At 38.2% G+C, this 144,179-nt stretch overlaps 3 protein-coding genes across 3 annotated transcripts in view; 2 read left to right on the top strand and 1 right to left on the bottom strand.

The window, feature by feature from the left end:
• Positions 1-202, top strand: part of LOC137578288 (sodium-dependent nutrient amino acid transporter 1) — a 3,029-nt gene extending 2,827 nt beyond the window's left edge. The window contains exon 6 of the mRNA XM_068292002.1: positions 1-202. This exon is cut by the window's left edge and continues 204 nt beyond it. Within this exon, the coding sequence (XP_068148103.1) occupies positions 1-44 (44 nt within the window). The 3' untranslated portion in view covers positions 45-202.
• Positions 203-36,733: 36,531 nt separating this feature from the next.
• Positions 36,734-38,088, bottom strand: LOC137579756 (palmitoyltransferase ZDHHC6). Its single transcript, XM_068293565.1, has one exon. The coding sequence runs from the start codon at positions 38,045-38,047 to the stop codon at positions 36,872-36,874; it is 1,176 nt and encodes a 391-aa protein (XP_068149666.1). The 5' UTR covers positions 38,048-38,088; the 3' UTR covers positions 36,734-36,871.
• Positions 38,089-62,913: 24,825 nt separating this feature from the next.
• GluRIB (Glutamate receptor IB) lies at positions 62,914-97,162 on the top strand. Its single transcript, XM_068291990.1, is given in 17 exon segments — positions 62,914-63,513; positions 70,344-70,760; positions 72,214-72,366; positions 72,678-72,805; positions 73,564-73,693; positions 84,817-85,070; positions 85,188-85,352; positions 87,041-87,415; positions 87,605-87,706; positions 88,625-88,865; positions 88,998-89,092; positions 89,232-89,399; positions 92,232-92,346; positions 93,975-94,480; positions 95,488-95,732; positions 95,948-96,416; positions 96,535-97,162. Coding segments are annotated over 16 exon segments (3,531 nt in total). The 5' UTR covers positions 62,914-63,513; positions 70,344-70,708; the 3' UTR covers positions 96,868-97,162.
• Positions 97,163-144,179: the final 47,017 nt, after the last annotated feature.

The following is a 144,179-nucleotide window of genomic DNA, read 5'->3' as shown; positions in this document are numbered from 1 at the left end:
CCAATGGCATTTGGCAAAAAATTACTGATCGCATCTTTGGCTAAATGTGGCGCCGCCGTATAGGAGAGAGCATATAAAACGCCTTTTCAACATAGTTTCCTTATTCAATATATAAAATATGTATTTTTTTTTTTTAGGATAAAGTTTTTATATTGTATTCTCATATATGTCTAAAATATATCTAAGTGTTTAAATTATATAAGATATTTATGTGTATATGTCTTTAAACTTTTCCAATTTGCAAGCGTTGCAAGAGTTGGAAATTTTGCAATTCTTCTTTAAGCAATCAGAGGACAGAAAGAGAGAAAGGGAGAGAAGAGGTAACGAAAAGTCTATCTGAGTGGAATAAGAAACTTTTTTTTAAGCAATTTTCAATATTTAAAACTAACAATTAGCATGTCACTCCTCACCCTCCTTTTTGGACCCCACTCCTCTTGCATTTTTTAGACCAACGGTCATTCGTATTTCCTGCTACTGTCTGGTTCTCATACATTTGTCTCTGGCTATGACTTTCTCTCTCCTACCAACTCTCTCACTTGACATTCGTTGGCGTTTCTTTTATTTTTCTCTTCTGGACTCTGACAGACGGACATTTATTTGAGTTTTCAATTTGTTTTTTGCAAGTTTCACACACTTTGCACACAGTTTGTTGGTTTGTGATTGTTGTTGTTTTTGTTGATGTTGTTTTTGTTGCTATTGTTGTTACTGCTGCAGTTGCCGTTCATCTAACCCATCTTCATTCGCCAGTTTTGTTTGCGGCAGCTGAAAATTAATATGTCGGTTCTCTGGACCTGCAAATGTCTTAATTAAAAGTTATTTTTTCATTTGCTTTTCGGGATAGATGAGTTAGGATGCTGTGTGCGTGGGTGTGGCAAAGAGAGGTAACCACTTGTAAGTGGGTAGCACCAGCAACAGCAACAACAAAATTGCGTTTTCGGGTAAGACGCAGCAGCACATAAAACTTGTCAGGCTCAGAGAGCGAGATAAAGATAGAGAACTTGACGTTTCATTTGTCGTCATTGTGGCATGACAAGCAGCACGTTAAGCATACGCCGCGTGTTGCACATCAAGGATAAGGCGACAACGAAGATAGAGCTAAGCCAGAGCCAAGCAAAGTCAAGGAAATTAAAAAAAGTTGCCCTGTAAATAGCTTATACTCTGATTTCATTGCAAAAGGTGCAAAAAGCAATTGCCAAACATGCCAACCAACCAACCAACCAACCAACTGCATCTCCATTTTCAGCTTCAAGACCCGGCTAGTGATGAAAACTTTTATCAAAGCTTCACCAAAACCAACATACAACAAATTTTTTTTAAGGAAGTCAAAATTTTCTCTCTCTTGCTCTCATGTTTAATTTTTTTTTGTCATCCATCTTTGACGTCATTTGAAATTAAACATAAAACAATGTCTCACTTTTATATTGCAAAAATTTCATTCATATTTGTCATCCATCTTCGGCATCTTTCGAATAAAACACAAAGATTTATATGTATAATTTTGTCTAGTCGGATGGTTTAAAAAGTTTTGCTAAGTCTTTTTTAGCACTGAATTACTTTTTCTCATCAGTGAGCATTCTATCAACACCTTTCCCCACTAGTCTCTGTCTGTGCAAACTAAAGAAGGAAGGAGAGCAAACGAGGTACAAGAAGAAGGTGAAGAACAAACTAACAACTATTGAAGTTTAATAAAAATGCTACTTAAAGCAAAGCGCCAACGAGTCCAAGACCAGGAGCAAGCAAGGCATCTGAGCTTCAGGTTGAAAAGCATCAGCATCCTGGCCTGAGTCTAATGAAATAACTTTGTGGCAACTTTTCTGCATTGCCGGAATTTGCTTAAAGCACAAATAAAAATTGCTCAAAAGATTTTTTTTTTGTTACGGTTAACGCCTTTTCTACGAAAATCTCAAACAAACACGCGAAAACAATTTGTCAAAACAAAGCAACAAACAAAAAACCGGAAACAACAAAACAAAACAGAAATTAAATGAGAGAAATCAAGTTTTAAGAATTAACAAGTGTTGCTATGCAAGACTCCAATGAATAGTAACATGTTGTTGGAATCCGGGTAAAATAGAGCAAATCTTAAAGGAAGATTAACCAAATTAACGGAATGATCGATCGGTTATGGAATTAATTTTTATACCATGCACCCATAGGGTGAAATTGCATATTAAAGTCACCAAAATGTATGTAATAAGCAGATATAAGCAGCCGAGCCGATCTAGCCATGTCTGTCCGTCATTCCATCCGTCCGTATCAACATCTATGTATTGCTCATGCACTTGGTGCATGGTATAACGAAATCGGCCGGACGACTCATTTGCTTCATTTTAATTGTTTTTCACGCAAACATTGTTAAATCAAAAGCAGTCCCATTACCCTGAAAAAGGCTTAAAAAAGATTACTAATTAGCAAAAACTAAACCAAATACTTTCAATAAGAGACTCACTATCTAATTTATAATCCAATCTATAAAAAATTTAAATACGCTTATACAGAAACGTTTTAAATATTTCATCATAATGCATTGATGCTACTGTTTGGCAGTTTAAATTTTACGCGGAATGGGACTGGCAACGTGCCATCAAAAAATACACACTCACACACGTTCATATTTATTGTTAAATGGCATTTAAGTTTAATTAAGATCAGAACACTTTATACTATATGTTTCGTGGGAATAATCAATGCAGATGTGTATGTACATATACACATACATATAAATTAAAAAACAAGAATTTTGTGTGGCTGTATGAAATCTCTAATCATAAATAACATTAAATTCTAAGAAACTTATAATACCCTGCAGTTGGCATTGAAATGTTAGTCATGAATATGCAAAGCCTAAAAATATTATATAAATTCTTGATTCTTGATTTAATTGTCTTTCGGACTGATGACTGTGCATAATTTTATCAAGATGTGGCGAATATTTATGTATAATAAGTTGATAAAAAGAAAAAATACATTTCTTTGTTCCCTCTACGATTATAATTAAAGTTGGTAAACATAATAAGCTTTAAATATGAGAAACTTGTATGAAATCGATTGGCTATATCAATTTACTATAATTCATGCCCAATATTTTAATCCCCTTTCTCACATTCTTTTCGGAACATTTTTTCGATTAAAAACTTTATTAAGGGTATTTAAACTTCGACATGGCAAAATTTAACACGGATGGATCTGGTTTTATTTCAAATGCAATTTAAAAAGAAATCAAACTAAGTCTCATAGAAATTTAAGCAATAAAGTGACTAAATTATAAGGTGCTAAGAATTAAAATTGACTAAATCGACATTTTTTCAGCATAAAATATCCATTAAAAATAAAAAAAGTTGCATTGAATAATTTTTAATAGAACTGCCAGATTTCGCGTGCCAAAAGTTAAACGAATTCTAAAGAACATAAATTGAAAAAAAGTCTCTATAGTCCATTCATTTGCCATTCATTGTGTTGCATCTTATACACCCAAAGAGTTCACTGGAAATTTGTCAAGTTCTTTCTTTGGAATTCTAGGCTAAACAAGAAAACGATAACAAAATGTTTTTTGATGTTCTTTAAATTCTTGAAAAATTAAACCGGCAAAACAGTAGTTTGTGTTGAATGGTTAAAATTTCTTTGATAACACTCTGTCAATTCGAACAATTTCGGATACTTTAACGCCATTTACAAAGTAAAAACTGAATGAAAACAAAAAACAACGAAAATGAATAAAAAAATAACTCGCCATGACCAACATTTTCATGCACTGCACTAACGAATTTGACTAAAGCAACTACTGCGCGTGTGTGTTTTATTTTAAATTTTCCTTTTTTTTTTGTTTGTTTCTTTTGATTCGGCTTAATTGAATTAACAAATTTTTGCGTTGATTCTGGGGCATGACGTTGACGACAACGACGACCAATTCCCTGAAACCCCCAACCCAGACCAGAAAAGAATCCCAAAAAAACAAAAACAAAACAAAAACAAAAACGTTTGTAGTCCTCCTTCGCAGCGAAAACTGCTGCAAAAGCTGCTCGTCATGCGTGAGATGGTGGCAACGGGAATGAAAACGTTTTGTGACGTTTTCAACATTTTTGTTTTTCACTTTGCCAACGCTCTCTGGCCCAGGCTCTGTCTCTGTCTCAGGTTCTGGCTCAGGCTTGCGTCCTTGTCCTCGAGTCTGGGTCTGACTACGTGCGTCGGTTGAGTGATTCACCTGCTCCACACCGACATTTGCATTTTGCATGCGAGGATGACTATATGTCGACAGGTGGGACAGGTTGAAAGGTAGGTAGCTAGGAGGTAGGTCGGTAGGCGGGAAGGATTCAGCTACTGCTGCTGCTGCTGCTGCTGTTCGTAATGGTTGTGACAAGCATTAGAAAATTATTTTAACACGCCCGCATGTGGCGGCCATTAAAGGTGTTGTTGGTACGTTCAGAGGATTTGATTTGTTGGCAACCAAGAAATAAAAAACAAGCGGAAAAGTTGAAGCTAAGCAGGAAAAGCGTCTCGGGAACTTGCCTAAAACAAAAACCATTGAGCTTAGCCCAAAATGCCATTGCTGTCAGGTGTAAAATGCATGGCTCTCGCAGTTCTCTCTTTCCTTTATTGTGTAATCTGCATTTAAGTGGCTTTCTTTTGTGCTGCCAATGCCATTCCTATGTGTTTTTCCCCCTCACTTACCCACTCACTCTCCCTTCTTTGGATGACTGTGTGTGTGTGTGTGTGCATATATATTCGCTGGCTTTATTCCTTTTCAGTTTTTAGAATTTTTTCCCCTTTTTTCGGGGTATTTTCTTTTTTGCTTTCTTGCACCTTCCAATTTGGCGCTCTTTCCTCGGCGACCATTGGCAGCAATTTTTCGGCTAACTGCCGCTCGTTTGAAATGCTAATATGCAACTTTGATGCGATTGGCATTTGCCGGCAATTGCCAGACAATTTTATTTTCGTTACGATAAGCACAGGATGCCAAAACGAAGGAAGCAATTTCACACGCAAGAGACTTCAAAAGAACAAGCACAACTCACTATTTGCCAAAAACGCTTGGCCAGCCCCAAAAAAAGGGGGGAGAGATGATAAAAGCAATTCACACCATTTCCAGTGTGTACATACATATATTCAAACAGATTGTACTACCAGTAAAATGATCTGAAATACCCATAAGTATATATGTATATTTCGTTCTCAGTCGAATGATAATCAAACTAATCGATGATTTATATTATACCCAAGACGAGGCAAGTTTAACATTATCAAACTCGCAAATCACATCGAAGAAAAGATGAATTTGATCTTGGTGTCTGCATGGGAAACAAGCTTTGTGCCGTCTATCCAACGATTTCGTTTGATCTTGTTTCAATAATATTGTATTACCATTGTTCATCTAAATAAATACAATAAATTATTCAAATTTCCATGAATGTACAAAAAAATTCAAGGCATATGTGCGCGGAGTCATGTATCGTAAAATATTTTCAATAGATTTCAATAACTTTTTAAAGTCTTCGAGTATTAGGAGAAGCAGCTGAGCCCCAAGCTGAAGTAAAGTTATTCGTTTATTGCATCAGGCAAAGTTTGTTCCTTTGATAGAGTGAATATATATTAGAGTGAGTGTTAGTGTGAGTGAGAATGTTAGAGAATGATTTGAAGAGTGTTCTCTCAATAGAGTGAAATTGAAAAGCATCACATAAAATGACTTAAATATCTCAGTTATTGCATCAGCCAAAGTTCCTTCTTCCTTCCTTTTTGCATTTATATTCTCTTAACTAAGCCTGAGAGCAGATAAAGCAAACATTTAATTGTGTTAGCCAAAAAGTATATTGATATGTGTGCGTGTGTATGTGTGTGTAGGTGGCTCACAAACATAGCTCGTATTGATATTGACTCTTTCATGTTGTCAACCAAACAAGTCTTTTTCACTTTGAGTAAAAATATCTCAGACTCTTGCATTGGTCATATAGAAAAACGATTTGCACTCAACAAACGAGCAATTTTTTATGTTCCCTTTTGTTCTCCGCATTCCCACACCATTTGCTCATGTTCAATGAAATAAAAGTCGTTGCGTATGTTCATATGTATGTATGCATCTTAAACAAAACCCAGAGGCCGTAAGGCTAATTTGGGCCTAGCCGAAATTTGTATACCCTCAAAAGTTTTTCTGCTACTACATTTCGTACAAATAGCCTACAGGCTCAAGCTGGAACATACTTTGTTTTGTATGTTTGTATGACCGCTATAATAAAGTGATCCGATTTTAGTTGAATTTAACAGAATTTAAGTTTATTTTGGATGATCGTGCTTTGGTGATTTGATCGTGCTAATGATTTGTATAGTCGTTCGATCTTTAAGAAATTTGGCACAGTAAATAATTTGTAAAACTGTTTTCGACTGATGGTTCCTATGGGGGCTTTATTGTGTACTGGTCCTATCCACATGAGATATGTTTACATTAGAAGCACACATGCAAAACTTTCCCACTTTGCTGATTAGGAAAATAAATACTTTGCGTGGCCGTATTTCTAACCCAAATGTACATATGTACATATATGTATGTATATACCCTTTGTAAAAGGGAATAAAGAGAAAGAAAACCTCAAATTTATCAAATATTAGTTTGAATTAAATAAATTTTACATGAAAGTTTATCAGGCTGATTCATTTTAAATTCCAAAGTTCTAAATTTTGCATTTAGTTCTTTAGTATCCGGTCGTTTGGTTAGACTCATGGTTTTTTTTTTTTTTTTGGTTTTTGAAGGAGTGTCGCGCGTTTACCCAATCTGAATCTGAATCTGAAACCATTCTTACGCTTAGAGAAGGAGAGAGAGAACGATTATGTTCAGAGCAAACAAATAATATCAAAGGAGCGTATGCCAAATCTGCCGAAATTTATGTACATACCTTTGCAGTCATTGACCATTAAATCTTAATATATTTTGACCATTACCTGTGCGTCTCGCTACGAAGAGACCATACAAATACAGTTTATTAAAGATCGAGGCATGCCCATATAAAGTTCTTTCATGATTTTCAGAGAACTGGTTTGACTTTTGCTTAATGAGAAGCGAATTATCCTAGGAGACTTCTAAAACACACCTACACTTTTTACATGTATACATGACAATATATACGGTATGATGGCCTTAATACGAAGTTTTGGTCATTTACCACTTACTAATAGATCAGTTAACATGCAACCCGACAATCGGACAGACAGTAAGGAACAGTAAACTGTTATTCACATTCTTTGCCAAAAGATTTCTTTCGAGGCTTAAAAGAGATTTGAAGATTTGGTCTTATTGGGCAAGACTTGGTCCGGTGCAAAAGATTCAACATTTTATACTTGTTAGATATTAAGCTTAAGCTAATTTCAGTTAGTTTCGGTGTTAGAGACAAAAGGTAATTGCACTACTTATTATCTGTTTCTATCTCCATTATTTTCGTTGAAGCATTGTAAACTGTGGCAACTAATGTCATGTCATTGTATCGGTTAGGTATACATACGCATATCTGGCGTACTACACACATATGTATGTATGTATGTAGATGGATGAAACGAAAATAAAAACCAAATGGTCTGACTTACTTTGCTTATGCCGAAGTTTTTATACCCTTGCAACTGATCGGTTCACTCTTTTCCTCGGAGCATCTATGCTATAGAGGGAAGAAGGAAACTTTTCGTCATTCTGCTGAGAGCTTATACCTGGGGAAATTTTTCTTGATTGTTTCTAAGCTCATAGCATTGTCTGACATACATACTAGCAAATTGAATTGCTACAAAGCAATTAAAAGCAATAGATAAAGTTAGTCAGACCATTTTGCCAAAAGAATGAACCAGAATATATTTCAGGCCTAAAAAATCTTTGCTTCATCCTTAACTGATACGGATACCTGAATGTATCAGATACCAGATACCCATAGCAGAGTAAAGAGAGACTTATTTTAAAACTGAGCATTGGATTATTTTTTGATTAATCACATTTAAGTTGAGAAAACTGGTATAAGAAACTGCATCCTACATCTGCATTATATTGGGTCATTGGATTATGTGAACAACAAAAGATGGATAAAATGCAAATCTTCTTTTTATTTTTATTGACACAAAAACCAATGCAATAAATCTCAGTTTGATGTTTCAGGTTCAGTGTATCATGGTAAACTTTAACTGAAAGTTATCTTACGATGCTATCATGAAAAATCATGGATTGTAAACTGAATATAAGGACAACGACAGGAATAGGACATGAAAATCTTTAAGGAATCATAAAAAAATTGTCTATTAATCGTTTCTACTATAGCTAACTAATATAGTCCGATACGACTGAGACTGACATATACAAAATCTCAGCTTTATCGATCTCTGAGCAGTTTCCACATGACAATGCGGACTAGAATTTGTACACTGTACATACAAATATAGTCGAAGATGCTTTGTTTCTTTAATGGTTTGCATACTCCGAACTAAAATTAAAATAACCTATTTGCAAGAGTATAAAAAACATACATATGCAAATGTAGAGGCACAGTTACATTTTGAAAGCATTTATAACAGAGATGTTGCTGTTCTTTGTCTACCTTACCGGCAATTATGTACAATACGGCGTCGGCATTTAACTCACTAACAATGACACACACACACACTCAAAGATGTGTATACCAGAGGTATATCATATCACTCACTAACTGACAGACTGACTGGGTTGAAGAACAATGGCAATTATGGCATCATTAGAGCGAGATGCAGAGCAATTGCATTGACAGGAAGCACTTATAGCCAAGTATATCAGTTGAGTGCATAAAAGCAGCAGCAGCAGCCAACATACGTGGCCACATCCTAAACACCATTGAGATGCTACTGCCAATGTCTCCATAAAGTTGAAAGCTCGATAAAGTAAGCTGAAGTTAGTCGAAGTAACAAGGCAATGGAAACTGGAAGCATAGAGTTGTTTAGTTTTTAGAGCCACCTCAAACCTTGATGACGCCAATTGCAATCCAATCAGAAAGTTGTAAAAATTTCAAAATGATGAAATGCACTGAAGCATGGCACAGTGGAAATATTTATTAAAAAAGCTTTAAAACAAAGTTGTATATTTTTCGAAATGAAAAGGAGTGAATCCTATATTTAAACAATCTAAACGATCTCAGTAGGACGGTTGTGAGTTGTCTACTTGATATTATTAATACTCTTAGTCTTTAGAGATCAAAGGTTTTTAAAATAAGATTCACTTAGTTGAAGCTAAACACTTTTATTTCATGAGATTTAGACCCACTGTTGTTTTACTATTTCCAAAAACTTCAATTTGCTGCACTCACTTTTTGGCATGCTATAAATTTTCCGAAATTGATATTGAGCACTTGTCTCTCATTCTCCTTTTGCTTTCAGTCGCCTCTCTTTCTTTTCCCTCTCTCACCCTCTCTCTCTATCTCTCTATCTCGCTCTCCATCTATGGGTTTTGCTTGTCCATGGTTTCTTTTGGTTTGCATTGCATCGCATCGCATCACTCACTCGTCCGCGCATTCAATCAATTCAAATGCCAAAAACGTCTAACAAATTGTGCGATTTTCGCTTTCTTTGCAAACCGGCATTCGCTTTTGTTATTAATTTGCCACGCAGAGCAAAGGGAGAAAACAACAACACGAGAAGTGCTTTGTATGGGAGAGGGGGCGAGGCAACTTTACGAAATTCCGTTTGGATTAGCACATCAAAAAAAAAAAAAAAAAAAAAAAAAACCAAACAAGAAGCAAGTGAAATGGGGAGAAGTATGACGGAAGGGTTTGCAGCAATCGTAACCCGCGGGCTTGGTTCGTTCTGCATCATCTGCTCTGCTCTGGTCTGTTCAACTTACTGGGCCTCAATCCGCCAGGCACATTGATGAGAGCCGACAGCGGTCGCAGCAATTCCTTTTGCCTGGATTCCTTTTTTCCGTTTTTTGTTGAGTGGCACACACACACACACACACACGCGCACACAGTGGCAAAGAGGCAAAGCGTAGGAGAGTGGGAATTGTTCTGTGTGCTCAGCTTTTTTCGTGCGGAAGTTTTTCCTTCGAGCTTGGCTTGTTTATTTATGACGCTTGCCCGAAAGCCAAAGTAATTTTTCATTATTTAAAAATGAAGTGAATTGCAGTTGGTTGGCTGGATGGCTTCGTTCTAGCTGCTAGCAACAGTAGCACCAACTCCTTTTCATTCATTCTTCATAAATAATTTATTAATTATAAAAGTTTCTGGCACTCTCTTGGCCGGTTGGTCGCATGCAAATTCTCTGCCTTTAGCCGGGCAACAGTTGCAAGTGAAAGTTGGCATTGCTTTTGCTGTGCTTGCTACTTGCTGGCCAAATATAGCCAAAATATATAACTTGCAATGTCCTTTTACGACTTGGCAACAAAAAACTTTTTATTAGTTGATGGTTGCTGCCATTCGGACTGCTGCTCGAACTGAAATCTTCAACTGGCCTCGGACTCTCTCTCTCTCTGCCTTTCTCTATTCCATCCCATCCCTGACTGTTGGTGGTTGGGTATGATGTATTTCTCATATTTTAATTGACAAAAGTTTTCCACAACTGGACGACTGATGGGTTTTTGCTTCCTTCTTTTGTCTTTCTCTCTCTCTCTCTCTCTCCCTCTCCCTCTCTATCTTGCTCTGCATATTTTTTGCTTAGTTTATATTATTCCGTTCTTTAATCAAATGGTGTCTATGGCAGTTTTGAATGAGCTTTTTGAGTCTTTATAGTTTTATTTATTTATCTTTAAGTTTGCTCAGAGACAGAGAGAGGATTTTCAGTTAATTGACAGCAAAAAGAAAAAATAAGAAAAGAAAATACGCAACAAAAAAAAAAAAAAAAAAAAAAGAAAAAGGAAGAAATAAAATACACTTGCAACTTGCCACTTGTCAATTTAATAATTTTCCATGCGTCAGATTTTGGTCTGGCTTTAAGTGCCGACAATTTGAAGTCGAATGGAATGGGAACGAGAGTTGGTATGGGTGACGAATTGGATTGGGTGAATGCGAGTGCATTTGTGAATCATGTTTGATGCATGCGCCCGGAATGTGCTCAAGGCAAACAAAATCCTGTGGCAGTCGCGCACTCAAATTGTCACAAGAAATTCTCTCGCAGAATGTATCTTTGTGTGTGTGTGTGTGTGTGTGTGTGTGTATATGTACATGTATACCAAGGTTTATATCTAAATATGCAAATAAGTGTGTCCCTGTCTCTCTATCTGTCTGCCTGCGGAGCACTAGACTTAGTCTAAGGACGCGTTGATGTCTGTCCTTGGTGACGTTTTGGTACTCTGCGTCTCTCATAAATTCGTGATTAATGTCATTCGTGCCCTCCGTTTGGCATTATCTCTCTCTCTCTCTCTCTCAATCTCGTCCCCTGGCAGCAGTAGTAGGTTGGCTTTGATTCCGTATGCCAAATCAGATTTTAATGCAGCTGCCACTTAAGCGTTTGCATTTAGTTTTTGTCTAGAATCCCATGCAGCATTAATGACTATCAGAGAACTCAATGTCTATACTTATAAATGGGTGGAGGGGAGAGAGATGGAAATTTAAGTGAGACCAAACTTTAGCCTTTCCAGAAAATTGTTGCCACAAAACGCAATCTCATTCATATTTTGTTGCGTTAATGTGACACAACTAACTAAATTAACAGTAAATTTAAGCAGCTTCTACTATATGCGAAAGTGTGCGTCTGTGTGTGTGTGCGTGTAACTAACTCAATTTGCTTGACAGGCAGGCAGCCAACAGCAGGAGCTGCCACGAGGCAGAAACAGAGGCTTTTAGCGTGTATATAGATGAGAGCTGGGAACAAAAGGACACTGATTGCCATTGACAGGATATCTAATGATGTTTGTATAGGCATATAAAGCTATTTTAGCTCATATGTCATACTAAGGACTAAAAAGGGTTTTCAGTTTCAATTTCGAACTTAGAAATTCTTTCACCTGGGGTATTGATTACATCATTTACCTGCAAGCAATTTAAGTTTACCTGTAAATTCAACAATTTTAATTAGTTTCATTTAATAGCCACGCAACAACAGCAACAGCAACAGCATCAACAGCAACAACAACAACAGCAATAAAAATAATAATAAGGACAAAAATAGTAATAATTATAAATATTTATGAAACCGCAAACAATCCAGCAGCAGCCCTTCTCTTATTTGTCCTTCCGTTCCATCCTCTTACTCCACCCGCTGTGCCTTTATTTTATCTTCATTTGCTTGCTTCTACTTCTGTCACCTGCTCACCTTCCCGCCATCAATAGGCTTCAATAAATGGGGCTTTGAATGCCATCAGTTCAATTTTTATTGAGAGAAAGCGAGAGAACGGGGGAAGAGAGAAAAAGAGAGAGAGAGAAAGAGAAAGAGGCAGAACGATTAAATTAACTGCTCTATCAAATTACGCATACGCCGCATGGGCCTACGTTCATTAAATTGCATTTAATAGCCCGATCTGAGTGGCAAGTCAATATTTATTAACGACATAATCAATAATTTTTACCCATTTCTTTTAATGAGATTAAAGTGCAATGAAAAAGCATCACAAAAAAATAAAATGCATATAAACCATTCGAAAAAAAACACAATACAAAAAAACCGTTAATGCATTTAGTTCTATTATGCCTTCATCTTTGTGTACAAGAGTGTGTGTGTGTGGCTGTGAGGAAGTTTTGTTTCCTTTTTGCTTTTACTTTGAACTTTTCTGCACGAATGCGTCAGCTTTCATTTCCTGCAGAACTTTTGAATTTTCAAGTAGCCATAAACTGGCTAAGCGCAAGAAAAAAATGAAGCAAGTAAGTCGACTCGTCGACTTGGGTATACCATACACCAGGTGAAACAAATATTTCAAATTTCGAAAACCAAATGTATGTCTATTAAATTGTTTTTACATGTTTCATAGTATGTGCTATCTCGCTCACTCTACGAACACACGAGCACTCTAGCGCCGCTACTAGCCAACGGCCAATTCTGGCCTTGTGGACCGCTTAGTAAAATACGTTCATACGCATATTTTGCATGTTTCTAGTCCGATTTCAATAAAATTTGGTAGTTTTGTAGAAATAGATAAGATTAATTAGTCTGCCGAATTTGAATGCGATAGTCAAAAAACTACAGGAGGAAATCGGTTTTTTCTTAATTATGGAGGCGGAAGTGGGCGTGGCAAAATATGAAAATATATATACTCTGCGCGCATACTAAGCCAGTATACATACTAAATTTGGTGACTTTAGCTTTGTTTGTTTTTGATTAAATCAGTTTTGTTTAATTTACGGGGGCGTAAGTGGGCGTTGCAAAATTTTTAAATAGCCAGTTTCTGCGCGTCTATTAAACTAGTCTTCATACCAAATTTGATGTCGGTAGCTGTCATAGTTTTTAAGAAAATCAGTTTTATGTAAATTCCGGCGGCGGAAGGGGGCGTGGCAAAAAGTTTGAACAATTAATTTCTGCGCGCTAACTAAACGGGTATACAAACTAAATTTGATGTCTCTAGCTGTTATACTTTTTAAGAAAAATAGTTTTATGTGATTCCTGGGGGCGTAAGGGGGCGTGGCTGAAATTCCAATTAACTCTATATATGTACATAATACACGAGTATACATACCAAATTTGGTGGCTCTAGCTCTTATAGTCTCCGAGATCTGCGTGTTCATACGGACGGACGGACGGACGGACGGACAGACGGACATGGCTAGATCGACTCGGCTGTTCATCCTGATCAAGAATATATATACTTTATAGGGTCGGAGAAGCTTCCTTCTGCCTGTTACATACATTTTGGCGACTTTAATATACCATTTCACCCTATGGGTGTATGGTATAAAAACACAGAAAAAAGGATGCTCTTTTCCCTTTCCTTTTAGTCTATGAGTGTCAGTTGCGTGGGAGTATGAGTGTGTAAGTGTGCGTATGTGTGTGTCAGTGCATAATTAAGCCTCGCAGTTTGGTGACATTAAGCGACATTGAAGCGATGACGACGACGGCGATAAAGACAAGGACCAAGACGCGTACAAACGATGCTGGCAAAAAAGCTTTAGAACATTATATTAATACACTTTCGCAAGGCATTTTACTTTGGTCACAATGTTTGTTCGGCATAGAATTGAGTTTATGAAATTAAGATCGTCCTCTTATTTCTAATCCACAATGTTTCACTTTACAATTAAAAGCATTTAATTTATTTTTGGGGTATGCTAACATCATGGTAATCGTTCTTCAGATTTCAGATATCTATTTGTTACTAAGCTCCGACGAAATTTTCGCGATCCTTGCGCTCCATTCATTATATGTATATTCTTGAAAGAAATAACAAACCCAAATATTTTCGACCCTGAGCTACTTTCCCGTTTTCGTATACGCAGACATTTTCAATGTCTAAATTTTGTCTGATGTGAGAGATGTTTGAGGTCTAAGCATCTCAAGCTACCACGCAAACATACACACAGACAGACAATACATGTTACTGTCAGTGTTCACAAGACACAAAAATGCAGCAGACAAGCTGCAGTCACGCGGAATGGAAGAAGAATCCTGCGAATGTGTCTAAATTTTGGTCTTGCACAATACGAAATTCGGCGTATATTTCAACTGCAACTAAACATTCTTGGCAATTTCAATTTTCGTTAAACACTTGCATATAATTTGTTTTGCCTTTGATTAAATAAAAGTATCTTATATTTGACACTATAAACTAAATAAGTTAATCGGTATCAAACTGGGTCCTAGCAGTCCTCCAATCTCATCTTCTGTTTATATACTTTTAAAAACAAATAACTTAATCTTAGATAAATACAAATAAATTGTTAAGTGAAATCATTAAGAAGCTGAATTTCTGGGGATTTTTGGCGTAAGAGTATAGAAAATTCGTCAAATTGTAATGTTTACATTAACAGTAACTTAATTTTTTTGTTTTTGGTTTTTGTGTTTTGTTTGTGTTCTGTCTTCTTGCCAACTTTGGGGCGACTGTTTTAGTTTTATTTGTTTGTTGGCTGAAAACTTAAGCTCCCTCTGGCATTTGCCATCTCTATCTCTTTTTCTATCTGTCTCCATCTTTTTCTCTTCCTGTACGTGTGTGTGTGTGTGTGTGGCCGCAAAAGTTTGCGCGACTTAATAAATTAATAAGCCCAGCGAAGAAAAATATGAGCTGAGCCGCATTGCCGCGTTGTCTGGTTAAGCCTGTGTCGCATCAGTCGCAGCTCTGAGTTGTAAGTGCTCAGCTTTTTGGAGTGGCAAGGGTTGAAGTTCATCATCATCATCAAGAAAGAACATTATAATCATCATCATCATCGTCATCATTATAATCATCTGGCTTTTGGGCTAATTTGTCGGCTTGCCTTTGATAAGCATCTGTTGATCTGGTACTTTTCGAGTTGTTTGTGCTTGTATATAATTAACGAGTATATCATTCATGTATGTGTATGAATGTATACATGTATGTGGTGTGATGGTGTGTTTGTTTATTTATGGAGAACTTGCTTTCAAAAATTTACTTAAAATGTAAATGAAAATTTATATAATTGTAAGTGAAACGCTTTTAATTTTAAGCTATACCCAACCAGACATTTCTCTTTCACTCACTCCCTCTCTGTCTCTCTCTCTCTCTCTCTCTCTCTCGGTTTGTCTCTTTCCAAATCATTTAAATCTGCGGTTTTGGCCGTTCAAAAAACGCATAAAATAAAAAAGAAAGATGAAGAAATAAGGTGGAAAGGGGAAACACTCAAATGGCTGGCAGACTTACAGAAGCTTCGTTCTATTGACTGGGAATGAAAAGCATTCAGACGCTGATTTCACTGCGGCTTGTGGCCAAACACAGGAATACAGAAACATCAGAAAAACCAAAGAGTATAGCGGAGATGGTGACTGGATTGGTGGTGGTGTGGAGGGAGAGAGATTTAGCCGCAGTTGCGGTCTTGAGGTCAATCATTGCAATTACTTTAAAGTATTTTCTCTTGCATACAGAAGTCGGTAACGGAGACAAGCTAATTTCGGACAAAAATCAATCATGGCCATATCACAGATTTTCATTTCAAACTTTTCTTTTGCCCGTTTGTTTTTTTTCTTTTTGCCTTCTTTCGTTCTTCTTCTGTTGTAAATTAAATATATATGCATGTGTGTGTGTGTGTGTGTGTGTGTGTAAGTGTACATATGTATATATGAAAAGTGTCTCTCCCTTGGTGGGATATGTCACCTGGGAAAGAAAAACTTTTACATTTAAATTCTTTGACAAACGTTTCTTGTCCTCTCTGCTCGACTCAGCTTGGCTTGGCTCAGCTCTTGTCAAATGGATTTGCTGGGCATTGAAAACTTTACAATGCCAAGCAAATATTTTAAATTATTAAATGAAATTTGCCCACACACAAACGCACACACACATAGTAAAGCAGATATACAGTAAAAAAATGTAGCGAAAGAGAAAGGGAGAGCGTGAGTGAGTGGGATACAAATGTGTCACAAAACTTTTGGCAGGCAGTGTGTAAAATTTATGGCAAAAGATTTTGCGCCTGCCCAGCAACTATGTGTGAAATGTTGACAAGCCAAATGAGTAAAATGAGCAGAAATGTGGCATTGTTTGCCAAGTTGCCTCCGTTATAAATAAATAAACCGAACATGGGTAACACATTTGCCTGGCAGCTGGCAGATGCTGGAAGACCAGCCCAGCCCAGCCCAGCTCAGCTCAGACCAAAGACTGAAAGAAGGAAAGAGCAAGCAAGCGACAGTCAGGCAGAGAGAAGAAGACAGAGAGAGTCTTCTTCTTTTGGCCACAGCTGGACAGCAGGGCAGCAGGCAGCAGGCAGCATGCTGGCCCAGAGCCTGGAGCCACAATTGTTTGCACGTTACGTGGTCATGTTAGTCGGGTCAATAATTGGTTTTTTCGATAGCAAACAAGTTGATTGTGATTGCCAAATGATTACACGAAATCAGGCATTGGCATTGGCAAAAACGAGAATACTTATACATACATACATACACAGATACAACCATACATTTGGCCAATAGCCAGAGTCAAAGCCATAGTACGGGGCCATAGTCGGAGAAGTTGTAGCCACAAAAAATTGGCTAACTCACAGCTGGAGTCTTAAAAAATAAAGAAATCACCCAATTCATTCATTCAGTCTTCACCAAACCAAACACATATTCGAACACACACATACACAAAAGCCAGAGACAACGAGAGAGTTTTCGTTCGATAAATTGCTCGTTGTAATTATGTTTGTTGCATTTTCATTTCGGCCCCGAAATTGAAGAATTTTGATAAATGTGTGCCTGTGGCTTTGGGGCTCGGCCAACGCGGCCGCCTCTTTCAGTAAATTACGCATACGCCCCATATGCCCGTTGCTAATGAAGTTCAAACCCTCGGCAGAAATAGTTGAAATGTCTCTGTGTGTATGTGTGTGTGTGTGTTTTTTTTTTGGCAATGGCTATAAAATTGATTGTAAAATCACTAAATTCGTTTGGCTTTATGACCATCCCGAATCGTCAATACAATTCAATTCACAACTCTAATCGGAACTTCAAGAAAATGAAATAAAAATAACTGGCAAATAAAAATTATCGTGTGATAAGCTCAATCATTGAAATAAAGACAAAAAGGCAAACGACATTTTGCTCGTTTCTTCTGTTTGGTTAAAATTGCCAAACTGAAAAGAAATCAAAAGGAATGAAAATGTTTTAGAACTATTTGAAATATGTAGGTATATCTTATTTACGTTATGAAATGTTTTTTGCAAATAAAATGCATAAATTTCAAAAACACGATTTAAAAAAAATTATTCTTCTAGAAAACTGTCTTTTTTAAACTTAAATGGAATCACTAATAAAGTAAGCATGTTGTCTGTATAGAACCACCACATTCCATCATCTGCAGGCTTTGCTAACGAACTCCAGAACTGCAATGGCTGAGAAGCGCGACTTACTGGAGCAAAAAACGGATTTGAGTATAAGATCTTAGTCCTTAAAAAAATAAACATCTCGCTCTATTACATATTTTGGGCGTTTAGAAAAAAATCTTATTTTTTGGAATGAAAATTACAAGAATAAATTCTAAACCAAAAAGAAAACAATACCAACTTGGAAAAAAAGGATACAACATATTACGATAATTGGCCGAGTACTTAAGCATTAAAAAGAAATCGGCAATGTTTTCGTGTTCGATTCCGATTTATTTTTTAGAGATAGATAACTAGAATTTAAATTGTTTTGAAAAGTTATTGTCAATTTTCTATTAACACTTTTACAAATATATTTCGAATATTTGTCACCAAATTAAAGACTACGTAGAACTATGTTTGGTATTGCAAGGACGAAAACGGTTTGATTTCGATTTAGGTTTAAGAAGGGCTTAAAGCCGAGAACATTTTAAGTTAAACTTTCATATTTTGTTTCCCTCAATCACAAATTAAAAGGATGGGCTCTTTTTTAGGGCAATCATGGCAAGCTGAATCTGCACTTTTAGGTGAATCTGCATGAGGGTAACCACAAATTATCCTTAAATCAATGACTATTCGGTTTGAGGAGGTTCCTAATTAGTTTACCTTGTTTTGCGTCACTTTTTAAAAGGAAATAAAAACTCAAATAGTTTCGTCAAAGATTTTCTTCAACACTTTTTTGGTTTTGTGTATTTTTTATTGTTATTTTTTTTTTCCTTTTTTGTTGGACTCTGTACTTTGAGTTTTTTATGTGTGCAACTTGAGCGACTTTAAACGACATCAATAAAAACCTGCAGGAATTCAATAAAAATTTCTAGGCCGTGGCACATTTCGTTGCTCGTTTCCTGGCACTTGGCATTCAACACAAAAATAAAGCGGGAGAAGAAGACAGCACGAAGGAGGAAAAAAAAAAAAAACAAAACGAAAGAACCAGAAGAAAAGGAACAAGAGAGCTAAGAGCTAAGAGCGTTTTTTTTCATCTTTTCTTTTTTTTTTTTTACCCACGCAACGTGAAAATGCTTTTTTATCCAAAGTAAACAAACTGGAACTTTCGATATGCGATATATATGTATAATATATATGTCTCTGTGTGTGTGTGTGTGCTGAGCTGCAAACTTTAAGTGTCGATGGCTTTGGGCTCTTTCTTTCACTGAAGGGGCGTGGCAAAAAAGGTGTCAAACTGTGTGGGCCTGTGAGTCAGATGACATTTTCATTTGGAGCGCGTGTTCTTTTTGGTTTTTTATTGCCTACTTTGTGTTGGTGATGGTTGGTGTTGGTCTTTGCTGAAATCGGAGCATTGGCCATAAATAGGAATGGTGTAGTTGTTACCCAGCATCTAACTGAAGCTGCACACACACACACACACACACACACACATCTTTGTCAAAGGCTCATTATGCAAATTGTGCACGAACCACGCACCAGGCTAATTTGTCACTGTCTTCAGTTGTCACACTTTCTGGCCGACGGACATGGATATGGAAGTGCTAGGCAGTCATTGCCAATGGCAATTTCCCATGTAAAACATTGGCACTCGACTCGCCTCAACTCAACTCAACTTGACTCGACTCGACTGGACCGGTGGCTGCTGCTTTCAGCTCTATCACTTTCATTTCCTTGCCCATAAATTAGCAACACGATGCGGGCAGCAATAGCATCAGCATCAACATCAACAAGAGCAGCAGCGCCAGCACCATTAGCACCCACCACACACACACACACACACAAGCAACACACACACCCACATATAACTGGAGTAAAAAGGTAGCCATATTTCTAAGCTAAGGACTCTCACTAGTTGGCTGCTTGACTGACTGGCTGACTGACTGACATACATACATATACTATGAGCAAAATATTATTCCGTTTTGTCGGTTGTGTAGAATTTATGATTACTTCCGGGCATAATGAAGCAGCAGCCACGTGCTAACCAACTGAACCCATCTTTCATGCACTCTCTACTGCTGTCCTTGCCATAACGCGTATAAACAACTAATAGTTCTCAGTTCTCTTAAGAATCTCCCTCTCTTTTTCTCATCTTTTTTTCCGCAAGAGGTCGGAGGGGTAACAAAAAAAAAGAGGCTCCAGTTGCTGCAGCTGCAGCAACTTGCTCAAGTGGCGACAGTGCACTTGAGATGCTTCCTTCTGTTCCATCTCACAGACGGGGCTTCTTGCTTACTTCAGGGCAAGGACCAAAAGGACCATGGGAATGTGAATAGCTCTAGCCATTTCTATTTTATTCTCCTACGTTGTCGTCGTACTCCTACTGCTCCTTTCTGCTGTTGCTGTTGCTGTTGCTGCTGCTGTTGCTGACAGCGGAGACAATTTTCAATTAAATAAATGGCTCGTTTTTTATGCCAGACAACGAAGCGCATCCCATGACACAGTGGGCCGAGAATGCGGCCATTTTGATATGTATATATATATATATATATACATACATACTTACTACATATTTATTATAAGGGAAAACAAAAATTATCAATATTAAATATTTTAGCAACTGGAATGTGATAGAAAAAATATTTGCCTTACTTTTCACTAAGCCGCACTCAATTAAAATACAGTCTTAACCCCTCCCTTTATGACTCTCTCGCTCTTCCTTCTATACCTCTCCCTTTTGTTTTTCTCTTGCTTTTGCAATAAAAACCAGAGGGTCGGACTAACATGCACCCTACCGAAGTTAGTATACGCTTACAAGTTTTTTTGTCACTCTTTCCTTACCTACCCCAAAGAAGAACCACAATAAAATTGAGCACTCTTACAGTCTATGGGGAGCTTAAGTTTATCCGTGCTTATATGACCTCATCTCTGATCAAGAATCTATATCCTGGTTATGATTGGAGATGATGTCTTCTATGCGTTGCATACTTCTTACCAAAACCAATATGTCCATTTTGCAAGGGTATAATAATTAAAGTGCAGCAGCTTCTAATACAAAAATATGAGAAAGTTAAACAGCTTTGCTACACACACAAACACACACACACACACAGTCGTACATTCCTTAATATATTTATTTATACAGTAGAAACTCTTAAAAGATGTACCTCATAGTCGGATCATCATTTTAAATTGAAAAATTTTCTCACTCAAAATCTACAGCGAGATCAGCCACTGTTTTTATCCGTCAGTCTAACACTTTATTAGATTTTTTACCTATATTTGTAATCACCTTTCCAAAAATAAGACGACAACATCAAACCAACTATATACATATAACTGATTGAGGGCTTTATATACATGGCCTTAATGGGATATGGGATATCGCCAAAATAAAGAAAAAAAAAACACATTATTATTGCTGGTCAGCCCAAAAGCGTGTCTCACTGTACACACATGAGCCACATTTACCGGCCAGTCATAAGCCGCATAATCTATAAAATCGTGACCATGGTTAAAACAGGAAGCTCTAGAGGTAGCCGAAGCTGTTAAGTTAAAATTATTGTACAAGCGGCTTAAGCAGATAGAGAACCCTATCCTACCTATGTATGTTACCCTTTCTCTGTCCCTGTCTCTCTACCTGTTTCTCTGCTATTTCATTTTTACTTTACCAGGGGTCAAACAGTTTGTACAAATTAAAGAAGCAAAAGGCTGCTGTGGAGAGTGAGGGAAAATTGCTTTTAACGTGAGCTTCAGCTCCATTAAAGCTTTAACTGCATATGCTGAGATTGAGATTGAGATAATGATATATGGGCAGTATGCTGGCTAGCTGACTGGTCCGACTAATGAGCCAAAATGAATTGCTGCTGGCGCGCACACATCAAAAATCAACGCAATTTGGCGCACATTATGTAAAAGGCCAAAGAAAAAACGACATCGAGGACGACGACGTCGCCGAGCCAAGGCGAAACGTCTTTAGGGCTAAAGGCAAAGTTAATTTCATTAAGGAAATGAAAAAGTCATATATCATTTTCACCATCGTCTAACATGTCCATTACAAAGGCAAACGCCAGTCGAGATGAACTAGGCCCCACAATCCCCCCAATCCTCCGCACACTAGCGTCAATCTAACCTCTCTCTCTCTCTCTCTCTCGCTCTCTATGTTCTTCTGGCTTTCTTGTCTATATAAAAAAGAAATGGCCAAGTAAAAGTAGGAAATGCACTGGACGAAAGTTAAATTAAAGTGTTGAAAATAGCCAAAGTCAAAGGCAAAAAGCCAAAGTAAAAGTAATAAATGTTCCATGCCCCAAGCTTTGACGTGCCGGCCCAAAATTAAAATGCATAATTCAATGCGATGAAGAAACTGGCGGAGTGAGACGGATATCAAAAGAAAGAATAGGCAGACAGGGCCTGTGTGTGTGTGTGTGTGTGTGTTTGTTTGTAGGGCAATGGCATGGAATGGGTAGCATTTGGCTTAGCCAGGCATTAGCAGCCATTTACATGTGAGTTTAAAAAGCCAAAGCAGTCCCTCGTCCCCTCTGATTTGACTACCCGAAAGATAGCTAAAAGTGTTTCACGTTTCACGCACCATTAAACGCCGAGTCTTAGGGCTGGAGCCGAGGGGTTCGAGTTTGAGTTGAGAGTTCGTCGAGTCATTTTGAGCGACTTATCGGTCCGAGGCGATGACTGCCTTCTGCCTGCATTGTGCCGCCTGATTGATTTCTTTATGCGTGCCACAAAAACAGAAAAGAAAAAACATATTGTCAGAAGGAGGGGGTTTATGTATATGTATATAAAAAAATTAAAAAATAAAAAATGGGGAGACCATCATGCTGGCTATGTATGCCGCTGACAGCTAAAGAATTTTTTAATAAGGCACAAAAGGAATTTTTTATATATGTACAATGTACATGTATGTATGTATGTACATATATATGCTGTGTCTTTCTATTAGTATGTGTCTGTGGGTATGTGTGTGTGTGTGTGAAATTTTGTAAAAGAGGGAACCAAATAAAATATATTATAATCAACACGTTTTTTTTTTCTTTATTGTGGCTTTAGCTTTTTCTTCAAATCATCATGATGGTCATGACCAAGAGGGCAGGGAGTGGAAAGAATAAAGATATTGGCATAACATTTCATTTTTTCCTATAGAGATAATTGCATCAGGCAATGTTTTGTCGTTTTTCAATTTCAGTTCAGTTATGATGGAGATGGATCGGGCGTGGTATGTATATATAAATGTGAAATCCAACCATAGTGTGCCTCTTCCCTAAGGATTATTTTGCTATTCGTCTGCTATTCGACAATATCCTGCATTTATTCGGCGTAATTAACAAAATTCCCAGGTGTATTTCGACTCTTTGCCCATCCTGCAGACACACACCTACATACAAAAAGGAGTAGAAGGGCGGGAGGGGGGGTGTTAGGGCATTTAAAATTCAGCTAGCGTAAATCTTTTATTGGCACGAAATGCTTAGGCAAAAGGTTTGCCAACATCGAGAAGAGGAGTTGCATAATAAATTATCGATGTGCCAGTTGGAATTTTAAGTGGCGGTCGCACTCTTTGGCGCTAATCAGTCGACCTAACCCCCCGCCCCCCAACCAAAAAAAATATATGTCTATATCTAGATGTAGACATTGTTGAATGAAAGAAGATGAGACGAAAAATCGACAGCGACAATGACGGCGATGTAGACCAGTCAATGCCATGGTCAGGGGGTTTTTGACGACAGTCGACCAAGTTAGTTTCATTTACTTCACAGCAAGTCTCTCTCTCTCTCTCTCTCTTCTCTGTCTTTTTATCTATCTCACTCTTGCCATCTCCTGGCTCATGCTCGGTTTTTGTGTGTTGCTTGTCAATACCCGCAGACAAATAAATTCTGCTTATCGCTCAGCAAACCCTTTTTTTTCCTGTTCCTTCTCCTCACCATCACCCCCTCCTCTCTTTTTATCGTTCATTTTTTTCTTCTTTTTTTGCATTTCTTTTATGCTACCCATTTTACTCACTCTTTACAAAAGTGCACTTGGCGGTGCTTTTGTCAGCCTCCACCATGCCCCATGCCAGCATTCATCGTTCTGCTTCTTGGGCTTCTTTTGATGTTTTTCCTTGCTGCTTCTGCTGGTCACAGTTTACAACAGAAAGTACAACAAAGAGAGAAGAATAAAAAAAAAAGAAAAGAAAATAAAGCGCAACGCAACGAAAGATAAAACTTTGGCTTACCTTGCCAGGAGGTGAAACTGAAGTTGGAGCTGGAGCAAGAAGCTACTGGAATGAGAATTCTCTTGCTTTTTATGGTGTCATGGCAGTTTATTGTTTTTATTGTTTGATAATTATCGCCAAAGAAATGCGCATAAAATGCGCGCGCTTTCGTCTACACGGTCAGTGTAAATAAAATGAAATTAAATCTCTTGCAGGATGACAAAAAGGAAACCGAATGTAATCAACATTAACATCTACATAAACATCATTGTTTAGATGCCATTTTAAATTGTAACAAAAAAACACAGACAGAAAGAAACAAAAACTCGATTTTGTGAAATGTGAAATATAAGGTGGTGCCCTAAAAAGTATGCTACAATTTTACAGCCTCTATCAATTTGTTTCATGTTGCGACTTAATGAATGTGTCGCTGAGCAACACACACTCATCCACTCACACATGAGTGTGGTGTGTGTGTCTCTCAAGTGACACAACTCTGCTTTTTGATCTGAAATTCCCCAGTTGTATTTGGTGGTTTAGGTTAGGGTTTCTTGACTTTCCTTGACTTTGACTTGCTTCGCGGACTTGCTACCACTCTCACTCTCTCTCTCACACCATCTCTTTCTCTCTGCCTATCTCAACATTGCTGCGTCTGTTTGCCATTTGTGCAAATTCATTGGTTTAACTACTTTTTGAACTCAGTTATAGAACCATTTATTGCCAATAAGTTGGTTTGTATCAATGTGTATATGAAATAATAATCTGTTTTGCAGCCACTTCTCAATCAAAGCTATCAAAATCAAACCCCTTAACAACTGCCACGTGCCCCCCCAAAACAGTTGACAGAAATGTCAGAAATTTGCCGCAACATTTGCCAAACCTAAGATAATCCATTGAGTCGTCTACTACTAGACAGCCAACCCAAACGCACACGTAGATAGATCTTTCAAATAAATGGCATAATTAGCCACAAAAGACGCATACACACGCACAAATATGCACACACAGACACACACACATTCACAAGGAAAGATTGCGACATAGAATGGATACAAATGTCTTGAGTTATTTTGGCAGTAACAGTCAGTCAGTCAGCCAGTCAACCAGACAGTACAGACAGTAGGAGAACAAGACAGATGCTTAGACAGCTTTCAATTTGCACAAATGCACTCGAGCTGCTGTTGCCTATTGCCTCAAGATAACAAAGGAGCAGCAGAAGCTTGAAACAGGAATAGAAGCAGAAATAGAAATGGAAACAGGAGTCAATGTATTGTCATATTAGCCTTATTGACTGGTTGACTCTCTCTTTCTCCCTTTCTCTATGTGCGTTATTGTATGGGTTTTGTCTTAGACTAGTTTCTTAGTTTCTGATTAGTCAGAGACTTAGTGAGAGAGAGAGAGAGAGAGAGAGAGAGAGAGAGAGAGAGAGAGAGAGAGATGTGCACACATACAGCCAAGAGAAGGCGACACAAATATTGTCTTGACTTTAATTATTAACGAGTTCACAATTTGGCCTAATCAGGTCATACCGAATTTCAATTTGATTGAGTGCATTGTATAGATATGCATTAAGTTTTCCAAAATGCATTACTAATTCAAATCCATATGACGCATTTAATAATGATAATTACAATTAAAAAGAAGCCCCGATTATGCACAGTGCTTCACTGTGAGTTGCACACACGGTTGAATGAAAATTTCTTTCAACAATCAGACAAACAAATCAAATTTTCCAACGATTTACGTTGGAATTTTGAAACCAAAAAAGTGCAAATTCGTTGTAATCATTTGGAACTGTGGTACATAACTTTACACTATTTCACGCCTTGTACGGGTAATTGTAATGGGTGATCCTTTAGCTTTCTTTTAAAGTTTTTTTTAGAGCATTTTCCTTGTTTTTTTGTTTTTTAACAAGAAAAATTCAAAAATTCTGAAAGCTTAAACAAAATTTCGACAACAGATTTTGATCCAAAGAAGTCACTGTGCGGCGCCTATACAACATAGAGCGTATATTCGTGTGAATATGCATTCGCATGTGTGTATGTATATACATAGGTATGTATGTATGCACGTATGCGGCATGCAGTATGTAATTTTCTATCGTATCTCGAACATGCATTAAGCTTTTGGAGTCAGCTTAATGAGTGGCTGGCTGGGCTGGCCTGGCCTGGCTGGCAATCGGAATTTGTCGCCGGCACGTCCATGAGGTGGCATAAAATTTTTTCTTTGAGCAATTTCTAATTAGCTGCAGTTGCAGTTGCAGTTGCAGCAGCAACACTCATTCGGTTTCAATCCTTGCGGCGTACTATACGTGACACAAAAGTTCCAAACTTTCATTTCGTTTATGGGGATATGGAATTTGCTGCCTTGGCGCAATTCGAAACGTAGCAATACTCTAAGTTAAGTCTTAGGCTAACCTAAGCAAATTCTCTCACTAATTTTCTTATAACAAGTTTCGGCAATTGCCATAATGAAATTATAAATTGACACCAACGCCAAGCCAACCAGCCAGGTCAGGGCAGGCTGATAATAATCTAGGCGCGCTCAGGCAGTTGGCATTACTCGACAGTCATAAAATACAAGTAAAAATGGAAACCAATTTGGCTTTGCTTTATCTTTTTACGGTTAATGTTTCTTTTATATAGATATACATACACAAATATATACATACATATATAATTTATAAACGGCCATCGCGACAATTTGCCAAATGGTCAGCTTGTAATTTGTTTTTGTTTTTTTTTTTTGCTTGTTGTGATAAAAATTGGCTCGTAAACCATACGGGGGAACTCACTCTCTCTCTCTCTCTCTCTCTATCTTTCTGTCGCTCTTTGTGTGTACATTTTCTAAACACCAGTTAAGAAAAAAGTGGCAAGAAAGGGAAAAACTGACTACAAAACTTTAAACTTTTTCACGCTTTGTATAATGGGAAAACCTTTAGCTTTCTTTTTAAGTTTTTTTTACAGCACTAACATTAACTGCATGCAGTCAGTTTAGTGTATAAAAGCCAATAAAATGCAATTATCTCAAAAGGCATAACTGTCGATGTGTTTGTCTCTGCCTCTCTGTCCCTGCCTCGGGGTTTTCTTCTTTCTTTTTTTTTTTTGGCAACATAAAAACCCTCTGCAAAATGGTTGCCAGCAAAATAATTTTTTTTGGCAAAAATAAAAATTGCCAAAGCGAGTTGACTTTAATCTAATTTGGCAATTAAAGTTAATTGTTGGGAAATTTTTCAACAAGTTAAAGCTGCCCTTGGCTAACCAAAAGTTGCCTGCTGCTGCCGTTGCTGCTGACGTTGTTTGCCAATGAGCATGCCGCCATTTTCCGTTGCACGTTGCACACTTTATTAGTTTTCATACGCGTTATGCACGCTGCGGCTGTTTCGATGTTTACCACCGCCACCGCTGCTGCTGCTGCTGCTGCTGGTCGGGGTGATGGTGCTGCCCGCCAGGCAAAAGGTACAAAAGTTTTAACACCCCCTATCCCTCCCCCTCTTATGGTTATCCCGACAATACCACCGCCTACAGTGCCTCCTCTCGTTCGTCTGTGTGTCAACCAAGCGCAAGTCAAATGCAAAACATGTAACTTTGGGCCCATGAAACTTTTTGTGTGCAACAAAAGATGCAAATTTTCCAACCATCCAAACGTGAGTTTGTCTGCCTGCCTGCCTGCCTGCAAAGAGGGGACACACACACACAGGAGCAGCAGCCTGCTAGAGGGTGTGAAGAGGCAGCTAGTCTTTAAATATTTTCATTTAGCAATAATTAAAGCATAATTTTTTAAACATCAACATAACATATGTAAATAAATTTAAACAAAAAAGAAAAATGTTTTTTTTTTTTACTGAAGTTTAGAATTTTTCAGAAACCAAAAAATATCCTACAAGGTATGTGTATTGTTGTGACATAAGAACCTCAATGAAAATACATCCAATGGTAATGAGCCTCAGTCCTACAATAAATATCGCTTGTTTCTCCCTTCATTCTTCCAATTCCTATATCATTTACTTTTTTATCTAAAACTCACAGACATTATTTGGCATTAAATTCCAAAGTGCTAGTCGATATTACATAACATTCTTGCACCTTAGAATAATCATATAATTGAATAATCGATTTTTATGTGCTCTTAGATGAGATTAGTTCTTATTTTAACGTTAAGGACCGTCTTCATGAAGAACGATCTAAAACCCATTTAATGATGCTGAACAGATGTGGTAATACACTCACTTAGTTGCGCAATCAATACTTAAACAAATTTTTGTTAACCTTGTTGTTGCGTTCCATTTTTATATCCTTGGGTGGGTTTATTGTAATATAATATCAGGTCACCCCTGATTAATGGTATAAGTGCATATGTGAAATATTAGTTAACTTATAGCGACGACTGGATCCTGTCTAATTAAAATGAAATATAGACAATACTAGTCAATCGAAGTCAACCATGATTTGATCGCAAGTGTAACAAAATGGAAATGTTTGCGCCACCAATGCCATTATATATATGTAATGATCAGCAAATTGAATTATGAACAACCGAAATGTCAAACTAGTATGAAAGGTGTAATTAAATATAATGATCGAACATACATTTACATATGTAAAACTAAATTATTTCAAGTCTCAATTAATTGCAATGTGAGTGCTTAGCATTAGAGAAAAAAGTATTGTACAAAGAATACTATACACAGACATATTGTACTTAACCGCCAATCGATAAGAGGATTATTATCTTAATAGGGTGGCAGTTTTTTCAAAGCCAAACTTATACCTCATAATGTGAAAAAAACAAAAGTAGACAGGGAAATATATTATGTACAACAGATTTCATCGTTTAACCCAGTAACGAATACTATAACAATCTGTTTCATTCAAACCAAACAATATTAAAGATATTTGGCAATGTTAAAAACTCACCAGGACTCAAATCACTCAGAAATTCCATTATCATGGCAAACGGCAAATATATAACAAACCAAAAGATCACAAGTCCTCTAAATATCATATATATTTTTGGGCCTTGCAATGGCGAAAACCAACCAACCGCAATCATTCCATACTCGAAATACCTAAAATCATATGTAGATGACTTTATATCTCTTAGCAGGATTTCTTTCCTCACAAATAGGGTGAAATCCTACATATATTTAAGTATACATATGTGATCAGGATCCACAGGCCAACCGCGTGATCTCTAGCACGGTACTCGTAGGCACGGCAACACTTTGCTTGCTTTGCTCTGCGCGTTTCGACCAATGTCGTAGTAGGTTATGCTTCAATTTTAGATCTGATTGAAATTTAGGGATACGATTTTATTGAGATACTCCAAGTTCTTCACCAAATTTTTCATATAGCATATAAATTACTTAGTGGTCTAACTAGAACTTGTCATAAATAGCAAAAGTAAGAAGTTTCCTTCTATTTGCTTTCAAATTTATGGTGCAAGGTGCATGCGGACCGACCGGCAGCTATATCGTGATGATACTTAATGGGGCCAGAACCGTCTTCTTCTCTGCCTTATAAACATTTGCCCAGTTTTATAGGGTATAGTGCTCCGATATTTTATATGCCTTTATCTAAAGATTTTTATAAAGATTTGTTAACTTTGTATGGTAAATTTATTTGTGAACTGCCTCGAGATAAATAAAAATCAACTCAAAACGCATGCAAACAAAGATACAAACCATTTGGCTAAGCCACTCATTCAGTCCACTAACACAATCTTTAATACTTAGCGGAGCGGGTTGGAGTGCTGGATGGGGGAAGGTGGGAAAAAAAGAATCTGAAAGAAAACAATTATGAAGCTTGTGAACTTTCCGCGCCATTTAGCATCTGTCGAGCCTTTTCGTAGCAAAAGACAAGCCGAACTGCCGAATAAGTAATCAAAGAGAGTTGTTTATTGAAACACTGGCAAATAGATGGAGCAAAGGGAGCAACGGGCAAGGGTCAAAGGGCATGTAATGTTAGTTTTATGAGCACGTGTTGCCATTTTTATGGGTTTTCGGCTTCTCTTCACCCACAATTCTCATTTCTTGGTCTCAGTCTCAAGCAAATAACATTGTTGAAAGAAAGCCACAACAAAGTCGCTTCCCAGGACTTTTGGCTCATTCAATTAGGCAAGACGCAAAACGCAAACACACACACACACACGCACAAAAAGAAACACACACACATACTTATATACATATACGCACGCATTGGGGAAAATTGCAAAAATTTTCAACATTCTCAGTTGGGTTCACATCAAATCCGAGGGAAGAAAAAACCGCAAAAGAAATTCTTTAATATTTTGATTAGAAGTGCTTGCGGTTAACCACTAAACGCACCGACTCCGGCTCTTTCTAGCTTTGTCTCTCCTTTTAAGCTAGGAGAGCTTGGCTACTATTTGCTATGCAAAATGATTTTATTTGACAGTCATTTGGCGGAGTGTGTATGTGTGTGTGTGTGTGTGTGTGTGCGGTCTATGGGTGAGTGAGAATTGCATGTCCATGTTTCTGTCCAATGCTCATGTGGGTGCAAAAGAAAGGAAATTCTATGTTATATTTTTTTTGTGTTGCCTCCTTTCTGACTCTAGAGTTTTTTTGTCTTCTTTTTTTTTTTTTTTTGTGTGTGTGTGGGCAACTGCAGAAGAGTTGGCACAAAAACGGAAACGTCTGTGCCACATCCGTTTCCGCCTTGATGGTTATAACTTCTTTTTCCGGCTCTGGCCAATCAACGTTTTCTGCGGCCAGGATTTCACAGACTAACTGAGGGATGGATGAGAGGAGAAAGAGAGCAACATCTGGTGCCAGGAATGCTTGACGCTTGTTAGTCGCAGTAGTAGTATTAGTTGTTGCTGTTGCTTTTGTTGTTGTCACTGCGGTACATTTAGCAACTAAACTCAACACTTTGGATGACTGCTGCTGGCTCCAGCTGTTGCAACTCTTTCTCTCTCCCTCTTTCTCTGAGCCTTTTGACTGCATTTTGTAGTGTCAGAAACAATAATACTATCAAAAGCACTCATACGCACACACAAAGGTGAGAATAAATGTCATTCAGCAAACAAAACACAAGCGCATACACACACACACACACACACACACAAAGTTTATGAGAAAGAAAATGAGATTTTCGTTCAAAGATTGGATAAACAAACAAACTAAGAGAAACCTAATTTATCCTTCCTACAAAACGGAAAATGTATAAGCTTCTTTGTTGATTCCACAATTCCTGAAATAAGCCACAAATGTCAAGCAGATATCTCTTTCTATCTCTCTTACCATCTCTTTTTCGTCCTCTCTCTCTCAATCTCTCTCTCTCTCTCTCTCTCTCTGTGTCTGTGAGCTAAGAGCTTAAGCACTTAATTTGTTTGGGTGAAAAATATATTTCGACACTTGCTTTTAAATGCCGGGCAAACAATCAGCATTCAACCGTGACTGGCATTCCTGTTTGATCTATCCATTTGCATTTTGCATTTTGCATACGACCCTCCGACCTCCATCTCCGCCTTTATCTCCATCCTCATTCCCCGTCCGCCGATAACTGTTTGCCATGGGGTTGGGGGCAATACCTACTAGCTGCCCGGCCAATTCATAACAATTGCGTTTCATTCGCCGGCGGTATAACTTGACACTCAAGTGCAGCAGCATGCCAAACACCCAGCATATATTTACACTTGAATTGCTGGGGCGGGAGTGCTGCAACTGCAACTACTGCAATTGCAACAGCAACGGCCGTTTATATGTAAATTTTTTTTGTTATACGAATTCACATATTTGCATCTCCCTCAGGAGAGCGAGAGAGAGAGAGAGAAGAAAAGCCTGCTTTTGTATGAAAATTGTCTGCAAGTGGGAAATATGTGCCATGATGGCATCGCTCAGAAAATAACCGAAAAAGCGGTCCCACACACACACACAGATGGCAATCAATTTGGTCAGAATGACGAAAGTAAATGGCTTACTGTTTGACACACAACTCTCCCACATCCACCCCAAAAATGCCAATCCCCGTCATATAATCAAAGTGACCACTGCAATAAACCATATTCAAGTGGGACAAAAATAAAACAAAATAGCATGAAATTAAATTTTAAATCTTTATCTCCTTAATATTTAAATTATTTCTTTGTAATTGATTTCCTATCATTTCTGATTCGAAGCCAATAATTAGAGTAGTTAGGCTTAGGCTTCACTATAATAAATTTTCAGTTTCCAATTTCAATTCGAATTGAATTTAATATGATGCTATTATTAACAACAAATACCTACATTTTATTTCTTGATTTTTAAGGCAGAAATTACAATTCAAATGCTCGTCTATTGAAATTTCGCACGTTCGTTATTAGGACTTCAAAATAAATGTATAAATGTGTCATTTCGATTTGCGTAAAACTAACAGTTTGCATATTTTTTACGTTTTATATTTCTAAAATGTATTTATATTTTCATCTGACTCCTTGCTATGGTTCAGAAATCCAGGCACCTGTATCAGAAATTGAACTTAAATTGAACGGGGAAAAGTTGTAAGTACACCATGAAAGGACTTTTGTCAGTTCCTGAATTCCATGCCATTAAACTCAAGAGACTCAAGGGTCATTTGGTTTTGTATTGGACATAAAAAACACTTATATTCTAACACTACACATAGAACAACTAACAATAAGTCTATTGACTGACTAGTGGATGGCAACAGTTGCTTGAGCCTGAAAATATAGTTGGGTTGACAACTACATCTCTCTCCCTGATAAAGGGACAGGACTGAAACTACGTTTTTTCCTTTTGATATTTTGTCCACCTGCCGTTTAATTATCCAAACCACCAAAGTTTTCTATGAAAAAATGGACATAGAATAAAATGGACTATAGTTTATGCGTTAGAGTATGTCATGCCAATATTGTATGCCTTCCATGGACTTTTGTCATTAACTCTTTGCAGACTTTGTCACAAAATCCTTGATTTTTTAGCGGCCAAGTTGTTTTTTTGAGACTTAGTATATCAATTTTACGTTGATCCATATGAAATTTGGCATTCGATTTTTTCCCCATTTTCTCCTTAAATTTTTTGTGCTGAGCCCACATAGAGAGCAGCAAGAAAAAACCGACTCTTTAGTATTCCGCCAAAAGGATATTTTGGGGCGAATGAAAACAAAAAAACAAAAATCTAAAGCCAAAAGACAAAGAGGAAGAAAAAATCAACCGTCGAGGACAACGCGTCGCGACAGGCGCATAAAAGTCAAAAAGTGTTGCCAAAGCATAAAATGGACGACAGTCCGTGAAATTAAATGCCAGCAGGACATTGAGAGTGAAACGAGAGAAAATGAGTAGGAGACGGAGAGAGAGCGAGAGAGAGAGAGAGACTGTACAGACAACACAAAATGGCTCAACTAGAAAGTGGAATAGTGGGTGAGAGTAGAGGAGGAGAGAAGAAGCCAAACGAAAAATTCACGCACAATTATTTTGCAACGACAAAAGTCATTAAAGTTGGCTTTTGTTATGTGGCAAATGTTTATGTAAAATTTATTTTGTTTCCGCTTTAGACAGAAAACACAAAGACAACCATCAACACCAGCAACAACAAGAAAATAATAATAAAAAAAAAAAACAACAACAACAAAAATGGATAACGGGTGATGGCTAAGGAAAAATGGCGGATGGGTGAGGGGGGTTTGAAAATAGAGTAGAAAGTTGCATTGTTTATGTTTATGGCTGTTGGCACATGTTTTATTTTTACGCAGATTTATTTATGGCTATTTTTACTGCATACTTTTCAGCTGCCATAGCTCTGGCTGTAACCTCAATTCCCCTTGAGAGCATCGAAAAACACACACAAACCAAACCAAAACGAAAAGAAACACAAAAAAAAAAAAAAAATATATATATATATATGTATATATGAAAGAGAAAATCCTTTTTTTCTCTATTGATTTTCCCTATCGGAGGACCGGAGGCGCTTATTTGTTTTGCATTTTCCACGCCGTCACCCAAATGACCCAAACAATGATGACGGGCGAAAGCGAGCAACCAAGAGAGCTCTTCTCCTCGAAGAGCTATGAAAGTAAATCTCATGGCCAGTTCTTCTTTCGATTTCACATTCACATTCCCATGACCCGTTCCTGTTCCCATTCCCAGTGTACGTACTTTCGTTCGCTCATCATTTCACGCTTCCATGCCCTTCAACACTTCGTGCAAATATTTAAGTTGAACTTTTTGATTCGTTCTCGTTTTTGTTTTGTTTTATGCATTGATTTAAAAAAAAATCGAATAATACAAATCATTCAATGTGTCATATATGTATATATCTAGATTATATACATGTGCAAGATGTAGGAAGGGGAACCTTCCTTACGTTGAGCAATTCCCCACGCCAATTAACTCATGACAACGACAATTGATTTCCCAGCGGCATATTTCCCTACAATTTACACACAAATTCAAATTGCATTTATCTAATTTTGAGTTAAACACGCCGGCGCTAAGGACAACGAGATGGACATGGACAAGAAGTTGGCTGCTGATGTTATTGTTGTTGTCGTTGTTGTTGTTACTGGTTTGGGCCCACTCAAGATAAGAACAAACAAATAAACAAACATGAATGGCGTTGTCTCAAGTTGAGGCAGCCAACAACTAGATTTCAAACATGATATAATCAACAACAACGTGTCGAATATCAACTGAAGACACACAGACGGTAAGGGAGTAAAAGAGAAAGAGAGAAAGATATGCTTCTAGTGTGATTTCCCTTAGGCAAATGACCAGGCCTTCATTCAGTCTAACCTCCCTCTCTTTACAATGACTTTCTGGTGTTGTCAATGTGATCTAAATATGCCTCCATATAATTTGCAAAAGTTATCAATCAAAAACAAACCAGTCAAAATAATGTTCGTTTGCCATTTTCATATTCATCGATCATTTACTTCGATTACGACACACACACACACACACACACGTATGTACACCTGGCTAATACTTTTTTTGCGCTAATGATTCCATTGCAGTTTATCTATAGATAGATAGATAGATAGATGCTGGATGCAAAAACAGATAGATATAGCTCTGATAGATGATAGATAGCTTACATTTGTTGGCTTTTGTTTGCTTTAGCTGAGCTTAAAACTAGTTGGAAATAGAATTGGAAATGCCTCCCCCCGCTACCCAGCCCCCCTCGCTGGCCATTCCTCTGTCTGTCTGTATGTTGGTCTATCTACCATTGATTTGCATGGCCATGTTTATAGCACAATGGCAAAATCCGCTGCGCAACAACTCAGCTCAGTCACTTGTGCAGCTTGTGCATTTCAATTTATTGTTGTTGTTGTTATTGTTGCACACTGTTGCTGACTGCATGTATTTTCAATGCCATTCGTTGCCCGGGTTGCAGTTTGTTTTTCATTTCATGTAAAAATCCACTTCAACACGCACAACCTGCTACTACATACATGCGATGTGTACCTATTCCCAGCCTAGCTAGTTTTTATTTAACAACAAACAAAACAAAAAACGAGAAAAATATAACAGAGAAAAAGTATGATAAGAAAATATGTACATATAAGCCAAAGTTTCTATACCCTTGTCTAAGTCCGTGGTGAACATTTTTTTGGGTTTATTACTTTTGATTCCGTAAACATTTGACCGTTTCGCTCTTCTCGAGCAACATTTTTGCTTCTGCTTTCGTTTTTAATTCCAAATAAATTTCTGTAATTGGAAATTAATCTACACATACATATATACGCTCACTTGTCTTTCATTTAAATTTAAGCACTTTCTTTATTTTTGCTTGATTTTTATTCAGTTATTCAGTTCACCTCATAGTTTTCTCATAAATTTGTATTTAAAACATTTTATCAAAATCTACTAATTTCCTAAGCTTAAAATAAAAACCAGAGGGTCGGGGGTAACTTCGACCGCGCCGAATTATCTATACCCTTGCAAATTTATATTGTCAATCTTTCCTTACTTATGGCCGTAAAAGTAGAAAACTTTTATCTAAAGAGCCTAATGATTCCGAAAGAGCGGCCTACAATCTTAGCATGGCAAATAACGAAGTTATTGATCAAAGTCACTGTTTTTCACGGTTTGTGCCAATGTGAGCTATATATAGTTACCCGATCTTTATCAAATTCGTGACAAATTGAAAGCAATTGCGTCAAATTAACGAAGTTATTGACAAAAGTCACTGTTTTCGATCGATGGTTCGTATAGGAGATATTTGATATGCATAGTCACCCGATCTTGATCAAATTTGACACAATCGTTTATATGTAGGTGTAATAAACTTAAATTTCAGGACAATAGCTCCTAAAATAACGAAAATATTAAGAAAAGTCACTATTCGTGACTTTGCAGTTTGTATTGGAGCTAAATGATATAGTGGTCCGACCTACAAGCAAAATGTGCAAAACTACAACTCTGTAGCTCCAACGGTCTAGGAGGAGTTTTTGTTGATCCAGACGGACGGACAGACGGACGGACAGACGGACATGGCTATTTGAACGCGTCTGATCAAGAATATATATACTTTATATGGTCGAAAGTGCTTCCGAAATGCTTTACGTTGCACACATTTGATCAAAATGAATATACCTTTTTTGCAAGGGTATAACAATGGCACGAACATGGCAAATTAATTGGCAGTGTGGGCGAATGCGGACAGGTTGGGGGTAAGGTCAGACAGCTACGAGCCATATTTAAGTAAATGTTGCATAAAATTAAGATTGTTGTTTCATTCATTAAGATCAAACCGTTATTGAATGACATTAACAAATCCTTTTTTTTGCTTCTCTCATACTATATTTATTTGTATACATATGCTTACATTGTATATTTATACTGAAATGCAGTCAATGAGATTAATATTATGTTGGCTGACCCAAAACAATTTCATTGTGGCTCAGATACTAAAGTATTCAGGTTAATCCCCATCACCATCGCCGCCGGCTGACTCATCACTGTCAGTCACCTCGATGACACAACGACTTGGTAACCATCCTCGTTTGGGTCCTTTGCGATGCTCCTTTTCATTAGGCTGTTGAACACGTTCACCATAAAGCCAATAGTCCTGAATGCGAGTCACATGCACAAGATCGTTGGGCTCTAGACATATGCGTGGATCATCTGTAAAGGGTATGCATATGCCAGTTAATAGGCCCTGTGACCAAATGGGCATCCAATGACCAGTCGCTGGGTGAATACAACGATATCTGCGTGTTCGTGCCAATTTATCCAGCTTCTGTGATAATTGTTCACGCGTTAGGGTATACTGATCGCAACCCTTACGCACTGGCCATACGATGCCATCGCCATGTTGCTGAAAATTCCAATCAAAGACCTGATTAAAATTCAATAACCAGCCCAGATCATAGGGGTAGAGAAACTTTCGTGAATGCTTCGCATTGAGGACACGACGAAAACGTGCCTTCTTCACAATCCACTGTTCGATTTCCGTTTGATTCGTAAATACCGATTTCATTTGATTGTAGACCAATTTGCCGGTGGCCATAATTGTGCCAATGGCCACACCGAAACTAAACATGGTTAGCATCGTATTGAGCATATTTAAACGGATTGTGGCCAAATGCCGCATGCCATGATAGATGAAATGCCGTCGAAATAGTCCACGATAGAAGGCTAAACAGAGAATGACGGATGCCTGGAGCATGGTTAAAGCAAAGTAAAGTAAAAAATTAATGAAATACAATTGATTGCCCCAGCCCACACAATTGTTTATCCAGGGGCAATGATGATCCATCTTCTTTACACAACGATCACAGCGTCGGCAATGATGGGAACGTGGTGCTTTATAACCATCGCATGCCTTGCATATTTGCAAAAATTTCATTTCATTTATATGCTTCGGTTGCCATTTCTTTGGCAAATAACCCGGTCCGGCGGTCACAGCTCGTATAAAATTTAGCAATGTCATCATATTAGTGACCAAATATATACCCAGATTAGCCATGGAAGCCAAAGATTCATGTGGTGGCCATAGCATGTTATTCATGTGCAATGTAGTCCAGCTAACGCATATTATTAAAATGAAAAATGTGATTGGACCCCAGTGCAGGAAACGTTTCAAGTTATTAACCATCTCGAAATGGGAGCAGATTTATATGTATGTATATACGTACACAATAATTTACCCGAATAATAGTAGTAGTAAGAGGCAAACGGAAAGGCAAAGCCAACTGAAAAGTGTTGATAACCAAAAAAGAAAAGGTAATCAAATTGAAAATCAACTTAATCTCAGCATCATCATCATCATCATCATTATCGCCATCATCATGATGATTGGAGATTAATTAAAAGGGCCAGCCACATTCCCGCGGCATTTGTGTGTGTGTAATTAAATAAAGCACAACTATTTAAAATAACCACAGCAACACAGGACAGAGCAATAATTTATAAAATTTATTTAAGGTATTGGGCAACAGGCAAGGCAAGGCAATGCTTTAATGCTTATGTACACATGAATTCGTATGTATGTATGTATGTATGTATGTTTATGACGCCTGTTCTCTACTTTCACCCATTTTTTCTACTCCCACTTAAGCCCGATTTATAAAAAATGCAAATAAATTTAAAAACAATAAAAGTGCAAAATGCATTTCATAAATAAAATGCAGCCAACAACCAGACCATCTACCCTTCTCTCTCTTTCGCTCCCCATCAATGTTTATTTGTGTGTGTGTGTGTATTTGCTCATCAAAAGTTGGCGGAATGAAGTTATGGGGCACAAACCAGGGAATTGTTTTTATTCAGCTTTCCCTGTTGTTGTTGTTGTTATTATTATTATTATTATTATTAAAAATTAATAGCAATATTTGCTGCCGCTTGCTGGCTGCTGGTTTCAAACCAAAATAAAGTAAAATTAAAAACAAAAAGAATCTCATTGAAAGAGGTAACAGCGGGCCCAATGACAACAGCAACAACAACAACAAATGAAACGCACCAAATTCAATTGAATTTAAAACGTGCCATAAATTTACTACAGACAAAGATAGATAGATGGGGATACAATGCGAGAGAGAGATAGATGTAGAGACAGCAATAGAGACAGACAGAGAGAGTGCATGGTATTTTTGTGTATTATTTATGATACTGCATTTATAACACAAAAATATTTTCATAGCGTGAAATTTTTGCCAAACATTTACTAATGCCCATTAATTGATGATAAATGTTTGCTTTTCCATTGAAGCTTTTGTCGAAATGGCAGCAATTGAAATATGGCCAAAAGATGGCCAATGAAAGGGCCACAATATTTGTTGTACGATTGAATTGAATCTCATCTGGCTGGCTAGAGGACAAAACAAATCGTTTGTTAAGTTGCAAGTATGCCGTTTACTCTAAACAAAATTAAAACTTAATAGTCCTTGAACAAAACAAAAATGATTCGCAAAAATATGTGAACAAACATTGATGAAAACAACAAAATTGATCGATTAACTGCAATGCATGAAAAGAAAATTATTGATTAATATTGGTTCAATAGATTTCGTTTATATTTTATATCCCAGTCTTTGCAATTTACTTGGCGCTTTGCTTTCTTTGCTCAGATTTTTTGATAACAAAACTGATCTGGCTATAATTTGTTGTTGGCAACATTTGCAGTATGTTAAATACCCTGTAATCATAACTTTTAAAAGCATATTAGGGGTTTGATTGGATTCGATTAACCTAAGGGTTCATTGAGCATGAACAAAATGAAGTCAGATTTATCAACCTAAGCAGAGGGAAAGGCGACAATCGCCATTACACCAATTTGATGTTAAGATTATTACAGTTAAAATTGTTTGGTAATTGGAAGTCCACACTGCAGTATGTCGAGTCTGTTTTACTTCTATTTTTTGTGTTCTCTATAGGTTTTAATAAGATTTGTGTTATATGTATGTGTCTGGTTGGCCATTGTTGTGCCTTGTTAGCGTTGCAGTTGGCCAACCTTAACAAGCTGAAGTCATTGTTGTATGTTTATGTATTGCACTTTGAGCCTAACAAGGCAAAGTGACAATTCAGCGGAAGGACAATGGGCATAAATAAACCTGCTGCCATTTGCCAATGCAGCAAACAGAGAAGAGCAGCAGTAGCAATTGGAATTTAAAATTGTTTTCGTTGCGATATATCTTGGACAATAGAAGCTGTAACCAGAAGTGAGCATGATATAGTCGTAAATGTTTTGCTCTTCTCTTCTGGTTATCTCGTTTGCTCTATATATATGTGTTTTGTTTTTCTATTTTTGTTGTTGTTGTTGTTGTTGTTATTTTCTGCTCACTCGCGTAGCAGAAAGCAATCTATTTTGCGCTACAGATTAGATAGCAATAAAATTGATTGAAACATAATTGCAAATTGATACAATAGCCATGGCAGACCCAAAGAAAATTGCCCGGAAATGCCAAAAGCCAAGCACCCACACACACACACACACACATGTACTTGTAGGTGTATTTGTGTGCATGGGTATGGGCTTGAGGGGAAAAAGCAATCTATAAACGTATCGAAAATTACTTCAAAGCGAGAAGCATTGCCGTAGAGTTTGTTTTCTTTGCCTTTCCTTTTTTTCTCTATTTTTTTTTTTTTTTTTTTTATTGACGAATGAACTTGAAGAGGCAAGAAAAAGCGGCAGCAAAGTCGTAACCTAGAAGCATGCGAAATTGACAGAAAACTCGTATTAAAATGTATATATATATATATTATATACGATGAATAAAAGTGACTTATGCATGCGCGCATAAATTCCACTTATGCGCTGATAAGTATGCTAGAGTTTTTTTTCTTTCAACCCCTCATGGCAAAATGAAATTTTATATAAAGTTGCCATAGAAGTAGGCTTCTTGCAATCCTGGAAAATGGTTTGCATAATTAAATGCATATTATTTTTTCCTTTTCTAGTTTTGTTTTTGTTTTGGCATTAAGGCGTTAACCAAGTATTGGCTGTAACATTTATCACTTATCTATCAAATTGCTAATAAGTAAAAAATATTTACTAAACAGCGCTCAAGTTGTGTCGCGTTTTATTTTAATTTTAATTACATTTCCCATTGTGAAGCATTCGATTTCAATATATAAATTAACAAACAAACTCATCCTTTGTAAAATTGTTTGTGAATATAAGTAGAAGACACAAACGAACATAAATACATAGATATGTATGTAAATACTTATATATAAGATAACCATTACTAGCCGTCAAAGTGGAAAAACGTTTTATCTAAAAAGTCGAATGCTTGCGAAAGAACGGCCTAAAATCTTAGCATAGCAAATAACGAAGTTATTTATCAAGGGCACTGTTTTCCACCGACGGTTCTTGCGAGATCTATACAATACAGTCACCCGATCTCGTCGTTTATAAGTGTAATAAACTCAACAATATCAAATTTCACGACAATAGCTCAGAAATTTCCGAGGCTGTTAAGAAAAATCAATGTTCGTGACTTTGCCGTTTGTTATCTTCCATACAAACGTGGTGGTGGTAGTGGTCCGATCCGACTCGATCAGTATATACAAGCCTACATGCGAAATTTGTCCTCTTTGGCTCTTCTGGTCTAGGAGGAGTTTGCATTGATCCAGACGAACGGACAGTCGGACGGGCATTGCTATTTGAACTCGTCTTGTAGTGCTGATCAAGAGTATCTATACTTTATATTCTTTTTGCAAGGGTATAAAAACATTTATATTATCATTAATATTAATGGATTGAAAATATTATTATTGAAAGAAATGACTTTTTGAAATTGAAAAACCTTAATAATGCGAACGCGAATTCTTTATGACTAGACATAAACGTTATTTTCCGACTACTTTGGATGGATGGATGGGTGGGGGTGAATATTATGGGTGTTAATCTTTAAGGGTAAAAGTGTGCCATTTTATAACTAGATTGAAGATGATTCTAGTTGTGATGATTGCAATGATTTTTATGTTCTCTCTCTCTCTCTCTCTCTGTTTTAACTATTTATTTTGGCCTTTTCTTTCTCGCTTTATGTCCATGGTGAAGTAATTGTCAATGACGAAAGTTTATTACAGCTCAACAGAAAGTAACAGAGCCAAGGATGAATGAGGGTCGAGAACGACGAGATTTCGGAGACGAGAGGCGGACAGGAGGAGGAGGCAGATGGCGGTACAGAAACAACTTTTACCACAAACTTATTTACTTAATTTGAAAATTAAATTCCGGCATTACACTTACACAAACGCATAAATGACACTTGAGCTTGGGCTTCCTCTGAATGTGGATGTGGGTGTGGGTGTGAGGGAGAGCGATTGCTGTTTGTTTTTCTTATCAAAATGCCTGCGGCAGAGTGCTGGCAAACACACACACACACACACACATATGTACACTCAATATACAGACAGTCTATAGCAGCATATAGCATATATCCCTTAAGACAAACAACGCGTACAAAAAGAGCTCATGCTGCTGACGATGCAGCTGGGTTGAGATCTAAAGGTCTGAGGCTGGGCAAGTGCACGCTTAAGAGTCAAAAGTGCAGAAAAATGCATGGCATACAAAGCGATGACGACGACGACGACGATGATGACGACGAAGAAGACGGCGGTGAAGACGATGAAGGCGGAGATGGAGAAGACGTTGGCAAGACAAACAAGCAGCCAACCAGCCAGCCAGCCAGCCAGCCAGGCAGCTAGCTATCCAGCCATCTGAAGAGAAGGCATATAAATTGCGTTGCTTGTGCGGGCAGGCGTTTGGGTTAGGCGGGAATGATCGTCTGTTTCTGAAGGGGGAGAGGGAGTGGCATGGGGGGAGAGCTTTGGGGAAAAAATGTGGGGTAAACGTTTTTGGTGTTTGACATACGACGTGCATTAGCAGCAAAGTCAAGGATTAGCGCCACTTGTCTTGAGAGCCGGAGAAAACTTCTCTTTTTTTTTTACCATCATCCCCTCCCTTCCATTCTGCCGCTCTTATCCTATACGAGGCCTTGCGGCTTATGGCTAAAACCCTCTGCCATCTTCCCCCTTAACCCCTTTTAACCAAAGAAGTAAATTTAAATACATTCAGAGACCATTAAAGTTAACTGTGAATCAATTTGCATGTAAGCCAAGCCCACAATGGGGCGTGCGCATAATGCGGCCAATTCAATTTGGCCAACAGCAGCAGCCAACACACGGGAGTGCCATAAAAGAAAATTAAAACAACTGATGACGATGACGACAATGAAGATGATGATGATGATGATGATGATGATGATCACAATGACCAGGACAAAATTCATATTTAAAGCGTTTGCCATTTCCTCTTCATTTCGCACTATATATTTCTATCTCGCATTCTCTTTAATATGTGTTTAACATTTCAACTAGCCAAAACGGGGAAAAATGGCACAAAAAATAATAGACAGGCAAAAGGAACGCAAAAAAAAAAAAAAAAAAAAGAAAAAAAAAAAAATTCTGAACAGATAGAAGAAAGAAGGCAAAATAAAGAGAAAACGGGAAGACGTCAAGGAAATGCCAAAGCTATCGCAAACGCGTTTCGCAATTTTTGAAGGATGTGTTAAGTCAAAAAATATGCAAATTTAACTCACACAAACACACTCACAAGAGTGTGGCAAGGACACACACACCCATAGACATATACAGGGCGAGCAGAGTTAATACTCTCCAAAAAGGCAGCCTCAGGACTAGGTAGATATATATGTATGTATTGTGTATAAATTTGTGTGTATGTATGTGTGTGTGTGCGTGTATAAGTGAGTGTATGTGTATGTGCGGGTGCCGTACGTGTAATGCATACGAAAGTAGTGAAAATATCATCAATGGCAAAAATATGAATATCTAAAAAGGATAACGAAAATGGAGCAAAAAACACACACACGCACACACACATTGAGAGAGAAAGAGAGATGGAAGAACCAAACCGGAACCGTGTAGAAGTGTGTGTGTGTGTGTGTGTGTAAGGAGGGGTTAGGCGTTTGGGGTTACGCAGAGCATGGAGAGACAGGGGCCCATGTGAAAAAGTGCAAATGTCGATTTGAAGTGTGAGTCGTGTCTATGTCTCGAAACTGGCGAAAAAAAAATAACACCATCCAAACGAACGAACGGGGCGAACTCAGTTCATGACATTTGACAGAAAACTAGAAATTTGTTTGCCACGGGCACAGAATGGGACTGACTGAGTATCTGTCTGTCTGTCTGTCTGATTGCCTACATAGGTTCATGCTGTTGTTGCTGTTGCTTCTGTAGTTTAAATTGATATGAAAGAAAATTGTAGAATAATCAGTTTTGCCATAATTGAATCAACATTTTCTTTATTCGCTAAAGTTAACCAAAAATCGTTTCTAATATTTTTGTATTGTTTCTGCAAAAACAATAGAGCTTTCAGAACAGCATAAGAACATTTCCATCCCAATATTGTAGAAGCTTGCAATTCGACTGCGAAAATCGAATAACCATATTCACAATCAAATAATAATAATAGAAGCAAAGCAATGAACAAACAAAAATCTTTTTATCCCATAAAACAGTGGGAATTCTTTATAACTTGGCCATTGTTTTTATCCAATATTTGAAAATAATTGTTTCTGTTCGACAAAACAGAAAAAATTCTTCTCATTGTTGCGCCACGAAAAAAGATTCTTAACATAAAATATTAATATATGCAGAGCCAACGATATGATCAAAATTGCAAATAATGAAACCAAAAATTTAAAAAAAATCACCTTCTGATGGGTTCATTTGAACACAAATGCAATCAGGAACAGTTTAAGAGCTTCAAGTTTTAAATAAACTTGATTCCATGAAACACTCAATAAGAGAAGGTTTTACTCCATCTACCAGGATGTTTTTAGCAGTGTTCTAAAAAAAAGTTGTACATATACAAATACTGTGAGTTAGAAAATTTTAAAATTTAGCCAACGATTTAATATTCCTTTCATTTCGTTTCGTTTCGTCTCGTTTCTCTAGGCGGGGGCTTTTAAAAACCGTTCAGTGGTGAGTTTGCGAATACTCTGGCGCGACTCCATTGCCGACAGTTACTACTCGGTCTCAGGCTCAACCTCGGCCCGCATAAATTTCCACAGCGTCTGTTGTAAATTACATTTGAAGTAGCAACTTTGCCATAAATCTTTACTACCCAAGACCAGCAGTAGCAGCAGCTACAACAACAACAACAACAACAGCAGCAACAAGAACAGGAAATATATAAAATAAAAAATAAATAAAAAAAAAAAGAAATATAAGTAAGAAATAAAAAAATTCAGCCATGCAAACACAGCGCGACAAAACTGTGTCATTCCCAATTGTCGCTATGTCTCTCTACCATTATCTCTCTCTTTCTCTCTCTATGTCTCTGTCTCTTTCTTTGACATACACACTTTCCGTATCTGCATCTCTTTCTGTGTTGTTGTTTCTGTTGTCTCTGTTTTTACATCCGGGTCCCCGTCTCGGTTCAGAGCAACTTGAATTACGTACGCCGCAAGTGAAGTAATGAGCACACAGCTGCAGCTTGAGGGACTTGACGCTGCACAAACAAAAAATAAGCACTCCAAGGCAAAAGGGCGAGGCGCTCAAAAAGAAGGAGAGAGCAAAAGCAAGAGCGAGAGCGATAGCAAGTGCAAAAGAACTGCAGAGCCGGAAGCGGAAATAAATATTAAAGCTGCAAGCAAGCAACAGCATCAGCATCAACAGCAGCAGCACCAGCACCAGCCACAATAAATACAATATAAATATGCGATATTTTCAAAAGTCCAACTAATAAATAAAACCCATAGCCAAGTGCCAGCGCATAAAACGAAAGGAGCTGAAATATTTTTCTATGGCCAGCCAATTGGACATTGCCTGATAAACGATGGCTAAGTAAATATAAAAACGCTATGCCAATTTATGTGGTGTAAAAAGTTTTATTTGCCACATTTGCCCAACACTCACACACATGGACGTGGTGCAAGGAAATCTAACTAAAAGAGGGGGCATAATGTTGCATGCATTTGAGGGCAGTTAACTTGGCCAGAGTTAAATATGTCCATCTATTACAAATATCGAAGAAAATCCAAATAGAGAGCCGAAATGATGTGTCAATGTGGGCATTCGTTGTTTTACACTTGGCAAAATCTACAATTCGGAGCATAACCGAGGTTTAAACTTCGGCACATCCTGATTTAAGCTCCCCAATAAGTATGCTACAAAAATCTGATAAACTAAAGTCTTTTGTAATTTAAGATCCAGATTTACCGATTCAGCTTGCAGAATTTAAGCTGGCGCCAAGAAAGTGGGCCTAGGGCCTAAAATTCTACTATTAGAAAACGGCTTATTACCAGTTTCTAATGGCGCCCCAATAAGTATGCTACCAAAAATACATTTTCAGTTGCTATCTTCGTAGGTTGAAGTCAAATGCAATTGGAATATGAATAAAATTATAATAACATTTAGATAATTATTATGAAATATATGAACTTTATGAAAACGGGGTAGGCCCTTAAGCTTCTTGTTTCAATTGAAACCCAATTCCAATTTGAATTTTCTTTCTAGGAAAGAAATCTCCCAGTCGACTTCCATGCATATCCATATAAATAGAAATAATGAACAATTTTGTTCATCCTTTTTTTCCTGGCAAGAAGTAACAAAGAACAAAGGAAAAGAGAGAGAATTATGGCTAGAGATAAAGCATATAATAAGAATTGTGTATTAAAAGTCACATTAAAGCCATTCGTGATCACATCTGCTTATCAGAGCAATTTGGAACTTAATTTTTATGCTTTGCCACTTAAGTTCATCTATTGCCGCTCTTGTGTGCTTTCTTTTGCCAATTGCTTGGCACACATTCAGACACGAATATAAACACACACACACACACATATAGAGTGCGGCCAAAAGCTAATAAAATTATGAGAACACAAAAAGGCAAAGATTTGTAGAGCCATTTGGCATAAGTTTTAGTGCCCATTTTACGGCAGGTGCAAATGGTTTTGTTTTAGCTCTCTTTCTCTCTCTTCCTCATCTTTACGGTCTGAATTATTGAAATTGACTAAGGCAAAGATGGGTAAACAAAAAGATGAGAGGGTGGAGGAGTTCGAAGTAAGGGTAAATAGCCAGTTGTCAGCAGTATATGGATATGAAAAAGCATTTCACACAGACTATTTCATCAAGCTATTGCCATTGAGGCAGAGGCAGAGGCAGAGACAGAGATGCAGATGCAGGTCTGGCCTCAGACCAGGTGCGTTTCATTTGAAATGCAAAGCTAAATGAATTGCACGTCAATGCAGTTGTAAAGACACAGACATAGACAACAAAGACAACTTCATGCAAACTCATTTAAAATTGTTTAAGACCCAAGCAAATCAAATTGAAAGTGAGGCAAGCAGGCAGTCAGGCAGGAATGCAGGCAGGCAGTTACCAGACGGCAGGCAAAGGACATGGAAAACGACAAAAAAGAAAAAAAAAAAAAGAAACTTACAATGTGCCACATGCTTAAGTAACTGCTGAGAGCGAATGCACATTCAAAAGACATGGAGACGAAAGACTGAAAGAGAGTAAGAGAGCAACTGAGGGAGAGAATGAATGCAAATAGCAATAGCAACAATGATGATGAGCCAGCCAAATGGGGCATGCCACACTAATACACTCTTGTTCTGTCTCTATGTCTCATGTGCTGTTGCATGTTGCCAACAGGCGAAAGCCAAGCAACGACATTGCAACTTGGCTATTGGAGCATGTCGAGCGACACCAATAAGGCTAAGAGTGTTGAGTGAAGCCAGTGCTGCAAAAGTAGTAGACGGACGAGATGAGGAAGTAGGAGGAGCAGCAGCAGCAGCAGCAGTTCTTGGTGTTAGTGGAACGGGCCATCATCGTCATCATCATCCTCACCCAACGATTTCGTATTTGCTGTTGTTGTTGTCGTTGTCTGCGTTGTCGTCATCTTTTCAGAGTGCTTAAGGGCTGCATAAAAGCATTTATTATTAGATTTGATTCAATTTTCTATTCACTTACGTTATGAAAATGTGGCTCGCCGTGTTGTATACACTTCACTTCACCAACACTCTTCGCTCTCTTCTTGTTTTTTTTTTTTTTTTTGCCGATCTCGATGGCCATGTTCCCGGTGCTATTGTTGTTTATCTTTCGTACACTGCACTTAATTCACAGCGGTAAATAAAAATCAATGTTTGCTTTTACTCCAATCGCGTAATTCTATTTGCATAAAAGTCAATTGGATTTTGTGCGAGAGATGAAACAATTTCAATAATTGCAAATGCCGCCACCGCCCATACAAAGATAGAGATAGAGCGAGATAGATCAATATATATATACATATGTAGAGTAAGAGAGAGAGAGAGAGAGAGAGATAGAAAGCTACTTCTTTTTGTTTTTGGTTGCAGGCACATAGAAAACTAAGCCAGTCGAGTGAGCCGCTTGTGTCTGTGTCTGGGCCAGGGCCAGAACCAATAGCGAGACCTGTGTGTCCTGGTTTCCAGTCCAGTCTATGTTCAGTTTCGAGCATAGATAGCGACGCCAATGTGGCGCCCACCCACTAAAAATACGAAAGTTTTAAAACATACACACACACCCACACAGAGTCACCCAAAAAAGGCTAAAGGCGACATCCATAAACTGTAATCAAAAGCTATTATCTCTGCTTGGCGTTGGCCATACTCCCTCATCCCCATACACCATAGCCAACCCCGCACCTCATCCTCTAGTACGTCCATCTCAACCAAAAGCATGCATCGCATCGCATCGCATCGCCCCATTCCGTTCTAGTTTTTGGCAACATTTTTCTAAACCATAAATTTTAAAAGCAAATTCAATGGAATTTGCTTGCCAAAAATCACAAGCTTCCGCCATTTTCAGTTTCCCCTAGCCAGATACATATATATTTATATCACACATATATATACATATATCTATATGTATATATACTCTCTCTTTTCTCTTTCTCTCTCTCTCTCTCTCTCTCTCTCTATCTATCTCGCTCTTTCAATATGTGTGTGTGTTTTTAAATTTAAAGAAAAATTCAAATTATATTCATATACCTATTCATTATTTCATTTATTCGGTTCGCTCGTTCTTTCTATTTCAATAAATTATTCAAAGTGCAACCAACATATTGAAATTGAAAAGCTTCGCCGTGGCATAAGCTGATTGCCTTTTGTCTAAAATTATTTATTTTAATGTTAGTCAGTTTCATTTTGTTTTTTATATTTTCGTCGTCTCTCTCCCTCTTCCACATGTATTTTGACTTCTTTGTTGTTTTTTCTTTTTTTTTTCTATGCCCAATGGGCAAATCCCTTGAGCTAAATTGTAAATTAATTTGTGCACAACACAATTCCGATTTTAATACACACACATATATATATATTTTGGTATATACATATATACAGAAACGTTTGTCACTTATTTTGCATATTTAATTCGATTTTTTCCGCTTAATTGTTGCTGTTGGGACAAAAGCAAAATAAAGCAACAAAAATAAAGGCGATACAAGTGTTTGTTTAGTTTAGCCCAAAGGTTAAAGTTTATTAAATTTACATGCAGCAGATAGTGTTAAAGTGGGAGCCAAAGTGTGATAAACATTTGATTTCTGAAATATGGATTGGGCAGAATGGTTGGTCGGCGGATTAAGATGAATTGATATTGTAAATCGAACTAATTAAAATTGGATTGTGCAATCTACATTTATTGCTAAACGTTTGTAGCTTCAAACCTAAATTAATTAAGTGCGAATATTGTTTACAAAATGAATTAAAAAAAAAAGAAACAACGGAAAACACCGAGTGAGTTTTGACAGGGCCTTATAAATTAGTCAAATATGTTTTAGAGAATGGCACTCACCCGATCAGAATGGTTTATTCCTGCTTTATTGGTTTCACATTTCAATGATTTATATCTGAAACAAAAAAATTGCATATTTTTTTAATTACAATTTTGGGGATTATAAAAAATTTGTTGGTTTTTTATGTAATAATCAAATCTAAGCGACAGGAATTAGTTGTCTAGCTATTATTTATTTATAGTTATTGTTTATGGATCATCAACAACTTTGTGATAAACGTGAATTCAATTTATCTATGTGTCAATTATGAAATATATTCCAAAATATTTTAATGAATAACTTTCCAATCATGTTTCGCTTAGGAAGATTAGCACGTTGGAAGTTTTTTGAACTCTTCTAAAGTCTTCAAAATAAAAAAAACTTTAAAATAACATCTAATGAAAATAAAAACCAGAGGGCCGGGGCTAACTTCGACCGCGTCAAAGTTTGTATACCCTTGCAACATTTTTGGTAACTCTTTCCTTACGTAATAGCAATCAATGTATAAGAACGTTTTATCTAAAGGGGCTTATGTTTGCACAATCGTAGGAAATAACGAAGATATTGATCAAAGTCACTGTTTTCCACCGATCGTTCCTATGGGAGCTATATGATATAGTTACCCGATCTTTATCAAATTCGACACAGTCATTAACAGATATATTAAATAAAGAAATGTTTAATTGGAAAACAATCACGTTAAAAGTAACGAAGTTATTTACAAAAGTCACTGTTTTCGCCCGATCGTTCCTATGGGAGCTATATGATATAGTCACCCGATCTTGATCAAACTTGGCACAGTCATTAACAGATATACTAAACTAACAAATGTTTAATTTGAAAGCAATCGCGGTAAAAGTAACGAAGTTATTTACAAAAGTCACTGTTTTCGACCGATCGTTCCTATGGGAGCCATATGATATAGTCATCCGATCTCGATCCAATTTAGCACAGTCGTTTATAAGCGTAATAAACTCTCTAATATTAAGTTTCAAGATAATAACATAGAAAATAACGAAGTTATTGAGAAAAGTCACTGTTCGTGACTTTGGGGTTTGTATGCGAGCTATATGATATAGTGGTCCGATCCGGCTGAATCCGAGATATACAACGCCTGCAGTATATACAAGCCTACGTGCAAAATTTCAGCTCTGTAGCTCTTACGGTCTAGGAGGAGTTTGCGTTGATCCAGACGGACGGACGGACGGACATGGCTAGTTGAACTCGTCTCGTCGTGCTGATCAAGAATATATATACTTTGTATGGTCGGAGATGCTTCGTTCTATGCGTTGCACACTTCTGACCAAAATTAATATTTATGTCCTCTCTTCACTATCTATTATCCTTTCTAAATGTTCATCGAAACAAACAAATCATTGAGCAAAAACGACATGCTGCATCTAATCAGTATTCTTTAATATTTAGCACGTTGGACAACAGTGAAAGGTTGTAGCTTACAGAGCACACTATTATTGTTGGAAGAAACCTTTAAAGTTAAAAGTGATTTCGACATATCGAACGCCAAGCATTTGGAAGATTGTTTTAACATAAATCGACTCGATTAGTCTATAATACGAAAAATAATCGCTAAAACGAATCGGGAGCCATTCAAAATGTGACTCTAAAAGAAGTCGCGTATGACACAAATTTGATTCCAAAATAAGTCGCGTACGATCATTTATGATAAAAAAAAATGACTCCAAATGTGGCAAAACTGATTAAAAGAAGAAGATAAAAGCAACTCCCGACAAAGGAGTCATCTTTGATTAAGTCAATACATTAAGAAAGGAAAATTTTCATTATAATAGACCTTAATTGATGTAATCAAATAACGTTATTGTAATGAAAATATGCGATTTTTCACGTAGTTTTATATTTCCCTAACATTAATGTAAATTTAAAGGTTAAAAATTTTATACTAATTCAATGCATAAATCGGCTTAAATTGCAATATTCAAGCGACGGAAGAGATAATGTTGAACATGAGAAACTAATTTCAGTTTACTTCGACCTCAATTCGCTTTCTGTACGATGTTGATTGAAGAAAGTATAAAAATAATTGCATTTGGCTAATGCGAATGGATATAATAATATACAATATATTCCATATGTGTGTTTGTATTTTACGTGTACGAGTGTGTGTGTGTGTGTGTGTGTGTGTGTGGGTGGTGTGTGGCCATTGGGCATTGGTTAAATAATTCATTGCATATTCTTAGAATGCCAAGCGAAATGACAAAAACAGAATATGAATAGGCCAGGCCTTTTGAAATGTTAAGAAATATAATAGAGATTTTTGGACTATCTAAGACGTGTGTGCATATATTAAGACATAAATATCATGCACAGGCACAGACCACAGATAGAGAGAGAGTGGCAGATATATATATAGAAAGACGAGAAACAGGAAGCAGAACCCAAAAACCATATTGTAATGTGAATTCGCAAGGACGATGCATACACATAATGATGATAATAATGATGATGATGAGCTATGAGCCAGAGATGGCGAAAGGCAGAAATGGGAAACCGGAATGAAGGGAAATATGGCCAAAAGACAAGGCGAAGTGAGAGGCGACAAGAGGGAGGCCGGATTGGGGGCGAAGGCGAGACTTTTACCCATCTTACATTTGCCAAAAATTACAGTTATTACTGCAGACAGTCGCCCAATTCTCGTCCTTGTCCACGTCCTTAACACACAGCCACCGCTACCGCTTCCCCACCCCCCCTTCCCCGCTTCAGAACCCACAATGCTTTCTGCCAAGGCGCGGCGGCAACTGCATTGGAAATTTAATTCAATTGCCAGGCGGCGGCATGCCCATAAATTCTACACTTTATTGCATCCGCAGTACGAAATGTTCACGCATAATGGGGCAAAAAGCGGGCCGTGGTGCACAAGGGAGAGTGGAGAGAGTCTTTGAGAAGGGGGCTGCTGTGTGTGTGTAGGACAATCCTACAATTTTAATGAGCTAACGAAAATTTAGTTTATTAGTTAGTTGTCGTTCGGATTTGTTGTAGTTGCAAAAGGAGGAGAAGACACGACGAGAGCGTGCATGAGAACGCGAAATGGACCATCAATTTTTATTCATCCTCATTTCGATTTCTTTCTGTTAAGAGTGGAGAGAGTGGTCTCCGGAAGTGGTGCACTTTAGCACGACATCCGTCTGGCGGCCATTTCGTTGTTGTTTCTGCCTTGCCTTGAACGCGAAAATTGCTTGGCCATTTCCTACTTTCAATATTTGCGTGCCAGGAGTCAACTGATTCCTCTTTTCAGTAGTATTTGCCTTTTTGATTTTCTCTCATTACACATACATAGGTACATTTATGGGCAGTGTTCCACTGTCAAATGCAATATTTGAACGCAGTCAAAGAAAAAAGAAATCATTAATACTACAAATACTTTTTTTTTTCTTTTATTTATTTAAGCGCTGAATCCATACATACAAAAATAGTATCATAACAACACAAGTAGATGATATAAAAGGACCAAACCTCATTGGTACACCCAAGAGGACTATAAATATTATTATTGATGTTGGTTAGCTAATATTTTTGGCGAAGCCCTTTCTTTTTAGCCGTCTAAGGGGCCTGGCAGGTAGTAACCGTCTTGCGAAGATACTGCGGTGCCTATTAAGCCGGTCGCTATATCTGCTGGTGTGTCTACCGATCTGTTCCTCCACTGTGTGCAGGTTGAGGTCACGGTGCAATGTGGATCCACGCACATACCATGGACAGTTCGTTATTTGCCGCGCAGCCCGATTTTGGAGCACCTGTATGCGTTTGTAGTTGGATTTAGCCGAAATTCCCCAGATCTGCACGCCATACAGCCAGATTGGAGCAATGCAGTGCACATATACTGCTCTTTTGGCCCTGAGCGACATAGAGCTTTTCCTATTAATCAGCCACCTTAATTGCTGCATTCTTTGGCCACATTTTTTTGCTGTAGCTTTAAGATGTTGGCCAAATGTAAGGCGTTTATCGAGAGTGATGCCAAGATATCAAGCTTGCGAGGGCTGTTCGAGAGTTACGCCTTCTAATTGAATAGCCGGTGTGTTGTCTCTGAGCGTTTTTAGTGTGTAGCAGGGATTCATAGTCTTCTGTGCGTTGATTTTTAAGTTCCACCGCTTACACCAAGCTGAGAACGTGTTGAGATACTCCTGCATACCAGAAGCTGCCTCAGAGCGACATTTTGAGCTGTATAGAAGGGCGATATCGTCCGCATAAGTGGCAAGGAGAGCTTTGCTGGGGGAAACCATATGATTTTCGTTAGGACTCGGTATGTCTGCAGTATACACTGAGTAGAGTAGTGGGCCCAGTACGCTGCCCTGTGGGACTCCAGCTCTCATAAAGTAAGCGTTGGAGAATGTGTTCCTGACCTTAATCATATACTGCCGGCATTCTAAGTATGATCGAAGGACACTATATTGTGGTGCTGGGAATAATTTCTTTATTTTGCTCAGCAAACCCATATGCCAAACTCTATGAAAAGCTTGCTGCATATCAATGAAGACTGCGTTACAATACTCCTTGTCATCAAAGGCTTGTAGTATATGTTTTGCCAATCTATGAACTTGTTCCACAGTGCCGTGTCCCTCGCGAAAGCCAAACTGGTGATCCGGCAAGATATGGCGTTCATTAATGATGTCTTTCAGTCGGTTCGCAATAATCCTTTCCCATACTTTAGAGAGTGAGGGGAGGAGACTTATTGGCCGATACGATTCAGGATCGTTCTCTGGTTTACCAGGCTTATGGATCATTATGATTGCAGCCATTTTCCACTGCTTAGGAAAGTGCTGCACTCTTAGAATAGCATTAAATATTAACGCTATGTAGATAAGAGCCCGTGTTGGCAGCGCTTTTAGAGTGGCATTGCACATCCGGTCTATGCCAGGAGCTTTATTTCTCGGAAGGTCCTTGATGACTTCAGCAATCTCTTCCGTTCTTGCAGGCTTGATGGGTAAAGACATTTGTAGTGCTGTCTGCAGGCTTTCACTAGTCTCGCTAACCTGGTCGTCTGTGGTATATTGGTAGTGCGTGAACCGAGCTTCTAAATGTTGCGCAAACGAATTGGCCTGCTCATCTTCGCTTTTAGCAAGCTCACCGTACTACAAATACTAACTTACAAAAGTTAAAGTTGTATCAGGCTTCGTTTTCAAGAAAGTAACAAAAATGGCTAAAGCTTAAAAAAAATACATCAATGAAATATGTACATTTATAATGATTTTTATTTGGTTTAAAGAACTTTTTTCAAATTGAAATTTAATCACTATCGCACGTCATTTGTCGAACGCGACGTTTTTTCCACCATGCATTTCAAAATGTTAATTATTAATGTCAATCATAGCACATCTTTTATAAAAACTAAGAATTATAAGAGCAAGAGTCAATGCATAATGTGTTTCAGTAATATAAGTAATAAAAAATCGATTTTTACAGTCAGATTTTATGCATTCTTTATGGCAATGGATTGACTCTTCTACAAAATTTCCCATATATTTATAAGATGCAAAAATTATGCACTCTTTATGCCTGTCTGGCTATCTGTCCGTCTGTTGGTGTTGGGGCCAATTTAACCCCTAGTTCAGCTCAGCTGGGCTGAACCTAAGGTCCTTAATGCAAAAAGGGTTTAACCTAAGCCACAAATATCATGGCGCACACAATGCAACCGAGCAATTAGACTTAAATTCATGCAGCCGTGCAAGAAGGAGCTGGAGCAGAATCTGTATCTGGGACCCACTGAGCGTTTAGGTAAACAATTCAAAAAAAAAAAAAAAAAGAAAATAACAACAAGAATAAACAACACACAGAAAAAATGAAAAAAAAAAAAAAAAAACAGATACAAACCAACAAAAGGTGTATGAGAAATGCGCCAACTGCACAACGCGGCGATGTAATTGAAAAAGAAAATGAAAAGCAAGCCGCGAGCCTGAAAAAACACTGCAAAAACAAGAAATGAAAATGACAGGCACTAACTATACAGGAATTAGTGGAAATCTGAATACCCTGCAGAGGCTGATCCTTGCTACACATATAAATATTAAATATTTATAATAAATGTTGTTAAAATTTTAATCACAATTTAAAAAAAAATTGCTTAAACTAATGAAGTAATGAAGTAATGAATTTTAATTTTTCTTTTTTAGTTTCTATAAAACAGAAATAAATTATTTTAAGGATATGTAATATATATAATATTTCTAGATTGTTGAGATGAATTTGTTGCTAATGTGTAATTTGACTTGTTGTTAGAGAAAACTGAGTCAACTCAAGACAAGATACTCGAGAAATGCAAAGTATCCATGCTGCCCTCGCATTTCATGAACAAAAATAACAACAAAAAAGGTAAACTAAGGGCACAAAACACACAACGACGACAAAGATGCCGACATTGTTTTGTTTGTTCTTCCTGTTTCGCCTCAGACCATCCTCCGCCCCCCGCCTCCCCCTCTTGCCACTCACTTGTTCACCATTCCGCCCATCCACTCGCCATGTATCTTGAACAAAAATGCAGGTCATTTGGCAATTAGGTCGTTAGCAGTAGAATCTCATCGCAGCCTCCGGAGGGGTAAATGGAGACCAGCTTTTGGGTTGGAGGCCAAAATCTTGAAGCCACTGTGTCATTTGATTTATGTATAAATAAAAATATATTTTGTTGTAACTCCTTTCAATGGCTAATTAAATTTTATTCAAGCAATCAAACAGACAGTAAACCAAGATTACTTCAAGATATAGATAAAGTCAGAAAGAGAGAGAGCGGGAAGGAGGGAGCTGGTAAAGGCGGTGCACCCAGGAGCCACAACTTCTGCCCACTTGTGTCAGTCAGAAGCAGCCACAATACTAACAATAGCAAACTGCAACTGCTGCAGTTGCATCTGCTACTGCTGCTGTTGAACGTTCTTCCTATTTGCCACTTTTTCGCCTTGTGCTTCACTAAGATGGCATAGGGTTGAGTGTGGTGTTGGGAAAGGGATGAAGCAGAGTTGCCTGCTGTCAGCAGTTTGCGCCAACCAGCAGCAGCCACTTTTTTCACACTGCTCAAGTGCTGCATCTTCAAGCATAATGAACACTTGACTCCTTTGACCAAACAACTGACTGGCTGTCGTTGACAATGCCCAGAGCAAACATTTTTACCGCAGGCTAAGACAAAAGCCTGACAAAATGAAGCGAGCACGGCTCGCGGGTAAGTACTTGAGGTTCCACAAGTATCCTTTTGGAGGCAGACAAAACAGACGGAAAATAAGAAAGAGTGGGAGAAAGCAAAAAAAAAAGGTCAGAGAAGTCTCAATGCTAACCCAAATAAGAAATGCAATATGCTGGCTGGCTGGTTGGTTGCCTGGTTGGATGTCTGTCTGTCTGGTATTTCTACTGTTTCTGTTGGAAAATTCATTAAATATTTCAAGATAAACCTATGCCACATTTTACCATTCGATTGCGAATCATTTTCATCAACTTGATGTAAGTTACTCCGGAGCTGGCCCCGAAGGCCCAATCATTTACATAGGTAAGTTAAATGTAAATTCTCTGCGTTTTTCTCTCTTTCTCTCTCTCTCTCTCTCTCTCTCTCTATCTATCTATCTTTCCGCCTTGCCTGCATAAATTATAAAATTAGTGTAGAAAATACAAAACAAACACACGCAAAATTTTCCAACGAAAAACTATTTCAATTTAAATTCTTATCTCATATTACGGAACTAGGCAAATGAGACAGACAGACAAACAGGGAGACAGACAGACAAGTGGAAAAAGCCTCCAAGCGAATCCAAAAAAAAACCTTAAAATAACAAAAAAAAAAAAATAAAACGACAACGAAGAAAAGCATTTTCCTATCTTCGTGTTTGTTGCTGTTTGCCTTATAAGCTGCTTAGCTTTTGCTTTTGCCATTGCCATGACTAACTTTTGACGTTTCGACGCCTTAAAGCGACTACTTAGAGAGACATCCACCAGCCAGCCAGCCAGCCAGCCAGCCAGCCGTTACGCTTCTTACCTAACCTTCCACCAACAGCCACCATCTCTCTGATCCCTCCGTAGTGGCTCTAGCTATGGCCATTGCCTCTCATGGTATCACATATCTTACTTAACGTGCCTGCAAGACTTTTTTCATTAGGATAAGTCTATTTTATGCCAAACATCCGACACACCCATACATACTCTCTCACACACATATACACACACAGCAAGTTTTTCGCCGCCCGTTTTCTCCTTTAGCCTTACTTTCCTTTCTTTCTTCACTTCCTTGCCGTCTTGCCAAAATGTTTATTTGGTTTCTTATGTTATTTATTTTATGGCACCTTTTGCCATACTTTATTTTTTTGCTATTTGGCTGATGCTGCCGCTGCTGTTTCTACTGCTGGTTTTTCGGTTATAGCAGCTGTGACGTCTCTGCTAGGCGTCCTTGCCTTGAAGAGGACTCCATCCATCGATATAACAATATCCTTTTGATGTAATTTCCGCTTATGGCTTATTTTCACAATGGCAGGTGTAAAGGTAATCGTTGATTGTAAGTGCCTGCCAGCCAGTCAGCCAAGCCAGCCGCCAGGATTTTATAAGCTAGATATGTATGTTCTATAGGTTTAGATGTGTGTGCCAATCGCTCTGTCTCTCTCTCTCTCTCTCTCTCCCTTCTTCCACTTGCTCTGTTTCTCTATCTCTGTGTGTGCGTGTGTTTGTTTGGCTTTTATGTCAATTCTCAATTATATTTCAATCATTTTTATTACATCGTCTAATGCCCAAAGAAGATTACTTTCCATCATAAATAAGTTATAAATTTAATTGGAAAAGCTTTTGCCTTTCCTCCTCTTTCCTCTCACACGCTCCAACTTTCTCTTTCTCTCTCTCTCTCTCTCTCTCTCTCACTCTCTTTCTGTCTGTCTATCTGTCTGACTCTTTCTCTTTACCCATACATATTGTATATATGTATATTGAGAGAGAGAGAGTATACATATATTTGATTGGAAGTATAATCTGGTATCACTGTGTATTATTTCTCTTCATTTCCGTCGCTTAATTAGTTGCTAAATTATTACCATTTTCTGACTGACATGAAACGTTTCGATGCTTCTTCTCAAGTGACAGATTCGATTCAAAATGTGACCTGTGTCCATTGTCCCCATTGACTGCTGGCATATTTGATTTCAATTGATTTCAAAAGTGGTGAGCAAGAACAAGAGCCAAGAGGGGTGTGTGTGTTGTGTGTGTGTGTGTATATGCCCCCATTATCTGACACGCTTGACAATTGCGACACGCGACGAAAACAATGCCAATCATGGTTAGTTGATTCAGCAATTCGCGTTAATTTCCACATGGAATACGGCCGCATAATTGTGGTAATCGTTACGCTGAAAATTGGCTTAGCTACCTACCGAATAATTCTACCTCTAACCACCTCATTTCACAGTTTCTGTGTGTGTGTGGGTTACGTTACATTACGTATACGCGCCATTACACCAAATAAAAAAAATGTGCGACAGTTTGCCAAATTAATGAAGTAGGCAGAAGAAAATTACAATTCAGCATTCTTAATTAGCATATAAATTACAGTAGGTTAACCCTAGAAAGACCCAACACATATGGATGTATGTACATAGATATCTGCATATTGATTAAATAAATATGGAAAACAAAAGCAACGGAAAGGCAATTAATAGCTCAAGTCTTTTGATCTTAATGCAGACATGCCACCTAACCCCTAATCGTCATCAAAAGGGTCAGCAGGTGTTAAGTTACAGCCAGCTGGATGGCAGCATCGTCATCATCATGATATATTCAGATGGTGGCAGTGGCATTGCTTTATAAATAAATACACATGGCATACATTTTTTTTGTTTGTTTCTCCTGTGGCACAGCTGCGCCGAAGTTGCTGAGGTGCTGATTGCAATTACCTGTGAGAAGGAGGTAGGGAGGTAGGTAGGTTCCAATCGTGAACGAGAACGAGACTGAGGCCGAGACCAAGATGAAGCTGGTGAAATAAGAGCAGAGAGGGCAAACAACATCACATTGCTTGCCACTCCTGTTTACGGCCGACCACATCAGCTGTGGTAAGGAGCTGGGGTTTATATTAAAAGATGGATGAATGGGAGACGCGACACCCACGCCCATTAGCAGGCGGAGCAGTGGAAAAAGGGGAAAAGCAACAGGCAATAATGCCAGCGTGTCGACATTGCCCGATGAATTGCGTGACTGTGCAACTGAAGCCATGGATATAATAAAAGTAATTAACAAGTGTTTGCACTGCATGATGTGGAATTTCAGGCGCGGATAAGCACACGACGATGCCGACGACTGCGGCAGCGACAACGATACGGCGACGGATGCGATGACTCTCTACGTGTACCATATGTCAGAGGTGAAATGGTCCCGACTACACGAACCCTCGGGGGCCCTTTCCCTTGCCATTGCTCAATTTCCGTTACCGTTACCGTTACCGTTACCTTTACCTTTACCCATTCAGCATACGGTGGAAAAAAGAGGCGAACTTCTTTAAGTGCCACACAAAAATCTAATAAAAATCAAGCAAAAAGGCAAACGTAAAGCAAAGAAAGAAAGAAACCAAGAAAGCACAGAAAGAAAGAAAGAAATCCAGACCCAAACGGAAAGAAAATCTCTCTCGACAAATACTTTTGACAGCTTAGGATATTTGATGCTAAAAAACAAAACGTAAATTGAAAAGTTTTACACTTAATACAGGTGCAAATATGTATGCGAGTGTGTGTGTGTATGCGAGAGTGTTGTAACTCTGACTCCTTCTTTGGTGTGTGTGTGTGTGTGTGTATGTTGAAATCAATTTGTGTGCATTTATTGAAAATTGAATTTCGAATGAGCATCGACGCGTGCACACATGTTGCTCATATGATTGAGTTTTTTTCTCCCTCTCTCTCTTTCGTTCTCTCTGCCTTTTGTTCTACCTCACCTCCACTTGAATGTCCTGCTCTTGTTGTGTTTGTTGTTCTCGTTGTTGTTGTACAAGTGAAGTGTTGAAGTGATTGTTCAAATTGCGTAAAAATTCTATGTTCCAAGTGTCCTATAAAAATTTAGCATGTAACTTTATTGAGTTTTATAAATAAAGAAAAAAAGCCTTCATTAGACATCAATTGAAGGAGACAATAAATTGAAATTGAAACTAAATGGCAAAGAAAGTGTAGCAATTGCCAATCCAAAACCAATCCCAACATCAACCACCCCACCCCACCCCACCCCACCCATTCACACCCGTTGTCTTGACTGGAACGAATTTCAATTTATTTCATTTCTTTTTTTGAATTCCTTAATATGTCTCAAATATCAAAACCAAGAATAATGTCAAAAACTTGTTAAATTTAAATAAATAAATAATTTTACTGTGCATTTATCTAAAAGTTTGAATATAACTTTGACAATTGTTTTATTCATGTTTAGACAAATTTTGCTGTCAAATTTTAAATGAAAGTTCTTTCTTTCTTTTTGCAACATTTGTTTAGTAATATTTTACGCTTTTCGTTTAAGTTCTTTTTCGGCTGGAGGTTTTTGCAATAATCTTTTTTTTCCATTTTCATGTTTTAAAATGGGCATGTCAATTAACTTGTAATATATTGAGATTAAGTAATATATTGTTTCTCGACCCTCCATAAATTAGCGGATATTCAGAAGAAATAATACCGAATTGAGCATTTCAAGATCTCAATGCAAGCCCGATATCGGATGGATGGACATGGCTATAAGAACTTGTCTCATTGTACTGATCAAGAATATATAATTTAATTAATTTACAAGGATATAAAGATATAATATGTTAATTTTGATCACTAACTATCTATCTAACACATCTATATAATGGCATAAAATCTTCGGCATGGACGAAGTAAGTCCCGTCCCTCAAAAATGGATAGAAAGTTGAAGGTTTTATTTTTTAGTTTTTGTCTTAAAGAACAGTCTTAAGTAATATTTGGATTCAAAGAGAAGAATCTTCTCGCTTCATATAGGCCTCCGGACTCAAAGCGAATATATTCAACAAACAGATACTTTACAGATGTCTTCATGATATCTATATTCTCCAACCGCATTGTAGCGCCTGTTAATCTCTTTGAAGCCAAGAGCACAATACGTGTATGTGTATTTGTATACATTACAGAAAATATATGTATGTATTAACTCTAAGTTAATTAAAGCTCATTAAAAGTGTCTCATTTGGGCACTAAACCAAACCATATCGTTTTCCAATTATTATGACGAGATCAGAGTGATTATTATGATGTATGTATGTACATATATGTATATATTCGAATACAATGTTGGAATATCCACAAAAATAATCCCTTCTCATAACTTTATCATATTTGACAAGTTAAAATTGTATCGTTTTTTGGCATAATATTCTGAGACTTAAATTATAAAATAGCATAACTTTTTGATAACCGTTAAAAGTTTGACATTAAAGATTTACTTTATTAAAAAATTAATTAATATTTTAGCTTAAGGAATCCTTTTTGTATCCTTAAAATTCCAATTGCCTTTAATTTGGTTTAATCGTTTAAATTGAATATAGTAATTACACATTATCCGTGTTATAGTGGTTGTCCAACAGACCCAACAATTATATATAATGTAATTTCAATTTAAAATTCCAAGTTAATTCGCTAACAATTTGTTTGACATTTGGCAATTTGGGTTAATCCTTTGCCATTGTCATTGGATTCGATTTAAAGCGCCTGAAAATTCGCTGCAAAGAAACAACTGGATAAAAAAAGCAAGAACTAACCCGAAACTAAATGCTAACAACCATTGGAGGAGAAGGCAGAGAAGTTGGAGTACTATAGACTATGTTGCACTCACGAGCTGGCAATAAAAAGGGCAGCCGGACAGGCAAGAACGACAAGTTGTTACAGTTGCTACAGTTGCTGTTGTTATTGTTGTTGTCGTTTTGGCCGCCGCTGTTAAGTTCGTTGGGAGTAAACTTGAAAAACGGTTACTAGGTCAGTAACACTGATGGAAATATTCGTATATACTCTCTCTCTCTCTCTCTATCTCTCTGACTCTGTGAATCTTTGCAGAAAAATCTCACATATTCTCTCCTTTTTAGAACTTCTCTCGTAAGATGACTGAGAGCCGCCCTTTTTAGTACACTCAGAGCGACAAAGAGTTTTGTAGCTTTGTCGCCCAACACGACTGGCAACAACAGCACGCTTCGTGGATGCTGCGAATAGACTGAGTGCCTGCCTCAGTACTCAATCGTGCGCGCGTCGAACAGGACGAACACGTCGCATTGTGCCGCATAGATCTAACAATTTTTGGCCAACCTAACCAAATCGAAAACGGACAAAGTGCCGAACTACTCCGGCTTTGAGATAAAGTGCCGAAACCGTTCGAGTATAAAATAACAGCTAAACAACAAAAATACGAAAAACTCACAACAAACAAACGACCAAAAAGAAAACAACAACAAAATTGCGGTGTCCTCGGCATTACGTGATAATAAAGTATTTTTTTTTTTTTTTTGTTGTTTTTTTGTAAATTTTACTTTGTTGGTTTACGTTTTGGTTTTTTTTTCTGTGGCTTAAATTGCGCCCAGCTTATGCAAATGTAACAGTCGCTTAAGAGGCAATTTTCCTCCAAAAAAGAAAGAAAAAAAGAAATAAGTCGAAGAAAAGAAAAAAGTTAAGAAAAAGTAGCCAAAAAGAAAAGCAAACGAAAAGCCTCAATAGCCAGGGCTAACCATTTAAGTGTCCTCTAAACAAAAAAATAATACACAACAAAAACAACAACATCTATGAGAAGAAAAACCGCAAATGAACAGCGACAGGAGGAACATTTGCCAAGCGGAATCTGCTTTTTTTGTAAGTGTTGTCGAATTTGATAGGCATTGACTCGTCTTGTCTGTCTGACTGAATGACTGAATGACTAAATGACTAAATGACTGACTGACTTGACTTGACTTGAGTTGACTTTACTTGCCTTGCCTGCCTATCCTGGCCTCAATTTGGCCCCAGCCATTTTCTATATTGATGAGCATTAATATTAACAACGGAATTTGTGCTCATTATTTGTGACTTTGGCATTTGTTGGCATGGGAAATGGAACAACAGGAAAACGATGAGGTCAAAATAGATTTCATCGCATCTCTGCTTTCATTTGCCCCCCCAAACCCCAAGAAATTCAGAATTACATGAAATGTCAGCCAATTTAAGATGCCCATACATACTTACATACATAAAATATACAAAAACACCCCAGATGAAGTTTTTTGATTAATAATTGACAAAACAATGTTCATGTTAAGTGAATTGAATTGATTTTTAACACATTAATTTATCACAGATACATATGTCTGTTTAATAAAAATTCTGAAATTTAACTAATATGCTGAGTGTTCATTTAATTGATTTTTTGTTTTGTTTTTTAAGTGTTAAACGTCGAAGAACTCTAATTTAATTTGTTAAACTGTTAGTTAATTTTCCTATAGCCATTAAAATTCTCTAAATGTCTGCAGAAAATTAAGGTATATAAATTCATTATGAAGTTAAAATAAATTTTCAACTTTAATAAGAATTTCAATAACAATTTGATTGTTGTTTAGGTGATTGTCGTTTAGCTTTAAAATTATCAAATTCAAATATACTGTATTTGATTTCAAAAGTGTTAACTCTATTCATATTGTTAACACTTTTTAAATTAGGTCTTCACTTAGAAAAAAATCCTTAAAAACACTTAAAAAATATTGTGTAAAAAATGCTTCAATATTCTGAATGTTGTTTAAAAATATTTAAAAAAAAGCTCCGATTTTACAACTAATTTTCTTCTCTTTACCAAATTTTCTCAATAATTTTATGATGTTATTAACTTTACAGTTAATGCTTTTTAAAAATACCTTAAGTGAATTTGTCAAGTGTCTTAAGCATACTGCTCACTTACCATTAAGTTTACAGTTTAAGTTTAGTTTAACTTAACTACCTACTTAAAATCTGTTATACATTTAACAGCTTGAGTATAAAATAGTGAACATTTGTCGAAAAAGTAATTAAAGTGGCACGTAATTTGTGCTTTTACGTTATTCAGTCTTAAACTCTGAAAATTAGCCTAATTTTAAGTATGATCTAGTAAAAACATAAATGTTTTTTAATCGTTTGTTTGTCAACTATTATCAGTTCACGGATAATCATAAACTGAATTTGGTTAGAAAAGAAAAGCTTATCTAACGATTAACTAGATTCTCACACATTTGTTCTAAGGGAACAAGTTTATTTTAGCCTATTTTCAGTTTAAGCTCAACAAATTTTCAACTTCCAAAATGGCGGCAGCTAAACCAACAAAATTTAATTATAGTTCATTAAATTTAAAGCTTCCTATATATTTTCGCCCAATCCCCCAGAAAAAAATTATTGAATGAATACCTTTTCGTATTTGTGTGTGGGTGTGCATGTTGGTTAGTCTTTCTTTTTTGTTGCTATTTTAGCATGACATTGGCATACTAATCACCTCATTGAAATGCAAATAAGCTGGCTTATATTATGGATTTTATCTGCGGTCTAATAATTTTCCAGCAACATTTTTATCTCACAGTCATTCGCTAAATACCTGGAAACGTTTTCGTTCGTTTTCGTTTCAACAAAAAAAAAAAAAAAAAACACAACTTTCAAGGCGTTTGATACACACTGGGCGACGACTAAGGCCCTTCCTTGGTGGGCGTGGCTGTGGCAAGCACGTGTCGGCATAAATATATACAACAACAACAGCAGCAAAAGCAGCTACAAAAACAAAGAAAGAGAAAACAGAGGACGTTGAGAAAATGCCTTTTTGCCATGGCTACCTCGACCGATGTACCAATTTTCATTTTCTTTCATTGAAAGCAGGCAAAGTTGACGCAAAATTTTCATGCGGATGCCACTGCCTGCTATTGTTGTAGTTGTTGTTGTTGTTGTTGTTTTACTTTCGGTTTGGCCTGATGGCTATCAGTTGCTCAGCAGTAAATTACTGGCAACACTCAACACAAAAGGTCAGTAACCATGATGAGCTTTAGCAGCGGCAACTCGCAATGTGTTAAGTTGCAAAAAGTTGAATGAATAAAGAAAGGCTCCGCTAAAGTCAGAAACAGAGGTTGGCGGACTGGCACAGGGTCTGTTTAAAAAACTCGACTACAAAGTAATCAGCAAGTGGCTACAAAATAATTATTTAATTAACGGAAGTGCCGGCTATGCACCAGGCCTCAACATCAACAGCGGCAACAGCAGCAGCATTAGCCTGGGCAGTATCATCGGATTCCGGGATCCTGGGCAACATTCCTTTGCTCTAAATGCCCATTCATTCGTTTCATTTATCTAGTTGGGCCTCTACTACCTACCCATTCCCTCCTACTCACTCCCTCGCTTTCTGCCTCCCCCCCTCTATTGAATCTTTCTGTTTTTGACTGTTTCATATCCTATAGTTAAAGGCTTAACAAGGTACATATATCTTTATGAATGTTTTCTAGTCAAATGAATGCTTTCAATTTTTTTTTTATTTTCATAATTAATACAAAATGTATTTCATGAATAAAATACCTTTACTATATAAAGGGTATCAGAAAATCGATTCATGGTACTTGCAAAATTTAGTATTTAGCTGACGACTTGGGCTCCTTCGACTCGCTTTCGCTCTCTTCTTAGCCACTTAAACGTCCGTGACGTTCAACTTTAGGCTTCTAATTTAAATTTAATTAAGTGGGATCATTCGTTTAATGGAAACTGGCCCCATCCTACAGATAGAAAGAGAGAGAGAGAGAGAAAGAGAGAGTCTAAGCAAGGACTCCACTAGACTCTTACTAGAGCTAGAGCGCTTAAGCATCATTTGCTCTTTCAATTTTCTACTACTTTTGCTTCTTCATCGTTTCGTTTTCAGAGACGGCGACGTTGAAGTTGACGTTGACGTCGACGGCAACGTCTCTTTCGTAAATTCGCATTAGTTTTGCCATCGTCATTATATAATGAATAAAGTTCCAAGCGGCCAAGTGGCCAAAAGGGCCATGGGCTATATGAATATTAAGCGTCTGTTAACCTATTTTCTAAATGCTCTAAATAATCCTCTATCTCTCCCATCTCTTACTTAGAGATGATGAGTAAGCCGATTTTGCCACTGGCTGAGTTTTACCATTGCCTTTGCTTTTTACGAGTCTCACAAAAAACCACCACCAACAACAACAACAACAACAACAACCACAACAAAAACAGCAGTAACAAAAAATAGTCTGAAGAACAGACTGCAACTTTTCAGTCAAGTGGTTTTTATGTAAATTGCCTTGGTTAATGTTTGGGCTAATGAATGAATGGGGAGCTAAAATCGTAAAGAAAAACGAGAGAACAAAAAAGGCTTTTGTCATTCTAACTGCAGTGCAGTAATGGAAGTAAAGCAACTAAGTTTCAAATGAAATGAAATTATCATAAATTTTTCATGTATCTTTTAAAAGTGTTTATGTTTTATATTAAGATCTGTTATTTATGTTTTCATGACCAAAAGGTCAAATAGTTTTTGTTTTCTCTTTTTTTTTTGTTAACAAACAAATGGATTGGTAAATTATAGTTGAACCTGATTGTCTTCGTTGGCCATTTCATTCACACAAATGTTAAAACATTATATTGAGAAAAAAGAGTAACCGAATGAATTACTTGATCGTTCTCTAAGGAATTTGCAATAAATTCCATTTGTCATTTTGCCATTTTGTATAAATTAATATTCATATTACTCCACAAATCAGTTTATCAGTTTATTTTCCTATATTTTTTGGTTTTTTCGTCTTTTTTGTTGTTGTTGTTCGCTCAGTTTCCCCCTCCTCGCACTGCACAAACACACACACAAACACACACAGAATTTAAGCAAAGTACAAAAAAAAAAAAATCCCACACAAATAAGCCGATTTAAAAAACAATTTGAAAAATTAAACGAAATTTAAAGGCCGCAGCACATTAAAAGAGAACACACACACACACACACACACACACATACACGCACACAATGAGTGAGTGAGCGCCAAAGCGATTCAATGGGGGGATTGGAAACGAAAATAAAGTGGAGGGGGAATAGGAAAGAAGGCGGTTAAAGTGGGGGAGGGGGTATGGAACCGAATTCCATTGAATAAAATAACAAGTTGGAATATAAAATGCCAATAAGCCGAGACCGGGAGAAATGGGAATACAAATTTTTCAGCAATCCAGGCAGTCATTCAGTCATCCAGAGTTGTGAAATTTTAAATAATTAACAATAAAAAAGTATAAAAAAAAAAAAAAAACAAGAAAAAAAGAAATTGCAACATAAAAAAGAAACAGACAAAAGACATTTAAGAGAAAGAAAAAAACACGACACAAAAAAAGCGCAAAATCAGCACAAAAACAGCCAGCGAACCGAAAGGATAACAGGGCGACAAGGCAGGAACGACACACAGACAGACACACACAGATGTATATATAGTGGCAACAATAACAGCACAAGCTGCTGCTGCTGCTGCTGCTGGCATAGTGACACACTGACAAAGACAAAAAACAAAAAACACCAACAACAGCAACAGCTTCGCACACCTGGTTATATGCATGAGAGAGACGATGGTGGTGGTGGCAAGAGCCAGATAGGCAAGTGTGTACATATTTGCCTACAGTTCACTGAATACACACACACACACAGTCACACGCTCAATACACATAAAGAGAGCGGGGCGACAAACGGACGTTAAAACATAAATGCGAACATCAGCGGAAAGTGAATGGAACTTGTTCCAACTTGGTTTGCCATTGTGCAAGGTGCAAAAGACACGTGCAAGTCAACGCGTGCCGCTTTTAATGCGTAAATATGTACGTGTGCGTGCCTATATGCTAGTTATTTGTCTCTTTGTGTGTGTCTGTGTTACTGCTTATTTACACAAAAAACAAAAAAGATTCTCTAATTCATCCTTAATAAGCAACAAGCGACAAGCCTTTGGCTTACAGAATTCTTCAGGATTGTAATCAAATAGAATATAAATATGCTCCAATAACTAGCAAACATCGTATATCAAGTTAGGGAATCTGCGTGAAATTTTCAAATCTGTCTGCTCTTTCACAGCATCTTGAAATACTTCATATCGAATACACATTGATATATAAACAGAGTATATTTATTTGTAGTAGGTACTTGCTATGACATCTTTTACCCTTGGAAAAATTGTGAAAGATTTTTATTTAGTGTTTCCAAAAAAATAAAGTTTTTTTCGAAGAGGAAAGAAGTACATTTTCCTAGACATTTCAAAAAAGTTTACCAATATGATTTCGTGACATAAAATGACATTTAAGGCAAAAAAAGTTAAACGAAAAATCTAAATTTTCAACATTTTAGTAAGTGGAGAAATGAAAATCTCTATAAAATAAGTTTTACTTAAAGGATATTTAATTTCAATTTCGGTTAAACAGTTTTTCTAATACATAAGTGGAACATGGCGATGAAATTTCAAACTACTTGTTTGATTAATTACTGTCATTTTATCTAGCTGGAAGAAAAAGTTTCTATAAAATTACCACAATTTGAAAGCAAATAGTCAACTCTTACTGCATCAAAATAAAAATATTAATCAAGCTTTTCCCATGACAAGGTAGTTCATATAATTTATATGTTAACATTGAAGTATTACAAGTATAGAAATGGATTCTCGAAATATGCACACACACACACACACAATTAAATTAATATCCATTAGAAATGTAAATCAATGACAAATAAAAATGAACTAAAAAGCTACAACAAAATTACATTAATAATGTATTAGGCCATTAGAAAAATTGTATTTTTAATATTTACTGCAAACGCAATGCATTATTAAATTTTATTTTTGGGATGCATAAATTGATGCAATTGTCAAGCAAACTTTTATTGAATTAACTTCTTCCACCTGCACACTTAGTAATATAAGCCAGAATGTCCTTTTAATTAAAAGTGTTTTGTGATCAATTTGTTTAATAGATTTGAACTGTTTAAATTGAAGTCTAGCCAATTGTAATACAATTACTAAAAGAAGTTGATTTTAATTGAGTTATTGGAATCGTTTAGTTTGCTTTCGAGATCAACTATTTTGGTAAACTACATTAAAGCAAAAGAAAACTTAACTAAGCAACTCGATGCTGGAAAGTATGCTATAAAAAATGAAAGAAGGAAAATAAAATAAGTGAACCAAAAAAAAAAAAAAAAAAACTGGCCAACATTTGCTTGCTATTTGTATTCAAATTGAGAAATATGTTTGATATATTCGATTTGTTTCTTCTCTCAGTTACTCAATTTGTTTCACTTGGCACAAAGAAAATATTTCTGTTTTTTTTTTTTTGACACTTTGAAAATTTTCAAAAAAATGTACATATTGTATAATAGGCAAGATTACAGAGAAAAAAAATCCATAAACACATAGTTTAATATAACATTTTGTCAATGTATTAGCAGCAGCTAAAACAGAGCAAAAACTACAAGTTTACAGATTATAGCCGAGAGCACAACACAAAACAAAATGAAAGCGTATTAAAAGATATGTATTTAAATATAATTGCATAAGTAGAATATCTGATGATGTCATTATTTGCCTCGCCTCTCATACAAAGCCTTATATTTTAAGCCCATTTTTTCATAGAATGAATAAAATTGCAATTTCATTTAGTTCTTCTTCTTTTCTGTCATACAATTTTAGGCAACACAACAAATTATGCAAATGTCCACGTTAAGTGCAGCAGAAAAATGCTCACAATGCCAGCGATGACAACCAAGAGCCGGAGACCAGCAACAAATAACTAAAAAAAAAAAAAAAAGATATAAAGAAAAGTAGGAAGCGAAATTAACAATAACAATAACAACAACAACAACAAGAGCAACAATAGCTGCGTCACCAACAACAGTTACAACTATAACAAGAGCAGCAACAACACTAACAACTATAAAAGCAGCAACAATATCAACTGTCTGCAAAATGCGCTTTGGCTTAAAGTTGAGCTGCCTTTGGCCAAGCTTTTATTATGGCTAACATGGAGCAGCAATGGCAACCATAGAGGATCGGCCATGGGCTGGGGAGCCAGCGCGCAGCCATCATTAACCGAGAAAATCCCATTAGGTGAGTAAACGTAAGCTCCAGCAGCAACAGCACCACGAACAGCACAACAATCTCCTGCACTAGAGACAGAGAGAGAGCTCCAGTTTGAGTTGTCGACCTGGCTGTTCGCTATGCTGGGGCTGGTTCGGTTCGGTTTGGTTTGGTTTTGGTCTGGTCTGGTCTTATTTTACTTTATATTTTCTGTTCCGTTGTTGTAAAACGCTCAACTGCACACGTCGTCACCACCAAAGTTGCAATTCTTTTTATTTTGTTTTTGAACTGCCGCACTGCCGCGTTTTTCGTCTTATGTGTATGGCAAGGATTAACTTGCTTCGTACCTCTAACCATATTGCCATTGCCTTTTTTCCCATTCTCATTCCCATTCGCATTCTCTTTGCCTCTTGCCTGTTGAATTGGCACAAATTTGCAGTTGGCTAGCAAAATGAAGTTACTGGGAATGTCAGACATTTCGAATTTTACCTTCTCTACCTCTAGCTCTCTCTCCCTCTTTTTCTCACTCTCACAATCTTTGGACAAGCTTTTCTCAAAAAAAAAAAAAAAAAAAAAAAGTCAGTTTCATTTTTCGGCATGTGGCCGAGAAGAGAGAGAGAGCGAGTGGATGGTTAGCTGTAGCACTTTGAAAACTGAAACGCCACGCTTATTAACTTGCAGCAAGCGCCACTTAAAAATTGCCTCAAATTGCCCACCACGACAAAAACAACAGCAACAACCAGTAGTAAGAGCAGCAACAGCAACATTCAAAGTTTTACCAAAGAAAAAAATAAAACAACATAAAAAAATCAGTACGAAATATAGACAAAATCGACTTTAGAGTATCCTTCATAAATCTGATATTGTTAAGTACACCGTGGCATAAAAAGATTTGGTTCAACTATTGTTAGAATTTATTAAAAACAAAAACTTTAAACTTTGTAAAGCTTTTTTCATTCTTAAAGATCTGCTATATAGTAATGGCAAACTTTGGACTATATCTTCAAAAGGTTTATGAAGAAAAACATTAACCTCATTGAAAACTAAAAAGTTTTTTAAGAGCTAACATATTTTCGATTAATTTTTAATTATATTTCATAGCTTTCGAAAATCAAAAGCCAAGAGCCAAATATAGCTCTCTGCTCGAAATACCCTGCAGCCACGCTGTGTAGGGTATGCAAAAAAAAAAAAAAAGAAAAAAAAAAAACACAAAAATAAAAGAAAATAGAAGAAAGCTCAAATAAAATTCGAGAGCAAAAGCAATTACAAAGTTTAAAGTGCCTTTGCTTTGAACTTAATTGACAATTTTGGCGGCAGCCGGCAGCAACAGCAGCAGCAGTAGCCGAAAAATGAACTTTTGCCTCCTTCTCTTGTGAAAATGAAACACATTTTTCTTGTAATTTTTTTTTTTTTTTCCAATTTTCCCATTTCTCGTTTTAACGTTGTTTTTTTTTTTTTTTTTTGCTGTTCTTGTATTTTGCAGGTGCCATCTTTGAGCAGGGCACAGATGAGGTGCAATCGGCCTTTAAATATGCCATGCTCAATCATAATTTGAATGTCTCGTCTCGTCGTTTTGAGCTGCAAGCCTATGTGGATGTGATAAATACGGCAGATGCCTTCAAATTATCGCGATTGAGTGAGTAATTCCCGCAAAAGTAAAAAAAGAAAAAAAGACTTGGAATATTTTATAATTGTTATGCAATTAAAATTGTGAATTTTTTGGTTTTTTTTTTTTATGAATTGTAAATGAGAATGTAAATATGCAATAGCAAGATGATATTCGTTGATAGCTGGCTGACTCTGTGAAAGCGACAAAATTTATTAATTATGCGCATTTTTAGCAAAAGCATATTTTCACTCTATTCTATACATTCATTAACATTCTTTCTTCCTCTTTGCCTTTCCCTCTCTCTCTCTCTCGCTCTCACTCCCTCGATGGCTAACAAGTTTGCAATCAATTCTCAAGAGGCGTTTATTCCATGCTGGGAGCCGTCTCGCCCGATTCATTTGATACGTTGCACTCCTATTCGAATACATTTCAGATGCCCTTCGTGACGCCCTGGTTCCCAGAGAAGGTAAGTAACAACAACAACGACAGCAACAACCACAACAATAACAGCATTCACCAACCAACACCAAGGCAAGGCAACACATCAACATTAAAGCATTAATAAATATTAAAGCGCCTATTTTAATATGAAATATTAATCATACGCACTGTTGACTCTCCTTTGCAAAAATAAATTGGTGCTAACCTTGAAACCAGTAAAAAAAGAAAAAGCACAAACAGAAAGGAGAGGAGAAAAAAACAACACACACAGAATTTATGACCCAACCAGGTACAAATCATTATAAATACTAGGCTGCTGGCTGCCACTTGTGCCATGGCGTTTTGGGCCCATAATGATGTCCGGTGCGTGCGCTTTAAAAATTTATAACACACTTTTGGCCCTCCCCCCCTTTTCCCACCGCTCCCACTCGTTTTACAGAGGCGGTAAACGAGAGCGGTGAGGACAGCCTAGGACAGACATAGCCCGGGAAAAAAAAACGGGGACAAGAGCCAACCAGCCAGCCATACAGCTAGCTAGCCAGCAGTTCTATAAATCAAGCAGGCAAATGCCCAAAACGAGCCAGAAAACAAGCATAGAGAGCAACAAGAACACAAAAACAACAACAACAACAATGAGCACTCAATAATGATTCATGTTTACTAACTTGCCATGTCCTTTCTCTCTCTCTCTCTCTCTTTCGTTCTCTTTTTCTATCTCTTTTTAACGCTGTATGTTCTGCGCGCGTGTGTGTGTGGCTGTTTTCCATAATTTTCGCGTTTTAGGTGCTTACGCCATCGTCTGGATTTCTCGACTTTGCCCTCAGCATGCGACCGGATTATCATCAGGCCATCATTGATACAATACAATTTTATGGCTGGCGTAAAATAATTTATCTCTACGATTCCCACGATGGTGAGTTGAGAATATAAGCATATCCAAATAAGTATCCTATATATATAAGTCTCTCTTCGCTGTGTGTGTGTGTGTGTGGAGCACCCAACTGAGTCAATAATCATTTTTTTATAACAACCAACAAAACCTCAGGCTGCCTTTTTGCCTATGCAAACTAGTCTATATATACCTACATATATATATTTATGTATATACTAACCATCCATCTATAATAAGTAAGAGACTAAGAGAATGGAAAGCGTAGTGAAAACCCTTGGAGTTGTCTAGGTCGCTGTGTAAATTTGCTTTGTTATAAGTTTTTCCCCCATTTACTCGCTGCATAAATAAAGTTTAATGACTGACATACACACACACACACACACACACATACAGATAATTTTCTCCTGTCGTTGTCCTGTCCAGGACCCCGATTGGCAGACAGAGACAATTGGTTTATGAGCCAAAATGAAGAGGACGCGACGGAACAAGATGAGATGAGACGGCACGAGACGAAGTGTGTGGTTTCCGTCTGCCATATTATTATTATTATTATTATTAATGAATGGCACGTGAAAATCTTTTTGCGGTCGCCAACAGCACTCAATCAATTCAAGCGACAGGCAAGAGACCAGTTATCCTCTGTCTCTCATAGCCATTCTCTTCATCCATTCTCCATCACTGTCTCTCTCTATGTGTGTGTGTGTGTGTCTGTATTTGTTTTGATGGGTTTTGGAGTGGAAGTGTGAAAAGCTGCTTTAGTGGCCATGTGGCACTGAATCAATTCTAAGCACAACTAATCATTTTTGCGGTTAGTTCTTGAAGTTGGAAAACGAAGCAAATATAAAACAATAAGTCACTCAACTATTATTCAACATAAATATGAAAAAAATATGGGTATAAAATTATAAAAATGACAAAAAAAAAAATTATGAAAACCGATTGAGATTTACTTTTGCATTTTTGCCTTTATTTTTATCGTAAAAGCTTTGACCGTTGACTTAAGTGTACTTAATTTTCTGAGCCCAAAATAAACGTTATATTTTTTTTTTCTTTTGGGTAAACTCATTTACAACAACCACAACAAGAAGCAACAAATAAAAAAAAAATTCCCTTGGCAACAACTGTCCAGAATTGTGGGCGTTCTATTTTAAAACCTGACAGGCATTTTTCAGTTTCAAATACCCTGCAAGACTTCAAGGTGAGCAAAGGTATATACATATAGCGCAGAGGAATTTTGTTCCCTTAAGCAGTTCAAAAATTCATTTCTTAAAACAAATAAAGAATTTTGGAAAATCGTGCGGATGAAATAATTCTCAAAGCTGTTTATAGACACTTAATATGCTACAATACATTTGACAAAGATAAAAATTTCTTACAAACAAGGCATATTTTCCCTCATATCGCATACTTTAAGGGGCATTTCACCCATTTCACAACCCTAGATCCGCCTATGCTTCTTTAGTTAACAAAGTTGGACTATACGAATAGTAAAACTGAAATAAAAGTACAGCACTTTGACATGACCACTTGGATTTCAATTCGAAATTATTTTAGTATTGCTTTTTGAAAAATGTGACAATAAGATCGGCATTATTATTATTTAAATCTTGGAAATTCTGGTTACATATCTGGCTTCCTTCTTGACTGGTACAAGAAAAAAGTAGGCCTAAGAGAATATAATGTTAATAATAATGTCAATAACAGATTTTATATTTCCGTATAGATTTCGGAAAGTGGCAACTGCTTTAAAATGTGCTCAGGTCACTCAGATTAAGTTAAAGAAACAATATTGCATAGAATTACTTTGTGCCTGTGGATAGTCTCTGTACAAGTCTTCGATTGTAGTTATTTTGTCTTCTTGTAGTAAATATAAAGATTTTAACACAATTTCTAAAACTTGCCAATTATTTGATTGTACATCATACACATTAAGATCGGTGGTGCTAAATAAGTGGTTGAATTAACGTATGCTGTTCAATAAAAACTCTAGAAAGTGTAAGTTTATGAACAGCTAAATGGATAACATGAGGTCGTCGCTTTAACATTATCTTGTAGAATATTTTGCTGTTTAATATGAAAAACAAATGCGTCTCATTCTATTTGCAATTCTTTATGCTCATTTTTTTGGGCTGCTTTGTTTATGGACATGTTTACCAACCAAAAAGAGGGGGGGAAGACAGTGAGCAGGGGTCTTGGTTACTTGGCACGCAACGCCTACGCTAGCCAGTTAACGGCTTTTGTTTTTGGCTGCCACGCATGTGGCATAAGTCTCTCCCTCCCCTTGCCAAACCCCAGCAAAAAAATGGCTTCTTTGCTTTTGTTTATTTCGTAGAGCGCCAACGAGTTTATTAGAAAGAAAATAGAAAAACGCCAAACGTCAACGAATGAACGGTCGGAGAGAGAAAGAGAAACTATTTATGGCCAATGGCCATCTTTGGGCCATGTACAACAACAATCGAACAAACTGTACATACATATTCTGGCATAGGCCCTTTAGCTTATAAGTTTATTCTCGCTTTTATATTTACGACTTGGCCCTAGAAATTGGCCCAAACACACACATTCACACACACACACACACACACACATGCACACACTGACATAGATATTCGTTTTAGCTGTGAAATTATTGTTTTTGTATTGCAAGCCAAAAAGAAACAATAACAAGAACAAGAACAACAAATGGAATACATAGACGCAAAACATTTCAACATGTGCGCCTTTAGCTATGCTATACAAAATACATTTCGTAGTCTCGCTGTGTCCGTTGTGTGTGTTCCACTAAAAAGCACTTGCGCCGCCTGCGGCTATTGGATTTTCCACAGACAACACGACTTGAATACCTCCCACCCCACTTCTTCTTTTCTCAATAGGTCAACAACAAACAAATCCGAAAAAACTTGTGCCAAAAGGGAGGAGGAGTCGTGGTGTTCTTTTGGCTTTAAGAAAAAGTCAGAATAGGTGATTTCTAGCACTTCTTTAGATGAATTATTTAGTCGCCTTTTGTACAAGACGGCAACTCGCTCCTCTTGCGTTCACTTCCCCCTGTTGTTCTCCTTCTGTTGTTCTTTTTGGCCACATATGTTCGTGGCATAAGCACTAGGAAGTACTTGTGCTTTATAACCGCCTTTTGCTCCACTTAATTGCCACCCAGCTGGCAGCAAGTTCATATTTAGCTCGCTGACCCAATTTTCTAGTTTCTGGTGAAGTGCTGTGGTAGTAGTAGTAACAAGTGCAGAGTGAGTGTGAAATGCCATGCTCTAAATAATATACAATATTACATATACATATGTACGTACATATGCAATGACGACGTTTTCCTGATAGAGAGATGGATGTGGGGGCGGCTCTCTCATATGACAATATCGCTAAGTTGGTTCAGATTAAGGTCACTACCAATCGAAGCACAAGTAAAAGGAATGAAAATGAAACCATGTAGGAAAGTGAATTTGTACATATGTACATACATGCAGCATGATGAGTTTGGGGCCATCGTTGAAATCAAATATTCGGTGTTAAATCAAGCAATCTTGAGGTTAGACTTAAACAATTTGACATGCCGCAGCAAGTCACCAGCACATCAAGTATCAAGTAACCAACAAAGTCATTGACGCCAGTCAGAGCCCAATGCCAAATGAGGCGTGTATAAGCAAATTTTCTCACAGACATGTCAAGCCGACATAAAAAAAAAGGAAAAAAAAACCAAAACCAATGCCAATGTATTTTGCACGTACTCTTCTTGCCAGACACAAGAACAACAACAGCAGCGACTGCCACTGTTCACCACGAGTCACACTTTCTATTCCTTAGAACTCAACTCTGCATGATTTTTTTTGCTGTTCTTTTTCTCCCTGCTTTTTGCTTCTACCCATCATCATATAGCACTCCCCCAAACCCCCATTCAAGAGATGTCACGCCATGTTCAATATTAAAAAGCATACAATCAACAGTCTGCAATGAAAGTAAAGTAAATGTCTTACTCACACATACTTTCACACACACACACTCAGACATACATAACTACGTGTGGGCAGGAAAAAAAATATACGATAGAAATTCAACTCATATCGAAAAAGCTATACTCTTTAATTTAATTAATTTCCTGCGGTTTCTTTTCAACAGCAGAACTAACCTCACTTTAGTAGATCGCCATATCTAACTAACATTCTGATACTCAGCTAGTTAATGAATCCATCTCAACATTATATATACTTATGTTAACTTCGGCGATGCTTATATTTTAAAATATACTTCTTATTCTTCCCAATTCTTAGCCTTTAAGGTAATATAATTTTTTATTAACGACGTATTTCCTTGTTTGAAGTACAAAAATGCTTAACAATTATTAATTTCTGGAAAACGAAGATGTTATTGTGACAAAAATCTACCTAAATTTCTACCTAGGGACCCATTGTAATTGGAGGGATGTGGGAGGATAGCATAAAAGTCTGCAATTGATACACAGACCATCACAGAAATCTCAATTCTCTTTGAAGCACTGAATTACACATGCTGCATGTAAAAAAACAAAACAAAAAAGGGTATTTTCGGTGAAAATGAATCGGAGGCAGAATAACAAGAGACGAGTGGTAGGCGGCATTGCCGTGCCCCTTTTGCCGTGTTAACAGCACATTGACTTGCTGTGAAATGAAATTTATTACGCAAAGGGGGGGAAAAATAAGCAACAGCAGAAAAAAGAAAAAGAACGGAACAGAGAGGGAAAACAAAAATTGCGTTCTCTTCTGTTTGTCCTTTTGTGTAGTATAAAGGACTAACACCATCGCCGACTGGTTAAGAACGTGCGAAAATCTGCTTGCTCATCTCGCAATGAATACGTCAGCAGTTTTGCCTTCTCTAGTGGACCTTATTTAATATTTTATGAAAATGCCTAAAAGAATGGGCCAACACACGAGAATGTGGAAAATGTATGGGAGATTGGATAAAAATGTGGAGACTGAGAATAAGAATGGACCAACAGGTATTAAAGTAACACGAAACTAATCGAAGATCACGAAAATCGAAAAACCGTAACAGCCGAATTATGCAAATGGTTTTATTTATAGATGAAAGCCTTGATTGTCCTTTGCCCACACACAAAAGCCAATCAAATATTATATGACTTCTAGGTTTTTGTATGTGGGTGGTGCTGATGGCGGCGGGTTGGTATTTCCAATGTGTATGTGCGTGTGTCTCTATGTGTGTGGGTGTGGTGCATATAAAAATCTGTACCAAATCTGAGTTAGAATGAGCATCATGAATAATAAGCAAATGTTGATTGTTCACATCATTTTGGTGGGATTGGTTGAGAGGACACGACAGCAACAAAAATACAAATATAAACAGGAAAGAGAGGGAGGGCAAGAGCGAGATAAACAGAAAGAGAGAGGACACAAAACTTCACTTCTAGCCAAGAGAGAAATGCTACATAATTTAAATCAAAAAATTTGCATAAACTGCGTCAAATGGCAGCGCAAATTGCCAAGGACTCAACTGGAAAGTTGGTCAAAAGTAGAAGGATGAGGATACGGCCTCTGTTACTGTTGCTGATTCTGCTGCTGCTGCTGCTGCTCATGCTTATGCCTCTTGCTAACCATTTCCGTTTCTGGCTGACTGCCATTAATTTAACCATTATGGGGTTTTACTACGCTTTCACTTTCATGTTATTTGATACTTTTAATGCCAGCCGACGACGAGGCCATTGAAAACATATGCGCAAAGCCTTTGAGCCTTGTCAGCATAATTTTAGCCGGCGCGTCGGCAGTTTCTAAGTAATTAAACCGAAGCAAAGTTTTTGATAACACAACAGCAGCAGTACCAGCAACAGGAACCAATACAAAAGTACGACTTGAAAATTACCCATTACTAAAATACATATGTACGTATCTCATCCCATCACTAAATTCATTAATTTAAACCTTGGGGAACTTGTTTTCGTTAATTTAATATTTCCAGGCATGCTACAACATCAGCGTAAGATTCATTTGTTTATAAAAATAAACTTAATTCATTGAGATAATTTAAGTTTCTATTGCAAATTTGGAAAATCTGGTCAATTATATTAACCAGGATAAGGGCAAATTATACCAAATGAATGTTAATATACCCGGATGAAGAAAATATAGGGTAAAAACAAAACAAAAAAAACCTTAACAAGCTGCTAAATTAGGGCGGACCCAAGAGAGTTGCAATTTAAAGCTGATAAAAAACAAAGATATGAAATATAAAATGTGTAAAGGTTTTCTGGTGTCCATGAACTTTATGTAACATCGGTCCATAAAAGCAAAGTTGGCTAATAATAATTACATTTGTTTATCTTATTTTCTATCTTAAACTCAATCTTTATCTTTATCTCCATCTCCCGTTGGCTGACAAGAGAGTTTGCCTTTGATTGCTTTTCCTTTTAAGCTCTTCAAGCTGGCTTGTTAGCCATATGGGAAGTCTGATCTAAAGTGAAGCCTGCCTGCTTCAGTATGTTTGTGTGTGTGTGTGTGTGTGTGTGTGTGTATGGCAGGAAAACTTAATTTCCGCAAAACTAACTTTTGTTTAACATAACAAATTGTGTTGTTTACTCTTTGGTCGTTGCGCTGAGTGAAAGTAAGTCTCTTCATAGGGGCGTGGCTGCTGTGGCAGACAGCCAACTAGACAGATAGACAGACAGAATGGGATAGATAATAACCAACTATGTAGGTGTGTATATAAATATATCTTCTCAAACAATCAGTCCCAGAGACGTTTTGCCAATTTTCAAATTCAATTTCAATTCGCTTTGCTTTTTAGATCTTCACTTATATATATATATTTTTATACCCTTGCAGAGGGTATTATAAAATTGGTCAGATGTTTGTAACGCACAGAAGGAGACGTTTCCGACCCCATAAAGTATATATATTCTTGATCAGCATGAGAAGCTAAGTCGATATAGCCATGTCCGTCTGTCCGTCTGTCCGTCTGTCCGTCTGTCCGTCGGTGCGTACGCGTTTTACTCAGCCATCTTAAGAGCTATCGGGATGAAATTTTTTTTGGGAGCTTTTTTTACCCGGGTGAGATAAAGTATGAAAATCTTTGGGATCGGACTACTATATCATATAGCTCTGGAACAAAAATTTTTGCAAAAATTGGAGTATCCCCATGAAATTTACCAATATAATAGAATTTGATATAAAATCTCAGATCCCAAAATTTGACCCTGATCGGATAAATAGAACACAAGTTACAGTCTATATAAATCGGTTCAATCGCTGCCGGCAGCTCTGCTTGCTGCCTACTACGTCATCATCAAATCAACAGAGCACATGCATACACACACAGACGCAACGCTACATAAACTGTATGTGTATGCGTGCGTTGCTTTGCTTAGGGAATGAGGGAAGAAGAAGAACAAATTGTACATAGTATGAAGAGTAAAATTGTTTTGTTTGTATATTAATGAATTGAGTTGCAGAAAAGAAATTTTGAACATGTGAAATTATTATTGTCAAGGACTGCAAGGGTATATAAACTTCGGCATAGCCGAATTTAACTTCTTTGATATTTTTTTTGCCATCTATTCTCAAGTTGTGCTTGAAAATAATTGAATTTGCGACATAAAAATGAAAAAATACAAAACAGAAAAAAAGTAAATATAATTGTAAATTAAATTTTGTTAGGTATACATATACACGAATCGAAATGAAAAGAGAAGAGCAGAACAGAAATAAAACAATAAAAATCGCAACGGAAATACACAAAGGGAAAATGCTAACACACACACACTCACACCGACACACAAAAGAGATATACGAGAAGAGGATAAGTACGGACAGATAGACAGACAGACATACAGAGAGACGAACGAACAAACGGGCAGATGCCCGGACATACAGACAGACAGACACCGCCAATTTTTTGGGGCCATAAAGTAAGTCCGTGTATTATCAGCGGGGTGAGCCGCAAATGTTTTGATATCAAAAATGAAATAAAACAAAAAGCCCCAACCGCAACAGCATGCTCTTCAATTACACTTTCGATTTTGGCCAAAAAAACATGCACACACACACACACACTGACACACAAATATAGCAAATCCAGGCGGCAAATCTCAAATCGAAAAACACAAAAACTCAAATCCAAACACAAGCCAAGCGTAAGGCAGATCAAGCTGGTGGAGTTGCTGGTGCGGTGAAATGGGGTGGTGGGGCGGTATAAACGGCAGCAAATGAAATTGTATAAAAGGCAAAAGCAGAGAAAATTTATTGTGCAGCTCGCAGAAAAAAGGGCCGCTCACATACGCACACACAACAACAACAACAAAAAACGCTCCCCCGCCCAAAAAAATAAAAACAAACATATCGGAAATACATATCGAAAGGAGCATAATAAACCAATTGATACCCTGCTTAGTTGGTTTTGTTGGAACTGCAACAAAACAATAAAAAACATTTCGTTTCGTTCTGCTCAATTCAATTATTTTGGGTTGTAAAAATATTGCAGTTGGTTTTTTTATTATCTAATTGTTGTCTAATGTATTTATATTCCATGTGATGGTTATTCCTTTTTATTTAGTTTTTAATATGCTTATAAATCGATTAATTATAATAAAATTTAAATTTAAGTTCCATACAATTGTGAGCTTTATTTATGTTATTTATTCATAATTTCAAATTTGGAATTATGTATCATCTTTACTTTGTAACAAATATTTGGCTTTAGTTGACTTATTATTATATTAATTATTTAAGCATTTATACTTATTTTTTTGATAACCTATTCATTTATTCAATTACATACTGATTTACTTAATTGCATCGTTTCCATTTATTAATTAGGTGTCCGTATCTAATTCAAAAGTCCTAATTCTGAAAACCAACTCGTTTTATATCCATCACGTCCATATGCACCCAAAAAGTATGCTATAAAGATACGAAGATGTTTTTATTCCATTTTATATTACCTATATTTAGGAAAAAAACATTTGACTTCCCATAGCATACTTTTGAGTGCAAATATTGTTTTAAAATGGTTTATTTAGCAGAGCAATATATTTATTTTCAAACGTAGTTACTTGAACAAATTTTAAAGACTTTTTTCCAACACCTGATGTATGTACATAAGTACTAAGTACTGGGTTGGCAATATATCGTTGGAAAAATGTCCATTGTTGAAGTAAAGGATGCTTTGCAAGTTGTGGTCATGTGAATAAATGGCCAAAAAACGCAACGGTTCAAAATGAAAGAGCCAAATTCGTGTATGTACAAAAGATCTTCTAGATAAACCAAACTAAAATGTTCTCTTTACAATTAAATTAAAGCTATTTGCCTTTGTATTGCTAAGTTGCTGTGGCCTGACCAACCCCACCTTCTTCATACCCTGTAAACATCACTATACTGACGTATGTACAATATATATATATATGTATATATATGTATGTGTATAGAGTAAAATAAAACAAAAAAAGAAATGATGAGGATAAAAGGGAGGACAAGTAAGGAAACCGAGAAAGCAAAAAAAGAACTACAAACCCAACTCGAACGAACACATAGTGCAAATCAAAGCAACAACAAATTGGAATTGTATTGAGTGCGCTCTGGCCATGCGTAAGGGCGAAGAAGCGTGGGAGTGGGCGTGGGTATGGGCGCCAGCATGGGCGGTTACAACAATATCTAAATCACAACCCAACAGCCAGGGCCAAAAGCAGAAGCCAGAAGCAAAAAGAGAAAAACCAAATCCCATTTTATCCGCAAACATAAATTGAAGACGCATTGAAGTTGCAACGCGCCATGTCTCATGCGACATTCAATGAAACACACACACACACAGTTAGAGAGCGACAGAGAAAGAGGAAAAGGGAAAACGATTTTTTTTTTTTTTTTCATCTCTTCCACATTTTCCCGCCCCCCTCTCTAGGTGATGGTTTCTTTTTCCTCTTTTCCTCTATTTTTTTTTTTTTTTTTTGCAGTTTTTCCCTCTTTTGTTTGCTGGTGCTTCTGCTGCGTAGCTGTCATACAAATCATCATCTGTCTGTCTGTCTATGGGGCTCTGGGTCTCCCCAGCGCATTGAATCGTCGAGTTTTGACTCGTAAACTTAAGCAAAGTCATCCGCGGTAGAGAGACCGAGTGAGCGGGGTAGTCTTCTGGGCTTCTGGGGCTCTGTTTAAGTGCGAATGAAAGCTGCATGGGGAGGGCCAGCAGTTAGTTGCAGTCATAACTCAATAAGCACAAATGCAAATTGCTTCAGCTCGCATACAGCAATGCGATGGCATTCCTATCTACCGACCCTCAACCTCCCGTGTCCCCTCCCTCGTCCTCCCTTCTCAAAATCAAACTCTCTCTCCAAATCTTCTCTGAATCATATCACTGTGTAGTAGGCCCAACGATAGTTCCGGCCAGAAAACGAGAAACAGAACTAGAACCAAAACAAGAACCCAGAACTTTGCCTTGCCATCGGCATTGTTGTGCATGTGTGTGTGTGTGTGTGTGAATCCATATGCGTGTGCATGTGTGTGGGGAGGGAATAAGATTGGGAAATGGGTTGGGTTAGGCACATGTATGTATCTTTGCATCCGTTTTTGGTAAATTTCCAATTGAAACTGATTTTGCTCGTTTTGTGTGCCTATTTTGTAACTAAAATTTGCCTTCTTGACGCACAGGCGACAAAAGGCTACTTTAAGGTTTTTAGCTAATTTGAAAAATCGGTTAATATTACATTTAAGCCGATTACTTATTCTTCTACCTACATATATGCCTATTCATTGCCTGCTTTAAAGCCGCTTTACGTTTTTCTTTTTCCATTTTGGCTTTTATTTAATAAGATTTACGATTTTGAAGAATATTGTCGGGTGGGCGTGTATGTGTGTGTGAGTGTGTGTTTGTATGTATATATGGCAGTAACTGTTAACCCCTTGAGCCATTGACTTCCTTTGTGTGTGCACAAAATGTTCGTCTTGTTGATAAGGGACTCATCGTCCGTCGGAAGGCTAACGATTCGCAAAACTGTTGATGGTTGTAATTTGTGCCAGAAGGAAGAGAATTTTTTTTCCCTCTCAGTAAATACATATACAAATGTATATTATGCTTACATACATATATAACATACAGAAAAAGTCAGTTAATTAACACTTGCATTTTCACTTTATTTTTCTCGCACTTTGATTTTTTTTTCTCTACAGGATTGCTTCGTCTACAGCAAATCTATCAGGGTCTAAAGCCCGGCAACGAGTCCTTTCAAGTGGAACTGGTCAAACGTATCTCGAATGTCAGCATGGCCATTGAGTTTCTGCATACATTGGAGCAAATCGGTCGTTTCACTAACAAGCACATCGTTCTCGATTGTCCCACGGCAATGGCCAAACAAATACTCATTCAACATGTGCGCGATTTGCGTTTGGGTAGACGCACCTATCACTATTTGCTGAGTGGTTTGGTAAGTGTTCCCTACTTTCCCCCCTTCCGACGGTTTCCCATCGATACGAGAGCATTCTGTATTTGGAGGGTCGTTTCGCTCTCCATTGTTGTCATCGTCGTCTTTTGCCACTTTTAGGTCATGGACGATCGCTGGGAGAGCGAGATAATCGAATTTGGTGCCATTAATATCACTGGATTTCGCATTGTGGACACAAATCGTCGTTTGGTACGCGAATTCTATGACAGTTGGAAGCGTTTAGATCCACAGATGAGCGTTGGAGCTGGACGTGAATCGATTTCGGTAAACTATCAACGTACTACAACTACTAAAATTTAATGTTTATTTTACACAGAAAAAGAGGGGTACACACACACATAGAGAAAGAAAGAGAGACTGTGCTTTGTGTTTCCCATGTTTGTGTTGTGTAGTCAAATAGCAGCTCAACCGGGCGACAGATTTCACTTTTAGCAGGACGAAAACTTGCAGTCAAAGGCATATGTGTCCTTGCTGTGTTGCTCCGTTGTCCTTGTCATTGTTGGCATACATATACACACACACACACACACACACACAGACGCACATGAATAGAGAATGAGACCAAGATGGGGGATAGAGTAAGAGAGAGAGCGGCAAAGTTGGTTTAGTTTGCGTTTGCTTCATGTTTATATTTGTATTTCCTTGGCATTATCCTTGTTGACAAAGATTTCACTTTGTGGCGCTTAAATGTTAGTTGAATTCTGCTGCAGGACAGCCTCGCCCCCCTTCTTCAATGCCCCCTACCCACCACTATACTCCTCGCATTCGTTGCTGCTGCTCTCTTTGACAATGTTTGTTTGTTTATTTGACTTGTCAATGTGTATGTGTGTGTGTTTCGCTCACTCTATTCCCTTCTCCCTCTTTCTTTCTCCCTCTCTCTCTCTCTATCTCAAAGAGGAAATTCATATTAAAGTCTCTTTCTCTGCCTCTTGGCATTTCTCTATTCCACGACCAACAACTTTAAAAAAATAAAAGTCTACACTTAAAGATTTTCCTTATTTTTTATACCCTTGGATAGAGTATAATGAAATTAATCAGATGTTTGAAACGTTTAGTAGAAGACGTTTCCGATTCCATGACACATATATATTCTTGATCAGCATGAGAAGCTCAGCCGATATAACCATAATCGTCTGTCCGTCTGCCAGTTTGTCTCTTTACACCTTTCACTTAAAACTCCCGTAGCGTCCGAGGCTTACACATATAAAAAGCTTGCGAAGGGCATGGGACAAAGACGAAGGAAGAGAAATTGTGGGCCCAGAAAGGGAACTAGAAAGAAACGGAGTGCGAGTTTGAAGGATTCTAATATCTTATGGTCAAACTCTGCAAGTGTAAATGAACTTCGGTGTGGCGAAAGTTACCTGCTTTGAATATTTTTTTCTTGGTTGTTGTGTGAAAATTGCTTCTTGTTCAAATATTAAATCACAAATTTTGTTGTGGTTGCTGTTGTTGTTGGGATTAATATGCCACACGCAACAAAAACAACAACAGCAACAACAATAGCATTAATAATCGAAAGACCCAGCCCAGGGTAGCTCCCTGCTGCCTGTTAATGACTGGGCCCATCAACTTTTCCTTCTTTCCGTCTACCCGTCTCGTCCCGTCCATCTCTTTGGCCTATACTCTTGGTATCCCTAACAGACTTTGGCTTCATCAAGCATTAACACCCACTAGAATAAATAAAATGAAAGGCACACCCATACCTCACTCTCTCTCTGTTTCTGTCTCTTTCTCTCTCCCTCGCACTCTCTCACTCCCCAGAGGGCAATGGTTGGGAAAATTGTGAATAACAGCGTGTAATGCACTCATTAAATGCCAGCAGCCGAAGCTAAAGCTAACCTAAAAATTTCATTCTCTACCATTTTTTTCTTCCTCTCTCTCTCTCTCTCTTATTGGTTTTTTTTCGCTCCTTCATCATCTTTTCTACCGTTTCACTTGATTACAATCTATAGGCACAGGCTGCTCTCATGTACGATGCGGTATTTGTGCTGGTCGAAGCGTTCAACAAAATTCTGCGCAAGAAACCGGATCAATTTAGGAACAATGTGCAGCAGCGTCGCAGCCAGACGCTAATGGTAGCCCAAGCGGCAGCATCAACATCCAGCGATGGCTGGAATAGCAGCAATAGCAGCGGTGGTAGTAGTAGTAGTGGCAGCAGCAGTTACAACAACGGAGGTGGAGGCAACGGAGGAGGTGGTGGTGGCGGGAACAACGATTCCGGATCCAATTCCGGCGGCATTGGCTCCCGAGCATTGGACTGTAATACGGCCAAAGGATGGGTGAACGCCTGGGAGCATGGCGATAAAATATCGCGTTATTTGAGAAAGGTAGGTCTACATATACATACATACATATACATATATACAACCAGATTGTTGGTGGGCTATACGCCGACGATACCCTAGGCTGCGGCATTATGGTCGACAAGCTGACAAAGCAATTAAACACACAACACATCGTGTTCGTCTTTCTCTCTCTCTACACTCACATTCACTCTCATTCTTTTTCAACTACAGGTGGAAATCGAGGGTCTAACAGGCGACATCAAATTCAACGATGACGGCAGACGCGTCAATTACACGTTGCACGTCGTCGAGATGACAGTAAACAGTGCCATGGTATGTCCATGTCTCCCTGTGTGTGCGTGTGTGTGTGTGTGGGCTATGGTTTTTGTTTGCCTATGCTTCCCTCCATCCTTGGGGACGCTGTAGCTAAACAAGCTTAAGGGGCCAAACCAAAATGAGACAAGTTGACTTTAACTGTAGCTTCAAGAATGATAGCGGCCTGCTGGCTTAGGGGGGCGGTCAACAAAGTTTACCTACATATGTACATAGATATCGATTTCATCTTGAAGCGGCTTAAAAAACTGTCCTAAGTTAACATCCTTTTTCTTTTTTTTTTTCTTTCCTAGTCAACAAAATATATATGTATGTACATGTATGTGTATGTCAATATATGGACAGTATTTATTTGCAAACAAGTTTGGTTTGACCAAAGACTGCTCTTATCAAGTTAAAGGGAAAATCTTGTCAAGCATTCTTCATACAATAGAAAATTTTATTCAACCGCCTTTTATGGTCTGCAATATAGCCCAAGGAGAGCACAATGAAAAAAAAAAACCCTTTGAGAAACAGAAATCATATAGAGAACCAGAAAATCATGTAGAAAATTTACACAAAAATAGAATGGAATAAAAGTTCTAATTAAATCGTATAACATAAACATATTTGGTTACAGTAAACGAAAGATTTGGTTTCATCCAAAGAATATTAGAATGTCAAAAAAAAAAAAAAAAAAAAATTCTGCAATTTTTATAGTCTTCACGTCACTCTTGTCGAGAATGAAACTTTTCTATCGAATTGTTAAACCTAGATTATTGAGATTTCTTCCCTGGAGTTTTCAATACCAACAAGTAATTTCTAAGTTGTAGTGAATGGATTAAAAACCATTTATTTACGGGATACCCTCTTTATTATTTTTCAAATATTTAATACTTTTTAGAACCCAACAGTAACAATTATTTATAATTTTTGTAGGTCAAAGTTGCCGAATGGAACGATGCTGCTGGTCTACAGCCACTGAATGCCAAATATGTGCGTTTGCGTCCACATGTTGAATTTGAAAAGAATCGCACATATATTGTGACCACTGTGCTGGAGGAGCCATATATAATGTTAAAAGAGCCTGCCTTTGGTGAGAAATTACATGGCAATGAACGCTTCGAGGGCTATTGCAAGGATCTGGCCGAGCTGTTATCCAAGAAATTGGGCATTAATTGTAAGTGGCTGCAGATGGTGATGATTGCCTGGTTGGCTGGAGGCGGCTAGAGGAATGGGCATAATGCTTTTATCACATACATATCACATATATATATATATATATATATATGTTTTTCCTTGCCAATTGCAGATGAACTACGTTTGGTCAGGGATGGCAACTACGGTTCCGAGAATCCCACAGCCCATGGCGGATGGGATGGTATGGTTGGTGAATTGGTGCGCAAGGTAAGTACCGAGTGGTGAATGTGTGTGTTTGTATGATAGGGGAATAAGGGGATAGATAGCAAATTGCGCCAGCATCTTATGCCATGCTATTTGATTCGGTACTCTCTATCTCCTTCTCTTTCTCTCTCCTCTTTTGCAGGAAGCGGATATTGCGATTGCCGCCATGACGATTACCGCCGAACGCGAACGTGTCATCGACTTTAGCAAGCCGTTCATGTCGCTGGGCATTTCCATTATGATTAAGAAGCCAGTGAAGCAAACGCCCGGCGTGTTCAGCTTCATGAATCCTTTATCACAGGAAATTTGGGTGCGTATATACATATATGTGTGCATCTTCCCCCCACCCATATCGTTTCTCGTTCTGGTTCTGATTCTGGGTCCCGTTCTCTCAGTGTCTAGAGCACTTCCCTAGCAGCACTGCCGGTTGGTTTGGTTGGGTTGACTGTGTGTGCACTTTGCTTCATTGGCGCTCACCGAAGCGATGCAACAAGGAAGCTTTGCCAATGCCAATGCCTTGATGCAGTCGTCGAGATATTGGCTTGTCCCTCAAATACAGAGGCAAAAGAAATGCATATAGAACGGGGGAGTGGGAGTTTTGGGGGTGGGCAAACTTCTTGCCTGTCAAGTTGTTGGAAATCTTTCTCTGGCCGTGTGTGTGTGTGTGTGTGTGTGTTTTGGAGGCACACCCAATCAGTCTATGGCGCTTTATGCCCATATGTGTTTGTGTGTTGTGAGTTGTGTTGCTGCTGCTGCCTTTGTTTATTTTGACTTTGTTAACGAGTCAAAAAAAAAAAAAAAAAAAAGATGTTGCACAAAAATTGCTCGGCATACAAATGAGTAAAGTTTTTTAAACAATTTTCTTTCATTTTTGTTTGCCGTTGCCTGGTAATTTTTACGCTAGCCAATTTTTTTTCGTTTTTTGTTTTTATTCTGTTACGTTTCTTTATGTTCTCATTTCTTTTTTTGTATTTTTATTATTTCTATTTTTTCTTTCGCTCTCTTTCACTCTATTGCTGTTACTGCTGCTACTGGCCGGGATAAAAGTTTTGCGGCTCAAACTTTCGACTTGTATATTTATTTCTTCTGGTTTCGGCTTCAACTTGGCACCACGTAAGCTTCCAAAGTTTAATAGAGTAAACGACAAAGTTTTTTTGTGCATTTGCCACTGTGTTTTTTCGTACCCGCCACGCCGCTTAAACCGTAGTCGTCCTCGTCGTCGCCGTTGTAGTCGACGTCGTCGTCCCATAACCTCTGGCGCAGCATTTTTACATTACTAGTAGCATATAAACAACAGCAAAGGACAGAGAAAAGGACTGTGAAAATTACGTGGCCGTCAAGTTTTAAACTCTCACAGTTTTTTATACACTTTCATTGGGCAGAGGTATATACAATTTGTTTAGAAGTTAGCCAAGTCTTTATGCATAAACATAGTGAATTGTAAAACTTTATTTACATTAATTATGTTTATAATTTTAATTGTAACTGAGTACCTTTGAAGTCAAAGGCTATAGATGGAGTTTTCATTGGAACAGTTGTATGTAAGATTAAAGTTTTGAATGACTTTATCGAACTATATTGATCAGAGACATCAAAAGGGTATACAATGAAAAGTTTCTTTATTTCCGTTTATTTATTTATTTTTTTTTTTTTTTTTGCCTTTTTTCGCTATTTTGTATTTTTTTCCCCCGTTTTTTGTTACAGTTTTTTGCTGTAGCCAAAAGTTTTCCGCTCGAGGCTTGTTTAAATAATGGCAACCCATCAAATTTGTATGAGCATTTAGTTGATGTTTATGTTAGAGGTCTGGGCTAGTGTGGGTGAAATGGGGAGCAAGCGATTAGACAAATTAGTAAGCCAAAAAAGATGGCTTAACGACAAGGACGACGACGATGAGGACGTTGAGAGTGACACTGGCTGCTCTTAAATTTACGCATAATAAAAAATTCATAAAAAAAGAAGAAAGCGGAGCAGCGGGAAGAAGAGTGAGGCAAGGAACCCACACCTAAACCCGCAGCATCCATCCAAAATGCGAAATCTCAAAAGTCAAAAAGTGTTGACAGCGCGACAAAAGCAAAATTAAATGCTAATAAAAGTCAGCGAAAAGGAAAAAGCGCGCCAAAGTGAAAGCTAATGCGTAATTTGACATGAGCTAAAAAATTACAAATGCAAATTAGTTTCAAGGGGGTTGGAGCGGGGAAGAGAGTGGTAAAAAATGCCAGCCAGTATAAAAGGGCGACTGAAAGGCAAAAGGCGCAAAGTTAACAAGCTAATAAAAAAGTCTTTCAACAACAACAGCAACAACAACAACAAAAAAGAAAACACCAAAAATTTATCATAAATTAAATGAAGCATTTTAGCTGCACACACACAACACACACACACACGCAAGCAGGCAGGCATTCAGAGGAAGGTATGGAGTAAAGGCAAAAAGGAAGCTAACAACAAAGCAGGCGGCAACTCTGACAGGTGCACAGCAGGTGTATAGAGAAGCAAAGCAGAAGCAGGCCTACTTGTAGCTGAAGCAGCAGCAGCAGCAGCACCAACAGCCACCATTCAGGCTACGGCGACACCGACAAGGACACACCTTTCCTTTCTGTCACACAAAAGGCTGCGCTGGGCTCCATGGCAGCCATGAGAAGGTGCTGACAACTTACATACACACACACACACACAAACACTTAAAAGCAGACACATGAGCCCAACACACACACACACACAATGATGGCAACAGTTGCCAGACAGCAGAGACTGCTGCTTCTGTCGATGTCCTTGGTTGCCTTGGCATTGTCTTGCCATCCCCGATCTCATCGCAATGCCCTATTAGGCTAATGTTTCGTTATTTTCTAGGAAGCCGTTCCCGTTGCCATTGCCGTGTTTGCCTTGTTGCCAGTGTGCGACGTTGTCGTTGCTGCTGCTTCCGCTTCAATTAGTAAAGAAAATTTAATGAAAAATTTTCACTTGCAAAACACACAACAACAAAAGACAAGAAAACCTAAAAAAAGAACGTTAAAAATGCACAACAGTTGTTGCTTTTACATAAGCAACTGCTGCTGCCGTTACTGCCGCCAGCAAAACTTCATTCTCATGTTTAATCTATCTGTCTCTTTCTCTTTCTTATCTTGCCTTTTCTCTTGGCCAACAGGTGAGCGTCATCTTCAGCTATATAGGTGTGAGCATTGTGCTGTTCTTTGTGTCGCGTTTCTCACCATACGAATGGCGTCTTGTGCAACAGCAGTCGCAACAATCACAGCCGCCAGGTAAGTGTATACACCTGTCATTGTCTATTCAATTCCGCGACTCAACTTAGGGCACAGTGGTAATCAATTTACAATAACACTGACCTGAACTGGAAAATGGGATTGTTCATGGGGAAACTTTCCCTCTAAAACACCTACTAGCTAAAAAGTAAATAAAAATACAAATGAAATTAGTAATTTAAAAGTGCAATTCAAAATCAGTTAATCAAATAATCTTTTTTAATAACAATCATACGCCATGGTGAACTTTGCCAGAAGAATAATAACTATTTAAAAGGGATATTAGACTATCTTCAATTTCTTGAATCGGTGAGACTATTATTTTTGAATAGTGTTGTTACAAAAAATATTTCAAATTATGTTTTAAAATCAGTAAGAAGATATGCAGATATTCACATCACATCTTTGGAGCATCAAATTCATTTAATTGGTTACAATTTGAAGCAATGATGAAAGAGTTTTCCACCACAGTGCATGACCCCACTTGGAATCTGATTTCATTATGTATTTTTTCTTTTATTAAAATTTTACCAACTGCGTGGAAATGAGAATCAGAGAATCAAGCATGGCAAAAATTTTGTTAGGGGAGGGCACAGACTAGAGAATGAATCCAAAGAAACAACAAGCGAAGAAGGGTGGCGACGCGGCGGGTTCAGATAATGTTATGCATTGCTGCATAAGTTTGGACTTGAACTTGTTTTGCATTTCTTGTCATTGTCTGATATTCCAATTCAATTCAATTACTTCAATTCAATTTGGTACTTTGTTGAGAATCAGATGTCGGGACATACGTATACGTACATACATATGTTTGTGTATATATAAATTGGCAGAGAATTGCGGCTGCTGTGTTCCTCATAACAATCTATTGACATCCTGCAAAACATCCTTAATGTAATTTTAGCGGAAAGTAAACAAAATTTTGTATGCAGGCAACGTGTTACAGAGAATGTGTAAAAAAAAAAAAAAATGAAACCAAACCGAATGAAACACAACAACGACAATCAATGCGGCGGATAAGGGGGGCCAAGCGAAGGCAAGTAGAAAATAAAAACCTGACAGTGAAGTGCATGAAAATGGCAGGACATGGAGAAGCATCATCAGCAGGAGCATCAGAGGTACCCAGCATACAGACGCATCACCATCTACCAGAAGCAAAAGCAAAAGAGTGTCATCATAGCTTTCAGGCAGTGGCAAGTCAATGGTTTGGCAATTGATGCAAATGGAATGAGAACCGGGGATATGGGCATGGGATTAGGAGACAAATGAAGGCTATATGGGTTTGATTGCATATCAATTAGAGCCGGCGCAAAAAAGAAAAAAAAATGGAAAGCGAAGGACTAGGTCCAGGGAAAAGTCGAAGCAAGCGAACCCAAACCAATCGAAACCATACCACAGCATTCCGAAAACCCAAACGAAATGATTGACGGTTGGACATTCGACATGGGCACGTAACTGTCCCCCAGGACAAGGATAAGGACAAGGGCAAACTTGATGGACCGGAGGGGGTTAGAAGGGACATTCGGTACTCGACTCAGACTCTGACTGACTCTGCGTTTGCCGTCTGCGGTTACGTTTTGTGGCCAGCAACTCACAATGATTTCCACCTTCTGTGTTTCCGCATACAGATCCACATGCACATCACGAACAGCTTGCCAATCAGCAGCCGCCCGGCATTATTGGCGGAGCACCGATACCAGCACCGCCTGGCCCACCAACACCCGGAGCACAATCGGCAGCCGGGGCAGCTGCCCTGCAGGCTGCCTTATCGGCCGGGAGTTTGGCATCCAGCTCGGCTGGCGGCAATGGAATTGGTGGCATTGGTATTGGACCCGGAGTTGGCAACGCCTCGGCCGTTAATGAGTTTAGTATCTGGAATTCGTTCTGGTTCTCATTGGCCGCCTTTATGCAACAGGGCTGTGATCTGTCGCCACGTTCCGTTTCGGGACGCATTGCGGCCGCATCTTGGTTCTTTTTTGCTCTCATACTTATCTCATCGTATACGGCAAATCTGGCTGCATTTTTAACAGTCGAACGCATGGTGACACCGATCAATTCACCGGAGGACCTTGCCATGCAAACTGAAGTCCAGTATGGCACTCTATTGCATAGTTCAACGTGGGATTTCTTTAGGGTAAGTAGATGATCCCACCACCCCACCATTTCAATTTAAACAGCCTGCTTGGAGCTGATAGATAGGCAGGCACATTCAAGGGCCAATTGTGTCAGAGATGAGAAAAAATTATATTAACAAAATCACGGAACATTTATTCATTCACTCATTCATCTCAACACTTGACAACCGCACACAAATGTGCTCAAATCAAAGACAATAAAACAAAATGAAAAAGAAAAAAACACAAAAACCAAAAGGGCCATTAAAGAAAATTTCCGAGTTTCTTTTGATAAATCAAAAATGGAGCGAGTCAGAATCAGAGGCAACAGCAGCGTCGGCGGCAGAGCCAAGGATTAATTTGCGTTAGGCAAGAAATAAAAAGCAATTTGCCATTCGTCGAAATGAGACGCAATTCTATTTTTTATGGCTACATTTATTTGAGATGCTTTTAAGCACACTTACGCTCTGGCAGCTGCCTTTTTCCTGCTTTTCTTTAGGTTCTTTTTTTTGGCCCCATATTTTTCTTATCCATATATGGAATACAGTCATAGCCACGTGCCTAGAAACGATTTAAAGTCGTTTATTCAAAGTTTTTTTTGTATAGAGCTTTTGGCTAGCCCAAAGATTTAGAATTGTTTTACTTTTAAATTAGATTTATTTCAAATTTATTTCATTTTTAGCTCATTTAAGTTAAAGTTAAAGCATGTAGGAGCATGTATGTAACTCATTTTATCTTTTTCTCTTCATATACATATGTATATGTATATATACAAATTATAAGCGAAGTTTAAAGCTTTGCAACTTTTAAGTTTACGTTATTAGTTAAAAAGTTTCATACTCTGTGCTTAAAGATATTTAGGGCAAAAAGAGCTAGCTTTATTGTGCGAACGAGAAAGTCATAGCAGAAGATGTTGGTATTCAGTTGGCAAGCAACGTGTTTTTTTTTTTTTTTTTTTGGTAGAAAATTCCTTTTTGTATTCCCCTTTCTTCTTACCGCCAATGGCATCCATTATATGTGTATACAGCGCTCCCAAATCGGACTACATAACAAAATGTGGGAATACATGAACTCACGCAAGCACGTCTTTGTCAATACCTACGATGAGGGGATAAGACGCGTGCGCACCTCCAAGGGCAAGTACGCTCTGCTTGTTGAATCGCCGAAAAATGAATATGTTAACGCCAGGGAGCCATGCGACACAATGAAAGTGGGCAGCAATCTGGATACAAAGGGATTTGGTATTGCCACGCCGCTTGGTTCGGCACTCAAGTGAGTACATACACACACACACACTCCTCTCAATCCCCAAACACCACACCAATTTCCCGCCCTGGCTCAATGATGCCATTAAAAATGTGGATAAAATGGGGCAGAAAAATACACACACACGCACACACACACTGAATGCAGAGGCGAAAAATATGAATGTTTTGAATGAACTATTCTTAAACACATTTCCTGCTTTCCCATATATACTATTACAGAGATCCCATTAATTTGGCCGTGTTGGCTTTGAAGGAAGACGGTGACCTAATCAAGTTACGTGATAAATGGTGGTATGCCGAATGCAATCCCCATAAGGATAAACCATCGCACAATGAACTCTCGCTAAGTAATGTGGCTGGAATTTTCTATATATTGATTGGCGGTCTACTCGTATCCGTTTTTGTTGCGGTCATTGAGTTCTGTTTTCGCAGCAAACACAATCGACGATCGTCTGCGAATGGCGGTAACGGCAGCGGCTGCGGCGTTGGCGGCCTAAGCGGCGGTTCGATGGGCAGTGCCGGCAGTGTGGTGGGCAAGAGCAACGGCTCAATGATGTTGGGTCCATCTAGTGCTGTACCTGGAGTTATGCCGTCGACACATCAAAGGAACACCCTTACGGACACCATGCATGCCAAAGCCAAATTGACCATTCAAGCGAGTCGCGACTATGACAATGGACGTGTGGGGGTGAGTTCAAATCAACAAATAAACAACGATTAGGCCTTTGGGGGGTTGGATGGGGTTACCAAGTTTATTTTTGTACGCATAATTTTATTTCGAAAATAAAATACTAATCGACGCACAGTATCTCAATTGCGCCTCGTTGCAGTATTACCCGCCCGCTCAGCTATCGTCGGCGGGCAATGATGCCGCCGAGGCTCTACACATGAATGCCCATGGTCAGGTTTGACATGAACACGCGCAAGAGTCGCGCCTCTGACGCACTCCTTGCGCACCAACAATACGCCGCATAATGGCCAATAGTCGCCAGGAAACCGAAAAGATGATGGGCGGTGGTGCTACCAATGGCGGCAATAACAGTAGTCACGAAGGCAGTTTGACACTATCGCCCGGTAGCGGGAGTGCCACATTGATGCGACACTCGCCGGACATTAACCAGCATCCTTATGCCAAGTAAGCAAAAAACCATAAGCAGTCTTAGTCTTAAGTACTTCTAGGTAAGATAGTAAGAGCCAAAATGTGAAAAAAAAACAAGAAAGAAAAAAAAAGTAACAGAATCATGCCGCATGCTGCTGCCATTACAAATAACATTAATAAATAAATTGTAATTCCATGGATTAACTTTTGTGACTGGAGGAATTTCAATTCCCTTGATGATCTCCCGATTCAGAGATCTATCGGCCGCGATTGTAGGCGGTAATTGAAAATTACCGGCATAAAGTGCATTTCATAATAAATTTCATACGCGTAGGCGCGCGCAAATGTATGCTATGGAATATTTATTTGGTCACACATTGAAATAATTGCGCTGCGTAATCAATTGGCAAATTTTTGTTGGTTTTTTGTTTTTGGTTTTTGGTTTGTTTTTCTTTTTAGCCAGTTATTATACCCTGGTCAGGCTGTCAGCGATGCAATAATGTAAATGAGAATGAGATAAATTATTGCATTACTGTGTTAACAACAGTCAGATGAGGTGGCTGAATAAACAAACAAACAAACAAACAAACGAGCAGCAAGCATGCGAATCAACTAAAGCCAGCCAACACGAATGCAAATGCAACAAAAACGTAATATCCATAATAGTGTAATAAAATAAACAAACAAAATGACAGCAACACCAACAACAACAAAAAGGAAAATCCAAAGATAACTAAAAAATCTTCGAATCGAAATTTATATACCCTTGCAGGTCTTACGAATCTCTTTGCCTCAACTCTGATCTGATCTCTGATCTGACAATCGCTCATAATCCTGCCAAGGCCTAGTATGACACGGTTGTTAGACATTGAATGACCTGATACTATGTATCTAGAGACCTTGCAGCCTCGTAGCTTCAGTCAGTTTCATAGTTTCATTTGTAATAATATGCCAGGATATAATATAATTCTGAATATGTTTTCTGTTCGTCAATACAAACACAAAATAAAAAAAATAAATTTTGGATTTTTCATCTTTGTTATTTGTTACGTTAAACCCAAAGGGAAAACAAAGTTATTGATCTTTAGAAATAATTTCTCATAATTTTGCAGATTTTATCAAACATTTTCTAATCAGTTTATAACTAAAAGAGACAAGAGAATAATCAAAAAGCCGCAGCAGTGGTAATAAGTTTCGATAAGATGAAACAAACGTAAATAGTTAGTGTACATTCTCAGCTAGGTGCATGTTACATGCATGCACATACACACACACACACACACACACACACACAAACACATGCATACAACTATACAAACTTACATACATATATACTGATGCATAAGTATATGCGTACATGTAATGTATATTGCAATTCATTGCATTCAAATGACTGATTAATAATTTTAATAAACAATAAACAACACAAATATGGCACAAATCGAACCGCGCAAACGAAACGAGTAGTGCAGGGGCGGGTGCAAACGAGGTGGGGGAATAATGGGTAGGGGCGATGTATAACGACAACAACTGCAGACAAAAAAGGAAAAAAAAAATTAATATAGGAAAAAAAACCAAAATGTAATACAAACACAGCATAAAGTGTTCATAACGGCATTTTCCTTTGTTAATAACCATTTTTTTTCTTTTTGTTTTTTGTTGTATTGTGTGCGAGCATTTGTTGTTGCATATTTGTTTATAATTAAATTACAGAAACCTAATGAATACAAGGGTAGAAGAGGAGAGCCGTGGGCTGGGAGGGGTGGCTTATAGTTCGTGGGAACGTGTAAGCTTAATATAAATATTGTAATAAATTAATTAGCGATAAATAAAGAAAATAGTTTAAAACTGTAGTCGAAATCATGAATACAAAATAATATATATATATTGAATAAAAAACAATAATAATATATACAGAAAAAACCAATGTCAGAGATTGGAGAGGTAGAATTAAACAAAAAATAAACGATGGCAAGCAGAATTTTAATTAAATTTATTTTAATTGAAATTGTTATTGTTATGATTTGATTTGTCAACTGGCTGAGCAGAGATTTTTTTGTTTCCATGATGTTTGCAAAATAAATAACTATAAACTAATTGATATGGGATAGTTAGTTAGCTGATACATTTATTATTTCAATCCCTTGTGGATTCTCTTGCCATTGTTAAACTATTTGAACTAATCTCTAAGCATGGGTACTGTTAGCAAAAAGGGTCTTCTTGGCAATGGTTTATCGTTGTTTGTCTTTGATACGATTCTGTTGTCAAACTGAATAGTTTATTTATCTTTGAGATACTTTTGATTAATTTTACTTCAAATTTCGGATGATCAGAATAAAGCAGTTGAAATTCTAAATGCTAAATGGACTACCCAATTAGATATAATATTTTCAAAGCAACAACAAACGCCGCATACTTCCGCAAAGAACAAAGAGCATAAACTAAATCTAATATATAAGTATATACATATATGAAAATGTAGTTAATAATTAACAGAAAAGTAAAGTGCTTAGTGAATAAATGTACTTTTTTTTAAATAGATAATTAATAAACTTAAGGGTGGGTGCGGGGTCTAGGGAATGGGAAGCGGGAAAACAATAAGTGAATATACCATAAAAAAAATGGCTCAAGTCATATCAAAAGACATTTAAAATGGTACTAAATTTATTTCAACTAAACAAAAATAAAACACAAAAAAAAATCAAAAGCGAAACTATTATAAAATACTTATAAATTTACTTATATATGTATAATAAAACATACATATATGATATATGGATATATATGTGTATATATTATATTATATTTATTGTTGCTAGCTACAAAATTTATGTATCTATATGTGTGTGTGTGCAACTCGATTAGAGAATCATATTCTAATTGAAATTCTAGTTGACATTTTTCTTGTTTTTTTTTTTTAAATTATTTTTACTAGCATTCCTTCCTTTTTGTGTTTTTTTTTCTTTTTTTTTTTGTTTTCTGTGTATACCCTGTATCCAGAGAAAAAGGTATACATAATACACCGAAAGATGCAATTAAAGAGATTTAACAAATAATTCAACATAAATAAATTTTAACTTGATCAAAACGTACAGAAAAGCAAATAATTTAACAAATAGATAATAAATATTTTGGCATACGGGGTATTTTTAAGTCGGCTTACTGTCCGACTTAAGCTGCAATATATATGTATTTAGTTTGTTGCATTTAGTTTGAGAGCATAAATATTTTATGAGCCTCATAGAAGTGAAAAAAAAAACCAAACAAACCAGTTGCAGGTAAATTGCATTTAAAACTCAATTTCAGTTATTTAATCTATGACTAAAATCAAAACACACTAACTGAAATCAAACAAAAGCCACTAAAGTGCATAAATAACTAAATTTAATATCAATAGTCAACAAAAACGTTTAAACATAAAACTACCGAAATATACATACATATGTATGTATATGTATATATTAAAATACCTACAAACTGTCTATAAATAAAGAAATAAAAAAAATATACAACCATATATATGTACTTATATACAGAGAGGTTGGCTTTCTTTCTTGGGAAATGTCTTCTAACGGTTCAATATAAAATTAAGCATGGTTGCTGGCTCCATTTTCTAAAAGAATTTCACTTATCCAATAAAGTTTTTGAGCCTAAAAAAATATCAAAAAACCAACTTCGGTTATCCCGATGATCTTATATCCTTGCAGTTTTTGATTGGTCAAACTATATTGACAATCAAAGAAGGTTTGTTTATTCGATCTGATGGAAAAACATTAAGAAATATCTGAATTGTAAATTTTGAGTAGTCAACTTTTCAAGCGATTGTTCTCATCGCACTTAAGTTATAGTTATTCGATCTAGTCTGATCTTAGATGGTACTAAATTGAGGGCGCCAGGCTCAATTTTTCATAATATTCAAGAATATATTTACTTAATGGGATCAGAAACGTCTATCTTTAGGATTTAATGATGCCCTCTGCAAGAGTATAAAAATAAAAGTTACAGATTCCAAAAAGAAATGTCAAATACCACCAATTAAATGGAAAGTGACTGCATTCCAATAGAAATATTTTCATGGTTTTATTTATTCGTCAGTCAGTGGAAATATTATTTTGAATTATTTTGACATTTCATTTTTACACCTTGTCTAAATACACATACACACATATGTATGTATGTATGTATGTATGTATGTATGTATATGTATCTCTATACTGCCAATATAAAATAAAAGTAATGAAAATTCAAGACACCCACTGCAAATAGGCAAAATGCAAAGGCAGAAGCAAATTAAACGAATTTTGCCCAATGGCAACATTTAAACAAAACGAAAGAAAATAAAAAAAAAAAAACAAACATGGAGACACTACTACACATACATGAAAAAACACAAATACACACACGTTGGATATACAAAGAAAAAACTATTCATAAAAATCATAGCCGTAAGTCGAAACTAATTGCAATTGTAATTTTATATATATGTATACTCAGAAAGACATTTTCATTTCAATCAACTTTTATGGTGACATACATATACATATATTTATTTGTATATATATGTATGTATGTGTGGCTCACGTAGATTTCTGTGCAACGTTTTTATTGTACTTTTTTTATTTTGATGTATGTGTAAAATATTATTAAAGTAAATAACAAAAACAACAAGTAACAAAAAAAAAAAAAAAAAAGAAATGATGATAAATGAGCAGCCAAAAAATGGAATATTTGATATATTTATTAACATTAAGCAAACATATTGTTATCGTATTGCATTTAAAAATAAAAACAACAACAAAACTAAAAGGCGAAAAACAAAAAGAAGGAAATTACCAAAAACAAACAACCAAAAACTGAAAGTGTAACAACAAAAACCGAAAATAAAGGCTAAATGGGCAAATAAAACTAGCATAATAATTAATAAACATTTTAAATGCTGACTGTGTTTGATTTTTGGGGGCAATCCAAACGGAACTGATAGATATATCAATGGTTATATTTGTCAAATACATATTTTGGGACAAATATTTAATATAATTTTGAACTGCATGTAAAACCGTGACTACTACTTGTGGGTTGAAATGCGAACATCGTCCCTTTCTACTTAAAGAGACCTTATTATTAAATAAAAGTAATTATATACTTTTCTCGCAAAATGTCACATTTTTTGAACATTTGTGGTATGCAATTTAGTGTATTTTACCTAGGTCTACCCTTACTTCGAAAGATTTATAGAAGTATCGGACAAATTAAAAGTTTGATGTCATTTTGTGCTGAAATCTACCTGGCGGAAAAAAGGTGACAAAAGGTGACAGGTCGCGGACAGCACCCTCAGGCGAACATCTCTCGTAGCCGAGAGGACGAAATTTGCGGTGCCAAGAGCATGATTTTCATACGAAATCCTTTCCTGCAGGCGTACATCTTCCACAGGCGGTCAAAAATACAGGGACCGTGGCTGTCTGCCTAGGGGAGCTTTCACTATATACACATCTGCCTACGCTCATTAATCAGGTCTTTTTTAATCAGATTAAATTTATCATATAAATTTCTTTAACTTGTCTTGGAGCATCATCTCAATTATTGTACTTATCCATTTGAAAGCATTTAGCACTTGCCAGTTTCAGTCAGTTCATTAGTTTGATAATTTATTTGTGGAAATTTTTGCGTCATTTTGCTTCTTCCGATTACCCTTGGGATTTGATTAAGTCTGTTAAGCGTAGTCCTATTAGTAACGTATTTAATGATAAAGGTAGCAAAAGAAGAATTATTCAGTTGCCGTTTTTATTGCTTGATCAGTTCGATTCAATCCATTGCCTAGATTTCAAATTTTTTAATGTGAATGACAGTCGGATGAATGTGGAAAGGAAAAATTTGTGAAAATGTTATAAGACCGAAAAAGTAAAAATTCCTTTAAAGCTAATTAAAAATAAGGTAAATATTTGATAGACCCCAAAATAGAAAAATGTTGGTTAACTTTAAGGTGGTAAAACATTTTCGGCAAAGTTATGGATAGTTAACATAGTTTTTCCCGTAATTGTTTATTGCCCAGTTAATTGATGATTGTAATTTAAAAGAATTTGGATACGTTAAGGCAGTTTGTTCTGATTTTTTGTAAAGCTGATTCATGTGTGATTGTACCAAGTGCTTCCATACTAAGCGGCTGTACACTAATATTCGTAAAAATCAAAGAAATCAAAGATGAAGTAGGCAGAGTGAAACTTGGTATTTAAGCTATTTATAACCCGTTTGAGATCAAGTATGAAAATCATCCGGATCGAACCACTATATCAATCGGTAAAGTAATGGGAGTATAGAGTATCCTTACCTAATTTGCTAATGAGATAGTTTTGTACATAAGTTAAAGTCAATATAAATGAATTTTGTTTTGATGCATCGATTTTAATTTTCCCTTTTACGTTTTTTAATTTTCGAATGTCAGAAGAACCTAAACTATTGAAAATAAACGTAAAAAAAAAAATAGTTCAAGTTAAAAAAAAATATATAATAAACTTAAAATTGACTTAAAAAAGACAATTATCCTTTTTTTCAAATTAAACTAGGAGTGTTTCTGCGTTCTGTTATACATTTGATTATGTAATTCCATGGGAAGCCATAACATTTTCATTAATTTTTAATTATTGTTTAGCATTTGCAATGGACGGTTTGGTTTGGTTTGCTTTGTTTTGGTTGAAAGGAGGTCGAAAGTATTCATATATATGTATATAGATATTTATATATGTACATATGTATAAATGGACTGAAGAATCTTATAGAGTTTTCAAGTACGTAATTGCATTTGATGTTTTTTGGGGTTCTTTGTTCTAAATCAAGACAAATTTGCTTAAGCAAATAAACTGCCAGCACACACACACAAACGCATACTCAGCTAACTGAAAACATTTGCACAAATTGACGGTCTACCGCATTTGCCACATGCGGCAGCAAGGAGATGCTAAAGCACACGCACACACACAGAGATATAAATACAAATATATGTATGTACATATTTGGCATATGTATGTATGTGTATATAAAGACGGCTTCATTATGAGGCCGCCGTGTGCAGTGCAGTGACATGAAGTACTCTGCTCTACTCTACCCTAACCTCATCCCACTACCCCACTGTTTCCTTCACTTTCCCCTCTCTGCACGTTTACTCGCACTTGCTAGCTGATTTCGGTAAACTATTTACAGCATACTCCAGGGCGCTTGGGCGCCTGCAACATGGAACTAAATGCGTTTGCGGTTGAATTGTTGCCTTGCCGTTTGTGTTGTTGCCATTGTTGGTGTTGTTGTTGGTGGTGGTGTTCTTGTTGTTGCTCGACTACTACCACCTCCACCACCACCACCATCGACTCCAATGCAACATAATTAGAAACCGGCAACGACGACGGAAGTAAAGTCATGACTCATGAGTGCTGCACACGCCGCAGTAATTAACACACAAACAGAAAAGGCGACCAGGCTAAAGCTAGAGTTGTAGCTTGGCATATAGCTTGGCGGCTTAAGGATTCCCATGTTTGCTTAAAGGCCACTGTAAAACCTCAAAAGATCTGCCAGCCTTCCAGTAAGCTACCCAGATAGCCTGCCATCCAGCCTGCTATGAAGCCTGCCATCCTGCCTGCTGCACTCACCACTCACACTTTTGCACATTAGCATAAAAACCACTGAGGCCAAGCTAAAGAGACCAAATGAAGAAGTGTGTGTGTGTGTGTGTGTGTTGGGAGAGGGGCTGTGTGTGTTGGCTGTGTGGTGTGGTGTAAAGTCAAGTAGCCCTTGGGGTATGAAAATTTTCCATTTGACAAGTGCCAAAGTTGGGCCGTCATAAAATTAGCGCCGTTTTTAACTTGGGCCCCGTCCCAATCCAGTCAACAAATAAAGATGGGAAGCTACTTTATGCCCCACCTTATTCAACTACCTACCCACCTACCCACCCACACACTCAAACACACACACACACAAACATTTCAAGTAAATAATGAAGAAAGGGCAACAAAATGTAGGACCATAAAAAGTAAACACGAACCTTGCTCTAAATGTGGATTTTCGTGCTGGCAGCGTGAGTAACAATTGGCCAAGTCATCTTGTATATAAAAGTCCTGATAATCCTCCATATAGAGTGATTTGGAATTGAAAACTTTTGATTAATGTATTATATATGAAGGGCAAAGGTTACTTTGTCGGCTATGATCTTACAAGAAGATGAAAGGAAGAAAGAGTCATTGAATCCTATGCTGGTCTTGTTGGCTACAAACGTGTGATCGATCAAAAATGAACTTCATTACTTTTAAGCTAGGTTTTTTGATAAAGTGAGATTGCAGATTCTTGGAGAAAATCTTTCATAGACATAAAAGGCGCCAATAGTTTAAATTTAAGTTTTTGGTGGCCTTCATGTTTTTTAACTCACGACATCATCGCTGACTTTATTTTTGGTAGGTTTTTTGGGCAGATTTTTGAATGTTGTTTTCACTCTCACTGCCACTCCCTCTCTCTCTCTCTCTCTCTCTCTCTCTCTCTCTCTATCTCTGCTTCTTTCTCTAGCCCTGGCATAAAAACAAATGAGGCCCCAAATGTGCTCGGGCAGGGCATGGCTAGTCGAGCGTTTCGTGATGAAATGGCAAACATTTCCACATTGGACCAAAACCATTTCTCATAGCAAAAGTAAATAGGCTGCCCCGGAAAGACCACACCATGAACCATGTGAAATAGAGAGAGAAAGAGAGAGAGAGAAAGCGAATGTAAGGGAGAGAAATAGAGTGCGAGAGAAAGCGCCTACTTTGATGGCCCTAATCGATCAAAGGCAAACGCCAAATCAATTGCCTGCCACCTTTTTGAATGAAACATGGCCCGGGACCTATGTGGGTGGCAATGGCAATCACTTAGCATAATGAGAGAGAGAGAAAGCAAGCACAAGACCCATGGAATCGAGCACCAGCGAGGCAAGTCCTAGCCATACGTGCTAATAAATCTGCCTGAATGTGTTTATTTATTTCAGTTTGCCTTACAATTTTCATTGATTTATATGCTGACCGCATTTGTCGTTTTAAATATTTATCGAAATGATTGGCAACCACTTGCTTTACATCTTAATTATCGGTTGCCCTAGCCCGAGTGGGATAAAGAGAACCTCGAGAGTCATGGAGAATGCAGAATGCAGAAATATTCGAGAATTATTATCATTATTACCGTGAACAACAGAGTTTCAGTTCAATTCGTACCATATGCCTTATCATTTTCAATTCTTTTTGCTGACCAGTGTTTTCCAATTAAGCCATCTCTCTGCGTGGGCAACTCATCGGGATGCGTGATTCAAGTGCAGCTGCTGCTGTTGCTGCTCCTCCGTTTATGTTAACCAAACGAGCTTAATGAGCGAGTGGTTGGCGTTCGGTCATCTTCAATTAATGTGCAAAAAATATGTATATCCATGTATGTAAACATACTCACACACACACACACACACACACACATGCACACAATTGTTTTTAAGTATATCACTTACCTACATATCCTGCTTAACTTGCCTACATACCTTGCATAACGCGCTATTTATTGAAATTCAACACTCGCCTATAAGTTTTGCATTACTCTCTGAACATTTTTGCAGCACACAGTTGGGCAAAGTCCACGTAATTTTCACAAATTACGTTTCTAGCATTTCAAATGGAACAGAGAGAGGGTGAAACTGAGAAAGAGGGAGAGAGAGGCAGAGGGACAGAGAGGGCATTTAGATGCCGAAGCCCTAGAGATACGACTCTAACGCAAAGGCAACACGAGAACTGCAGAAATGTTTGTTGTCTAAGGCTATGCCTTAATTACCCGTTATATTAGGGCAAGCCTTCACACATACAAACACACACAGAATACGTATGCATACATATACGTCCCATATTTTTTGGCCCTATAATTGATATTTTGGGAATTGCGGCCCTGTCCGTCTGTCTGTCTGTCTGTCTGTACTATATATATATTTCAGGGAGCACAAAAACGCAACATGAATATTAAATAGCAGAAAGACAGAAAGCGACATACCTCACACAGATCTAATAGACATAAGAGAGAGAGAGAGAGAGAGAGAGAGAGAGAGAGAAAAAGAGAGAAGGAGAAATAGAGAGTTCTGCTCCAGTTGATGTAAATATGTTGGAATTTTCTAATTTTCAGATCCAATGTCAGTGAATTGTGAATTTGGTTGCACATAAATCCAAAAGTGATTGACTAAAACCTGTCAGAGTAAAACGTTTTAGATTTCGAATGATTACAAAAATATTTTATGGAATTGCCTTGTAAGTCCAACATTTTTCTCATAGATTAAAAACCAATTTACGTTAATTATCAAAAGCAGTAATTAAAAATTATTCCGACTTTAATTCGCTTTTCGATTTCGAAAACGGGAATACACAAACTGGAGAAGAGATAATCGAAAAGTAAATTATTGAATCATTCGTTGTTAATGCTATTGAATAGCAGAGAGGGAGAGAGAGAAAACAAGACTCACTTGTTTGGTATTCTTTCACTTTTTAATTAATGTTAATTAAATTAATTAGCTTACACTTTTCAGAACTCTGTCATGGTATGGACATTATCATGCAATTTATTTTTACAATAATTTAATTTAAAAATCTTGTCAAACGACTATTCCATTTAAGCTTTTAAATAGACATTGGCCTGTAAGATTATACCCAATTATCAATGTTCGGCAAACCAAGTCGTGCTTTTTCTATTGACTTTCTATTGACTATAGTGCTCTGGTCTCATTCTGGGCTGTTCGTCTTCCATTTGAATTGTGCAATATTAAAAGGTTTTGCGGTTTGATTGTTAACCAATTTGCTTGATTTCAGTTTACATCGGTCTTTTGTTTATCTGTCGATCGACTCATTCTCTCTTTCTCTCACTCAGTCTCTCTGGTCTGTAAATGAAATATTGAAAACTTTTGTGTGGTCTGTTTCTGGACATGTTTTTTTTTTCTCTCGACATCTTTTTTTCTGTTTTTTGTTTTTTACTTCCACTCTTGCATGCATTTCCGCAATTGTCAATTAAAAGTATTACGAACAAAAACCGAGTGGAAGAGGGGATAGAGTTTGGTTGGTTGGTTGTTGAGCAGAAAAAAAAAAATAAAATACCAACGAGCGAAGAAGCATGTAAAAATCAATCAGAGGCCAACGACATCAACCGCATTAGCTGGCCAACTAGGCAGCAGACCAAAAGAAACCGCAGTCAACTTGCTGCTGCTGATTGCCCTTTGTACTTGCCCTCCGTCCACTTCCATGTCCTCGACCTCATCGTCATCGTCAACGTTGTTGTCGTCATCGTCGTCTTCATCCGCTTATAATCCTACCAAGAGTATGCCATATAGTTGTTGCTGGTGTCCTTCTTCTTTGGTTTCTCTCTAACTCCTCCTTCTTGTCGTCTTTTGTGGCGGCACGCAGAAAGTTGTTTTCCTTTTCTTTTTTTTGCCTAGTTGTGCGCTCAATTTAGTTTTTCCTGATGGGAAAAACCACCACCCCCTGATGGGGTTTTCAGGGTGGTGGGACGGAATAAAAAGGCCCAAAAAAGTTTTCTTTTTTTGCCAATACAAGAGTAATTATCGGAAATGCGGTCGGTCTAGACGTAATCTCAGCTAATGAGCAGTTACGACTCGTTCAAGTGTCACAAAAAGCGTCGTCTGTCAAAATATCAACTGGGGCTGTTGGGCTGCTGTTGCTGCATTTGACAAACCGACGGAAGGACCGAGCGACAGACATCCCGACAGACGAAACATCTGTTAAATTTCCTTCCTCGTCGTTTTCGTTGTCGTTGCTGTTGTTGTTCGATGCTTTTTTTCACTCTTCTGCCCTCACTCGGCTAGCTGAATCAGAGATTCGTAGCGTTTCGTAGACTGTGACAGCTGATTGATGCATTTTGCAATTATTTTTGACACTGCCTTCGAACTGAGATTGAAAAATTGTCAGTTGCATTCGAGAAAAAGAGCAAAAAAAAAAATTAAAGCAGATTTGACAATATGTTATCATCTGATGATAAGTTGTTAACACACTTTGCAAAACTATAAGAAATCCTTATAGTTAGCTGGCTCAGGTGCACTTACTAGCAACCACCCCCTTTTCAACGAACTCCAGCATCATTTCATTGTGCAGTCAAAAAGAGGGGGAGAGAGAAATAGAAAAAGCGACCCCCAAGAGACTTTTTGATACACGCCTCAGCAATTTTTATTTGCCACATTTTATCTACAAGAAAAGTTTGGCGTAACAAAAGATTAGTAAAGTTATGCCAAAAGAGCGAAAACTTTACATTTTTCCTTATTTTTTTTTTTACCTTTCCCGGAGTGCTACTGCATAGAATTCAACTAATTAAGATGCAGTGAAGACAGAGAGAAAAACGAGAGAGAAAGATAAAGACACAGATATGAGTGAATGAGATAGAGGTAGGGAAAAAGAGACAGGGAAAAGAAAGAGAGAAAGATCTTATCTCTTGTGTTGAGGTGCTGAAAAATATTAGAAACTTTTTACCGCTGCCATCAGAAACTTTTGCCTTTGACCATCATCAGCACAAGCAGGACAGCAGCAGGAGCAGAAGGCAAGTCGACCAAAAGTAGGAGTAGCACAACGACAAATGACAGCAAATCCTCGAAGGCATCGAGCGATATGCGGACAAGCCAAGATGTTGCCGTTAGAGAAAGTGCATTTGCAGTTTGCAGCATAAAAATAAATTGGCTGGGGATCAAGCTTAGCTCGGAAAAAAAAAAAAATATATATATATATATCTCTATATTCATAGAACAAACTTAGAGTGACACACAGGGTGCAAGGAAGATAGTGTGAGAGATGCAAATTGCTTAGTTTTATGGCTTTGGCCTGACTGGCTGAAATGGCTGACTTGCTGGCTAATCGAAGTGAAGCCAATGAAAGGTAATAAGAGTTTGCTCGAGTCTCGCATTTGTGGCAAATATCTATGTATATAGATACATTTTTAATGTATCTGTGTGTGTGTGTGTGTGTGTATATGTATATATTTTGCAACTATTTCCAATAAGCAGATTTTCAACGAGAAAACTTTCTGTCATTTATGGAAAGTTTCTTTTCCTTTTTCATTTAGCTTATGCATGACTTGCTTCTAACTAAAATCTCTTCTTTAATTGTCCTAAGCAGTTTTCATAAACTGACAATTTAAATTGCTCAACCTTTAGTACAATGGGCCACATTTGGCATGAACGCAACAAACTTTGCAACTCAAGTTAAACTTCCTCAATCATTCCTTTGTACAAAAAATCTATTGTTATTATATTTATGTATTGCGGAAAACCCCTAGATAACAAAAGTTTTCCGATTCATTTCTTGGACTTCCAAATGAGAAACTATAAAATTTCGTAGTTTCATCTAATGTTTTGTTATTTGCATTGATTAAGTCTTAGTCTTTGACATTTTTAATTACATTATTTCGCAAATTTTTAAGTTGATCGCAAAAAAAGGTTTGTTGCCGCTGTCTTAACCCACTTTCGACCGCTCAAAAAGTTTGGTTAATTAGTTTAACTTGTTGACTTTAAAGATAAAATACTATCTTTCCCTTTTAAGGAATAGGTTACCAGTTTTGCAAATTTTTCTTATATAATTGAGATCGAATCCTTACGGATTTTTTCGTGTTTCTAATTAAACTGAAAACAAGTTTTTGTCAGAAGTCTATTTTTAATCAAAAACAAATTTTTCTTTCAATCTAAAATTTCACGAAAATTCAACAAAAAATTATAAATGATCAAAAATAATTTTTTTGTGAACAAAAACTGGACCAAAATTTGCTTTAAACTTCAATTGGATGGTTAGCAGTAATGATTTGTATGTCAACTATTGTAAAAACAAAAATAAATATTTGTATTTTGGTTTTAAGACTTTCTGTTAAGAAAAATGTTTATTTAAAGGTAAAAACACTTGAAAAAATAAATTAAAAAACACTTTTTTTTCTAATTTTTTTTTTTTTTCAAAAATGTAAGCATTAACGCGTACATGCATGTGTATTTGAATGTAGAAGATGTTTCTATATCGTTAAATTTATGAACTAGTGAGCATTTTTTTTTGTCGGTACATTTTGACCCAGTGTGTCAGGAATACAAATTGTAAGCCGCTTGTAAGTTGAGCAAGAAATGGGCAATGCTTTTTATGTTTTCGCTTGCTCCCTTTTTTTCCTCTTTTTTTAGTATAATTAAGTATTTACTTTCACTTTGTGTGTGTGTTGTAGTAGAGGAAATGTGATGCGGCAGAGAGAAATCAAGGCAGCAAAAACAAGATAGTAGAAGCCAGCCAAGGCAGCCTCGACATGAAAACTAAGCGAAAAAGCAATTAGAGCTAAACAATGAGAGTGAATGGGCCATTTGGGGGAAGATGCTGCCGCTGCTGCTGGTACTTGCTGCTGTCTCTGCAAGTTGATATTAAGGGGCTGCCATGTGTAAAATGCAAGCGAGCACAAAAATCCCAGAGTGCAGATGCAGAAAGCAGAAGCCGATGCTGAAACCGAAGCCATTGCAGCAGGAACAGGCAGGCGAGCAGGCAGACAGGGGCCCAAACCAGCTGGCAATAAAACTTATGTGTGCATATTTTCAAGCAAAATGCAACATAAAAACATTAAACAAATGCCAGACGACCGACGACCGACTACGACAACGACGACGATGAGAAAGAACAAACTCAAGTTGCTGCCAGCGACAGCGACACATGAACATGAAACATGAAACACGTCCCTGTTATTTTCTTTTCTCTTTCTCGATTTTTTTTAGCGATAAGTGTGACAAACTGACATGGCATAAGGCACACACACACTCTCAGATTCAGAGAGAGAGAGAGTAAAAAAGGGGCGTGGATAAGGCATAGCTGGAAACTGTTGTAGACTGGTAATTTGATATGAATTTGCAATTTACACTGACAATTTTCAGTTGCAGTCTGCAGCAGTTGCTTACGTTTAACGTGGCGTATGCGTAATTTTGGCTTCTGTACACACTCACACACACATACAGAGTTGCCCAGAGGCTGGAACTTCAGCAATCAAAAGCAGCAATTTGTCTCACTGAGTGACAGTCAGATAGATAGACAGACAGACAGAGAGACAGCCAAAGTCAAAGCCAAAGCCAAAGCCAAAGCTAAAAACTAAGCGGCCCGAGGGAAACTGAACTTTGATTAACTCCCTTGTACCCTCTACCGCGCCCCCTGACCCAACCCAGGCAGCTCACACTTTGACTGGCTGGTTGGCTGCTTAGTTGCCTGACTCTATACTTCTTTTTCTGTTTTTTTTTTTTTCGTATTGGCACGCGCTCGCTCCTGTTGAGAAACTTCAATAAACAGCAAAATTCCGGTAAAGGTTCGAGATCGAGCTAACCTCCATCCCAACTCGACCGACCAAACGACCGACCCCAACTCAACGAAACTCAGTTGGTTTCCTATCAAAGACTAATTAAAAACTTTGGCCAATGCCAAAAGCAGAGTAAAAAAAAAACACAAAAAATTGAAACCAAAAAGAGACCAGCCAAACTGATAGAGAGAGAGAGAAAAAGGTGAGGTCAGGATAAATGGAAAGATGTGGAATGGAGTGACAGAGAGGGGGAGAGAGAGTCATCGTCGACGTCGTCGTCGTGGCATGTGCAAAGTTTTGTCATTTGAAAATTTAAACAAAAAGCTGAGACAGCCAACGGCAACAGCAACAGCAACAGCAGCAGCAACAACAACAACTGCAACAAGTGCCATAGCTTTGGCTTGCTTTGCCACTGTGTTGCAACTTTGAAATTAATAAATTATTCATGATAAATGAAAGTTGTGCGAGTTTCGCTTTGGCGCATTTTCGCGGTATGCACAAAATGTGGGTAAAGGGAAAAGTTTACTTTATTCTCAACCTTTCTCTTTCTCTTATATGCTTTTTATCTTTGTTCATATAGCGACATCAATAATAACACCAACAACAACAACAACCAGCGAGATGAAGATATTTACTCTATTTGTTAAAATCAATGCAAATAAATGAAGTATGTTTCGTTGCACGTTGCAAAAGCCAATATTTAAAATTTATATTACAAGGCCAGCAAGAACGAGAGAATAAAAGACAAACCATTCATGACCCAACAAATAGTCGAAAATATTTCAAAAAATGAGTATATGCACTTTGGTCCACAGTTGGCAAAATGTTCGACAAGCTTAATCCCACACAATCTGAGGTATCATGAGAATCATCTTGATGTGAAAGAATTTTGTTCGGGCTAAGTTTTAATTTTCATCAGTTCCTTGATTTCATTTCGTATCATCGCTTAACTCTAAATTATTTTGAAGGGTATTCCAACTTTGGTTTGGTTTGGTTTGACCTGTTTGATTTGCCTGTGGCATTTGGCACAAAGACAAAAATGGATATGTCAATCAGAACGCGCCGTTAAGCAGCATAATCAAGCTAACAAAGGTTATTTCAGAGTTTTTATTTTCTTTTTTTTTTTATATTTATTTTATTTCGTTTTGTTTTTTTTTTGCTGCATTTCTTTTTGTTTGGTCGTTATATATATATGGTTTTTTTTTTTTGGCATTGTGTTTATTTGCTTTTACTTTTTATTTCGTGAGTGCATCCTGAGCCAATTGAAGTTTTTGTGCATAACATTTAAATGGGTAAACTTTGGGTATATTGAAATTAAAAACGATTGAAGAAACGATAGAAAAAAAACTAGGAGGAGGGATAACAAATATAATTGAGATAGCTAAAGAAGATGAAAAAAATATGTGAAATAAAGAAGATTATGAAATAAAAATTTCTTTGCAAAAAATTCATTGAACAAGATGTCAAACAAAGGAAACGAGAGTTCTAACATTAAAGACATTATTGTAATGCATTACTTGATATTCGTTCTAGTTCAAATGAGTATGATGTTTTCTGTTCCTCATACATATAATTTCAACATTAATTATGTAAAAGTAACTTAGAAATAGTCTCAACAATTTACAATATTGATCTTCAAATCACAAACTCTTGTTTGTATTAATGGAAATTTTAATAATGTATGCATATAGGCAACTTGGATTTATGATTCAAGTAAATATGGCAATCAAGTTTAATGAGTAGTGTTATAATGCAAAGTTTACAGATCATTTTTTGCGTCAGTCAGCAAAATCATAATGGTGAAGCGGTTTACAAATTTGCCCAGGGTATTTTATCAGACTGGACCAAGGACCTCTGTCAATTTTTATTTGCCCATTGGCCTGGATTTTTAAAAACGTTGACATGAATAAATATAATAAATGCAGTTTACCACTTTAACAATTTGTCTGGCGCTAGCAACATTTTTTTTCCCACTCTCTACCTAGCACCCTCTCTTTCTCTCTCTCAGTTTCTCTCTGTCTCTTCTATCAGGATTTCTCCTTTTTTTTATTATTATTATTATTTTGCGGCAACGAATCGAGACTGAAAAATGCATGTGGCACAAATGGCAATCAGCGACATTAATAAATAAAATCGTTGGTCTTTTGCCAACCGACAGTAATAACACGAACAAAACAAAAACAAATGATGACAAAAAAGGAGAAGAGCAAAAAACAAAAACCGACAAATAATGAAAAATGAAACTGAAAAGAAACCGAATAGCAAGTAACAGCAATAATAATAACAACAAGAACCTTGTTTGCTGGCAAACAAAACTATGTCAGCGTTTTTCGGAATGATGTGCCAAAAGGTATAAAATTGAAAATGGTTTCGTCCTCGCCACCAAAGTAGCCCTAAGCCTTGATCCTTTGAGATTATAATAGCAAAAGTAAAAATTGTCCTTGCAAATGTGCATGTGTTCATATATGTATGTATGTATATACTTATATTTATAATTCCTATAACAGTTATACAATTCAATTTAAATTTAATAAACAAAAATATTTGACTCAAACCCCAAACAGATACATACATATTTATATATGTACGTACATTCGTCTATATATACATACATACATATATACCACTGACAGACAATGCCAAAAACAATTTGCCCAATTTGCAATAGCATTCAAATCCAACTAAAAGTCACATCGACATCGAATTCAATTCAAAGTGCAACTTATCAACAAAAATTGACAATTAAATATGGATAAATGCCAGAAAATGTGCAATTGAAACTTTGTAACGCTGGGGAAAGAGAAGTAAGTGAGAGAAAGTTTAAAATTTCGCCAATTAATTTAATTGCGAAAGAGCAAAGAAAACTAAAAATTTGGACTTTAGAATGTCCATCTATGTTTCTGTCTCCCTATAAAATCAGTCAGTTGGTAAGATAAACAACATACGAAAATTCTTAATTATGCCATTGCAAAGCCGTGCATATACATATCAACTATTTCTATCAACATTGCAAATTTTTGAGAAGTAGAGAACAACTAACTTAATTTTTATTCTTTAACGAAATTGACCTGGTAATGAAAATACATAACTAAACGAGGGCATTTGAGTTTCCTTATCCCTTTCGACCTTAAACACAATCTTTGGTTTCAAGACGAGGTGAATGTTGTTTTATTTGTTGCTTCCATAATTCAAAGGATTCGCGCCACATTTGAGAAAGCCTCTGGTCTGAAGAAATTTTAAAGAACTTTAATTACACCAATTTAAATTTAGTCTGTCCACAGTTTAAACCTCACTTATGCCTATTTTGATTGTCAAATTTTACAAAAAGGCAAAGGAAAAATCATTGGCTTTATTTTAAGTAATAGTTAGTTTTTGAACTTGTATTTAAAATTCACTAAAAATCACAACGGGAACTTTAGAGATTATGCAAAAGTTATCATTGTTATTCTTATCACAGATCAATTTCTCAATCGAATCATAACCAAAGAAAAAGTTTTATACCACAAACTCTCACCGAACCTGCTAAGTAAACATCAGTATACATATGATTCAATGATTTTGTGCAACTCTTAGCCCATATATCATCAGCCAAAGGGTTCTTGATTTGAACCAATTAAGAACATTAGTAACAGAATGGAATTTGAAGTCAAACATATGTATCTGACAATTAATCAATCAATGCTAATTTAGCCTATAAGTGCAATATACTACAATTGGTTTTTCAATTGGTTTCCTCAGGCACTTGTTCAATATGTGTATAAGCAAATTTCCAATTAGCCAACTTGGCCAATAAGATGCATCCATCCAGACAGGAAAGCAGCAGCCATACCCATCTTGAAACCTTTAAGTTTAAATATTATCTTGAATTGATTTTTTATACCAAACACTATATGCAATTTGATAATTGTTGTTATTACAAAGTTGTTTTGGGTCATGATTCGAGACCTTTTAATTGCAATTAAATGAAAGTTGAGGGCATTCAGAATTAAATGGATAAATAAATTAAAGAGATTTTCACTTCCGGCGAATTTGTAAATGAAAATAATATACAATAAACACAAAAACAACACAAAATTCATGATAATTTTACGCCAATGGTCTTTGACCATTTCGTGGAGTGCCTAAAGGTACTGCCATAATGGATAGATTCAAGTGGTTGAGTCACAGAACTTTAAAATAATTTCCAATTTTTATGTATAATTATATACCCAGAATATGTCACAATCTTTGGAAAACTCAAATGTAGATGTTCACAATCAATGCTCAATCATCGAATTACCAAAATGGCTGGCATTTAGATACGGAGTACCGAAATACTTTTGCTCGAAAGATTTGTTTTTGTAAGGGTTAGCAGTGGCCTTTCCTTTTATTGTTGCAAATAGTTAAATACGTAGCAAAAAAAAGAAAGAAAAAAGTCCATTAGAATGAAAATCTCTTGCAAGCAACTTTATTTGTCACTGATTCTTGTTGTTGTTGCTGTTGTTTTTCCTCATCAGTTGTGGAAAGTCAAAGTTCTGTGTGAGCGGCTTATGTGGCGTATGCGCAACGTAAAGCCAAACAATTTAAATTGCACAAAAGCTGCTCTTGCCAGTTGTTGCTGCTGTCGCTATTTCTACTGCCAGTTAGTTGCTGTTGCTGTCGTTGTTTTCTAATTTTAATTGTGGTACTTCTGCGGTTTTGCCAGCTCAAAATCCCACCCAAAATAGGGGAGCCAACTGCAGAAAAAGTAGGCGGACAGAAATGAAACGGTAAGCGAGCGCTGTTTGTTTGTCAAACAAATTAGCAAACTGCCTTGGAAGAGGCAGCAGAACTTGCAGTAGTTTTGTTACAACTTTTGCTGCTGCTGCTGCTGCTCTGTTATTGCAGCCAAGGCAAACAATTTTGTGAAAATTTCATTAAAGTTTTATTTTTTTTTGTGTTTTCATGGGCTTTGCTTGTTTAAAGACCACTTGAGAAACTATTGGTACGGAGACGACGAAGAAGAAGGACAATGATGATGATGATGATGGAGGACAGTGAATGTTGAAGAATGCTGAGAGACCAGAGAGAGAGAGAGATAGAGAGAGGGAGTCGAGAATGGTGATTGGTGAATGGAGAATGAAAATATGTCAAAATCACGAAAAATTTGCTGGCCATCGCTGGTTACGTTGATCGATTGACTCGTTGCCTGTGCCCATTTCATTTGACTTGCTCTCCGCTCCGCTCGCTTTCTCTCTTTCTACCTTTGTGTGTCAGTTCTTCTCCTTCATCGTTCGTGTTGGTTGAAATTGTTGGCAACATTTTTCAAGTTTTATTGTTGCTGTCACTGACAGAAGACGGCAAAAGCAGCGGCTATGTGTCTGCGCCTGTCCTTTTCAAATAGTCTTCTCATCAATTTCGCTTTCGCCCAAAAAGAAGAAGACCAGCCCCAGATGATGATGATGATGATTGTAATGATGATGGTGATATTGAGAGGAGCAAAGCAGAAAGAAGACAAAACGCAAAAACCCGAAACAAAAACGAAAAATTATGTTGGCCCATTTGCAAACAAGCCACTCAACTCAACTCACATATATGTACACAGTGTAGCTAGATGCTTAACAACTGCTGCAGCAATTTCACTTGCCTCTTATTGTCCTCATCGTCACTGACTGCGTCGTCGTCGTGGTTGTAGTTGTAGTCATTGGTTGGTTGGTTGTTGGCCGAATGCATTTGCAGCTTAAACTCAATCAGATGCAACAATGCGGCCACACACATGCATACACAGTAAAAGGGTTTTAAACCAAATGGATATCCACAGTAGAGCAACACGAGAACAGCATAAGAACAGAACAGAAAACGGCCCAGTATAGGGCAACTACGTTAACTTTTCGAAAGGCATTATCTGCAAAATGAGCTTATCGCGGGGGCAACATTCGATGCATTCGATTTCCACAACCAGGTATTACCAACACAATCCCACAAACTGACCCAACCAATCCTCCCAGCCATCTTAAGTGAACACAAGCAAAACAAATAAATGCTAAGTAGTATATGATAATGCAAGAAATTTGCTCATATGCTTATTGTGGCTAACCAATTAACCCCACCAACAATTGAACTTCAAAATGCATGCATATCTAATGCTTATTTGATGCCAATCAAGCGGATGAGAGAAACAGAGATAGAAACAAAGAGGAACAACAATGCAGAAATGGAGAATAGACGAATTATGTATGTATGTGCTGATTTATGATTATTCAGTAAGTGAAACGAGCTACAGAGTGGCACAAAAATTAACCAAACGTTTCGAGTGATGCACATTTCGAGTGGGTGGGGGAAAGGGAAGGAGGGAAACCTACATCTCCAATTGTTTGTTTGCTTTTCTATTGCTATTCTAAAACCCTCTGTAGTTTTATTTTCCCTCAAATAGGCGATTTATTTTCAAATTTCTGCATTACCACTAGAAGATTACATTTTCAAAATATTTTTTTATACCCTTGCAAAAAGGGTATATTAATTTTGGTCAAAAGTGTGCAACGCATAGAAAAAGCATCTTCGACCATAGAAATTATGTATATTCTTTATCAGCACGACGAGACGAGTTCAAATAGCCATGTCAGTCCGTCCGTCTGGATCAGCGCAAACTCATCCTAGACCGTAAAAGCTATAGATTCGAATTCAGCGTATATCGTATAGCTCCCAGACAAACGGCAAAAACTTTGTTATTTTCTAAGCTATTGTCGTGAAATTTTATATTGGTTAATTACACGAATAAGCCACTGTGCTAAATTTGATCAAAATCGGGTGACTGTATCGGGTGAGTCCATAGTAACGATCGGTGGAAACCAGTGACTTTGAATAATAACTTCGTTATTTGCTATACGAAGATAAAATAGTTTTTCTACTTTGACGGCTATGGATAAGGAAAAAAGAACATAAAACTTGCCAGGGTATACAAACTTTGACACGGTCGAAGTTAGCCCCGGCCCTCTGGTTTTATCATTATTTCAATAATGTGTTGGATTCTATGGATAATTGAAAATTTCTACTGCTTCTCTCTGTTTTATGTGCATTATCAAAGTCAAATTAGTTGCCTCTATTTTAAATATGTGGTGTTCCATTATCTTATTCAGGCTTAAATGAAGTGCCTGAATGAAAAATTAATAATCAATACAGCCGAAATTACAAGTTTTGAATATCAGCGGTGGATAAATTTAGACAGACTCTTTGCCCCTAATTACACAACAAGAAAAGATTTAAGATTTTTGCAGCCAGCTCAGTGTCCTTTGGAACAACTTTTTTACCCAACTTTCCTTTAGGTTTTCGGAAGTATGCAGTGTTGTTCGGGCAAATACATTTTTAGAATTTAAGAATGGCAATAAGAAATTTTATCGCCTGGACAGGTTTTATTACTAATTTTTTTTTAATATTGTTTTTAAGAATAAGATAATATTTACCGGAAAAAAGGGTTTTTGCAAGAGAAACCCACTACAAACGAACTATAAATAGTCCAAGAGAAATGTAAACATTTATAAATTTACCTTACCTTTATCGCCAATTTCATATGATCTGGGATCAACTTTCATATTTTAATCAATTAAAATACATATTTTAAAATAATATTATTTATAATTTTACTGTTTAAATCTGTCTGACCATTGATCATAAACAAAAGAGGTGATACCAACACATAAAAAACACTGTGGACCCACACCAGATACATCAGATGTTACCATTCTGAAGCAAAAGAACAAAAGATTTATTCTTAAGACGCTTAAACAAATCTTAGACCCAATTATAAAACTCTATGTCGGACAAAACATACGTCAAAACTTCTAAAATATTGTATGCATATGCAGTGTTGGCAAATTTTTTGGGACATTCAGTTTTTGCTAATTGCCTTTTCTATAAGAATGAAGCAAGTAAGTCGTCTCGCCGACTTGGATATACCATACACCAGGTGAAACAAATATTTCAAATTTCGAAAACCAAATGTATGTCTATTAAATTGTTTTTACATGTTTCAAATGTGCTATCTCGCTCACTCTACGAACACACGAGCTAGAGAGCGCCGCTACTAGCCAACGGCCAATTCTGGCCTTGTGGACCGCGTAGTAAAATACGTTCATACGCATATTTTGCATGTTTCTAGTCCGATTTCAATAAAATTTGGTAGTTTGATAGAAATAGATAAGAATAATTAGTCTGCCGAATTTGAATGCGATAGTCAAAAAAATACAGGAGGAAATCGGTTTTTTCTTAATTATGGAGGCGGAAGTGGGCGTGGAAAAATATGAAAATATATATACTCTGCGCGCATACTAAGCCAGTATATGTATATACTAAATTTGGTGACTTTAGCTTTGTTAGTTTTTGATAAAATCAGTTTAATTTAATTTGCGGGGGCTGAAGTGGGTGTGGCAAAATTTTTAAATAGCCAATATCTGCGCGTCTATTAAGCTAGTCTGCATACCAAATTTGATGTCGGTCGCTGTCATAGTTTTTAGGGAAATCAGTTTTAGGGGCGGAAGGGGGCGTGGCAAAAAGTTTAAACAATTAATTTCTGCGCGCTAACTAAAAGGGTATACAAACCAAATTTGATGTCTCTTGCTATTAATCTTTAATAGAAAAACAGTTTTATGTGATTCCTGGGGGCGTAAGGGGGCGTGGCGAAAATTCCAATTAACTCTATACATTTACATACTACACGAGTATACATACCAAATTTGGTGTCTCTAGCTCTTATAGCCTCCGAGATCTGCGTGTTCATACAGACGGACGGACGGACGGACGGACGGACGGACAGACGGACATGGCTAAATCGTCTCGGCTGTTGATCCTGATCAAGAATATATATACTTTATAGGGTCGGAGAAGCTTCCTTCTGCCTGTTACATACATTGTGACGGCTTTAATATACCATTTCACCCTATGGGTGTATGGTATAAAAAGTAAAAACTTATACATCGTTAAACACCCTGAAGACGAGTTTCGAAAGAGATCGAAATATATTAGAAAAGCCCAATTGGAAGAACCTTGTGTTTCTCTTGATCAAACAAAAAGGTTTAAAAACTTAAATCTTTTAAAGATATAAAATTTACTTTTATATTTATTTCTTGCATCAGTTAAATGAATGAGCATTTGCGGATTTCCCCAAACTATAGAGTCGGAAAAACTCTGTTTTCTTTGTTATACCATGTACACATAAAGTTAAATTTTATGTGACAGGCTGGACAAGGCTTACTATGGTATATATGTATATTCTTGATCAACAGAAAAGTCGTTCTAATATGTCCGTCCGAGGGCGAAGTTAAAGTACACGTGTGCTTGTTGTAAGAGTGAGCGAGAAAGCATGCAAGTAAAAAGTAACATATTCACTTAAGATCTTTTATTCGGTCTTATAAATATAAAATAGTTGTGTCATTTGGTGCATGGTATACCGAAGTCGGCCAGTCGACTAACTTACTTAATTTTTGTTTTGTTCTGCTAGATGCATCAGTTTTAAAATTTAATCGACTTTGCTCTACCTTTTCTTGTTTTTTTATTGTTAAGAGCAATTTTCAATTTGTCCATTTGGCCGGAGGTTTAGATAGCTACAAAGTAAAAGTAGATGTTGAAGTAGTGGGCCCAAAGCGCTTACAGCTTGATGACTGACCAATATCGCATATGTTGCACATTCGACTTACCCATATAAGCACACCCACACACACACCCACATACACACCCACACATACACCCACACACATACGAGGTCCGGAAATGCCCATTTTCTGGCCATTTTTCCGTTTGTCAAGAACCATTGTCACCTTTTTTTCTTATTCTTTTAGTTCCCTTTTACTTTTTTTTCTACTTTTTTTTTTTTTTTTGCCATGTCTAAGGAGAAGCAGACAAAAACAACTGTCAGTGGCTTGTTGCCTTTTTATTATTTTCTTTTCTTCGACGTTTTTTTTGCCTCTTTCACTCTGTCTATATTTTTTTCGATGCGTATGTGAAGAGGGTAACATTTTATGCTATATCCAAAAACGAACTGTCAACGCAGCAGTTTCTGTCTCTGTTTCTTTCCTTAGGTTAGGTTTCCTTCTTTTTTTTTACATTTTTTTTTTCTTTGTAATATTAGCAATCCTAACTTCTGGTTTTGTGTGTGTCCTGGCCGAACGTCAGCAGATGGCAGCTGCCAGTTGTTGGCCAGGCATACTTCCTGTTGCATCTAATCGCATAAATGTGCTGCCCATGGAGTGTTTGTGCTGCATATTTTATAAGCAAGCATGGGCCTTCTTTTGTTTTCAAACCCGATCCCCCCTGTTCCAATTTCAACCGGTGACAGAAAGAGAAGGGTGGCAAAGAGAATTGCATGTCAAGTCGGTTAAAGTAAAAGTTAACAGGATTAGGCAACAGGCAAACTGCAGACAAAAGTTGCAGATTTTCAAGTTTTTCAACTTTTGGTTCCCTTTTCATCATTTTATCTAGTTTTTTGGAGCTTACCTGGGTGCAGCAGTTGGGTTAGGGGGTTGAGCTGAGGGTTATTTGAGGTGGGTGGTCACTAAATCGCCTTAGAATCAGTAGCAACCATTGGCAACTTATTTGGCAAAGGATTTGAACTTGGCTTAATGATAGTTTCAATTATCGCCCATGTTCCAGGCGCACACACACATGAGCCAGCCAAACCAAGCGAAACTCAAACGGACCCAAACCCCCCTTAGAGCTCAATCAATACAGGATCCAACCAAGAGAGACAAAGAGAGAGAGGGAGAGAGGGAGAGAGAGATAGAGGCAGCAGCAGGACAAAAAGGAAATGCGTTTTCGGGCTCAACCCAAACCGTATATACTACCACTAAGCCAAACTGAAGCCTGCTTATCATTTGGCTATCTTACTGTTAGTTCGCTCATTATGGCCAAGCGCCAGTTGGCCGCGTTTCTCTCAATCTCCCTTACTACACATTTATATATACACCAACATATATATATGTACATACATATATATGTATATATCTTTCTCTTCTATCTGTATTTGTGTGTGTGTGTGCAATTGTTCAAACAATTTGTGCATGTGCCTTGGACTTGTGTGTATTTGCGTGTGTATATGTGTGACAAAGGCAAATTATGGTTCCAAACGAGAACACAGAGCAAATGGCTTGAAAATGAGGCAATTTAAAGACTTGACTGGCATAAAGACCCTTGCCTAAAAACTGCCTGAAACTTCTGTTTTCTGTTTTTCAATAATTTATTTAAGTTGCACTCAGCACAAAGTAAAATCGGCAACATTCAATGGTCCACCATTCCTCCACCTACACACTCTCTCTCTCTTTCTCTCTCTCTCTCTCTCTCTCTATCGCCCAACCCCACTGATTGCGTCCCATGTCCTACCAACATTCCAATGCCCTCCCTCTATATCCATCTGCCCAGTCTTTCATCCACTTTTATTTCGTGCTCAACGAAAGTTAGTCAATGCGCGCAATTTGCTAAAAATAAACACAGAAAAAAAGTGAAGGAACAAAAAAAAAAAAAAAACAGCAAAAGGAAAGCATCCAAAAAGAAGAAGAAAACTCGCAAAAGCAATCTAAATCATTGCAAGTCGAATTGCATTATGCTCTCACTATTTACTTTATCTGTAGAATCAAATCTGATAACTAAATATGACCATAAAGACATCATTTAGTTTGTTAATATGTAAACAAATTATATAAATAAAACTTTAATTAATGATTAAAGCAAATTTAAATGTTTTACTTAGTTAGTAATGATCAAGGGGCTTTTACTTCGAATGTTATGACTACTTCTTTACATTAAGAATCTGAAAATTCGACAAATGTATCAATTAATTTAAACACTCATTAAGTCTCATGATTATCGTTGATCATGTTGCACAATATTAACTAATTACTAGATATTGGATTGTTATATGGAAATCAATTACCAATTACCTTCTTATTGGTGAAAACAAGTTTTTAGGTTGACATAAAATAAGTATATAAAATATTAAAATATATATTGAAAAATAACTGTTGAAATTTCGTTACATTTTCCTTACTATTACAAAAATTCAGTGTTTGCCACGAAAAAAAAGAAGAAAAAAAAGAAAAGGATGTTGTATACGTGATTTTCTACGGTGTAGTGTATAATGAGGGGCTATTGGCAACATTTTGCACTTTGCTACAAAGTCTTGGGCTCCCACCTCCGTTTCCTACTTTTGGAATATTTTTTTTTTTTTACTCTTTGACTCTTCCCCCTCTTTCGTGTTTCGAAGGTTTCATGATTTTGCTATGTTTTTTTTCCTCTTCTACGTTGTTGCTTTGTGTGCTTTAGGGAAAGGAGGTTCTTCTGGCTATTGTGCATGGGACTTTTTGCCTGTTTGAGTTTTTCGTTTTCGTTTTCATTTTCATTTTGATTTTCATTTGCCATTTTCCATTTTTATGATATTGTAATATATTTGCTTTCAGCGCGTAATTGACATGGGTCGTTTGTTTGGGCAGCGAACATTGAATTATTCTATTTTTCATCTTTATTTTTTTCCCTCATTGCTTGAAAATTGATTTCCTTTTTTTTCATTTTCTTCAGCAAGCAACAGAAAAATTTTTTTTTATTCGTTTTCGGTCGTTTTGTTGTGTGTTGTTGTTGTTGGTTTTTCTTTTCATTTCTTTCTTTTTTCTTGGTACTGTTGTTAACAAATTGGCCGAGCTCAGGTTTCTGGTTACTGGCGAAAAGGTTAACTTAACTAAGTACTCAGCGGTTGGTCTGTGTGTTTGGACAGCTGCCATTTCATTGGCAGGCATTTTGCCTTTAATTTTCCTGTTGGGAGAGAGAGCGGGAAATGGGAGCAATTCGTAGGATATGGGTATGAAATTTTTCGTGGAAAAAACTTTTCTCAATGGTTTCATTTTTTGTTTCTGTGCTGGTTCCCCCGGAATATGTTTTAATGGCTTCATTTCATTTTTAGTGGCTCACATTTCGTATTTTGCATGATGCTCGATTCGGAGGAGGAACATGAAAATCTGTGCTCACACAATTCATAATCATGCCCCAAGGTGGCATCAAATGAAATGAGTGTCGCTTTTATTGCGACAATGTGTATGTGTTTAGAGAGACAGGAACCGAGAGAGAAAGAGAGATTGACAAATTGAGAGAGAGAGAGGAATAGGAAGATGAGAAAATTTGAATATAAATTCTGTTTCATATTCTTATTCTTAAAGACATTTTTGCTTAGAAAATTTTCATAGCAATAAATTTAAATATACATATTTACATATACATATATATATATATATATATGTCTACATATATATGTATGGTAGGGGAGACTAGGGCAAGCCACAAAAAGTTGCTGCAAGAAATTAAAATACTTTTTGGCTAACTAGCCCCAAAGTATGCACATTAGTGTAAGTCTCTCTCCGGTTAAGTGTGTGTGCGTGCGAGCGTGTGTGTGTGTGTGTGTGTGTGTATACATATATATTTAAGGACCGCCTTTTGCAAGTTTTGAGCGATTTTCAGTGGCTCAATGCTCTCACATTGGGCCATTTCTACGCAACTTGCCAAACAAATATAAAAATAAATTGTTGTAATAAAGCGCAAAATCCACACATATACACTAACGCACACACACACACATACAATTGCACATACGCAAAGGGCAAGAGCTGGTATAACATTTGCTCTGCTACTGCTGCTGGTGATGCTGATGCTTAGCTTAGACAGACGCCTGGCTGTATCTTTTCTATTGCCACGTTGTTGAAATCTATTAGCCACATTTAGTGTGGCTCATAAAATTCTATTGCATCATTTGTTTCTGGGTAACTGGCAGGCAGTCGGCAGTCAGGGGCATTTAGAGGCAATGGGAGACAGCAATGTGCAGGCGTAGTCATCTTCATCGTCGTCGTTTTCGTTTCATGTTGGCCCCTTTTTTGTTTTCTTTTTTTTCTGCTTACCAAAAGTATTTCAAAACAAGTTTTTGCGCAACGGGCTAGGCCAGAGAAAACAATTTGCTAGCTTTCGACATTGTCTTCTTCTTAACTGATAAGCAAATGAGTTTATGGACAACGAAGGGATTGAAATTGGCTTGTCTTGGGTCCTGGGTTTGGGCTAAACTGTTGCCAACTTGGTTTGTACAGTGGAAACTCCATTTGTTAGATCAATTAACTTAAAGCACTTTTGCATGACCTCAAAAATGTTATTAATTCCTTTTTGTATATGCTTTTTCAAGTGTCTGAACTTTACCTTAACTATTCCATTTAAAATGGGTCACGTCCGGGATGTCCTGTCTGTTAAGCCAGTCTTCACTATAGAACAAAATACATTCTTTCTAGTTTAGTGTGAGAGTTATAAGCATTAACCTTTGAATAACTAATTTGTATGTACTGGCCAAAAGTGCTGTACAGTTTATATAGTGAGAGTGTGGGGAAGATGTTTGGAAGTGAGGAGTCCAACAACTTAAGTAGAAGCGAAAACCATTAACCGAAACTGACCAAATCACTACTGGCAGAGACTGGGCCAGAGATCGATTCTCCAATAGAAATTCTTCTTCTTCTTTTCCTCCTCGTGCTACTACAACTTCTGCTCAGACTCTTCTCGACTGGCTGGCCTGTGGAATGTGCCAAATGTCAATCACTTTGAAAATGTAGTCAAATCAACTGTCAAATAAGCGTTGCATTTGCCCCATCTATGCCTGTGCGTATGTGAGTGTGTGTATAGTGTGTGCGTCTGTTTGTGTGTGAGTGTGTATGCAGCACTCAACGGCAATTCAATTGAAATCAAATATGCAACAGCAATCGAGTTAACCAACGAGACGGGTGCCACCTCAATCTCCTATTTCTCCCTCCTATATAACCACCCCGATAACGACACCGACAAACATATCCCAGGACGAACGGGTACGGGGGGTTGGTTTGGGGGAAAACTGCTATAAATGTTGCTTGGCGTGTTATGTAGGTGTTTGCAAGTATGTCACCATCATCATCATCATCATCATCATAGTCATGAGAGGCTTGTAGATTGAGGGACATGGAGTGAGAAAGAGTATCGTGTAGATGCAGTAGCAAATGGCGAAATGGATATTGAAGGTGGAGACGTGGGAGAGGTAGGTGACCGTAGCCGCAACAGTGTGCAAACAAACATTGTTGTAATTGCTGAAAGTGTGTCAAAATGACAGGAGACAAACTGTTTGAATATATATTTGTGCCTGCATTTGAGCAAGTAAGGGTTTCTTATTAGATAATGGACTTTAAGATTTATTACTTTCAAAGCACAGCAAAATCAATTGAATTTGCAGTTTGAGCAAATAAACCAAAAAACAGGCAAATAAATAAATACATACATCATTATGAACATTATTATTATCATTATAATCGTCCTCAGTCCCTTAGGTCCGCTGCACAGTGATACAATGTGTCGCAAGTTTTCGTCTACTTCTCCAATAAACAGTTTTTAAATAAATGTTCCCATCAAGACAATTTAAATAAAAAGTCAAACTGTTTCTTTAGTTCTGTAAGAAAGTTAAGCCTATGAGGATGGTGAAAAGTGCTTACACTTTTGTTTTTTTCTTAGATAAGAATAAAGTGTAAATACTTTTGAACACCCCTAGATACATTTATGTATATTTTCAATTTCCAACAAGAAATTTATGGTTATTTTACAATTTAACTCTTTTGACAAATTGATTCTATTGAAATCTGTCAACGAAGTTGATTATAGCAACAAGTTTCTGCCCAAAATCAAGTCACTGTGCCCCCCGGTTTCCGTAGCGCTTCCGCTTCGTTGTCTCTTCTTATCTGTTTTTTTTTTTTTGTCGCTACTTCTAGGTACTGTGGCCCCCAAAGGATAACTTAGCTTAATTTAGGTGTAAAACAGCTATTGCCGCGCCGCCACCGCTACAACCGACTATGCCATTCATCTTACAGGTGCGAAAAGACATAACAACACCTGCCGGTTGGCCGGATGGTCGGCCATTTGGTTGGCGCCGCTACACACAGACAGATCATTAGCAAGGCAAGCGTAAAAATGCTGATTAACGAGTCCCTTGAGTCCTGACTGGGGTCCAGGTTACTAATACTGCTGGCTAAAGCTGAACTGAACCGTACAGAACTGAACTGTACTGAACCGAACTGAGCTGAAACTGAAGTGAAGTGAAGTGCTTTGGAACTTTGTTTCCGGTCAAAGTGGCGGCCGAATGGTTGACTGTATGCTATTGTTGTTGTGTTTTTTCTTTTTTTTGCTCATTCTTTTTTTTTTTTTTGTTTTTGTTTTCGTTTTTGTATTTTTTGTTTTGTTGGTGGCTTAGATTACGAAACATAAATTTAAATTATATTAAATAATCCGCTATCCATCCATCCATCCGTCCCATCCCCCCCCTTTACAAATGCTGTGCTGCTCCATTTTCAAGGACACTGGCAATGACATTTATTATATAATTTATAGCCTATTTATTGGCGCCTCATAGTCGTAGTCGGAGATCCTCTTCTCTGTTTAATATTGATTGCCAAATAATTGAGATTTTTCTTTTGCACATAAAATTTGTAGCCATATTTTATGGCTATGTTAGGAAATTACCACGACACACACACACACACACATACAAACAGCCTCCCACAAGCGCAGTCAGCATACCATACATTTATATGTAGTGTGTCTGTAGAAGACAGAGGGAATTGGGGAGATGAGAGGCGTGGCCAAAATAGGCAGTCGATTATATAAAACATAACTGCGCTCAAAATCTCATTTGGCCATTTATGAGCCTCGAGGTCTCAAGAACGTCAAAGTCATAGTAATAATCACAAGGAAAAGGTTGCCCTTGCTCCCCACTTCCACTGCCAGCACTTCAAGACACAAGCAAATAGGGCGTGGCATGGGTGGCTCAATAAAATGGCAAATGCCGAATGCCGATATAAAAACGAAATAAAAATCAGCAAAAGGTGTGAGTATATTGTCACGAAAAAGGAAAAACTTTAGAGGGTAGACATTGACATCGACTTGCTCACGTTTTTCTTCTTTTTTTTTTGCCTCTTTCTGTTTTTTGTTGCCCAGAATGGCCATTTGAAACGGCCTAAGCGAAAGGTGTTTGAGTAAAAAAGATTTGCTCAAAATGTTTGTTGTTTTTTCCCAAAGATTTAGTTCGGCCAGCTTACCTAATCGCCTTAACAAAAAAAAAAAAAAAAAAAAACGAGAAAAAAAGCAAAGAGGAAAGTGGGGACGAGAAAAAAACCAACAACAACGAGATGAACATACTGAATGAAAATGGTTTTTGCTGCTGTGTGGGGTTGCTTAAGAGTTTAGCAGAAAAGTAGGCAATATATTTTTGTTTTCCTTTTTATATTTTAAAGAAAGTCTGTAAATTGCCGCTTTGGTCCGGAACCGAGGTTTATGACTATGGCTATATAAACACCTACAGCAGTCATATAATTTACTGTTTTTTAGGAGTTAATAAACCAGCGTGTTTTTCTGAGTATTCCCATATTATTTCCTTTCTGCATCAGCCAGTCAAGCAGAGTCAGCCGAGCGAGTCGAAAGAGGGTAACAAAAATTTTTAATTACCAAATGAGTAACGAGTGAAAAAAAGAGTTAAGTCTTGTTCACTCTAAGTTTAATTGATATGCCAATTGTAAAATATACAAATAAAATAAAGAAAATGCTAATGCCAACTTTTTTCAAAATTGAAAAACGAACTAAAAAGGACTACAAACTTTTTTTTAGATTAGAAGTAGCTTAAATGTTTAAATTGTTTTTGTCATACATATATGTTCCGTGACTCCACGATCTTTAGTAATTTAGTTATTATTTAATTATTTTAATTAATCAATATTAACATGTTTCCAAATTATTTACAAAGAAATTTATTAACGAAAATGATCATCCCCCCAACACAGTTTTCAGAGTGGTGCAACTTTTTGCCACTGTTCGTGGGGGGCGGAAGGATCCAAATGAAATACAAGGAGTTGGCGGGTGCCAATTTCTTCAGTTTGTGGTGAGCGAGTGGTGAATTAAAACGCACGAGAAACTTCGGTTAACTAAATGTAGGTTTTATTATTTATATAATATTCACAGGTAAACCGGCACACACGGAAATGGTTCGGGTTGAAAGTGATTAACAAATCGTAAAAAAATGCAAGAGAACGGGTGTTCGGGTGAAAGGCTCGATTCTTAGTGATGGCGGTGCCCATTGGAAAAAATCAAGTCACTCCTCCTGGTGTGACCGTAGACGCCGAGGATCAAAAAACCCTCCTCACTCCTCACCGCTCACTGCTCTTCGCCGCTCACTGCTGTTCACCCGGTGGCGTGAACATACCGCCCCCCTTGCAACATGTTGCAATTGTCACCCTGGACATATAAAGGATGGGGGACGGCAACGTCCTGGAGCGCCTAGATCCCACAGGAGCCGGAGACGACCCATCCGAACACGGTGCTCTGGGCTGCGGGAGTACCGCTATGACCGGGCACACAGCCTGGTTGGATGACCTCAGGATAGAGGTCTGCCCCGAGCACCACGGATACCGACGCCGGCCGATAGAAGTAGGGGTCGGCCAGGATCAGGGTTGCGAACTTCTCTCGGACCGGCGCCGCCACTTCCCGGATGGGAGTGCGGATGAGCAAGTCCTCTTCGACCTGGAATATAACGTTCCGTCGGAACGTCTTGTCGGACCTCGACTCGAGGACGGCCGTACAGGCTTGGTCGACCCCGACCGTGGTCACAGCTAACCCCAGGGACCGGGCAAAGGAGAGATTGATGCGGCTCTCAGCCGCACACGCATCAAGAAGGACGCGGGTCTCGAAGGATTTCGAGCCATTGCCCAACCGTAGGACTGCGGTGGGCAGGACAGTCGTCGTCCTGGCGTGGAGCAGGGAGGATAACGAAATCTCGGGTGCGCCTTCTGGGGAAGCGGAGCGGTCGGACGATGATCGGGAACGGGGTTGTAGCGGGGGTGCAGCACGACTGGAGGGGGTGATCGGCTGCGACGCCGGGCGGAGGCACGTCGTCTCGGCGGTTGGTCGGCCATGTGGAGCAGGGTATGGTGCCTTTGCCCGCATCGTCGGCAACCATGGCGAGTCCGACACGCGTCGGATGAATGCTCGTGGGCCAAGCAATTGGGACAATATTTATTGATGAGCACCGCCCGAAGCCGCTTTTCCCCTCGGAGGTTTAGGAAGCGCTGACACTGCCGGAGTGCATGAACCCCCCGACAGACCCGGCATCGGTACACGTTCGTGCCCTGTGGAGCTCGTTTGCTGCGGTGGTGCGGCAGACGCGTGGGGGCCATGTCGCTATGAAAGGGCGAGCTGAATGAACTGTAACGAAAGAAATTACGTATGGGGGAGTGGATTAGTCTATGCACGGGAACGAGAAACATGCACGGAGACGAGGACATTCGGAGGAAACATAGAGGGATTAGGAGTCACGATAAGGTTTTAGACTCAGGACTCCTGCTGTCTTGCAACAGAATGAGCTTCGCTACGGGTCTTCGGATAGACCCACGCGCGGTGGTGACATCAGCCACTCGGACGAGGCCGTCAGCCCCGGGCAGAGTGCGCTCAATTCGCCCTAAGCGCCACTCGTTGGAGGGGAGATGATCTTCGGACACGATCACGAGGTCGCCGGTCTGGATGCTGCGAGTCGGTGATTTCCACTTGTTCCGTTTGTGAAGCTCCTTGAGGTACTCACTCTTCCAGCGGCGGCAGAAAGCCTGCTGGATTGCCTTTAGTCGCTGCCATCGGTTGATCAGCGACATAGGCTCGACCAGAATTTCCGGTTCCGCAATGGCTAAGAGTGGTCCTCCAATCAGGAAATGTCCCGGGCTTAGGGCCAGTAGATCCTCTGGGTCCTCACTCATGGGAGAGATTGGCCTGGAGTTTAGGCACGCTTCGATCCTACACAGGAGAGTGGAAAGTTCCTCGAAGGTGTATTTGACAGTGGACGAGGACTTGTAAAACAGGGTCTTAAAACTTTTGACCCCTGCTTCCCACAGTCCTCCCATGTGGGGCGCGCTTGGCGGAATGAACTGCCAGGATAGGATGTGCTGGGGGAATGCCTTCATTATTTCAAGCTTGGTGGCGTTCAGGAAATCTTTTTCGAGCGCCTTTGAGGCCCCTACGAAGGTTTTGCCGTTGTCGGAGTAAATGCGCTGTGGACATTGTCTCCGTGCGACAAACCGAGAGAAGGCTGCCAGAAATCTTTCAGTGGTGAGGTCGGAGGTAGCCTCGAGATGGATTGCCTTCGTGCTGAAACACACAAAGACGCAGACATAACCCTTAGTTATGAGACACGCACGCCCGGTGTAATTTTTGATCTCGAACGGCCCTGCGAAATCAATGCCCGTGTGGGTGAAGGGCCTGGAATACGTGATGCGTTCTCGAGGGAGATCACCCATCATCTGGGTCTGTAGTCGTCGACGATGAACGATGCAGACCTTGCACCCCTTGATGTGGGACTTTACCATGTTCTTTATCCGTGGGATCCAGAATTTGGTGCGCAAATACCGCACCATCAGTTGATTGCCGCCATGCAACGTGATGCGGTGGGCGAATGCGACAAGCAGGCGAGTGAAATGAGTACTATATGGGAGGAGAATAGGGTGACGTTCATCATATCGGAGGGACTCAGCGGCCCGGAGTCGTCCGCAGGAGCGGAGTAACCCATGCTGGTCGAGAAATGGGTTCAGATTGAGTAGAGTGCTGGATGATGGCAGGGGTCGCCCTTCGCCCAGGGCCCGTATCTCCGCGAGGTATTCCCGCCGCTGAGAGGTCCGAATCAAGGCGCGCTCGGCGGAAAGAAGTTCGTCATTGGTGAGGCGAACCGTGGAAGGCGTCGAAATCCTCTTGGTGGCGAAGCGTAGGATGTACGCGATGACTCGTAGAGCCCTACCATAATTCGAGAACCGTTCGCTGACGTCCTCGAGTAGCGTGGTCGCGGTGGTGTGGCACTGGACCCGTTGCTCCAGCTGGGTGTCTGGGAGTTCGTTATGGGGAGTTGGCCAATACTCGGGGGCTCTCTGGAGCCAGTCCGGCCCATGCCACCAGAGGCTGCTGGCCGATAGCTCGGCCGCGGAGACTCCACGGCTCGCCAGATCCGCGGGGTTGTCCTCGGAGCGCACATGTGACCAGCTTTGGCCACTAGTGCTTTCGGAGATCCTGGATACGCGATTGGCCACGAAGGTGGACCAACTGCACGGAGGTTTATTGAGCCAAGCCAACACGATGGTAGAGTCGGTCCAAAACTGGGAGGTTGCAGGTCGGATTGGAAGTTCAGGAACGATCGACGCCCAGAGATCGGCTAGCAGAACCGCTCCGCACAACTCTAGCCGAGGCAGCGAGACTGTTTTGACTGGAGCTACACGGGTCTTAGCCGTTAATAAATGGACGTCTACTTGATTGCCGTACCGAACCCGCACATATAGGGCCGCTCCATACGCTTTCTGTGACGCGTCACAGAAGCCATGAAGCTCCCACGAGAGCTTATCGCTGGTGTTTAGCCAACGGGGAATGCGGAGTCGACTGAGGCCTGGGTAATCCTGCAGGAATTCATGCCATTGCTGCAGCAGGAGAGGCGGCAGAGCATCATCCCAGCCCAGTTCGGTAAGCCAGATTTGCTGCATGAATATCTTCGCTCGGATGACAAATGGGGCTAGCCACCCAGCGGGGTCGAAGAGCTTAGCGATATGAGACAGAACCTGCCTCTTGGAGATCGACTCCTTCAAGGGGGGGGTCCGCTGTGGTGAAGAAGAAGACGTCCTCAGCAGCTTGCCATCGAATACCCAAGGTTTTTGCGGTGCTCGCGTCTTCCAGCTCGAGAAAGTCCTCTCGCAGCAGGTGCTCTCTCGGAATGGCTTGAAGTACTTCCTTCTTATTGGAAGTCCACTTCCGAAGCGGGAATCCCGCAGATTGGAGGACCGCTTGAAGCTCTCGTATGGCGAGACGAGCGTCGGCTTCAGTGTGAGCGCCGGCAAGGACATCATCAACATACATGTAGTTCCGAAGGATTTCGCTCGCCTGAGGATACATCGTTTGCACGTCTTGTGCCAGTTGTAAAAGGACTCGGATCGCCAAGAATGGCGCGCAGTTAACCCCAAACGTGACAGTTTGTAACTCGTAATCCTGAATATTGCCGCAGCGGTCTCGGTAGAGGATCCGCTGAAAGGGGGTATGCCTGGGATCGACTCGGATTTGTCGATACATCTGCGTTATGTCGGCATTGAAAACGAATTGAAAGAACCGCCATTTCAGTACCTGAAGCGTGAGGTCGGCCTGAAGAGTAGGACCGGTGTGCAAGACATCGTTGAGGCTGACGCCTTGTGTGGAGGGGCTCGACGCGTTAAATACCACGCGTACCTTAGTGGTGGTGCTATCGGGCTTAAACACCGCATGATGGGGGAGATAGAAGTTTTTCCCATCTTGAGGCGGCGTCACCCGAATCATATGACCCAATTCCTCATATTCTTGAATAATGGCATCGTACTGCGTTTTTAGAACCGGATCCTTGAGAAGGCGTGCCTCATTCCGCAGGAATTGAGCCAGCGCGATCGGTCTTGAGTGGCCCAAGTCAACGCTATTCGGACCTTTGAACGGTAGGGACACAACATATCGGCCGTCCTTTCCCCTTTGGGTGGTCTCCTGGAAGTTCCGCTCGCAGAATGCGTCATCCTCCTTTTCCGGCTTTGCGGGAAGGTCTTCCACCTCCCAAAACTTGGTGAGGAGTACATCAAGCTTTGCTTCGGGACTAACTCGCGTCTGTGCCGCGAAAACGGATCTAGACACCGGGGGGTCAGGAGTGATAGCCCCACACAGAACCCATCCAAAGATGGTTTCTAGCCCGACAAAATCACCAATATCCTTTTTGATCCGTTCTCCGAGGATGTGGGGAAACAGGTCTACACCGATGATCATGTCAATAGGCGCGGGCTTGTTGTAGTACGGGTCAGCCAGGGGGCGATCGAGGCACTGCGTCGGAACCGTATTAAGGAATGGAGCTGTTGGAATGGCCCCTGACAATTTGGATACGACCAGGGCGGAGACCTCAATCTTGTTCAATCTGTCACACGGGGGAGACAGCATTAGCAGACACACCTTGTCGGCGCAGCCTCCATCACTCTGGCCCATGCCAGTAACCGCGGCGTCTACTGGGTAGAAGGGGGCTGGACCATGCTGAAGACGCGTTCGGAGAGAAAAGTTGAATCGGCTCCCGAGTCGATCAACGCCCGAATATGATGATCCACACCACGATGGTGCAGAGTGACAATCGCAGTGCCTAAAAGGCCTCTGCCTGGGGTAGATGCAAAATAACTTTGAGCATTTGTGAGCTGGTCGCTCGCGGACGGGCGCTCTGTGACGCTGGATGGTGGGACTTGCGCAGCGGATGGCGAGGGCACGGACACATCACTAGGATGCAACAGCGTATGATGACGTTCCTTGCAGGTATGGCAATTATGCGCACTGGAGCAGCCCTTCACTTGATGACCGCGGGCAAAACAGTTCAGACAAAGTCCCTGCTGTCTAATGGTTTCCAGCCGCCTCTGAACAGGCATATCAAGGAAACTAGGGCAGAGCCGTATTGGGTGATTTTCCCGATGGCACAGCTTGCAAGACGCCGATTTGAGCTGAGCTTTCGCTGGAAACGCTTGGACTTTCATCGTTGCAGAGGATTTGCGGGGGCCAATGGGGATGGCTTGGACACTTGGGGCCGACTTATGTTCGTCGGTGGCATCCAGGACCCGATACCGATCGGTAAGAAATTGGTTCAAATCGGACCACGTTGAGACGACAGTCTTATTGGGCACTGATTGCTCCCACAGGAGGATTGTGGCCTTCGGCAATTTACTAGTGCAGATGGCGATAAGTAGGACATCCCAATTCTCAGTACTAACACCCGAACGCTCAAGTGCGGTAAGACACCCCTTGAAACGCGGTCTGCAGCTCTCGCAAGGATTTGCCCGACTCTTGTGCCACCGCGGGAATCTGAAGGAGTTGTCTGGCTTGAGTCATGACCAGCAGACGGCTGTTTTCGTACCGTGCGGTGAGGTTCTCCCACGCGGCCTGGAAACCCTCATTCGTCAGGGGGACTTAGCCACGATGGTTCTCGCTTCCCCTCGCGTCTTGGCGTTCAAGTGATAGAGCTTCTCCACTTGTGACAAATACGGATTGGCGATATAAATGGCGGCGAACAAATCGCGGAATGTGGGCCATGCTAGGCTGTCGCCATCAAATGTCTCTACCTCACACGGAGGAACTCTATGCCCCGGTGGCCCCGACGGAGCGGTTGGCTGACGCCTAAGAGTCGTCATCTGTACCGAGAGCTGTTCGATGCGTTCTCCGAACAACGTCCCGCATCGCACATATGCCGCGTAAGCGGATTCGTGCTTCGCCTTGATGTGGCTTATGTTTGCCAAGCTTTCCTCGTCGGCTTGGATTGTCAAGGCCTTGTGACAACGGGAGTATTCCATCTCGACAGTTGACCAAAGGGATTTGAGCTGCTCTAAGTGCATTTTAATGGAAAACAAGGGCACTTCAGAAGTTAGAGCTTCACTCTCGCGAGCTTCAAACAGAGTCAATGCGTCGCACGCTATAACGAAATCGGAAAGGGACATTCTGGAGTGTTCTCTACGCTGTTGTGATACGGATCGGGTGACGGGAGCGTCAGAACAGTGCGTCACAACAACGTGCGGAATCTGGGTCTGAGTTGAAAGCTTGGAACGACCTTGGTGTTCCCTCGAGTCTTTAACCGAGAATCTGCGACCCTCAGGTAAGCTGGACGAAGACGGACGGGACCTTGGGGATTCGCTGCGGCTGCGAACTGACGAGAACTTGCGCGAAATATCCGTACGCTTCACGGTCACCGGAGTTGTCGGAGGCCGAACCTTCTCCGGAGTTGCAGAGGGAGACGAAAGACTGTTGGACTTCGGCGCAGTCTTGGACGGCTCCGTGGACATACTCAGGGGACGAGCTTACCGACGAACACCGCGTTTGTGCGCGTCCCTTTTTTTTGTTTTGGAAGTGAGAAGTGGACTGTATGGGGACGCAAGAACTTCCTCACTGTGCACCGCAGGATTGCGGGAGAATTTTCTCGCGTGTGGCTCGGAAACGAAGCCTCTTTAATGGGGATAGATGCGGAATAATATACGAACGCACGAATGCGGATTGAAAATTACCGATGGGAGTACGTATAAAACAAAACACGGATGAAATATATAAACAAAGATGTATAGGATAAAAGGAAAATACGTTTTTATATAAATCTGGATCTGGATATATATGTGTGCGCAGAATAATGGCCGGAAAAAATTGTATATATAATTTATAAATATGGACGGAGATATAAATATGGGCCCGATAGTGCTGGAAAAAATATATATATATGTATTTATTTAGAAATATGGGCGGATATATATATGAGCGCAAAAGGCTGGCCGGAAAAAATATATATATAGTTTTTAAAGCTGAACGGATATATAAATATGGGCCCGATAGTGCTGGAAAAAATTTATATGTGTTTATTTATAAATATGGGCGGATATATATTGAGCGCAAAATACTGGCCGGAAAAAATATATATATAGTTTTTAAATATGAACGGATATATAAATATGGGCCCGATAGTGCTGGAAAAAATTTATATGTGTTTATTTATAAATATGGGCGGATATATATATGAGCGCAAAATACTGGCCGAAAAAATTATATATATAATTTATAAATATGGACGGATATATAAATATGGGCCCGATAGTGCTGGAAAAAATATATATGTATTTATTTATAAATATGGGCGGATATATATATGAGCGCAAAATACTGGCCGAAAAAATTATATATATAATTTATAAATATGGACGGATATATATATGTGAGCGCAAAAAAGTTGGCCGGAAAAATTATATAAATGATTTATAAATATGGACGGATATATAAATGTGGGCACGATAATGCTGGAAAAATATATATGTATTGTTTTATAAATATGGGCGGATATATAATTAGGCGAAAAAAGAGAATCGGAAATAATGTGATTTAAATTTGGCGCGCTTGAGCCGCCTATCGATATCACGACTCGACTCACGTGTCACCACTACTCCGAAAACAGCTGTCGGCCGCTGTTTATATATTTGGTTTTTGATTTTGTTGTTTAATTATGTATGTGAATAATTTTTTTTTTTTGGTTGTGCGGAAAAACCAAGAACAAGTGTTGTGCGGAAAAACAAGCGAGTGTTGTGCGCAAATAAAACAACCGATCAATGCATATGGACAGATGCTTTGATCTATGTGTGTACGTACATGCATAAGTACACAGGTGAGTATAGATATGTATGCACACGCGTTGTTCACAACAACAAAAAAAACGTAAGTAATTGTAATTTAATTGGATGTGGGGTTGTGTTAAATCAATGCGCGACACCGAAATGTATTATGCGTTGTGGATATGTACATATGTATGTGCAATGTATGACTATGTAAGCATATACATATGTATGTATGTACGTATGTAAGCAAGTGCACCGGTATCCAAAGACGCGCGTGAGGAAATTAATTTCGCACCTAATTCGAACGCGCAAGAAATCGCGGTGCATACGTGAAGTGCTATTTAAAAAAAAAGAATATTTTTTTTGCCTTTTGTGTCGTGGTAAATGTGCGAAGGGATTGTATGTATATGGATATGTATGTACATATGCGCGTACATCAACAGGTGACGATGTATGTATGTACGTAGATACGCGCGTGTGGAAATAAGTTTGGCATTAAAGATTATTATTCCAACACATAAGAAAACGCGGTGAACACTTTGATTTTTATTTTTCCCTATTTTTTATAACACTTTAATAATTTTTTTTTTTTTTGTTTTTTAAACTTTTACGCGGATTTGGCAAACAGCTGTGGAAATTACATGTACATGTGAATGCATATGTAAAAAAGGTGGATTTGGACAAGTGCGAGGAAAAAAAACATAAATGAAAATGGATAATCGTGGAATGTAAAATGAGAACGTTGGACAATCACGCTAAGGATTAGGAACTACCATGAAACCTTGGAACAGGTCAGGTATGTACATACAATATGTAAAAGTGTGTAGGTCGCTATGGAGAAGCGGGAAAACCTCACACTTTTAGTAGTATGTAAATGAAATGAATAATGAAATTTTGTACTTATCAGGAATTCCGCCGATGCAAGCTGGAGGAGCGGAAGGATATCCGGCTCGAAGGACCAATGTTCGTGGGGGGCGGAAGGATCCAAATGAAATACAAGGAGTTGGCGGGTGCCAATTTCTTCAGTTTGTGGTGAGCGAGTGGTGAATTAAAACGCACGAGAAACTTCGGTTAACTAAATGTAGGTTTTATTATTTATATAATATTCACAGGTAAACCGGCACACACGGAAATGGTTCGGGTTGAAAGTGATTAACAAATCGTAAAAAAATGCAAGAGAACGGGTGTTCGGGTGAAAGGCTCGATTCTTAGTGATGGCGGTGCCCATTGGAAAAAATCAAGTCACTCCTCCTGGTGTGACCGTAGACGCCGAGGATCAAAAAACCCTCCTCACTCCTCACCGCTCACTGCTCTTCGCCGCTCACTGCTGTTCACCCGGTGGCGTGAACAGCCACATTACTGATTTGCTTATGCATTTAAGCTGGTTGTAAGCTACCGCTTATTAGACACTTCAAGAGACAAACAAATAAAGAACCACCACACATGCAATCCATAAACATTTTCATACTCATATATATATACATATATCTATGTGTAGGAGGTTTTTGAACACAGTCCAAAAGCCCAGTTTATGCCAGTTGCTTATCTCATTTCATGCAAATCCCTGGAACTGAACTTTTAGGGAAAATAAATTTACATTAGCGACAATCGGGTGTCTGAGTTTATACTGAACTGAACTCAAGTGAACTCATTGCAATGGTCTTGGCGTTTCATTTTTTGTTTCTTTTGTTTTTCGGTTGGAAGGGGTATGGAGGGTAGGGGGAATGGGGATTGTAGGACGACAAAGTCAAAAGTCACGACAACGCGCACTTGTTAGGGATTAGCGCAAGGATTGACTTTAAGATGTCAGGCAAAAGCGGCAAGTGGCACACTGGATATATAAGAGAACTGCCTGACAATAAAGAAAACGAAGAAGATGAAGAAGAAGAAAAAAAGAGTAAGCCAATGGGAAGGTAGTATTGGGGGAAGAGGAATCGAGGGTGGCGGGTGAAGGTGGATGGCAACGTCTGCTGCGTCTGTGTCGACGAAATGGCATAAATTTCAAAGTTTATTGCATAAATTGTCGTATTTTGAGAAATCTTATTGCCTTTATAATGCTCAGAGCCAGGACAGAGGGAGTGAGTGAGGGCGAGAGAGAGAGTCAGAGTCAGAACCAGGTTGGGCCCACCTGTCTGTAAAATGCCAAAGCTTTGGCTAGGGTTGCCACATCTTTTTTTCGTCTTCTTCTCTTTTTTTGGCGAAATGGGGAGAGGGGGGGGTGGTTGTTAGGTGGTAGTTGAAGGTGAGGATCTACCTACGTTATGGCTACGGCGCCTTGGCGTATCATTTGCTTGTTTGTGGCAAAACGCCTAGGCGTCGCTTGACTTTTTTCATACCCGCTTACACTCCTCTCATCTCATCCATCCTCCTTTATTTCTCCCTCTCACTCACTCTTTGTGTGTGTGTGTGTGTGTGTGTAGGAGGGCTTTCTTTGGCTGCTTGCTCTAGAGTTTTTATTGCGATAATAATCATAAAACATGCACTTAACAAGCAGCTTGAAATATGTGGCCAAGCCAAAAGGCAAAGGCGAAGAAACTCGACAACTTAAATTTTTGCACATTTTATTGAGGTTGATTTATATAGTAGAGAGTCAAAGCGCACATACATACATATACACATATGCATATTTATATGTATTTGTGTGTATGTAAATATAATATATTGTGACTGTAGAAGTCAGCAAAGAAAGTAAAAATCCAAATCAACAACAACTTAATTGAGATTGCCGCCAAGCTGACATCCCCACCCATAACCCTCTCTCTCTATGTCTCGGTTACTCGCTTTTTCTCGCTTTCTCTCTCTCTCTCTCTCTCTGTCTCTGTTTTGGGCCAATTCATTTGTAGGCACAAACAAATTTGTTAACAAATTTGCGTTAATGCCATAAGAAATATTTATACAGTTTCCTTACTTTTCTACTTAGCCTCCATCCTCAACCAACCAGCAGCGGGTTTTCCCCGCCCCGTTACCGATCCCTCACTTCTCTCGCTCGCTCTCAAGCCATCACCGTCACCACATAAATTCAATTGTGGGCGTGTCTTGGCGTAAGCCTTTCGACCTTCAATGTGGCATGTGCCAGCAGCAACTCATTAAGCGGGCTGCCATAGGGTGTCCTGGGTGTAGGGTCCTGGGTGTTGGTTGTTGCTTGCTCTTGGCTCTTGCGGTTTATTTTTGGCTGTTATTATTTGTTTAATGAAATAAACGCACGACTTTCATCTTCATAAAACGGCATTATGGCATTAGCGCCGCAAATTTATGGAGCTCAAACAACCATCCTCCACCGCACTCCTCCCCCGACAACCCCACACTTACCCTAAAACGCCTCCCCGGTTCCCCTGACGCACGCACAACTCTTGAAATCAAATTGCAGAAGGCGTTAAATTTTGTGAAATTAAAAGAGGCACCATTGAATACGCTTTCTCCGCTTGAACTGAACTAATTGTTAGTGCTTAAGCTGTTTCAATTATTTGTTTCTATTTACAACTATTTTCAGTGTTCTCTTTTATTGACCAGAATAAAATGTAATGGACAAATAGGCAACAGTTGGCAATCGTTTTGATTGTACATCATTTCCTTCACTTGTTGCCTAAAATAATAATAAACACCCGGACTAAAGTTTAATTATTTAGCCTCCACTTAATCTGACTACATTTGAAAAGCCTGAAAAGAAATCAATCTTTGGCTTTCACATATTAATACATGTTGACGCAATGAATACAATAAAATGCATTCAAAAAGACTGACACAATCAAATTGAATAATTACAAATCTTACTATACATAACCAAGGTCTGCATGAATATTTTCTAAATGGTCACAAACCGAATAGATTCAAGTATCTTCCAATAAAGTGAGTAAGAGCACAAATCGAAACGAATATACTTGAGTCTAATAAAACGACAACTTTTTTCTTTTTCTAACAGAAAGAAAACTCCAATGCCTATGTGACTGCTTAGAGAAACGAATCATCACTCAGTAGGCGGCTAGTTTTTCTCTCTCTCACTAACGCCAAGGAAATTTACCATTTCAAATGCATACACTGAATAGAAATCGGTACAGGCCTGTTTTTAAATAGTTTTAGTTTAAAACATTAGTTACTAACATCAAGCTTATCCAAGTTTGCGCTCTTTGGTCTCTTTTGCCAATCGTTCAGGATAAAGAAATGGTATTTATCGGTATTTTTCCTAACCTTTGAATGTTGAGTCTTTCGGGCATTTATTCTAGATCCGAGCCATCACGACGAATGTTCATCAAACACTAATGCAAGGACAAAATATTACATTTATTACATTTGAGCTAGATATATATTCATTAACACACATGTCTAGTTTGTTGTTTTGAATAAGCCCATGCAGATCTTATGAAGCTCAAGAAACTGTTTTTGGTTTTTTTTTTTTTTAATTACCTTATTTCCAATGCTTCTGCTCTATATTTTGATCCTAGCCCTTTTTTATAAGCAGACAGTTAAATCACTGCAAATTGAAATGAATAAATATATATACACATACATATATTGCTAATGCAACGTTACAAAAAGCTTAAAGAAAATCCTGTAAATGTAAATTGATTGGAAATGGTAATGACTTTTCTTAAATACATTTTTTCCTACTGTACAAATTCAACATTCCAGTTTTTCGACTACCATTCTGATTTAATGTATGCATGCAAATGTCTTAAGCTCGATTTATGGAATATGTAATATACCCTGCATAAGTGTCACGTAATGTCTAAACATTTCGTTTAGTTGTTGATTTTTATGAACTTGGTTTAAACTTTTTTTGTACCGCAGCGGCAGAGCAAGAGAGGGGGAGAGATCCCTTGCGTTGACTGAGTAAGTTATAAGCGAGCTACGTGTGGGGTCAAAATTTGTGGGCGTTGGGATGCTAAATGTGTCTCCTGTCTCTGTTTTGCCTCCTCTAATGCGATGTGGTTGTTGGTGTTGTTGCTGTTGCTGCTGCTGCCGCTGCCGCTGCCGCTGCCGTTGCAGTTACTTATTGCTGCTGCTAACCCAATTCCCGAGTGAAAATGTCATGGACAAAACGCTCCGTCATGCTTGCGACCGTCGTTTTGCACAATCATGCTGCGCAATCAGCGCTCTCACGCTTTGCATGCAACATTTGTAAGGCTCATTTGGTTCGGGAAAATGAAACACAGAAGAAGATACCAAACAAGGACTAAAGAAGCAGAAGCAGAGAGAGACAATAAGAGAGGGACGGGTCGCAACGCATGGCATCATATAGCATATAGCATAGAGCATATAGAGAAAATGTAATTTTCATATTTCTTTGGCAAAAGTTTTGGCAAGCCAACGCGACAATGACATGGTTGATGCATGGGCTGGCCTCTTACCAAGTTCACAAGGCGCTGAAATTTTGACTCTGTGTGGCGGGAGAGAGAAAACGAGGGAAGTTGGTAAAAAGATACATCCACATGGCATTAACAATTGATCAAGATAAGAAAAAAAAAAAAGGGAAAGAGAACAACAGCAACAAAAGTAACAACAACGACAACAATATGAACAACAACAATAAGGAAAAAAAATTGAAAAGAAATAATAGCAGGTGCCGAATTACATGAAAAATCACTTAGGAAAATTAAATTTCACATATTTTTCACTTCAACGCCAAGCAGCAATGTCTTTGAAGTTTTTCCTTATATTTTGATACCCTTTATTCTGCAAAAGGTAACAAAAGAGTATATATTGAAAGGTAACAGAGAGAAGAGATAATTTAAGCATTAATTCTTAAAGTACATACAAACTGAGAAGCAAATCGTAACTGTTGAGGCGGGTCGTTACGTTTTGTAACTATTTAACTCTTCTCTACAAAAGTTGAAAGACATTTGGTGGGCAAAGACACAATCCGCCA

The sequence above is a fragment of the Drosophila tropicalis genome, unplaced genomic scaffold, assembly GCF_018151085.1.
Source record: "Drosophila tropicalis isolate 14030-0801.00 unplaced genomic scaffold, ASM1815108v1 contig_1190, whole genome shotgun sequence".
NCBI lineage: Eukaryota > Metazoa > Arthropoda > Insecta > Diptera > Drosophilidae > Drosophila > Drosophila tropicalis.
The sequence above is the reverse complement of the archived record's forward strand: the minus strand, read 5'-3'. Positions and strand labels throughout refer to the sequence as shown.

Coding starts and splice junctions, on each gene's coding strand:
- LOC137579756 (XM_068293565.1), bottom strand. CDS start 38,047: ATGGTTAATAACTTGAAACGTTTCCTGCACTGGGGTCCAATCACATTT.